Here is a 142,181-nt window from a genome sequence, read left to right as displayed (position 1 = left end):
TGAACTTGGTGAATGTTTCGGGCGCTGAGTCACTTCCTATTAAAAACGATCCATGCTCTTATTTTCTGACTCATTTCTGCTGAACTGCTTGGCATCATCCGATAATGTGTACTTCTTTGCCAAAGCATACGAAGCTATCAGGGTCAGTTCCTCACCCATGATAAATTCTTCGAATAAATGATGCTCGGTGGGAAGCCCATTTCTAAACGCTGTCGTTGCTATGTCATCATTGCAACTGACAATCTTACCATTTTATACCTTGAACTTTTTGACACAGTTGCAGATTGACTCGTTCAGGTTTTTCATGATGTTGAAGAGGTGGTCGGATGTCTTTTTAATTGAGCAGTAGAACGAATATTCCTTAGTGAAAACTAAAGAAAGTTAATTAAAGATATGGATCAAACGCGAAGGCAGGGTGTGGAACCAGTCTTGCGCTCACCTTGTAGAGTGGTGGTGAAAATCTTGCACATAAGGGCATCATTGCTCTAGTAAAGGATCATCACGATGTGGTAATGCATAAAGTGCATATCCAGGTTTTTGTTTTTCTTGTACGAAGTGAAATGAGGCATGGTAAAACCTACGAGGTGGATATGTCTACTTAATCTTATCTTTGAATGGCGACCTACCTATATCGGTCACGTCTCTTCGAAATGATTTGCCCATCGTCTCGACGAGTTGGAAGTTGAGCAATCGCACAGTTAAAAGCCTTTCTACTTTCTCTAGATTTACCTCTGTTGGGGCAATGGTGTTTCTAGTTGCCCTCGACAGTGGTCTGCAGATGTATGTTACTTTTCTCAAAGATCAGCCAGTCCATGCCACTGCTGCAATGCACGTTGTTCGTCTCTGGTTCGCGAGCATGCTATTTGTGGTTGCGCTTAGCATTGGCTGCCAGTTAAACTTAAGCTGGATTGTTCATGTGCTTCTTCTTGTTCCCTATGCTACTTGCTCCAATATAAGGTAGGAGGAACTCCCTATGAGCTAAGTCGCTAGTGGACACCGTGCCTGCTTGGATTTAGGTATTGATTGTTCGTTAAAGCGGGTACTCAACTGTGAATGAGTACTTGCTTATGGGCCTTTTAAGGAATAAACGCTTATCTACGCACTAAAGCGAGATAAAGTGTTACTTTAAGGGCCCAAACTAGAGCGTACATTGCCTGAACGCTTGGTCTTGGCTGGTTGAGCGGCTACTTCTAGGAATGCTACTGGAAAAAAAACGTCATCGTCTGTCATTGACCTGCTTCAGGATACTTCATCAGTAATGTGTTGTGCCTTGATGTGCTCCAAAAACTGCCTCACCAAGATTGTTTGATGGGTGAGGGCGCTTATCAAATATGTAACCTGCCGGGACAAGTTGTGTTCCCCATTCAGTATGGAAAAGCTTGGATGGTAGGTATTTACATGAGCAGTGGAAGTATAATGGACTATGGGTGTAATCGAGCCGAGAAAGGACAAATTTGGGAAAAATTAAGGCGAAAATATCCTTAGTTCAATCGTCGGTCTAATGGTCTGTCTCGCTGATCTGGGAACTTGGAGCCGGGTCGATTGAACCGGCCTAAAACTGATATGAAAAGCAGGATGGGCTGCAGGAATGGCCTGGGCTATTGGAACGTGCTAGGCCGTTGGGATGGGCCAGGTTGTAATCTAGGCGCGCAGGCACTAGCCGGGTTAGCTAGGCCCACTTGGCCACATGCTGCGCTAGGTGCATGCTAGACTTGGGCCATAGTTCTTCCTGGCGCAGCTTGGGCCAGCTCACCTGGTGCCTAGTTCTGATGTATGAGCTTGGGCTCTGCCTTGGTCCTCAACTGCTATTGCAACTTCTTAGACTAGGCCCTAGAAGGTCTAGGCTGGCGTTGTTGCATGTGCAGCGGACTAAGCTTGGCTCAGGGGGCACCATAAGCCACTACAGTGGTTGCTGCTCCTGCTGCCATGGTTGCAGTAGCGCCCTACGGTGGTATGGTTACTCCCCTCGTTGTGGTGAGCGTCAAGGAGCGATGGCGTTGGCCCACATTGCGATCTCCATTGTCCGGTCCATATCCTTGACCATAAGATGTTCTGTTTGTCATGGTCTCAGAATTTTCTGCCTGTATTTCTTCTCCAGGGCTGTTCAAAGAACTTATAAAAAATTCTAGGAATAGAAACGTGCGGGAAAATTTACATATGTAACGGAGAAATGTAGAACGCGAATGCGAGAGCCTTTTTTGAGCGTTTGAATCAAGCTCTCAATGATAACATTAATTTATGGTAGCAAAAATCACCATCTTCAGTCTTGATGAATATGTATCTACAAAACAAATAACACCTGATCAAGGGCCAAAGCCACACGTGACCACGAGGTCGAAGGGAGGGTTGGCCAATAGATCTTTGATGCCTAAGTCAGTATCTCTTAAAATAGTGAGTGTTTAGGGCTTGTATGCCTAGTAAAAGCTTACCAAAGTTTTGGCGGAGATGAGGTATATAGAGGGAGGTGGTTGGCCTAGGTGTAGCGTTTTAATTTGCCTTATACATGGCAACTTTCTATTGGCCAGGTGTCTCATCCGTAGGATTTATGAGGAAATAATATTCTTAATATATTAATTAGGAGATAATATCTTGAGATGATGATGGAAGCATCATTGATTAATTATGATAGGATCCTTACTTGATTGAATTAACCTTTAATTGGGAATGTATTAAAGATAGGAATGGTGGTTAATCCTATCTTTAATGACTTTGACTTTTTCATGCCACGAGCATGAGAGCTTTGAGCAATCATGGTTAGCTACTTGGATCTCCAAGGATGTTGAGTTGCGCACGCGAATATTTATGTGCCTTGTCCATTTAACGGGAGCAATCTTGTCTTCTTCGTAAAAAAATCCACATATCATCTTCGAAATTTTTTAGATTGTTTTTAGTTCCACAACGTCGCGCCATATTTCTAAGATATTGCTGCAAATCTTGAGATCTTTTGGTGATGTTTCTATGAATTTTTCAGGTGTGGTCTTCTTCTATATATATATATATATATATATATATATATATATATATATATATATATATATATATATATATTTTTTTTTTTTTTTTTTTTTTCCTTTTCTCCCGCTGGTCTTCTCTTTAGTTGGGTTCTGCTTGAAAAACCCCCTTCCACAGGAGGGAAGGCATATAAAAACCAAAGGAACCGAATAACAATTCAAGGGGTCACTTAGCATTACGGTTTAGTGGTATTCTTTTTCACTTGTAAGTGAGAGGTCTTAAGTTTGATTCTCGTCAATGATGAATTTTAACCACATTATTGCTAGCCCATTGTGAGACTTAGCACACTCCTCCTACCCGCTTAGTGTAGATAATATTGTTTGTTCAAATAACAAATAACAAATCAAAGACTTAATTAAAATTTTACAAACTCATCAAGATCAAGATCAATTAAAAATCAAAACAAAAATTTCATCTATGAAACTCCTTTCAATTCTTCAGTGAACTTAAACAATTTCAACAATCCTCTTAAGTTTTCTCAATCAAAACTAACTTCGATTTCTCACAGAGAATCCTAACACCCATCTCATTGCTACTTCTTGGTTTCACTGTTCTAGACTATGATTTCAATCGATTATTTCTGTTCGATCCCAATTCAAATTCGAAAGGACACTGAACCGTTTTTCTTCTTCTTCCTGTTGGGTATGAAGACCGAATGCAAAATGAGTTTAAAGGAATAAAAAAAAAAAAAAAAAAATTTAGCCTCACAAATGAGTTTCACATGCTAACCATTAACGGAGAATTGGTAGAATTTTTAATTTATGATAACGGATTTCACTATAAAAGTTTAAATTCCAATTTTTTTTTATCACATAGGCTATCTTTCGACTACCCTATTACCACATGGACTATTAATCTAATTAGGCTTCTTTTTTCAAATTGCAAAAAGATATGGATGACTAGAGAATTGCAGCGTTTTGTATTCATTTGTACACTTTTAGGGTTTCGTAAAATTGATAAATAATGTTATTCATATCATGTTTTTGTATCACATTTTCATATCATCTTAGTTGGCATTTGATGTGGACAGCCACATCATTTGAATTAATCAGATTTTAAATTTAGTTCATTATTTAATAAACTTGTAATTAAGAAAAACTAGTTAATTAAATGATGATTGTGGTATACGAGAAGTCTTGCTTATACTTCCTTAGGTTTTGCAAATTTTTCAAATGATGTGGCTGTCCACATCAGATGTCACCTAATGTGGTATAAAAATGTGATATAAAAACATGATATGAATAGCATTACCCTTAATATATAAACCCATTGTTCTATTTATTCAGTATGATTTCTTTGACTATCCTCTCAAAACAGCATCTTCAATCTTTCAAAAAGAAATATATCTTCAATGCTAAGTAGCATTGAGTGAATGTTATTTTAAAAAATAAAATAAAAGGAACTTAATCTTAAGTTTATGGTAAACAAGTTTTAAGTCACTACAAACATCCTAGATTGCGGACAGATAAGAAGAACCATTCTTGGAACTTTAACATACTATTTTTTTTGGTCGAGTATGTTATCCCTCCCTGTAATTGATAGAACCAGTGCAGCTAAGAAACCATGCTCAATGGTTCAGGATGGATTTTTAAAATCTAGACTCCATAGGTACTGCTATGCACTTATGTCCCTCTCCATAATACAATTTCACAAATACAAACGTAACAGAAAAGCAGTGCAAAACTTAGCACAAAGCAGCATATCAACGCCTAAGTAGAAAAATAACGCTTACCAAGACAAAATTTTACATCACTTTCTGATGGACTTGTAAAATTAAGACTCATTTTCACAAATAAACTCTGCTATATGTAAGACATCAAAAGTTGATGGTATGAAAATACATATTTGAAGATAGTTGAAGTTCCACCATAAAATCAATTTAGCAATATGAGAAGCAAAGTAACTTACTTATAAGCTCATGAAAGATTTTTTTCTCCCATTAATGTAATATTCATTCTCAAAAATATTTTGTTTCCCAACCAGAAAAAGTATTAAATGCAGTCTTCAGTGCATGCTACACTTCAGCCAAAATACCTATGTTGGATGTATTTTCTAATTTTATTTACCAAAAAATGAAAACCTATGTCAGCATCTTTTCCAATGTTAACTTAAAATAAAACATTAATTATTCAATTTATGAACCAATCTTCAGTCCCCACCTACAACGAGACTGCAAAATAATAAGATACAGGGTCAATAACATAACACAATCCAAGAGACAACTACTGGCATCACTTGTTACAAGAATGTGATCCCCTAACAATACTCTTATAAAAATAAACTTGTATTTTATGTTGCATATTCAATTAATTAGTTTAATTAAAAAGGAATCAGATGCATTTTCTGACTACTTGCACATGCATAATGTAACCCTTGTCGTGGAGAATTATATATTCCCTATATATTATTTTAATTATTATATGACAAGCTGTTAATTGATAAATTGAAGGCCACATAGTGTGTTCAGTTTGCTAAAGAATCTGGTTAGAAAACGTGGTCCTTCTAACATTACTCTTAACGGCTTGATCAACTGTGGTTTAACTAACTTCTCGTACCCTTCATGACAACCAAGCAACAAGGATGAACACCAACCGCAGGTCGCGTCATGGGAAAAGCTGTTGACCATGGCACTTTCTAATTAATCCATTTTCTACGTCTTTCAATCTCGATCTGTTGCCTTGATGTCGTCTAATATATAAACCCCTCACGCACACATACCCCTCATCTTCACCGAGCTACTCTCTCCTGTCTCTCTACTCCAACTGGCCGGCGTGGTCTTGTAACGTAATTAGGTTCAAGAATTAATCAGGTATAATAACTAAGCAAGCTTGAGAAGAAGAAAAAAAGGGTAGGAATCATGGCAGGGGGATTCGGGGGCCCGACAGGCGGCGAAGATTTTGAAGGAAAGATCACGGCTATTGTGGTCATTTCGTGCATATTGGCCGCTAGCGGAGGCCTCATGTTTGGTTATGATATTGGCATTTCAGGTACTTATATAAAACCTACTATATGTTATATATGCACAACATTTTGCTTTGTTTCATGAATCAAAATTAAATCTGTTGTACATTTTAATTTGAATTTGATGTACCGTCTGATGCAGGTGGTGTTACATCCATGCCCGACTTCCTAAAGGAATTCTTCCCGGTTGTATATAGGAAGCAACAAATTCCAGGACTTGAGAGCAATTACTGTAAATATGACAATCAAGGCCTGCAATTGTTCACATCTTCATTATACCTCGCTGCATTGACAGCAACCTTCTTTGCATCATACACAACCAGAGTTCTAGGCAGAAGGATGACCATGTTGATCGCGGGGGTTTTCTTCATAGTCGGAACTATTTTCAATGCTGCAGCTAAGAACCTTGCCATGCTCATTATTGGGAGGCTCTTACTTGGTTGCGGAGTTGGTTTTGCAAACCAGGTAAATACTAATTAATGATTGGTTATTCATGAATACCTAATTTGATCATGTAGCGATTGTTTTTTTAATGATAACAGGCCGTACCACTTTTCCTTTCGGAGATTGCACCGACAAGAATTCGTGGAGCACTTAATTTGCTCTTCCAGCTCATGGTCACCATTGGCATTCTTGTAGCACAACTTATCAATTATGGAACTGCGAAGTAAGGCAGCGTTATTCTCCCTAAGAAACTTTTGTTTGTAATTGTATCGCCATTACATGGTATTATTAGTCCATGAAGGTGGAAAATTTTATACTACATTCTATAGTATTAATTAATCTTCACGCGATATAACAGTGGTGAACTACTAGTATTATGGTCACACCGAAAAAACTAATATGAATTAGATGTGTATGTTTGGGGGGTCTACAATTTTTGTATTTCGGTTTCTCTCCAAGTTCCCAACTACAATGTTTTGTGCTACCACATGCAGGATTAAAGGGGGATATGGATGGAGGATATCACTGGGTTTGGCTGGCGTTCCATCACTCTTGCTAACACTTGGGGCTGTCATTGTAACAGACACTCCAAACAGTTTGATCCAACGAGGTAAGTTGGACCAAGGAAAAAAAGTTCTAAAGAGGATCCGGGGTATTGAGAATGTCGATCCGGAATTCCTTGAGATTCTCGAGGCAAGTCGCGCTGCTAAAGAAGTGAAGCATCCCTTCAGAAATCTCCTTAAGCGTAAAAACAGACCTCAACTGATCATTACAATTTTCTTGCAGGTCATTAAGTATTTCATTGCATTGTTTAATTTTATATCGTACTAAGTACTTTAATTGAACATTATATTGTCATCCTGGGAAAATTGAATTTCTATTAGAATAGAGTTTGGATGCTGAAAAATCACCAACAGCTCCTACTGCTGACCAATTACAGATGGACATGTGTCCAAATAATTGATTTTTTAATCACAGATTAGACACATGTCCATCTATGATTTGCTCGCAGCAGGAGTTGCTGATTTTTTTCAGCAACCAAGTTCTTTCCTTTCTATTAAACTCTGATTTTAAAGTAGATTTTGACCTTGGTCCATCGGGTTGGTATATTATGGAAAAAGGATCCTCGCTGGATCCTTTTCATGGGGATTCCAGGAATTCCGTGATCATGTATGTTTATCATAAATCATGCAGTTAGTTTTCATTAGGTACTATTTGTATTTAATTTAAAATTTAAAATTTAAAATTTAAAATGATTTCTGACAGCAAGATGTACGATGAACGGACATAATCACGGGATTCCCAGGAAAATGATCCAACGGGGATCATTTTCCGTATATTATTAGAATTTTACACATCGACATTGTTGAGAGTTGCCCCACGAGATATTTTTTACTAGGAACATAACCCAGTATATCAAGTGTAATAATACAATTAGTTGAAAACTTAAGAAAAGAAAATTGTCAACTAATTATATTATGACACTTAGTTTACCTGACTGTGTTCCTAGCACATTGAAAAATTTTCCGTTGTCCCACAAGAGATTGTAGAGTGTGCCGGAAACATGGGTGGTACACCACATGTGATTATACAAGTGGAGGGACACTTGTAAATAAACTTCCCTCTACTTATATAAATAACATATAGTATATCACCTCGTGTTCTGAGCACAATAATAAATTTGCCCCTACAAAATGAAAAAGAAAGCTTTAGTTTAAAAGTTTAAGTCATTTTAAATTGGATGTTCACATTTTGAAAGATGTGATGTTCATGTGTAAGTAGATATGTTGTACCTATGTGTATAGTCCTTATAAGATCAAGGACAGCATGATATTTACCCAAAAAAAAAAAGGACAACATGACATATATCCCTAGTTTTAATGGCTAATTAACTCGTCAGAAGCAAATTTTCTCAAATTTTGGTGGTCTGAATCCTATATGTGGTAATGTTTTCTGCAGTTCTTCCAGCAATTCACAGGCATTAACTCAATCAATTTTTACGCTCCAGTTTTGTTCCAGACCTTGGGATTTAAGAATGATGCTTCCCTTTACTCATCAGTTATTACAGGCGTTATCATGGTTCTCGGAGCCATTATTTCAATTTACTTTGTCGACAAAGCTGGTCGCCGCGTGCTCTTGATTGAAGGTGGCATCCAAATGTTCCTCTCTCATGTGGTCGTTGCAATCATACTTGGGATGAAACTTAAGGATCAATCCAACGACCTCGATCACGGCTTGGGAATTCTTGTGGTTATTGTAGTCTGTTCTTTTGTGGGTTCCTTTGGATGGTCTTGGGGGCCTCTTTGCTGGTTGGTTGCCAGTGAGATATTCCCTCTAGAGGCTCGCTCAGCCGGGCAGAGTGTGACTGTGTCTGTAAACATGTTGTTCACATTTGTTATAGCACAGGCCTTCCTCTCAATGCTTTGTCACATGAAGTTTGCTATTTTCTTATTCTTCGCAGCGTGGGTCTTCCTCATGACAGTCTTCGTCTTCTTTTTACTTCCGGAGACTAAAGGTGTCCCTATCGAAGAAATGGTAGACGTAGTGTGGAGGGAGCATTGGTATTGGAAGAGATATATGGATGACTGCGAAGATGATCCTAAGGGACATGCTTGAAGCATTGACCTCATTCAAGCAGCCTCCGAATGGCGGTTTTCCAATCAATTTTTTTGTTGCTTAATTTCCTCAATTGTAGGGCACATGCCAATTGTGCATGCATACATTTCAATGTTTTTACTGTTTAAACTGTAACTTTTTTTTATCAGTTTAATTTCCAGTATCCCTTCAAATAATTTCACTCTCTATTGTGCTTAATCTACTTCTGTACTATTAAGTCTGCACCACAAGAATAAACATAATAAGCAACAACCTACAAACAGGGATAGAAAAGAGTAATGCTAGGAAGATCATATTTTAGTGTACTATATTATACATTCTAATAGAGGCAAGGCTCGCTAATACAATTAAGTTTCACCTCTATTAGTGATACGGCACAATGTGGCACGAGAAAATGTGATCTTCCTAGTATTTTTTTGGTAGAAAAAAATATTAAAAAGGTTGGCACATGCATGTCCTGTAATTGATTGAACAACTCACACCCTATTTGCTAATCTCTCTTGTATGGTTGTACCCGAGCCAGTCCTGTAGAATATAAGGATGCATGACAGTTTTAGTCAGTTGTTTTTTTCTTAGCTTTAGTTTTTTGGCACAGAAGGGAAATTCAAAACTCGAAACACTATCTAACAACATCGAGGGAGCATTTTAAATTCTAGTTCTAAACCTAGCTAGAGGTTTTCTTGGTGATTAGAGACACTTTTGTGATGAAAAGGGACGGTAGTTTGAACTTCAAGATTTGATCTTTGGACGTTAGGATTAATATATATCAAATAAATCACGTGATTTTATATCATACTACATATATGCTATCAAAGTTTTACATTTATGGCTGTCTTTCACTTTTTAGGATGAACTGTCAATTTAGTCCTTAAATTATCACTTAAGTGAAAATTAGGTCTCTAAACTATTTTTTTTTCAGAAAAATCAATCATTGAATTATACAAATCTGCCAATTACATTCCTAATATTAGATTCAAAGCTACTATATTCATTTTCTGTCAATTTAAGTCACATTACTTGCATGTGATACACATTGGAAGGTTGATAATTTCCATAAAAAATAGTGTATGAAGTTAACTTTGGAGGATAAATTAGACGTTAGATTTGCAATCTATATGAAATGTTAAGGGCTTATAGGCGAGAAAATAACGTATTACACTCTAAAGTGTGCCAAGTAACTTAAGTTGACAAAAATTGGATAAAATAACTTTGAATATAATAGTAGGGATGAATTTGTCCCAAAAAAAGAATAATAGTATGGATGAATTAGCAAATTTTAATCAATTTAGGGACTTATTTTATCAAAAAAATTGTTTAGGAACCTAATTTTCAATGAGGTGATAGTTCATGAACTAAATTGACACTTCACCCTACTTTTTATGTTATGTCCAACTTTTTTTTTTTTTGTTTTTGGGTTACAAACAATTCTTTCACTCAACTCTCAATTGTTAAGACCAATTGAGAAGAGCACAAGAAATCAAGAAGCAAAGCAGAATCAATTTCCAACCAAATAAAAGTTCAATCACAAATGGAAGCTGATTCAATAGCTTTAATTACTACTATTACCTATGCCACAACAGAGCTAGGAATTTCCAAGTTAGAACAAAAAGCGCTCCAAGGAATCGGTCTTTGAAATTCCGAAACACATTACCATAGCCAGCATTAGGCCTGGTAATTATTGACACGACCCGATAACCCGACACTATACGACATGACACAAAATTAACAAGTGTTCGGGTCGACACGATAACGAATCGAGTCGTTATCGGGTAACCCGATAAGCACTTGTTAAGATAATGGGTTGGTTCGGGTATACACGTGAGTAACACGATACACGATAAGCAAAATATCAATTTTATAATTTTATAACGCTAAAAAAAATTCTAATAATTATATATTAATTTAACAATTTTATACCCCTAAAAACTACAGTAATTATATATATATATATATATATATTAAATTACATATTAAAAATTGGTGACCACTGAATCGGCTTAAATATACATACCATTTAATTTCTTAAGTGTTATACGTATAAAATAAATAAATTTAAATCTACTTAATAAATAAATATATATATATATAGACACCATTGACCTTGATGGGATACAAATTCTACAAAACTAATTTGAACAATCCAACCGTCAAACTTGTTTATATATGCATCGAGATCAAATCAGCAAAAAATAGCAAACAACAAACATTCAGAGATCAAGTAACTAGACAGAACTTTTCGACGGTTATCAACGAAAAATCACGATTTAACGGTTATTTTAACTCCGATTTTGATGATTTTTTTATAGCTACACTCCTTGACCCAATATGAATACAATTAATGAACTCGATCTTCAATTTAAAATATTTACACCAGTGGATACCACAAAATCTTATGTTATATTTAATGAAAGTGAATAAACTCTTAAGTGTTAGTGAATCTATTATTTTGATGGGACACGCATTCTACGAAACTAGTTTCAACGATCCAACCGTCAAACTTGTTTGTATATATTTCGAGATCGCATACGCCAAAAATTGCAAAAAACAAACATTCAGGTATCAAGTAACAGGACAAAACTTTTCGATGGTTATCAACGAAAAATCACGATTTAACGATTATTTTAACTATGATTTTGATGATTTTTTATAGCTACACTCCTTGACCCTATATGAATACAATGAATGAACTCGATCTTCAATTTAAAATATTTACACTAGTGGATACCACAAAATTTTATGTTAAACTTAATGAAAATATGAATAAACTCTTAAGTGTTAGTGAATCTATTGTTTTGATGGGATATGCATTCTACGAAACTAGTTTCAACGATCCAACCGTTAAACATGTTTGTATATGCTTTGAGATCGCGTATGTCAAAAATTGCAAAAAACAAACATTCAGATATTAAGTAACGAGACAAAACTTTTCGACGGTTATCAACAAAAAATCACGATTTAACGGTTATTTTAACTCCGATTTTGATGATTTTTTACAGCTACAGTCCTTGACCCTATATGAATATAATGAATGAACTCGATCTTCAATTTAAAATATTTACACTAGTGGATACCACAAAATCTTATGTTATACTTAATGAAAGTATAAATAAACTCTTAAGTGTTAGTGAATTTATCCTTTTGATGGGATATGCATTCTACGAAACTAATTTCAACGATCCAACTGTCAAACTTGTTTGTATATGTTTCAAGATCGCATGCACTAAAAATCACAAAAAAAAAACATTCAAAGATCAAGTAACGGGACAAAACTTTTTGACGGTTGTCAACGAAAAATCACGATTTAACGGTTAATTTAACTCCGATTTTGATGATTTTTTACAGCTACACTCCTTGACCTTATATGAATACAATGAATGAACTCGATCTTCAATTTAAAATATTTACACTAGTGCATACCACAAAATCTTATGTTATACTTAATGAAAGTATAAACAAACTCTTAAGTGTTAGTGAATCTATTGTTTTGATGGGATACGCATTCTACGAAACTAGTTTCAACGATCCAACCGTCAACCATGTTTGTATATATTTCGAGATCGCATATGCCAAAAATTGCAAAAAGCAAACATTCAGAGATCAAGTAACGGGAGACAACTTTTCGACGGTTATCAATGAAAAATCACGATTTAACGGTTATTTTAACTCCGATTTTGATGATTTTTTACAGCTACAGTCCTTGACCCTATATGAATATAATGAATGAACTCGATCTTCAATTGAAAATATTTACACTAGTGGATACCACAAAATCTTATGTTATACTTAATGAAAGTATAAATAAACTCTTAAGTGTTAGTGAATTTATCCTTTTGATGGGATATGCATTCTACGAAACTAATTTCAACGATTCAACCGTCAAACTTGTTTGTATATGCTTCAAGATCGCATGCACTAAAAATCACAAAAAAAAAACATTCAAATATCAAGTAACGGGACAAAACTTTTTAACGGTTGTCAACGAAAAATCACGATTTAACGGTTAATTTAATTCCGATTTTGATGATTTTTTACAGCTACACTCCTTGACCTTATATGAATATAATGAATGAACTCGATCTTCAATTTAAAATATTTACCCTAGTGGATACCACAAAATCTTATGTTATACTTAATGAAAGTATAAACAAACTCTTAAGTGTTAGTGAATCTATTGTTTTGATGGGATACGCATTCTACGAAACTAGTTTCAACAATCCAACCGTCAAACATGTTTGTATATATTTTGAGATCGCATATGCCAAAAATTGCAAAAAGCAAACATTCAGAGATCAAGTAACGGGAGACAACTTTTCGACGGTTATCAATGAAAAATCACGATTTAACGGTTATTTTAACTTGGATTTTGATGATTTTTTATAGCTACACTCCTTAACCCTATGCGAATACATTAAGTTAACTCGATCTTCAATTTAAAATATTTACACTAGTGGATACCACAAAATCTTATGTTATACTTAATGAAAGTATGAATAAACTCTCAAGTGTTCGTGAATTTATCGTTTTGATGGGATACGCATTCTACGAAACTAATTTTAACGATCCAACCGTCAAACTTGTTTGTATATGCTTCGAGATCGCATACGCTAAAAATCACAAAAAACAAACATTCAAAGATCAAGTAACAGGACAAAACTTTTCGATGGTTATCAATGAAAAATCACGATTTAACGGTTATTTTAACTCCGATTTTGATGATTTTTTACAGCTACACTCCTTGACCCTATACGAATACAATGAATGAATACGATCTTCAATTTAAAATATTTACACTAGTGGATACCACAAAATCTTATGTTGTACTTAATGAAAGTATAAACAAACTCTTAAGTGTTAGTGAATCTATTGTTTCGATGGGATACGCATTCTACGAAACTAGTTTCAACGATCCAACCGTCAAACATGTTTGTATATACTTTGAGATCGCATATGCCAAAAATTCCAAAAAACAAACATTCAAAGATCAAGCAATGAGACAAAACTTTTCAACTGTTATCAACGAAAAATCACGATTTAACGATTATTTTAACTCTGATTTTGATGATTTTTTACAGCTACACTCCTTGACCCTATATGAATAAAATGAATGAATACGATCTTCAATTTAAAATATTTACACTAGTGGATACCACAAAATCTTATGTCATGATGATCGATGAAAATTGAGGATTTTGTAAAAAGAATAACATGCAAGCTTTGAGTTCCATTGACAAGGTTTAAATTTTTGAGAAAGGTTTCACAACCTTGAAAACAAAAACTCTTTCATTTTGCATATCCTTGCACATTTAATATTTTGTAATAGATTAGTAGTGTATGAATGTTTGTTTATTACTCTTATTTTCAAGTGTAGATGTAGTACTTAAACGACAAATGTGTTTTAATATCTTGAAGTAATATTTATGTGGCAATGTGTGGTATGTGCAAATTTAAGAAGAAAAAAATACATTTTTCTTAAAGAGTCATAGCGGGTCATGGGTAAAGTGACCCGACCTGTTAAGGACCCGTTAAGATAACGGGTATGACACGACACGACCCGTTAAGATAACAGGTGTTACACGAAAACGACACGAACACGACAGACACGACCCGTTTGCCAAGCCTAGCCAGCACAACCGGAACCACTCTTCCAAGCACCATTAGGGTTGGGCACAGTTCAGCTCGGTGCAGTTTAGAGTGAGACCGAAACTGAAAATTTTTGCGGTTCGGTTTGGTGTAGTTTTGAAGCCAAAACCGAAATGAAATCAAATCGTTTAGTTCAGTTCGGTTCAATTCGGTGCGGTTTCAACGGTTTCGGTTTGGTTTCAAACCATTAATTACATACAAAGTTAAAAAGTAAGAAGAGCACCTAAACTGAAGGGAAAAAGGGTTCCACCTGACTAAATTGATAAACGAAAAATGCAAAAGAAAAGTACTTTTGAAAAGAGATTGAAAGAATACAATCCAAAAGGGAATTCCAACAATACATTTTAGAAAGCTCAAATAAGACCTCTCAAAAAATTAATTAAACAAACATTTGGCATGCAGAGAGAGCTCGTGTTGTGAAGCTGGTAGAACTAAAAGAAGAACTTGGAAGCCTCAGAGTCCGGAATCTTGTAAAATCTCATATAGCTCCAGCCATATCAATATAAGAGGCAATTAACATAGTTTAAGCATATGCCTTGGCACCATCTTCAAAGTCATCCATGAATCCCTTCCAGAACCAATGTTGTTTCCAGACTCTTTCAGACATCTCTTCGATTGGGACCCCCTTGGTCTCAGGAATTAAGAACACGACAAAGATTGTCATGACAAGGACCCAAGCACAGAAGAACAAGAAAATGCCAAACTTCATATGGCAAAGCATCGAGAGGAAGGCTTGTGCTATAATAAAGGTGAAGAGCATGTTGATGCACACAGCCACACTCTGGCCGGCTGAGCGAGCCTCCAGCGGGAATGTCTCACTAGGGATCAACCACCCAAGAGGTCCCCAAGACCATGCAAAGGAAGACACAAAGCTACAAACCATAACCACTACAAGGATTGCCAAGCCTGGAGTAAGGTTGTTAGAGTGTTCTTGGACTCTGAGTCCCATAACTATTGCAACCACCAATTGAGAAAGGAACATCTGGACACCGGCTTCTAATAAGAGAATGCGGCGACCAGCTTTGTCAACAAAGTAGATTGATACAACGGTTGATAGCACGTTGACAGCTCCTGTTATAACCGCAGAGTAGAGGGAAGCATCACTTTTAAAACCCAAGGTCTGGAATAAAACCGGGGCGTAGAACATGACTGCATTGATGCCAGTGAATTGTTGGAACACCTGCATCATAACTGCAATGACCAGTTGTGGCCTGTTCCTACGCTTAAGAAGATTTTGGAAGGGATTCTTCACTTCTTTAGCCACCCGACTTGCCTCAACAATCTCTAAGAATTCTGGATCCACATTGTCAACACCACGAATCCTTCTAAGAACTGCTTTTCCTTCCTCCAACTTACCTCGTTCAATCAAACTGTTAGGAGTATCTACCACAATGAGAGACCCCAAGGTTAGCAAACCTGCTGGAATCCCAGCCAAACCCAATGACACTCTCCATCCATATCCTCCTGTAATTCTGTGCATGTATGGTAACGCAAAATAATAATTATATTCAAGTGATTGGAAAATATTACTACACTAAAATTTGTTGGTTCAGGTATTGTCTTTTGAATTAGCTAGGCAAGATTTGGCTGGCTTACTTGTTAGTTCCATAATTGATAAGGTTTGCAAAAAGAATGCCAATGGTGATATTGAGTTGGAAGAGGATGTTAAGTGCCCCTCGAATTCTTGTCGGTGCAATTTCCGAAAGGAAAAGCGGAACTGCCTGTAAATATATTACATTGATCAATAATTATAGTGTTCAAGACATGTAATAGGAAAAGGTAGATACACAGAATAATCAACACTCGACAAGTAGGCAGTTTATAAACAAAAAAATAATTTATTTATTTATTTAAAAAAAAAAAGAAAAAGAAAGATGAGATTAAGATTTCATATTTTGCACCTGGTTAGCAAAACCAACTCCACAACCAAGCAAGATCCTCCCAATGATAAGCATGAGAAGGTTAATAGCTGCAGCATTAAAAACTGTTCCGGCTATGAAAAATATCCCAGCAATCAACATAGTTAGCTTTCGACCTAGCGATCTGGTAGTGTACGACGCAAAAAAGGTTGATATTAAAGCAGCCAGGTACAATGAAGATGTGAACAACTGCAAGCCTTGATTATCATATTTGCAGTAGTTGCTCTCTAGTCCAGATTCTTGAGTCTTCCTATACACAACCGGGAAGAATTTCTTTTGGAAATGGGGCATGGATGTAACACCCCCTGCATTATATAACCATATATATCGAATTCAACAAAATTTGTTATCAATAAACTCTAATCTTTTTTTAAGAATACACGTTAATAGTTAATTGTGCAAGTGTGCATTAGATGGAACTCTTGAGTCACGTATGTGTACCTGAAATGCCAACATCATAACCGAACATGAGGCCTCCGCTAGCAGCCATTATGCACGAAATGATCACAAGGGGCGTGATCTTCGCTTCAAAGTCTCCGCCTCCTGATGAGGCTCCAAATCCACCACCGGCCATGGCTTCGGCTTCACAATTAATTACTTACAACTTATTTGCTGAACCTTAATTATCAGTATCTGATTTGATTGAAGTGAAGATTTTTAATTACTCAATGACCTCATGGAAAAGGTTTTGAATATCTCGGTAAAATATATGAAAAGTTTGTCCTAGAGAAAGGTTTATATACTAGATGACCTCAAGGCAACAAGAAGTGAACCACGGAGAAAACGGATGATTTAGTCAGTGCCAGGGCATTATACGTGGTTGATTTTGGTCTTGAATACTTGGTTATAACGCACAGCAAGTTTGTTGCATTGAAAGTTGATCGAGTCTATCCGGTGTATTGTTAGAAGGGCCATATTTCCTAGCAATATGATGATCCGACGGTTAAAGCCGACAACTGTTACAACATGCCTATAATGTCGGGAAAAGGGATATATATGTCCGGAAATAGATATGTCCGAAGACTACTTTTATTACAATAAAATTATTAAGCACACACAGTAATTAATCTCTTCGGGAGTACATTAAGTTGTTAAGTTGTTACCACACTATCTATAATAAGATTAATGTAGTTAAACTTGCATGAATTAAACAAAGGTGACAATCAAGTACACAATCAAAACTATGAGTTTTAAGTAAAAAGCAACACAAACAATATCCGGCGTGAGATAAAAGAATATGTACAAGCTTGTCATAGTATCTTATCTTTCCAAACTTTTCTAGTATATATGCCACAAACTTTTTGTTTTACAGCTTGTCTTGCAGGTTCTTACCTTTTAGGTTCATAGAGGGGTTTGGGCCTATGTCCACCCAATCTTTTTCTTGTATTTTCTTTTTCAAGAGAGGTAAGATCTATGTCCCCCTTCTTTTTTTTGTATTTTCTTTTCCAAAAGGGGTAAGGTGTACGTCCCCCCATCTTTTTTAGTATTTGTTTTTCTTGCTCTATGAGGGGTAAGGTTTATGCCCCCCCTTGACTAGGTGTAACTTCTTTTTTTTCATATCAATAAATTTATCTTGTGTTGTCGAAGTTTTCTAAAATAAATAAATAAAATGCCGCAAGCTTGCATCCTGTATGCTCCCATCACAATCTTGTCTCATGGCTATTCTCCACGGATGTTCATTAGTTCGCTAATACCAACCCATTAATAAATTTCTGGGGGTCAATAACTGCCATAATTCTTTCTTAATTCAAATGATAATCTACCACTAAATCAATTTAAACTGCAGGGAGAAAGATGCGAACTTGGATACAAAGTGAGGAGCACATTGCTTTATCGAACTTGGCTAATGCCATGTCTGCTTTAACTTGTCCTGAATAAAAGAAACCTAACTAGAGGTGGGACCCGAGTTCATGCATTAGCCGCGGGTTACCAACATTTTCAAGTTTGATACAAGGGACTCGGAAGTGTTGGTTGATTTTCAGATGTTTGCTTAGTTTCTAGTTGGTGTAGAAAGCTTGTGTTCAATTGTTATTTGGGTAAATAGCCAAAATGATTCTTAAGATTTGCATAACACATCACTTTAGTGTCTGAGATTGAAATCAATAGAAATGGTCCCTGAGATTGCCCACCATCCATCATTTTAGTCCTTCCGTTAAAAACTCCATTAAGTGTCCCGGAGCTCTTGGTCGGAAGTTTGAGCAATTTTCAAAGCTTCATAACTCAATCATTTCTTAACCAAATTCGACCCATAATATATCAAAATAAAGATAGGAAAGTGTAAAACAAGATTATATCTATTTAGAAGATCAATGGTTGCCAGAGATGATCAGAAAATATCCTGAAAGGTGACTGGTCCGTGGGAAAACCGAAAAAACTCGCCAGAAACTAGGTAAACTTTAAACATTCATAACTTCAATACTCAACGAAATCAAGCGATTCAAAATGAAAATCATACTTCTCAACAAGATGAAGAGAATGGTACCTTTTTGGACGGCTAACTCGTCGTGGTTTGACCGAAAAACGGCTTGAAAGTGGCCGACTTGAGACCAAGACGGCCAATTTCGAGTCATTTTCCGGCCTAACCACGGATATTTAGCCATCAAGAAAGGTACCATTCTCTTCGTCTCATCGAGAATTATGATTTTCGTCTTTGAATCACTTGATTTTTTTTAGTATTGAAGAAGTTATGAACGTTTAAAGTTTACCCAATTTCCGGCGAGTTTTCCAGCTTTCCCACGGACCAGTCACCTTTCAGGCTATTTTCCGGCCATCTCTGGCAACCATTAGGATTCCAAATATGTATAATCTTGTTGTACACTTTCCTATTTTCAGTTTGATATATTATTTTTTATATCACGTTATTATTACTGTTGTTTGTGTCAAATTTTTAAGAGTTTTTTTTGGTTTTTTTTTTTTTTTTTTTTTTTTTGGTTTTTTTTCTTTTTTGCAGTTGAGTTTTCTTCTGATGGGTTAGGATTTCATTAAAGTCTTAGCTCACGATGTACTATTTTGAATCTGCTTTAAATCTTCTGTCGTTTGAAAAAAAATAAAAGAAAACTTTATTACCCTGATAAGTCCACATTTGTGAGATATATGTATCATCGAGTATAATGACATCACCAACTGAATTTCAACTAATTTCTCCACGATAATTATAACTAATAAGGCTGTTTGTTGTATAATGCTGACACTTTTATAGGAAAAAATTGAAAAGACGATGGTAACTTGAAACGGATGGTGCAGTGACATGGAAGAATATTGTTGCTTTTGAATAACAAAGTCATAATTCCAGGCTTGCTGTAATTGATTAGGAACACGAGCGGCAGTTGTAACACCACAAAAACTGCCTAATATTTGTTTTACGGTTCTATCTGAAGACTCCTATTACGTCTATCCACTTTTTTGTTCAACTTGCACTGATTTTGATTAGCTTTGTCAAAGTAAGAAAGTCATGCATATATATTTCCCATACTTTGGGCTGCCGACATGCATCCGTACAAAGCCGTCTTAAGTTTGATGATTGTCTCGTGAATAATGTCATGTATTTGTTTGTTTTTATCCTTATCCTTATCCAAAACCAAAACAAAAGTTTGACTCCAAATCCGAAACCCAAATGCTTGAGATTTGCATGGTTTTGGGCATCCGATTAATAGAGACGGTCCACTTCGGTGTCTCCAAAGTATACATCAGCCTTTACGCGTTTTTGCAGAGGTCATCGTTCCACGTCATTTTTTGGCCTTCTTTCGAAACTTTAATGGATGTTTTTTGTTTAGAGAACAAAATGAAATTACCATAACTAACTTATCATGCCTTAAAGAGCTCTAATGAAACAAAAAAAATGAAACCCTAATCTATTAACTTATCATGCATTAATTGATTCTTGGTTGTGAAATTCTAACCTTGTTATAGTCAGTTGAATTTTCTTTCTAAACTATTGTATTTAATATATTTTCTCTAAAATGTAATGTTATCAAGAACAAGCATTATCCGTATGGAAAATCTAAAGGACAAAAATTAGCGCAAAGGGGGGTTGCAAAGGTTTAGTCAAAGAAAATTATCTGACTTCTGTATTAGCTAATTAAGGCTTGAGTATCTATTTTTTGACTTTAAACCAAATTTGTAAACCTAGAGAAAGTAGTAGCTATCTTCCCTTTCTAAAGGAAGAAATCTAATGACAGGCGTTAGCTTGTAAGTGGTTAGCTTATAAGTGATTTGGATTGGTCAAGCTCAAAGGTTGGTTAGTGAGTTTGTTATACGGGGAGATTTCATACCTCCTTCCTTCTATGGTTAACTCGATTAGAGCAAGTGTTGGAATGAGAGTTTTCCAGCATGCGATGGCTAAATAATTAACAAAGAAAACAAACAAAAACAGGTGACTATGATCAGAGTCACCTGGAGGTTAAATGTTGTTCTTCAATTGTCTTGTTTTTCTTTCTTGGTCAGACCACCTTCCGTTGTAGACTCTGTTTTTCTCAAACTACGTACCATCACATGTTTTAGATGCTACATGTGAACGTCATCACACGAGCATAGGAAACAACAGCCGCACATCGGCTAATTGCGTTTGATTTGTCAGTAGGATATGATTATCTAATTTTCCATGGAGAGAGGGGATAGAAAAATATTCTAAACACGCCAATAAGCATTGAGATTTGGATGGTGGGGATATATATATTACGAATTTCTTTTTGTAGTTTAATTTTTTTAAAAGAAATTGAGGAAGTGGATAATACAAGTCTTCTATTCGGCATTGAAGAAAGAAAAATTTATTTTTCATGTTGCACTTCATAGATTATCATTACAAAATATTAGCCAAATCAGAAATATTTGAGGCATATAATTGAGTTCAAAAAATTGACGAATTTATGCCAAGAAAAACATTGAAAATTTTGTGCTAATTAAATAGGCAAATAGTTTTGGATTGAATTGAATTTTTATAAGGATAATCTATGAATCAAGGCTTATAAAATAAACAGTTCAGATCGTTAAAATTCAATGCAGAGCGGATCCCATAACTAATTTTTATTTTTTTAATAGAATGAAAATATCTTCCTTAAGGGGCCTGATATATATATATATACATATATATATATATATACATATATATATATATATATATATATATATTAGTTGTGAATGGTTGCACATGTTAGTCCTGGCTGTATCTATGTTGCGTCATCGCAAGATCAGAATGATTTCGTTTCTTCCTACCGTTCCACTCGGGTTGCTGAAATTTATTAATAGTTATATATATATATTAGTTGTGAATGGTTGCACATGTTAGTCCTGGCTGTATCTATGTTGCGTCATCGCAAGATCAGAATGACTTCGTTTCTTCATACCGGTCCACTCGGGTTGCTGAAATTTATTAATAGAAAAAACTATATGACAATTAAAGATGACTAGATACCAAATAAAATTATTATTTAGAGATGTCCTTTTGGGGTCCTACGCACACTAAGGCTTTCAGTGGGAATACTTTATTGATTAGTGAGCAAAATAATTGTTTATTAGTTTGTTTAAGTGCGCTATTATTGCTTAAGTTCAATCTTTCTTCTTATTAGATATTATGAATTTATTAACTTAAAAGCGGACAAGAAATTATGAATATCTTCAGCAAGAAGCCAAATAATCTCCTTCATTGTTAATTGCCATGAAATTTGGAATGGCTTAAGTAGGACGCTCATTACTTAATAATTTACGTACTTAGCATACCTATTTTTTTAACCAATGATAGACAGAACCTTGAGTAGATGGACAAATACTTTTAACCAACTAAGCTATAAGCCACTTGCATATGCTTAGCATACTTCATTGTTTAAATGCTTAATTTGGTTAAGGTAATACTTAGAAGATAGATAAAGCTTTTGGTTCTCACAAAAATTTATCTTAGATAGAGTTCCTACAAATTAAAAAAAAAAAAAAAGATGATTAACATTAATGTATGAGCAGTTCAGTGTTAAAGAGCTAGTAATTTGTGTCAAGTGCTCTCGGGTTCTACTTCTTATGGAGCACTGAGTAATCAATAATCCAATCCTATTAGATGATAATAGCCTCCTTTCCTTCTATTGCATGATTGCCCACCGATCTTGGCAGTCGAAAAATAACCATCTTCGGATGTGAAGGTGAGAGTTGAAACAAAAAGAACTGACATATTGAAGATGATGACTGCATCACATTTTGGTATTATGAAAATTTTATGGTGCCAAGGCCTAATTTAGTTTTGGCCTAGATCTCCTAGTAAGCCAAATCCGTCCCTGTTTAGATTGTACACCCTAAAATTAGCGTACTCAACATATTCAATTGATTTGCAATTTGAGAACGAGGAATAAGACCGTGTTATTAACATGTATGTAGCTAGTGCAACTTAAGTCTGTGACAGAATAAAGTTCATCAATCTATTGGACCACAAGTTATCCGGTAAGCATATCTTATCTTACGTCCTCTAGGTAAAGGTTCATGTGCCACTTCCAACTTGGGTTCTAACTTGAATAGCACAATGACACAAGATTTACGTTCCCTTAGTTTTTGAACGCATGTGGTATTGACAACATATTGATGTGGACCAACTATGCCTTGAAAGATTATGATGGATTACGATGGCATGTCGACCTCTTGATTTTAGATTTTATGTTAATGCTGCTTCATGTATAACCTAAATTAATGACAATTTTTTTATTAATTAACTAATTTTATTATAGTTGACCAAAAGAATCATTTGAAAATAGAAAAGAAGTAAATTAGAACTTGCTTGCAGAACCAACTTCCTTTCACATTTCAATTCAATCCTTTTATTTATCAAGAAATACAAATTTGAAAAGTATATCTAGATAAGAAAATTTTAGCCAACCAAAAAAAAAAAAAAGATTCTATGTTGATGCATACTAGTATTATATTATTTTTTTGTTTGGGCAAAATAAATTCGAGTAGATAAATCAATGGTAGATTACAATTAGTACCTTTGTTGTTTAGGGCAAAATAAGTGCAACTTGAAAGTTACAGATTGTAATATCATCATATGCTCGTCAAATTATCAAACTAACAATAATCTTTTTACAGGACATTGGGCGGTCCATTTTTGTTGCTTACACGTGTAGAAGCAAATTGATGCCAGTATTTAGTGCTCCTTCTCTCCCTCCCTCCGTTGCCGTATTTTGAAGGTTGAAATGGATCTTCTTAAAAGTTCTTGTATTTTGCCCATACATTATCTCTTAATCTACACGTCATCGATATAATATTTGTGTAAGCATAAAAATGGATCAACTAAGTACAACTAAAAAAATAAAAATTAATTTGACGGTTAGACTCATTAAGAGGTTAATGATGTAAGAATTTAAAACGTTAAACGGGTGGTTATGTCAATTTTTATTAGTTCTCTCATTTTTAAAAAGCATAATTGAAATTTTCACGTGCCCTAAGGCAAAGAAATACGTGCAACGCATAGACCTAAAAAGGCATAATTATGCATGTGCCATCTTGACTATACATTCAATTATTGTGCAAAAAAGATCATGATCAATTTTAATAGACTCAGTTTCAGTCCAGTTCGATTAAACTCAACCTTCCAAATTAATTTCCTATTTGATCTCCAGTCCTAAACTGGATTGAATTAATTAGCTCACCAAACCCCATTAACATTCAAATTAGAGTTGCAAAGTAATTAATTAATTCCCACTCCCGATCCAGGAGGCTTGACCACTTATTACAAAATATTGTCTGTGTTGACCACAGACTTTTCCAGAGAAAACAGTAAAGGCCACCCGTCCATTTCAAATCTGAGGAACACGCGGAAAAATCTCAACGGTGGTTCCCACTACACGATCGAATTCGAATCTCGTGCTACTTCCATGCCACCTCCTCTATATAAACAACCTCTCGCTACTCAAAAATTCAATTCCCATTACCACCTGACGTCTCTCTTCTTCTTCTTCTTCTTGCTTTGAGAAATTGTGAGGAACTAGAATTAAGTGTTCTTCGATATCGGTCATGGCCGGCGGAGGGTTCTCAGCGGGTTCGGACGGGCGTGAGTTCGAGGCAAAGATCACGCCCATCGTCATCATCTCGTGTATAATGGCTGCTACTGGTGGACTCATGTTTGGTTACGATGTCGGTGTTTCAGGTAATCGTCTCTCTCTACTCACACAGACGTACACTATTTGAGCTTCGCACTGTTAGAGCTTTAGATCTTGTTGGTTCAGCTACTCCGCTAGATGAACTCTGTGGGCATTGTTTGGTTAGGGTTCTGGGAAAACCTTTTAGATGCTTCAATGAAAGATTCTATATTCCGAAGGTTTCATCCGTTAGAACTTGGTCATTGTTTATTTCACCATGATCCAACGGCTAAAACTCCGGAATACAAGATACTTGGAGTACACCAGAAAATTCCTCAGTCAACATGTTCAATGTTGATATTCTACTTAATTAATTTATTTAATTATCATGTTTGTTTCTTTCTTTTAGTAAACAAATGTTCTTTACTCAATGCTTTTGAAAACACAGAAGAAAGTTTCTATTTAAATGAACTTTTTCCCTTTTTAAAATCTAAAACTTACCCCAATTTTTTTTAACAAATGATAGCATTTAAATTGTTAGTTGTTAGGAAATAGGATAATTAAACCATGTCAGGGTATATAGGTACTTTTGTTTTTTTGTCACCGTAGTAAAGCGTCATTTTCTACCCAAAAAAATTATCAAATTTCATATGATTTTGGATTATTTGTTTATGAATTTTACGGACAAATGAGAATTGGGAGTGGTTACTTTCTACTTGAATTTTAGGCAATATTGTTTGTACAAATTTAAAAGCGAAATTTTGATTCCAAAAAAAATTATATTTAAAAAAAAAAAAACAAAAATTTGAACTAATGGTGAACTTAATTTAATTTGATGCAGGTGGAGTTACATCGATGTCCCCATTCTTGAAAAAGTTTTTCCCGGTTGTGTACAGGAGGACTCTAGAACAGGGGATCAACAGCAACTACTGCAAATACGACAACCAGGGCCTGCAGTTATTCACGTCGTCGCTGTACCTGGCAGGCTTAACTGCCACATTCGCCGCTTCCTACACCACCAGGAAGTTCGGGCGGAGGCCGTCTATGCTGATTGCTGGGATTTTCTTCATTGGCGGCACAATTCTCAATGCTGCAGCACAAGACCTCGCTATGCTCATCATTGGAAGGATCTCACTTGGTTGTGGAGTTGGGTTCGCAAATCAGGTCTGTTCAATTCTAATTTCTTCTTTTTAATTTCATGTTCTTTTGCATACTAACTTGTTGCGGACCGAGCTAGGCCAGTTTAACTTGGACAGTGTGCATGCGTTCTAGTGTCGTAAGTTTGGATATCATAGAATAGTCTTTGTCAAAAAACATAAGATTATGTGTTGCTGTTTCATTTAAACGATTATTTACACTAAATTTATCTAAATTACGAAGAATGAAAAAAATACGACATACTGATCTAGCTAACATATTTTGTCCAAATCTAGATTATCCACTATTATAATGTTACAGAATATGTCAAAATACAATTAAATTTTTGTAGGGTTCATACTTTCTGTGGGAGATAAGAGTGTGGTGTAAGCTAAAACGCGTTCTTTGGCACTTTCTCTTGCAATACCGACACCAAAGCGTACTTGGGTCCATCCCAATTACTATCATTTTGAAGTATGATCAAAACAATTTTATAGGTGTACTGACTAGTGACTTGGACACCACATCTTGTTATACTTATGAATCACAACAGATGAATTGTTCAATTCATTTTCTTTTATCAAAATATCTCATATCAAAATATTCTTTTGTTGCCTTATAAAAAATTTCATGCACCGACGTCCTGTGGGGCACTTTTGGTCTCTAAACGCTTAGATTGGAAGAGAGGTTTTGCCTATGATCAAATTAGAGTCCATGAGTTTCTTCTTTTTCTTTTTTAGCAATAAAGTTAACTTTTCTTTGCAGTACACTTTACTTAATTGTATTAGAGGCTGTATATATTTTGTGCGTCTGAATAATTTGAAGCTTCTTTTTGTTTGTTTTAAGTTATTTTCTCGTAAAGTCACAATCATCCAGTTTTTTTCCAACTCTTTTGTGCTTTAAATATAAGTTTTTTAGTCAAAATGATCGTTGAGATTTACATAACCCCTCGTTCTGATCCCTGAATTTGTCCACCATCAATCATTTTGATCATTCTGTGAAAAATCTCCATTAAATAAGAATAAAATAACCAAAATACCCTTAGTTTTTTGTCAAATCATTTTGGCTTATAGTTTATTAAATTGAGGGTATATTTGTCATTTTGATTATTTAACATAATTTTGCACGGAATGACCAAAATAATTGATGATGGACAATCTCAGGGACCACTTCTATTGATTTCAAATCTCAAAGATCAAAGTGATGTGTTATGTAAATCTCAGAGACTATTTTGATTAAAAAATCTTAAATATATTCATGTGTTTTGACGTTTCTACATGTGGTGTGGTGACTGGTGAGACCTCTCTTTTGCTAACAGATGAGGCCACTGGAGCTTCCTCACCCCACTTTCTTTGCAACTTCTTCTAGTCGCTTTTCGAATTTTTTTTTTCTTTCCAAAAAGTCGTGCATCTTTTTTGTATGTTGGTTTGTGAAATAACGTGAAGCCGTGGAACTCCAATGTTATTCTGAACTTGTACATGATTATTATGCGGTGTGCATGTCCGAATTGTTTATCTTATCCTTTTGTAGTTACTAGGACCTTAATTTCAAGGGTCAAAAAAGGTTGGTCCAAAAGGATATAAAAAGATACCTTTTAAAGCACAATGCATGTGATAAAAAGTTCTATGTTCAAACTCCGATTTAAGATTTGATTAACTTTACAGTACTTTTACGGTATGTATTTTTACTTGTAAATGTATGAAGTTTTAAATTTTAATATTTTAGATAATGAGTTCGATAATAAATTATTAATTTGTTTCGTGCTTTTACCAATTCTCACCTATAATAAGAATCTAATAATTTGAGATGATTATAAACTATGTATTATTTTTTTTCCTACTCTATGCAAAAAAAAAAAGACTAAGCCATCTCTTTGTTTCAATTGTTATGTCAACACAACTAAATAACTTTACTATTGATTGACAAAATAGAGAACAACTATGTTGGTGTACATTGTCTAGCTGCAAATAAGTTTTTATCTAAATAAATTACCGAAAATATACATCTGTTTCTCTTGTTCAACAATCTTTAACTTAACCTCGATGTTACTTTGCAGGCTGTACCATTGTTTCTTTCGGAGATTGCACCGACAAGAATCCGCGGAGGGCTGAACATATTGTTCCAGCTTAATGTCACACTAGGCATTCTATTTGCAAACCTCGTTAATTATGGCACCAGCAAGTAAGTCAGCTGCTCCCAATTTGTTCTTTTTTTTTTCTAGTCCACCCGTAACATTACCCGTGCCCCTTAAGTTACATGTATGCATAAAAAGATTTTTCAGACACATTGAAAAATCTTTCGTATGCTTGATGTTTATGTTTCTGTCGCATTTTTTAGGATTTATGAATTTTCTTTGGCATGACATATTTCCAATGGACTGTTTTACAATTTAGTATTTAGCTTCGAGCACTCAAAGTCAACAATTTGGGCCATCATATGTGACTGATAAATTAATTGACTGGTAAAACTATTGATAGATAAGCATATGCCTATTTGAGGGACGGTTTATTCTATTAAACAATGAATTTGAACAATCGACGTGGATCAGCTTCCAAATTGTTTCATCTTGATTGCCTTTTTTTATTCATATTCACATGGCTCAGTTTCAAACTTATGATGTCTTGAGGAGACATAGGAACATTCATAAGGTAGAAATTGAAAGGTAATTAAGTTCTACATGATAAAAGGAATTTTATTTTCGCATATTTATTTATTTTTTCTCCTAAGCAGTCATGTTTAATTTTAATTTGAGACTAAATAAATTGAAGGAGAATTATGGATCAGAAATAAATAAAAGTGTAGGTGAAAAAGAGTGTAGAAATTATTTTCTTAAATTAATTTATTATATATTTATTTCACTACAAATGATGAATCCACCAATCTCTTCTTTTTCGGTTATAAATTCATGTCAATCTCTTAGGATGCACACTGATGTTACAAAAAAATCTACTAACGTGGCTAGAACTGTTTAGTTAAGGGTTTGCTTTGTCTGCTTAATTTAGTCAAATAACGTTTTGTGCTAGCCTCCTAACAATTTTCTGGCTGTATTTGCTGACCGTTGGTGAATTGCTTGAATAACAGGATCACAGGAGGATGGGGTTGGAGGGTGTCATTGGGGCTGGCTGGTTTACCTGCAGGTCTCCTAACCTTGGGAGCTCTCTTGGTGGTCGAAACTCCTAACAGTCTCGTAGAACGTGGTCTCTTAGACCAAGGAAAATCCGTACTTAAAAGGATCCGCGGCACTGAAAATGTCGAACCAGAGTTCTTGGATCTTGTTGAGGCAAGTCGCATAGCAAAAGAAGTGAAGCACCCCTTTAGAAATCTCATAAAGCGCAGGAATCGTCCCCAACTAATCATTGCAGTAGCCTTGCAGGTTAGCAATCGAAACAACGCTTTTTTTGTAGTATGCCAAAAATTATATATACAATTAGTACTAGTATGCTTATGGTGTTCTTTGTCTGATTTTTCCTACAGATCTTTCAACAATTTACTGGGATCAATGCCATAATGTTTTACGCGCCAGTCCTGTTCGACACTTTAGGGTTTGGAAACGATGCTTCCCTCTACTCGGCTGTTATCACAGGAGCCGTCAATGTTCTGTCCACCGTTGTATCCATCTACTCAGTTGACAAAGTAGGCCGCCGCATTCTCTTACTCCAAGCTGGTGTTCAAATGTTCATCTCTCAAGTGGCTATTGCCATAATACTAGGGATCAAGGTTAAGGACCACTCCGATGACCTCCACAAGGGCTTCGCAATCTTTGTGGTGGTTCTGATTTGCACTTATGTTGCTGCGTTCGCTTGGTCTTGGGGGCCTCTAGGTTGGTTGATACCAAGTGAGACATTCCCACTCGAGACCCGCTCAGCGGGGCAAAGTGTGACTGTCTGCACCAACTTGCTCTTTACTTTCGTTATAGCGCAGGGCTTCCTCTCGATGCTCTGCCACTTCAAGTACGGCATCTTCCTCTTCTTCTCCGGGTGGGTCTTGATCATGTCTTTCTTCGTGTTGTTCCTGCTCCCGGAGACGAAGAACATCCCGATTGAAGAGATGACAGAGAGGGTGTGGAAGCAACATTGGTTGTGGAAGAGGTTTATGGATGACGATGACTACCACATTGAAGGAAATAATGGAGATGGCTTAAAGAAAAATGGGCACGCTAATGGATTTGATGGTGTTTCTCAGTTGTAAATCAAGTTTCAGGGTTTTTGTCCCCTCTAAATAGTAAATACAGTATTTAGATATCTAAGCATTTAATAGATTTTCCCAGTGCCAGAAATCAACCTCTCTGGTTCACTGGGAATTAAGGACATGTATTGCAAAACTAATTATTTGGGTGCATTTGTGTATGTGGAGTTGATTAGTTAGTACAGAACATTGTGGATAGTAGCATTTGTTTTAATACAAGATTAATTTACTTGAAACTTGAAAAATCTACATTCCTATTTGTTTTAGTTTTTTTATTTTCGATTTTCTTTCAAGGTGACTGTTATAAGTTTTCCCGAGAACATTCTGTAAAACTTTAACACTCGTAGGGTTTTCACTTTAATTGCACACCCAGTTAAACATGGGATGCATGTATTTATATTAGCATCAGGATTACAACAAGAGTTTGAAAACCCTAGATACAAGGAGATTTCAAAATACAAACAGAAAGATTACATGCTCAGCGTTTGACTTACAACAAACATTTGAAACTGAAAAATCCTATAAACTAGGAACAACAGAAAGATCACAGTTTGAACTAAAAGAGGATTCCTCAAGTCGCGGGAATCACACGTGGATCTTGACTTCATCTAATACCCCCCCCCCCACCCCCGGCAAGCTAACAGGTGGGGAAACCACTAGTAGCTTGGACACTAATAATTTGAATCTAGACGAAGACAAGCCCTTGGTAAAGATATCAGCTAGCTGATCCTGCGAGCAAATATAATTAACAAGCAATTCATGACGAACGACCTTCTCTCGAACATAGTGATAATCAACTTCCAAATGCTTTGTCCGTGAATGAAACAAAGGATTCGAAGCAAGGGCAATTGAAGAGACATTGTCACACCAAATCTGTGGACACACAAGATACAAATGCAGGTCTTTGAACAAAAATCGTAACCATGAAAGCTCGGCTGCTGTGTAGGCTAACTGCCGGTACTCGGCCTCAGCACTCGACCGAGACATAGTTTTCTACTTCTTGGAGCTCCAAGAAACAAGATTGGATCCCAGATAAATACAAAATCCCCCAGTAGAGTGTCGAGTATCGGGATTCCCTGCATAGTCCGCATCAGAATATGCTGAAAGTTGTGCAGAACCTGGTTTGTACAGAAGACCATGACTAGGCGTGGCCTTCAAATAACGAAGAATCCGTTTCACCGCCATCCAGTGATGAGTAGTGGGGCCATGCATAAACTGGCAGACTTGGTTAACAACATATGATAAATCAGGACGAGTAATCGTGAGATATTGTAGGGCCCCAACCACACTACGATAAAGTTCTGGGTTTTCGAACGGATCACCAACATGAGCACTGAGTTTCTGACCAGATACAACAGGTGTTGAAATTGGTTTGGCCTCTGTGAACTTGGTACGTGACAACAAGTCCAATGCATACTTTGCTTGGCAAAGATGCATAGTCGTGCCGTCATACTTGACTTCCACACCCAAAAAATAATTAAGGGGTCCTAAATCCTTCATCGAGAACAAGGTGCCGAGCCTTTTAATCAACCTAGACATTTGATGAGGACTGTTGCCAGTGATTAAAATATCATCCACATAGATTAGAAGGATTAAGTAAACACCGGAGTGATTGTAGACAAACAAACTATAATCACAGGTTGATTCCTGAAAACCAAGTTGGAGCAAGAAATCCAAGAATCTCTCAAACCACGCCCTTGGTGCCTACTTAAGACCATAAATACTCCGCTAAAGCTTACAAACATGAAAGGGAAATTGCTTGTCAATAAACCCCGAAGGCTATTTCATATATACTTCTTCACGTAAAAACCCATGCAAAAAGGCATTTTGGACATGAAGCTGCCGAACATGCTAACCTTTTGAGACAGCAAGACTGAGAACAAGCCTAATAGTGGTGTGCTTTACAACAGGACTGAAGGTTTCGGTGTAATCGACACCAGCCTTCTGATGAAACCCATTTGCCACAAGACGCGCCTTATGGCGTTCAATCGTGCCATCTGCACGTCGCTTCAGCTTAAAAACCCACTTATTTGGAAGCAGATTCATGCTAGGATGAAACGGAACCAAGGTCCATGTCCCACATTGCTGCAACGCATTAAACTCCTGTACCATAGCACTACTCCATTCTTGAGACTTCACAGCCTGACTAAAACAAGTGGGTTCAAGAGGAAACTTGTCAATAGTGACATGCATGGCATATTTAGGGTTTGGCTTTTGAATTCCTGACTGTGAACGTGTGGTCATACGATTGCTCAGAGTCTCAGGTACCATTGTTACCGGTTTTGTGGATACCGTGACTTGCTCATTTGAGGGTAGGTTGTTTGGGAAGGGTAAGGTTGGTTGTATGGGCGGGGAAAACAAATGTGTAGTAGAAATAGGACTTGGTTGGGCGAGGGAAGTAGTTGGATCAGGTTGTAACTGAGTAGTGATTGGAGAACATGTTTGGTCGCGGGAAGAGGGTGGGTGAGTAGGTGATGGAGGATTAGGATTTGAAAGTGTTGGTCGACTGTTTGATTAGTGGGGTAGTAAAGGACTGGACCTAGCAGGCATATTAAAGGTTAATAAAAGGTCAGGTGAGACATGGTTACCTGATGGAATGACGTCTGCAGAGGAAGATGTGAGTCCCTTAAAAGGGAAGGAGTCCTCATCGAATAGGACATGGTGAGACAAGTACACTCGTTGTGTGGACAAATCCAAACACTTATAGCCTTGATGATTTAGTGAATATCCTAGAAAACACAAGATTTGGATTTGGGTTGAAGTTTATTGCTTGTGTAAGGTACCAACCAAGGAAAACATCGACAACCAAACACTTTCAACATGTCATACTTTGGTTTTTTTTTTTTTTTTTTAAACAGCTTCTCATAAGGTGACACATGAGACAAAAGTTTTGTTGGCATTCTATTCACCAAATATGTTATAGTTGAACACGCATCAAACCAAAAACGAGTGGGCAAGTGAGATTGAGAAAGCATAACTACACTTGTTTCAACAATGTGTCGATGTTTTCTTTCTGCAAGTCCATTTTGTTTCGGATGTTTGGGACATGAAAATCGTTGAGAAATTCCATTTGTACTAAGGAAATTTTGAAATGCACGACTCTGATATTCACCTCCTTCATCACATTGAAATGTTTTAATGGAAAGATTAAGCATTTTCTCAACACAAGCTTTGAATTTAACAAAAATTTCGAAGACTTCACTTTTGTTTTTCATAGGGAAAATCCAAAATATCGAGAATAGTCATCCACAAATAAAATATAATAACGAAAACCTTCATTAGAAATAACTGGAGAAGACCACACATCAGAATGCAACAGTTGCAAAGGAAATTGAGAAACAAACTCAGACGCATAGAAAGGCAATCTAGTGCTCTTTCCTAAGGGACAAGACTCGCAAAAGCTTACATCAAAAGTACCATGAATTGGTACCAATTTATTTGAAATCAAAAACTTAATTATGGAGTGGGATGGATGACCAAGACGGGCATGCCATTTTTTCACAGAACACCGGACTCCAACAAAGGCTGAAATTGGATACTGGAGTTGTCCACTACCACTTGGAAATGGGTATAACCCATTCTCACATCTCCCTCGGAAAAGCGTCTTCCGGGTCTTGAGGTCCTTAACAAGGAAAAAATAGGGAAATATTAGTAGGTAGCATCGGTTATCTAATGTAAACCTATGGGCAGAAACTATATGTTGAGAAGCAGTGGGACAGTGGAGAATATTGTTTAATTTAAATGAGCAAGCTTTAGTACATAATTGATTGGAACCAGAATGCAAAACAGTGATGCCATAATCATTGCCTACACCTCCAACAGTTTCATTACCAGTATACTCTTTAGGATTGACGAGATTTTGAAGATCAGGAGTAATGTGTGCATTAGCACCGGTGTCCAAAAGCCAATTACCATTCTGTTGCTTATTCAGAGTAATAGGAGATGAGGTCATAGCTGAGAGTTTTTTTGTAGGAATCCTACCTTCATACGCCGCATTCATTCGTTGGTAGCAATCAAGGGCAAGATGACCTGGTTTGCCACAAATTTGGCAAACAATGTGCTCACCAGGACAAGGAGGACGATCACCATTTGCCGGGTTGCGCTGATTATTGGTACGAGGGTTGTAACCTCGATGATTGAATGAAGTGCCATGATTGGATGGGGACGCACCTCTCCTATTTCCTCGCGACCTTCCACCGCCACGACCTCGAGCAGCAACAAAGGCATTCACAGGAGCAGTCTCAGCCAAGGAAGCTTGTTGTTCCGCCATTCTGCGTTCAGTGGTCAACAGTAGTGCCTCAAGTGTGGGATAAGTAATGGGAGAATCCCGAGCTTGAGCAGCACTCACCATCATTTCAAAGGCAGGTCCTAGATTGTTCAGCACAATCTGTACAAGTTCATCATCATTGATACGTTGCCCGGCTAGGGCTAGGTTATCAGCTATCGCATTCATGCGATCCAGGTAATCCGCAACAGAGAGATCACCTTTCTTGGTCTGCAACAATTCATTTCGCAAGAACAAAATTCGATTTTGGGATGTCGAGGCATACCTCTGCTCCAAGGCTTCCCAAGTGGCGCGAGCAGTCCGCTTACTCGCCACAGTAGACAATACAGAAGTAGTTAAAGAGCCACTTATCCAACTAAGGATCGTTTGATCCTGTTGGACCCATGCAACATACTGTGGATTGACAGTGGTGATACCGGGAAAGTGTTTTGGAGGACACACCGAGGTACCATCGACATACCCCATCAGATCTCGACTTCGGAGAATTGGGAGAATTTGAGCCAACCACAGTGGGTAGTTGGTTCTATCAAGCTTAATATGGACCACGGTGGAGAAAGGATGGAAGGGATTGGTGGTAGGAGGGGTGGTGATGGTGGAATGGGAGGAGGTGCCATTTCCGTCAGCCATGGAAGCGTGGAAAAAAAAAGGTGGATCAAGTCGTTAGACGGTAGGGCTCAATACCATGTAAAACTTTAACACTCGTAGGGTTTTCACTTTAATTGCACACCCGGTTAAACATGGGATGCATGTATTTATATTAGCATCAGGATTACAACAAGAGTTTGAAAACCCTAGATACAAGGAGATTTCAAACTACAAACAGAAAGATTACATGCTCATCAAACATTTGAAATTGAGATTTCAAATTACAACAAACATTTGAAACTGAAAAATCCTATAAACTAGGAACAACAGACAGATCACAGTTTGAGCTAAAAGATGATTCCTCAAGTCGCGGGAATCACGCGTGGATCTTGACTTCGTCTAACACATTCACCCAAAGACACTTTTTCTGTGTAGTTCTCATTGCTAAAGAGGTCTTAGAGGATACGCCTCGAGCCCACCTTGAGTGCTCGCCAAGCCATCTCTCTTGTCACAAAATACGCTCCTCATAAGTAATATATTTATTTACTGTCATAATGTCATTTGAGGGGTGTCGAGATGGGCTCGACTTGTTCTCAAGGGAGTCTCAAGCAAAGGGAACTAGGTAAAAAGTTTGAATACAATTAAAACTATATGGTTAGTTAATTAAGTCTTTTCTCACGTTAAAAGGGGCAAACCTCTTCGGCCTTGTTTGGTATAAAGGATAGGATTGGTAATTTGAATGTATAAATACTAGTATGAAGGTATGTTCGAAGGAAAAAATGAAAAATTTGTGATCAACTTGAGGTATGTTATGGATTACTCAAGAAGAAAACTTATCAAATTCAATCATTTCCAAATTATAGGGTTAGAAAGGAGAAGTTTTCTTCATGTCTAATTCTCTTCTGGTCCCATCAAAATGAAAAATTTATGGAGAATAAAGTCCCACATCCGAAACTATAACAAAATAATATACAACTTATATATGAAATATTTCACCCCTAATTTATGATAAACTTCACACCTAGTAATAAATGGTTAAGTTGGGGATAATATTGGTGATGTTGGCGTTTTATTAAAATCATTCTCTTCTACCTTAAATATGCCATGAATTTAGAGCTTATAAATTCCAATCCTCTATACCAAGCGGAGCCTAAACATTTGTAGCGGACTTTACATATGCTCTAGTATAGGTCTATTGTGTCTACCATCCTTGTAGTAGATATGTACTGGTCATGCTTGTGCTAGTTTGCATGTACTTGTGGTAGCTATTTAGGGATTTACTGTTAATGCTTGTTTGTGTGAATTATTTTCATATCAACGAATTAGTCACTGAAGAATGTATCCATATGACAATCTTGTAACTGTTCTTGTTGTTGAATGAAAAATCGATATCACTTCTCATAAAAAAAAAAAGGAAAAAAAAAAAAAAAGAAAGGAAAACTAATGAAGGGTAAAATGAATAGTACAAGAGCTTTTCGTTAAAGTTCCAAAAAAAAAAAAAAAAAAAAAGGGAGGCTGAAAATTTTAAAAAATGGGAAGAAATATTTTGAGCCTCTTAAAAAGCAATATTTTTCAAAACTTCTACAACCAAAAAATCATTTTAGTTAGATACAATTATTAATTGATTTCATCGTTCATACTATTTGGGTGGATATTTAACATTAGGCTTAATGCAATTAAAGGCCCAGGCATGCAAAAAACTGAGAAAAGAATTAGGCTGAGACAGGTGGCAGCCCATGATGAATTTAAAACCCTTTTTAGGCAATTAATAGGCAACAAGCCTATGTGATACGTGACAAGTGACAGAAGACAACTCATCCTTAGCAAAAAGCACTTTTCCATGGCATGGGTAGGTAATTAACAAAGCAAATGATGACTCACCGTGCTCTGGAAGCCATCACCAAAAGGGAAGGCTTGGACACTCGGGCTAAGAAGTCTATAAAAGCAGCAAGGGGCACAAGCATAAAGACTCTCTCAACAAATCAATCAAGCAACTTCCAGTACACTCAACAACAAAACTAGAAAAGTTTTAGTTTGTTCACCCCTTGTCCTTTTCAAGTTGCAGGTCCACATAGAAAGCTTTCTTTTGTCCATTTTGAGAAGCTCTGCTACCAATTCATTTGTTGTAGTATTCAATCCCTTTAGTAAACCTCGTTTATATTTCATTTTCCAAGACTTCAATCTTTGTAAAATTCAAGGAGAGGTGTCTACAAGAAGACGAACCTTGCCCACCAAGGTTGTAATCTTGCCTGAATCTCCTTTATTTGTACTTACATAAAGTAGATCTGTAGTTTATGCATCCTTATTTAAACCTTATATCAATTCCAACTACTTCCGTTCAAGTTTTAGTTATGATTAATCATGTCGAACTAATTACTCTTGTTTCCTTGTTGTCAGCCTAAACTGATAACTAAGAAATTGACTTGTATGACCTTGAACTCCTTTATAAACAAACATATGATATTATAAATGAAAGTCCTTGATCAAAAGGCATGAAATGAACTTAGTATAGACTTAACCCATCTGTGACCCAATCCTGTTAAACCAAGAACTACAAGTAACTTGCAGCACAAGTAAACAATTAAATAAACAACCAAGAAAACAATCTGTTAAACATGAAGGACAATGACACGCTCAAACTTAGATTAATTTTGATTGTGAGCCTCAAGGCCTAAAAAAGGCCCCACAAAGGCACAATTCAAACTAATAACAAACGTATATTGCAAAAGACCAAGCAACAAACTTTGCCCGACAGGCAAGACTAGGAGAGTTATGCGGGAGACAAATCTAACCCGACCACATACTTCATTAAACCACAAACATGCATAAACCAAGCAACATTCGAAAAGAGAAATATTAAGCTAGTCAGACCAAAATTAAGCTAGTCAAATCGTTTTTTTCAGACCACGTCTCCTTAGCATTCTTTAGGAGCAAAATCAGAACAATGTGGGATTAGTTACTGCTCCTTTAACAATAGGACTAAAGACCAAAGTCGTAAAGACAATACTAACTTATGGCAAGAAAATATATAGAATCATCAAGGATATATTTTTTCGAGGAATAAAAAAGCTTGAATTAAATTAAAGAGAAAATCCGGGGCACTCAATGCCTCTAGAGTCATACAAGATAAGCATTCGTAGCTTGTTTTCGAATACATCCATCCCACGTTAAAGCGATTTTGCAGTGATGCCCCGTGGAAATAATGGCATTTGCAATAAAATTTGCTTCTCTGTATGTATAATCTTAAAATAATGCAAAATTTAGAGGGTAGGCTGTAAAGTCATGATGGCACTCACCAATCAGAACAAAACTTGTCTACAAAAATACACAAACTGTAATCATAGCACACACCCAAGTTTATATCCTTTGTCTACGTTAAGTTAACCAACGAAACGCGCCTTTCTTTCCTTTCAAGTCCTTCAATCTCAGTGGGTTTAATAAGATGGATTGGTTGGTCAACTGCCATGCATGTTTATGAATACACATGTATGTATTGGGTAATGCTACTGAAATTAAATTTGTATATAAAATTTTAAAAATTAAATGATATAGAAGTTGATGATTGACATATTACTTAACTGTTTCTAAACGTGATCATTTTTATTGATGACTCATCATTTAGATTGCAAATTTTGTCTACAAATTTAATCTCTTTAGCATTATCCGTGTGTATATATATATATATATATATATATATATATATATATATATGACTAAAGTTATTTCGAGCTGCTTTTTACAATAGGGTGTAATTAAAACTAGGAGAAATTAGGCTCTCATCCTTCTTTTGCTACTCTATTGATTAAAACCTTATTCCTTTTCAATTTTTGATCATGGTCTTTGGGTATTAATAACATCATTAATTATTTCAATAATAAAATATTTTTACCTAAAAATATTCAATTAGTGTTAAAAATGTTACAATTAGTATATTTATATTTATGGCTAAATTTTTTATCATATATTTTTATTTTTAGTTTGTACCCATTTTTAATTTGCAAACCTTTTTTAATTTGTACCAATTTTCTTTTCAGTTTTTGTACCCATATAGGCATATACTAATTTCTTTTTGTGCCCATATTTTTTAAAGTTTTATTTGTATTTGTGCCCATGTGTTTACTGTCACGTGACATTGTATAATTAATCAATGATAGAAAAATTACATATGGTATATTTATGCTTTATGGCTAAACTTTGTATCATATATTTATATTTTTAGTTTGTACCCACTTTTAATTTGCAACCTTTTTTTAAATTTGTAGTATTTTATTTTAACCTTAATTTGTACCCATGTATTAATTTCTTTTTGCGCCCATATTTTTTAAAATTTCATTTGTACTCATAATTTTCTAATCTTTTATTTGAACCCTAATTTATTTATAATGTACCCATTCTTCTTCATTAATGTACCACTTTGTTATATGTGAAATGTACCAATTTTTTTTAACACTATGGATACATTCTTTTTCCATTTATTATTTCTTATTGTTACATAGTTTTTTTCCATTTATTCAATTAAAATGTTTGAATTTTTTTTATTGTAGCCGTTTCTAATAGTATTATAACGAGGGATTTTAAATTCATAGGATTATAAATCTCATAAAATATCAAACAATTAATGTCAAAACTATAAAAATATAAATATTAATAGTAATATAATGAGGTGTAGAAAGTCAATGGACTTTGATCAAACCTTTAATATTATTAAGGTTTTAGTCAAAGAGTGTTAGAGACTAAGAGCCACATCCAAAGTATCCCTTAAAACTATTTGACAAGAATGGACGTGCAAATTAGACGAAAAAATTGCAAATGAGGTTATGTGATCTACTTGTAACTACAAATTAGACAAATTGGAGATTGGTATCTAGACTAGACGTGCAAATTTGCAAAAAAAAAAAATAATAATAAATTAAAAAATTAAAAAAAAAACAGGTGGGTACATCATGTTCTCTAACAGGTGTGTACATCATGTTCTCCTGCCCGCTAGAATAATCACACTTATATGGTGTTCGGCTCGCCTAACATGTAGAGTTTTCTTCTTGTACCCACTTGAATGTTTCAAATTTTTCTGCAAAAGGGAGTCAGCATGGGGTTATTAGCACCATAATCAGAAGGGAGTCATCATGGGGTTATTGGTTGTCCTTGACCTCAACAACTTCAAAAATCTCATATATATTTGTTTGTGTATCGTATTTGACCTTGTAAACAGCTAAAACAAACTAAATTATGTCATCCTCCTACATCTTTTATTTTCTTCTATCATATTTGTTTTCTTTTTTTTCTTTCTCTCTTCTTGTGTGCGACTCTGTGTGCATCACATGCTCGATGAAATACTTTAGTTGAAAACCCTTAGCAGTCTTTAACATAGCTCCACAGTATACTGCATCCACCCTCGACAGGTGGCATAAACTTTCAACATATGTTGACACTAGAAGGTGACGAAGCCATAAAGTATAGTGATGTGGAAAACGTGAATAAATTAAAACCTAAAAGTGACTAATTTAGAGTGTGCATATGAGTGGGAGTGAACCCATATCACACAAGTGATGTCAGAGCATAAATAAATTGCAATAAAAGAAGAGCACGGACATTTATACCGAAAGGAGAAGTCTTATACATGACAGCTTTTACCAGCAATCCTCGTCACCACGAAACCTCTGTCACTAAAATCCTGGAGGGGCGAAAAACAAGGGTGAGTGGGTCAGAAAATAAAGTTCTGTAAAACCTTTTCGAAAAGTGTAACCCCTTACTGTAAAACAAGTAGACGGTTTCCCAAAAATATTATAATAATTGTAAGATCCCACATCGCCCAAGGGTGAGGATCCTGTAAGCCTTATATGTATATTCTCATCTCTACCTAGCACGAGGCCTTTTGGGAGCTTACTGGCTTCGGGTTCCGTAAAAACTTCGAAGTTAAGTGAGTTCACGCAAGAGCAATCCCAGGACGAGTGACCCACTGGGAAGTTCTCGTGTGAGTTCCCAGAAACAAAACCGTGAGGGCGTGGTTAGGGCCCAAAACGGACAATATCGTGCTATAGTGGAGTCGAGCCCGAGATGTGGTGGGGGCCCGGGCCGGGATGTGACACTTGGTATCAGAGCCAATCCTTGGGCGGAAGTGTGCCAACGAGAACGTCAGGCCCCTAAGAGGGGTGGATTGTAAGATCCCCATCGCCCAGGGGTGAGGATCATGTAAGCCTTATATGTATATTCTCATCTCTACCTAGCACGAAGCCTTTTGGGAGCTCACTGGCTTCGGGTTCCATAAGAACTCCGAAGTTAAGCGAGTTCGCGCGAGTGCAATCCCAGGACGAGTGACCCATTGGGAAGTTCTCGTGTGAGTTCCCAAAAACAAAACTGTGAGGGCGTGGTTAGGGCCCAAAGCGGACAATATTGTGCTACAGTGGAGTCAAGCCCGGGATGTGGTGGGGGCCCGAACCGGGATGTGACAATAATAGTATGTAGAGGTACCCTGCAACAGAAGTGAGTCAAAGATGTAAAATACAATAACAAGGTATCTCAAGATTAAATCTCAAACCGTTTTTATAAGAAATCAATGCTCATTAATTTATGTAGGCACACAAGTCCACTACAGAGATATTCAAACAATGGTAGGCAAATGCCTACTAGGTGCTTGACGAACTAGACCAATAAAACTTGTTGGTCGCTATTATGATCCTATTATTTGAAAATCATGACTACGCCACTCACCATAATATTAAATACCCCTGAAAAAATGTAAAATATTAAATGGCTATTTAGGGCCCATTTGATTATTTTTTAAAATATATATTTTCTGAATGCGCACCCAAAATGTACTGTGATAAAATTACCTTCTATTCCTATTACATTGAACAATCCCAAACTTTGTATAGGGTTTCCATGGGACGACTTAACCCGTTTGAGAATCTTATTAATCATATCATTTGAGCGAAAAAAAAATCCCATTTGATTTCAAGACGCTTGCTTCTTTTTAGAACGGGTCGAGAAACTGATAATGCAATAAACTTATGAAGTGGGGTAATTGAAAAACAAGAAAATCTAAAGTTCTATTTTTTACATGTATACACAGCAAGAGATTACATTGACCTAAACTCAAATTGATATATATTTAGTTGGAGGTCGGGGAACAAAGAAAACGAGTTTGTGTGACGAAGGCACAATTGTTTTTTTAATTTTTGTAAACAACATAGAGTTTGATGTGGGGTGGAGATTGGAGAGTTTGGAGTGTGAGGGTAGTATTAGAAAATAATTGAGGTATCTTAAGGTAAATTGTAATTTAAAAATATATGTAGGGTGTATTAAGTAAATGAGGTGTAGTCAACAGTATGTAAAGTGTGAATAAAACAACCTAAAATATGATATTCTTTCTATATTAAAAGAATTAGATTAATAAAAATATTATTTTTACATTTCCACTATGCATCCAATACTTCAATAAAATGAAACTAAAGGGAATTAAAGTTCCACATAAAATCAATTGTCAATATGTAGAATAGTCTAACTCTTTATAAGGATATGCAAGGTTCGTAATTCTCCGATGGAGATTCATACTTTCAATATGACCCCTCACGTGCAGCATCATTTAAGTTTAACATATGGACATCACAAATTACGTAACGTGAGAGCACATGGGCCGTGGGCTCAACACGTATATTAACCTGCTTTGATACTATAAAAAAGTTGAAATTACACTATATAACTAAATGACAATATGATGAATATGACCAAGCTTCTTATAAGCACGTACAACGTCTCTTGATTCTTTAAGGGGACTTTTCTATTTTTTTCATAAACAACTAGGAATTATAGTTTGCAAACTTTTTTTTTTTTTTTTTTTTTTTTTTTTTTGGAATTGAATTATTTAATGGCTTAAAACATGCTTTAGTTTGCAAACTTTTCTTAGTGAGTCGTAATTGTAGCATTTCATGTTAAATGAAGATCAGATTAAGGCATTTCATGTTATTAGAAAATTGATTAAGAGCTAAATATGTGGTATTACTAGTTTAATTTTCTAGCTCTGCCATTAAATAAGAATACCACGTATGCGATTACAATAATAATTTACTCATCTTTTAGTTGAAAGGTCATTTCATAAGAGGATTTGCTACCCAACTGTTGGGGGTAGGGCATGCCCTACTAACCTGAGGACGTAGGGCTCTATATTAACCCGATGGCTTAAGGTGTGTTTAATCTGACTTCAACATAAGGTGACAATGAATCATTCATCCACTTGAGTCAACCATTATGCAACCAATTAGTTTATGCCCTCTTTAATTACATTGCAACAAATCAAGGTCATTCATCGTACATATATCCTGCCATAGTTGTTTTAACGTTCACCTAGCTAGAAGGCAGAGAAAGAATATTCCTTCCCAAAACCAATACTCAAAGCCACTACCAAACCAATACTCAAAGCCCAGAATAATTTAATCAGAAATCCCTAATTCTGATTTGCTGCTTAAAATTTCCGTCTCCGTCCTTCTGATGTCAGCAAGCACCACCTCCAAATAATACATAAAATAGAAAGGAAAAGAAAAAAATCAAAACAAAGAGGGAATCGTTGTAATATTTAAGTTTCTTATGTTGTCTTGAGACAAAATTTACCGTCCAATTATGTCTGTATTCTTTAAACCCTGTGAACTCTAAATCTTTAGTATTAAATGGAATTTACCGACATTTAAAATTACATTCTTAAACATCCCGATTCGACGACAGTGCCCTTAATTGCAACCAACCCTTTTTTATTCGGAATTGGATTCTCTCCTAAGCAGGAGATCAGGATTCTCCTGATCCACTAACATGAGCCGTTGAATTTTAATCAAACGGTTACAAACATAAACCCCTCTAAAAATTATAATAATTGTAACCATTGTATTAAAATTCAATGATTCGTGTTAGTGGGTCAAGAAAATCCTGACCTCCTGCTCAGGAGAGGATCCAATTCCTTTTTATTGAGTCACAATCGTTTACTCCCCCATTCTTCTGACTTCAATTAAACCACAAGGGACAAACGAAGCACAGCAGCCCAGAAGCTTGACAAATAATTAATTATCCTTTTTAAGGTTTAACCTGCCACCCCATCCAAAAGCCTTATAAATACCAACGAGGGGAAGTCCCCCTTGAGTCTCTCACTGCATTCCATAATTCCATTCTGCAAAATCCAAAATTTACAAGCTTATTAGGATCTCAGAGTCTCAAAGTGTTCATATTTTCTAGCTAGCAGAGGCATGGCTTTGGTGGTCAGAGTCTTGGCTCTAGTGGTGGCGGTGATGGCTGTTTTGGAGATGTCCAGTGCAGCTGTGTACAAGGTCGGTGACTCTGCCGGGTGGACCACCATCGGCAATGTCGACTACAAACAATGGTCCGCCACTAAGACTTTCCAACTTGGTGATGTTATCAGTGAGTTGCTCTCTCCCAGTTTTCCCTTGGTTAATTTCTCCCTTCAGCATGAGTTGTCGTTTAAAAGATTTTCTGCTTTGTAGGTTTTAATTTTAAGATATCATTTCTGCACACTCATTCTTCATCTGTACCATATTTATTATTATTTTTCGGTAAACAACGAGGGATTCTTAATTTTTCTTTAATTTATATAATTCAAAAGCTAAAACTAAACAGGTGCATGCATGAAGAGAAAATGCGTATACAAAAATCATTTTTCTTAATTTTTCGTAAATCTCTTGTTAATGAATACTCATATTCTTAAGTGTCACCAAACATACAATAATGTTCAAACTTCTCTGGATCTTAGGCAAATAGTTATAAACAACATTTTGAAAAGGTGAATTTGGTGATTAATTCGAAAGGTTCTCCATGAATCATGATGACTATGGTGGCCATTCTTTGTTCAGAAAAGGTGAAAAGGGTAAGGGGGATGCATCTCTTTCTAACGCACGCGTGGTGTCTGATGCAGTAGATCTAACTTCAAACCACCCCCCACTACCTATATGTATCTTACATTCTACTTTATTATGATTTTGATTTTTTATCCTGTGTATTTTCATTAGATATTTAATTATTTGTCCACTATGGATGTTTGGTTTTAGAATTCATCTGTCAATCCGATCGATTGGGATGGTTTTATGAGAAGATGAAACGCTTTAATTATTGTCCACTATGGATGTTTGGCATTAGAATCCATCTGTCAATGTGATCGATTGGGATGGTTTTATGAAAGATGAAAGATGAAAGATGAAACGTTGGTTTGAGAAGTGCTTTTAAATGATTAAAAATACTTTTTGAGAAAATATTTTTGAATTCTATAAGTATTTGAAGTACTTCTTGTTATGTGCTTCTTGAAAAAAAAAACACTTCAAATTGAACTCGTAACGAAGACTTTAACATTATCGAGGAGCAATCCTCTGTTATTGTATGTTTTCATTGAAGAAAATTGAGGTTCCGCTATAAAACCAATTGACGGTATGGTAAGCAGCTCAACCTATTATAAGCCCTTGCAAGATTTTTCCTTTTACCGACGATGTGAGACTCTTTTACCTTGAAATCCTCCACATCATTGAGTCCCGTGTGTGTCTAATCATGTGCATTGGTTTTTTATTCCATATCGTCATTGCTGTTGCAAATTACCCATTAATTACAAAAATTAGTAAGAAGAAAAGTTTAGCTTCTTGATCCATGTCTATATCCCTGTCAAACTTATAAAACTTGTAATATGAATGTCTTGTTTTATGTGGGATCAATCAGAATTCGAATACAACTCTCAATTCCACAACGTGATTCGCGTCACGCACGCCATGTACCAGTCATGCAACGCGTCAGTGCCCTTGGACTCCTACGCCACTGGAAACGACTCGATCACAATCACCACCAAAGGCCACCACTTCTACATGTGCGGGGTCCCCGGTCACTGCCAGGCCGGCCAGAAGGTCGACATAAACGTCATTCGCCATCCTTTGTCGGCAGCTCCAAGCCCTTCCGCGTTGGCCTCTCCAATAGTTCCTGCTCCGCATGCACCAGTGCCAGGTCCAAGCTCGGCTGCTCCGTTACAATCTCTGGAGGGACATTTTGCTTTGCTGGGATTAACACTTGCGACACTCGCACTTGTTTCTGGTCTTGCTTAGTCACTCTAGTTTATTGGTTCTATAGTATGGGCAGTCATTTGCGTCTATTTACGGATTTTTTGAGGTGGGCTAGTAGAAATTTTCGTACCTGATATACGGACATTACATATACAGGTTACTCAACCTGCAAATAAATTTCTGATATCATCAAACTGTTTAAGATTTGCATAAACATTCATCGAATTTTTGGTAAGATCAATTATACAACTGGCTTTCTGTTGTATCAACTTTTTTCGGATGGTATATTAGTTCACGGTTATTTTTTTTTAACAATAAAAAGCTGTTAATAAACTTACCACATCACTCGGTAACTAAACGAGGTTACGTGGGTGAGTTCTTAAAGTGAGGTTAAAAATCCAAAAAAAAAATCCCGATTCAGGACCCAGCTCCGAGTCCAAGAATTCAAGTTTAGGTTCTGAGTCCTGAATCTAGGGTTCCAAGTCAGGGGTACCAATTCTCAAATCTCGACCTAATTTTTTTGGAACAAACGATATTATCTACACTAAAAAGAAGAGGGTGGACTTAACCTCACAATAGGCTAGCAATAATGTGGTTCAAATTCGCTTTTGACGAAAATCAAACCTAAGACCTCTCACTTACAACTTAACCGTAATACTAAGTGGCAAATCTCGACTAACTTGGATGGAAATAAGCTGTCGTGTCTACAAGGATGCATCACAAACACTAAAGGCTGAGAAATTCTTTTCACTAAAAGTCATCTGTAACAAAACTAATGTTGATGAATTTATCTCACTATATCGTTTTTTACGAAAACACTAAAATCAGTAGAAGTACAATGGGTCACATATTTCCCAGTTCCTGTGAATTCCTTTGTAACCCGTCATATATTCAGTGTCCCAGACTTAACCTCTATGTCTGCGTTGATCTGCCGTGAATTATCATCCAGATAAACATGTTACAAAATTCAGATGCGTGTGGTCCGTTTACCCCTCCGTTGCGAGGGGAAACAATTGATGAACTATAAAGTCCTAGATCCAAGGTAAACTTAGAGAGAGAATTAAGATTTTAGGTTCAAAGAATGGAGGAAGTAGTAAAAGAATCAAGTCTTCTAGGATGATCGGACCTTATTATCAGCCGGACACATGCTGTTAGACCAGAAGACTAGTGAGAAGTGGGCGCTCCATATCTCCATTCCGTCCAACCTTTCTCCTATCTTGATGCTGAGTTCTGCCATCAGAGAATTGTGAAGAGGATTAAAAAGTTGTCAATGGAAAAGGTAAAATGCACGTTCGGGCAAGAGATTTGTATTCACATCACAGGTGCTAAATTTGGTAAGTATTAGCAACAAAGTTGTTTAGAACGAGAACAAGCAACAAAGTATTGCACTAGAGAAAGGATCTTTCTGAGCTGTTTGAAACAAGCAAGAATAACACGTTTTGACATGTAAAGCTCAGAAATCACCCATATAAACGCTAAATATGAGACAGCCTCACTGCCAATCAAATGCATTCAGAAGACCATATGTAACAGTTACAACATGAACTGAAAAATGACCATCCTCGTTATAGTTTAATGAACATACAAACTCATCAGTAAGTTTACAATCCGGATGATTTGCCAACCGCATCCTAGAATTGGACGGAATATATCAAACTAAATCACTACAAATATGACTCAATCCAAGATAAAAACAGACAAAGCAACAAAAATCATATATTTAAAGGGCTAAGCACATTTGAGAAACAAGTATTCAGCTAGTCAGTGCATGAAGCACACTCCATCCATTGATAAGCAACCGTGGAAGTGTTTGGCTTACTTTCTATCCAATCTATGCGAAAGCAAGTGCTGTACGGTCAAAAGCTCTAGCAAAAGAGGCCGACAGTGAAATGGAAATATGTAGAAAACCGAATCATCTCACTGACATAAGCCTCAAGGAAAAGATGATTTGAACCAGAAAAATGTAATTCATGCATAATCCATGGCCTAAAATCTAAATATCGTAAGTGTGTAACCCCAGTATAGGATCAAACATATTCAATGTGACGTGTAGTCTCCCAAATTAACAAATTAAACAGCAAAACAAAAACTTCTTCGTTTATCTGGTCTGCAGAACACATATTTCTCAAGCATATACATCTATGTATCATTGTATTCTAGGTGCCAAACAAAAACCTAGGACTTGAAGAAGTCATTTGGAGCTCAATCAGTTCACTTTCTGGAAGGCATAATAGATGTGTGAGAAATTTGAATCTCACAAACTTGATCACTCGTATAGAGCTTCTCCCTTGGATGTACACTGGTGTCTTTCTAATAAAAATTGGTAGCACCCAGACATCAAAAAAGTAGAAAAAGAAAGGCGACATTGGCAACATGATCACTTTATACATCGCATCCAAACTAAGACCATACAAGCCTGGCCTATCAAAATGAGGATTGACAAATGCACACATCTAACTGTTTTGATAGATTTGACATGAGTAAAGCATCATAGAGACCTTACACTAGTTGATTGGAGCTCCATCGATGCTGAATCCTCATTCTCCTGCAAGAAAAGCATCAGAAATCAATAATTGCGGTCTAGTATCGGTACAATGCATTAAGAGGATGGATGACAATACCTCGAGTAATAAATCCTTCCTGGTAATCAAGCCAATCACACGAGATGGACGAGGAACAACAAATATATGTCTTAAACCTAGTTGACGGAAAAGATTATATACCTGCATCATCATCAAGAACAATATAAACTTGATAAAGTTAGAATAACATTCCATGCAAGAAAAGTGTTGAAAGAATGGCAAAGAAACTCTCGCCTTTGTCAAAGACATATCTTCAGGGACAATGTAAGGAGATGGGTTCAAAAAGGGTGCAAGATCTATGTACATTTCCAAGTCATCTGAACTCAGATGTATATCACTTATCAATAAGCCTTTACTGGAAGCAGGTTTTACGAATTCACTGATAGTGTGCCTGGAATACAAAGGAACTGTCAAACATCTTATAGTAAAAGGGAAGGGCAAGACTACAAACCAACTCCAAGCTTCTACTTGCCTGATAGACCTGGCTCCTCTTGGATCACAGGGTAGAGGACTATGCTGGAAATCCACTTTGGACTGCAGAAGTACCAACAAGTGACTGCATCACAATCCAAATACTCATGTTAATGTTTTCAAACACTTACATTCTTTGCTTAAAACAAAGAAATCATGTTTAAATGTACAAATTAGTTATATCACCTGCGAAGCATTAGTCCAATTACAAGTGTTTCTCCACTTCTTGCATGATCAATCACCTGGAAGGAATATAACATGCAACACACACTTATATATCAAGCAAAAGAGAGAGAGAGAGAGAGAGGTTAACAGAAGAAAAAACAAAAGTGACACATACAGGGAAGCCATTATGATTGTTGCTCCGCAAAATAGAAACCAAATCTGCAACCTTAACAACACGAGGGAAGGAAATCACCTACACAGAAAGAAAATTGAGCAGTCAGCGTAGTACTAAAATGAATAAAAGTAAAAGAACAAAGAAGTTGGTGCATTGTGAAATCACTGAAGCACAGGGCACTAGAACCATGTATAATCAAAATGGAAAGTGCAATCCCTGCCAAAAAAAGGCGTTTGATATCAGAAATAGTGCGGTTTGATGTTATTGGGGAATGGGCATCCCCTTTCAAGTAATAATAGAAGGTCTCTTTCAACTTTTTTCTTTTCTGCCTTCGTTTGGATGTTTCCTCTTTTGGGTGAGAAGTGAGAACTGAACAAAAGGTTCCCTAACTTCCAATTCAGTCACCAATTGTGATATGAAGCATAGCCCTTTTTTCCAAAGGATCCTGACAAACCAATTTGGACATAACCTTTGGAGTTTAAGGAGGCTCATACTTGAGATAGGCATCTTGGAAATTACATGGATCAGGGTATGGAAGTTCTGGACAAGTGAACATCTCTAGACACATTTGAGCATATGAGTCGATACTAATGTTTACATATAAGGGGTCAGTCGTGCAAAATATCTAATGTCCATGTCAGCATCAAACACATGCCCTTGACTACAATAATTATTAAGAGAGGTGAAGATAATAGTGACATTGACCCTTTTTCCAGAGGCCTCCTTTGCAGTCATCTTCCTCATTTGGTACTTGGGTCTTGATTCCAGTAATGGAATGCTCTTTAATCGCGCCTGTTCTTCGTACAGGCCTTCGTTGAAAGCATCACCAACAGCCTGCAAAGGTAAAAGGTGTAAGGATTTCTCCACCGCATCTATTGTTATTGTAAAAGCTTCAGAAGCGTACCTTTGAAATAAGAAGAACAAGCACGATAAGAGGCAAAAGTTTCAAATTATTTGTTATTTCAACCATAATGACACAAAGAGACACTGTCATCCGCATTGAACCTCCAAGAAAAGAAGCTGCTCCCAGTAATGCATATCTGGAGAACCAGTAAGCATGAGAGGAAAGTTCATGAATACATTACATGCATTGAAAAAAATAAAAAACATTTAGTTCTAATCCTCAGTTAATAAATATAAACGAGACTAACGTTCCCTCTTCGATGCTGAGCTTCTTGTAAAAGTTAACCACAAACATGCCCACAAGACGCCCATATGTAGATCCTATCATTATCCCAGGAACAAATTGACCAGCTGGAACGGCAGTACCAAATGTCACAACTGCTAATGAATAAAACATCAACTGGAATGCATTAGGAAAGAAAAGTTACACAAATAATCCACAAGGGACTAACGAGGAAAAGAAAAACTAACTTCTTTCTGAGAACATTCATAGTCAAATTACATTTTTATTGAAAAGAATCAATGTTGGCCAAGCCCTTAAATTCCAAGCCCCTTATTTTAGAGATTAGATTCATTTTCCAAGAGCATATATACTTTCTTTTGTATGTTAGCTTTTGTCCCTTGAGATCTTTCTTAGGGGAAGGCAAGCTCTGCTGCCAAGACCTTAAAACATTCTATATATTATTTTTATACTGCCAGTGGGAGTCTCTGTGCATGCGCTAAAATTACATACAAAATAGAGGAGCCTTGCCAACTAACTTCTAAAGACTAAATACAATGCTTTGAGACACAGAGAGAGAGAGAGAGAGGGAGTGAGAGAGAGAGACAGGTATGTTAGTGTCTGAGCAGTATATGTGCACAAAAAGCAAGCGTTGAGCAAAGTAAACAAATGCAATACCAAGAAAGTCAATAAACTTTGGGCGCTGTACTCGTGAAATGTTTTTGCACTAAACAAATTCCTAATTGCATCATCCTGCAATCATAAGAAGAAAAAAAAAGGAATTCGTAATAAGACCAGCGAGGCAACCAGCAAACTAATATGTAAAGGATGAAGCAAATGATTTCAGAAAATCTAAAAACCTGAGTATTGAAGAAAATAGTTGCAAGATCATTGTACTCCTTGTCCTTACTGCAATAAAACTGGACATAGCGTAGATTAGGTATGAATATTCTGAAGCTGCTTCAGAATTCTCAGAATTAAGTGTATAGAGTTATAGACCCAATGTATATACTTCACACCCACATGAAGCTGAATCTTAGTAATGAAAGTGTAACTTATGACTTAAGGTCAAATATGAGACTTTAACTTGAAGTTTAAAAAATAACTGTTGAGCTTTCCCAATATCTATCTGTGCTATTTTTTTGTTTCTTAACCATGAAACCCTTGTAGCTTCCAAATGTATTGAGAAACTCCAGATATTTTCCAGTTAACCTACAAATTTCATAGAGATGTGCATGGTATACTAGTTAACCTTTCCTTTTAACTAAATAGTAGACATCTGCACCTTCAGGTATAGGTTGGCCGTTCAATTTCCATATCATGATATGACTATGAGGGGAAAATAAAAATTAAGGATTACTCAATTCATGCTAAATATAACCAAAATACCGCATAAAAAACTGAAATTGAATGGCAAGAAGAAAGAGAAAACCCATAGACGATTTCAGAATAACCGAGAAAGTAATTATCAGTTGACATCTTACATTTACATAATTCCCATACGTTCCCGGAGGCCTTGGGCGTTCAATACCAGAATCTGCATCTGCTTCAGGGCATGGACTGCATTTTCTTAAAAGTGGTAGACCAAAGGAAATAATTGATGTTATCAGCGAGATGAGGCACGCTTCAATTATCTGCATTTTAGTGTTTGGTGTGAAGGGGAAAGAAGGGAGTTGAAGTCAATTGTGGAATTACAAGGCACTATCAAAAAAATATACACATTACGGACTACAGTAAAATACCCACCTTTACTCGATTCCCATTCTTGTGTAAATAATTTCGGCGCCAGTACGCAATATAAAATGTAAGCTGGTTAAATAAGGCTCCTGAAAAAAGAAAATGAAATCAAAATAAAGTGAAATACTACGAGGAAAGAAAAACACAGAAGAAGCATGTATACATACATAGCTTAGACAATGAACACCATACCCAGTAAACCACCAATGACCCCAATAACTGCCATCGGCTAGAACTCCTCAAAAGAGTAGTCCTCTTGACCACTGAATGACATCAGTTAGGAAGTTAGAAAAGGATCAAAACTAAGGAAAAATATAGAACTAAAGAGATTTTAAGATATTTTTCTTGAAAAACAAGATTTGATCTTAACTCTGATAAGTCCCATATTATGAAGCCACCTGAGCCAAAATGTCCACGCTTTCCACTCTTACACCATCCCATTGCAGTACGCACCACGACAGCCACGACAGCAGAAGTGAAAAAATACACGCCACATAAGTTGACTCTTCCACCTTTAGAAAGGGGGGAAAACATAAAGGTTAATAAAATCCCTAAAAAAGAGGAAAGGAACTGAGTTTTTAATACTTAGGAGTTTTAACTTTTAACTCCACAAATACTGACATGTATAATTATAATTCTATGTCTGAATCTACAAGAGATGTGCACATAGAGCTGCACAGGTGAAGAACTAACTATAATAAAAAGGCATATTGAGACAATAACTGCATGATCAAGAATGATATTACGACCTGGCTTGGTAGTGATTCTGAAAAAAATTGCTATAAAAAAAAACTGGGAGCTGTTTTTGTGTTTGGTAAACACTCAGCTTCAGCTTTTTTTCACAGTTTTGGATGAAAAAAAGCCAAAAACAAGAAGCTGCAAAACCTAGCTTTGAAAAACCGGTTTTTTTTCACATCTGTTTTACATAAAAGTTTACCAAACACTCTAATACTGTTTTTTTTTTTCTTTTTCAAAAGCACTTTCACAAAAAAGTTTACCAAACACTCTGCTGTTTTATTTCACAGCTGCTTATTCTCACAGCACAGCAGAAACAGCTTTTTTTCAAAGCACAGCAATACCAAACCAGCCCTACATTACCACGATGTAACTTCTTCCAATGCAAATAGAACACCACCAACGGGAGCTCTAAAAGCAGCAGACACTCCAGCTGCACACCCACAGGTTACCTTTTCAATCACATAAATGCAAAATGAGTACAATTTTGAGGTTCAGCATAGCTATTTTTAAATAGAAGAAAGACCAGATTTGGCCATATCCAAGAACATAGGAGGATGATAAAAGCAGTGCTTGGATAATTTTTTATTTTATTTTACTTGGATAAAAATAACCAGACATCCACTACATAGAGGATTCTGCTCTGTTATAGTCTGCACGCTACATTTTCTTTCAAAAAAACAGAACGCCATATATGAACTGGATTTGTGATATCAGTAGGGAATCTAGGGATAAACAAGAACAGCAGTACAACTACAACAAACTCGTAAACTTGATGACTAGCATATGTTAGTAGTGAAGAGAAAATTGCTCAAAGGAGAGTACTATAAATATGATTAAAATTGCAAAACAATTTGACAACTACCAAATATAGACTACAAAAATGAACGAAGGTAAGGTATAAAGTCCAGTTGTACACAGGTCAAATCTTCAAAGTTCAGACAAAAACAAGAAAGACATAAATCTCTCACCAAATCCCGACGATCCCGGTCACTATTAAAAATTTGTAGCCACCTGGAGCTTAGATGGTATTTCGTAGATCCGCCCTGTATTAAGATATGACCAAAATAATCTTCAAAAACAGCAAGCAACTAACATACAATAGAAAGATATTTGATATGAACATAAAAATATAAGTTTTATTGGTACTTACGCCTGATCATTAGGATATACTTTAAAAATGATACGAAAATAATAGTAACAAGAATGTGCAAACAATTGCCTGCACACTCCAGAAGCTGAAAGAAAGAGAACAAAAACTTTAAGACACAATATGTTATTTTGTGGCCTAGATTATATAATTAGAGGCTTGAAAAAGGACAGTAAGTGCTTACTTGTCCAAGCAAAGAAGCAATACAAGCACCAGTATGAACAAGAGGACCCTCTTTGCCTAAAGCTAGACCACCTCCCACGGAGCCGATGCTCCCAAATATCTGTGCAATTGGCAGAAGAAAACTATAATGCAAAGTACATTGTTTAAATCTCAACAAACAACTTAGAACACCAGAGCAGGTCACCATACCCGTCCAACCAAGGTTCTGAAAAGAAGTACACCGTGTATATCGACCCCTGCACAGTTGAATAACAATCAGTGGGCACTTCGTTGATAAAATTAGCAATACTCAACAGGAAAAAAAAAAAAAATATCAGTCCACCTTACCATTCAAATATCCCTTGATTTCTGGAATACCGGACCCGGCTGCAGCGGGTGCAAATTGTGTAACAATATATACAGACGAAAAAACCAAAACTAAGTTGATAAATATGTATACTACAAAACCAGCCACATGATTTTTGGATTATTGCAAATGTCAATGCAAACTTCCAGCCTGCAAAATTCTCGACCGCAATATTAATGAAAACAGCCGCTAATCCAGTCCCTGAAGGCAATCAAAACCAAAGAACTAAGAAAATAAAACACCAAATGAAAATGTTAATACTGAACTCTACTAAAATTTGTATCTTTTGAAGTGACAGTAGAAAAGCTACACATTCAGTGCAAAAGCCGAAAAGTGCTTACCGATACCGATCAAGTCCTTATATTTTCAAAATTAGTGATCAAGTTTGTTATTTAATAGGATCTCTTTTACGTGCTGATAATGAGTCTCCAAAATTTGCCTAATTGTATGTTTATGATACATATAATGAAGTGCAAAATCGTTTAAAAGCTTTTGAATGTGAAGGAAATAATAATAAGCTTGATCAAAAAATAGGTTTAATTAAAATGTTTGATGTATCAAATGAATTAGTTAAACTTTTTTCGCACAACAAGGGATAAATATGAAACTGATGGACTCAATTCTTTGAAAATGAAATTGTTAGCTAGACAACCAAATAATAGCAAACAATATGACCAACCAACAAGTAATGAAATTGGTGGTTTAAATAGTCAGTGATATAGGCCTCTCTGATTCTAATAGAGATATTATTATAGAGTCCAAAAGTGAGGGATTAAAACGTGTTACAAAATTGAATCCAAAATTTATGCCTTTACAGTATCCTATTCTTTTTCCATATGGTGAAGATGGATATAGACTAGATTTGAAATGGAATGAAAATTATAAATGTGCAAAAGCTAAAAGATAAAGAGTACCCATGAGAGCTGTTATAGCTTATCAATTTCAAGAACGAGAACCATATTTAACTACGTTGCTAAAAGGTGGTAGACTTTTTCAACAATATTTGGTAGATTCTTATGCAACACTTGGGGAAGACATATTAGATTACATCAGGCTAAACCAAAAATAAAAAAATAAAAATTAAGAATTGAAGTTTACAAATGAATTTATGATGCAATCTCAAAGGGGTGATAATGATGCAAAAAATTGTATCACCTGCTTCATATACAAAAAGTCCTAGATATATGATTAATAATCATCAAGATGCAATGGCTATTTGTAGAGAATATAGACATCCTGATTTGTTCATAACATTTACATGTAATATTAAGTGGCAAAAAATTATAAGAGAATTTGAAAAAAAAAAAAAAAAAAAAAAGAATTCAAACCTGGAGATAGGCCTGATATAATTTCAAGAGTGTTTAAAATGAAACTTGATGACATGCTTCAATTTATAAAATCTAGACAACCTTTTGGAGAAATTGAAGCAAGTGAGTTTCACAAACTAAAACTCTTACTTATCTTAGTTTTACATTCTTTTTTTATTAAACTAACTTTGTTTGTTTGTTTGTTTTTTTTTTCTTTTTTATTTTATTTTATTTACAAACACACGATTGAATTTCAAAAAAGAGGTTTGCCGCATTCTCATAATGTTGATATGGTTGAAATCAAATTTCAAATGTTTTTTATCATCTGATATAGATAGTATTATTTCAGCTGAATTACCAAATAAAATTGCGAATCCGAAACTTTATAAAATTGTTAATCAATTTATAATTCATGGTTCATGTGGTCACATTAATCAAAAGTCTCCTTGCATGCGAAAAAATAAGTGCTCCAAAAACTTTCACAAACCGTATAAAAATGAGATAGTTTTTGAACCCCAATGGTTTTCCAATTTATAGACATCATGATGATAATACAAAATTTGTCATAAAAAATGGAATCAAAATTGATAACAGTTTTGTTGTTCCTTATAAGGCAGAATTACTTCTAAGATACAATGCTCATATAAATGTTGAATCATGTTGTCAATCTATGCTTATAAAATATTTGTTCAAATATGTTAATAAGGGTTCAAATAGAGTACAGTTACTTCTTAACAAGATTCAAATGATGAAATATTAGCATATCTGATAGGATTAAAAGCACACCACAAAGTAGCACACAAATGTCCTATTGATTTTCCTTATTAACACTAAGATTTGTCAATTGTAGCATATGAAAATAAGGGTCTTTCCCGCAAAAGATTGTTTTATCAAACTACTTAAAATGTCACAAAAACTGGGCTGCTGTCACTACTGATCAGCCACCAAAAAATAATTATTAGACCGACTTACACTTATCTAAAGTCTACGAAATTTTATATACAGATACTACACACATAGAGCTACACTCATACAAATTTTTGGGATTTTTGGAGTTGATTTGATATTTAAATTAAATCGAACAAAAACAAGACAGAGACAGATTTTTAAGTAGTTCACAAATTAAGAAAAACGAGTTAGGGGAATTGCTATCCACCACCAAACAATCATGCAAACATGTTATGTTTCATTCAAATTCCTTTCATTTTTGGATGAAGATGCTCAAGTTGGCTCAATGTTAGAACTCAACCTATTACTCTTTTTTATATAGTATGTTAAGAGAATGGCGTTTTCAACTTAACTTAGTCCCTAACATGCAATCTAGAAGGGTGTGTTCATAGATTTAACAAGTAGAAATCATTAAGAACAAAAAAAGTTTGAGTCATCACAAGGCATCGTAAGTACTGGCGTTGTCTTACTTATCCTAGAAATTGGTTCACATGTTAATCGCAATTAACAAGTACTACTCTAGAACATATGTAGGTCCTCATTTGACAAGGGCAAGCACACACATATTCATAGCATTAGAATCGTAGATATGCTTACTAAGTATGCATCCATAGAAAACACATAAAAAATTCATCAATGAGACAAGTAGTGAACCAATTTTCATCCATTCGTAAAAGTAATTCAAACGAAATGTCATAACAAACTTGCAATCATATTAGGGGCTTCAAAACAGCCCCAACTACTAAAAATTAGTTACACATAATTCTCAAATTAAACCAAAAGAAAGACATGAGTTTGAGAAGATAAAACCGAGAGAAGAGAATGCCAAGATTTCCTCCTTCCTTTCCTTCCTTCCCCAACGCAGCAGCCTTGCCTTTTTCCCTTGCTTTGCTTCTTTTTTTTCTCTATCTTTTTTCCACACTTTTTCTCCCTTTTTGTTGCTGCAACCTGTAGGTCTTTTCTTCTTTTCTGCTGCCACAGTTTTTTCTCTATAACTCACCCCACTAACAGCCATTTAGTGATGACAATAAGTGGGAGGAAATGCTAAAACAATTGTAACTTTTTGGGCAGCCTTTATGCCCATTACTCTCACTTAATTTTTCATTTCCTCCGATATTTGAATAAGTGTTAGCTGGCTTGTTCTTGGCTGCATCAGTTTTGGCTGTTAGTTTTATGGGATTTATTGATTTCAATGCTTTCTTGTCAGTTACAAACTGCTCAGCCTCTTGGGAACCTTTCAGTGTTAGAACGACCATAACTTTTTCTAGAAAAATGATATTAACAATCCGCGAAATGCTCCAGAAAATAGACATCCGTAGCTTTCCAAGCATATAAGGTTCATTCTCTAATTCATTCTGAGCTGTCCGCAACTTGCTTCCAAAGTCAGCTGACCTGCACAGGCTGTTTTGACGAATTTGTTACTTAAAATTCCACTTGTGTTATTTTTCTTTTCTTTACTTGACAAATCCTACAAAACACAAAAACAAAGTAAATAACTCAAAAATATAAGGAACTAACTAAGAAAAGACAAGTGAATTTGATATAAAATATATATAAATATGAGCTTATCAATATCTCAATTGTAGATACATATCACCTTATGAAGCGGTTTGGAGATTGTTTCAATATTCAATACATCATAGAGAACCTTTTGTAGAACGGTTACTAGTGCATTTACCATTACAACAAAATATTGTTTCTAGTAATGACCAACCACTGAAATCAATTATTAGTCAAAAAGCTTTTGAACATACAATGTTAACAAGTTGGTTTGAAACAAATAAAATTTATAATGAAGCGCGTTTGCTAACTTATGCAGAGATGCCTAAAATTTGGAAACCAAGGCAACAAAAATGATCAATCGGCAGAATAGCATATGTACATCCTGCATCAGGTGAGTTATACGATTTAAGAATGCTTTTAAATTTGACAAAAGGTGCATTAAATTTTGATGATATCAAAATTGTTAATGGTGCTCTCCGTTCTTTCTATCAAGTTGCACGTAAATCATTAGGGTTATTAGGCGATGATAAAGAATGGTTAGAAGCTTTGTCAAGTTCTGTACATATAGCATCTTATGGTCAGTTAAGGCAATTGTTTGTTACAATACTTTTATTTTGTGATATAGCAAGTCCTCAAATTCTTTTTGATACTCATTAGAAAAACATGTATGATGATATTTTATACAAATTGCGGACAACAAAGGAATTCCTGATATGATTGTGCCAGAAGATGAACTAAACAATTATGTCCTATTTAAGCTTAGAGTTACTTTTGAATAATGCATCTACCTCTTTAAAGAAATATTATTTGTTAATGCCTGATGAAAGAAAAATGTTAGAAATAAAAAACAAACTCTTGAGAGAAGAGTTAAATTACAATTGTGAAGAATTGTCCAAAAAACATGAAATCTTAAAATCACAACTTAATAAAGATAAAAAAAATGTGTATGATTGTGTTATAGATACTGTAAATAAAATAAATAAATAAATAAAAGGATTATTTTTTGTATATGGTCATGGAGAAACTAGAAAAACTTTTTTTTATGGGATACAATTATTAGTAAACTTAGATATGAAGGCAAAATTGTTTTGGCTGTAGCTTCATCAGGAATAGCATCATTGTTATTACCAAGTGGTCAAATAGTTCATTCGAGATTTAAAATTTCATTGGTTATTACTGATACCTCAATTTGTCCGATAAAAAAGAAAACTCATCTTGCTGGATTAATTGAAAAAACTGATTTAATTATATGGGATAAGGCACCTATGAATCATAAATATTGTTTTGAGCATTGGACAAATCACTTTGTGACATTTTGTCTCATTTACATACTCCAAGTAATAAAGTTCCATTTGACGGTAAACCTCTTTTATTAGGTGATGACTTTTCACAAATATTACCTGTTATTCCTAAAGCAACCAAAGAAGATATAATAAATGCTACTTTAAATAGCTCTTATTTATGGTCACATGTTAAAAAAATTCATTTAAGCGAAAATATGAGGTTATCAAGAAATGATTTGAGCATTGATGAAAAAAAGAAAATCAAAGATTTTGCAGATTGGATTTTACAAGTTGGTGATGGATAAATTCATGATAGGGATGATCTAAATGATTAAAATGATATAGACACATCTTTAATTCAAATACCTGAAGATTTAATAATTCATTCTTCTAGAAATCCAATTGCTTCAATTTTTCTTGCAACTTACCTTGCTTTTGAAAATTCTTTTGACAATTTTGTATATTTGAGAGAACGAGCTATTGTCACACCTTGAAACACAACTAACAAATGTGAATAATTATATAATTAATTTGCTACTTGGAGAACAACATTTGTTTTTAAGTTATGATTCTTTGTGTTCTTCAAATGGAAATATTGAAAATCTTAAAACAATGTATCATACAAAGTTTTTAAATAAACTTGACTTCAATGGTTTGCCTACATATAACCTCATTTTAAAAATAGGAATGCCAATTATGTTATTACGAAATTTGAATCAATCTTTTGGTTTGTGTAATGGAATTAGATTAGTTGTTACACAATTATTCAAAAGAATTATTGAAGTTAAAATACTTGCTGGAACCAATATTGGTCAAAAAGTTTTCAATCACTCTTGCAGCAACTGAAAATAAATGACCTTTTATTTTTAAAAGATGTCAATTTCCAGTGAAACCATGTTACGTAATGGCACTTAATAAAAGCCAAAGACAATCTTTGAAGCAAGTTGGGTTATATCTTCCTGAACTAGTTTTTACTCATGGTCAATTGTATGTTGCGTTATCTAGAGTCACATCAAGACAAGGTCTAAAAATTTTGCTAGGAAACGGAGAAAAGAATTTAAATAACTATACTACAAACATAGTATTCAAAGATGTGCTACAAAATTTAAAATCAAGTGCTTAGCTTTATCAATGCATTATGCATATATGAAATACAAAGGGAAGTGTTATTAGCACTCCAAAAATCTCATTTTATACTCCTCACAAGTGTATTTTTCTTTCCAAATATAGAAAACTTAGAGTGTAGAATAAGATTTTTGAAGTGCTAATAACAATTCCCAATACAAATGAAATTGTCTATTTCTGCTTTTGTGAATTTTTACATTCATTACATACAATTGAAAACAAACTTTGCTAAATTGGTTATTTTTGAACAAGAAAGTATATTGAATTGTTCGACATTTTTCTTCGCATGTACATATAAATTTAAATTATACAGTCCTCTAATTCTTTCATTATATTATTTTGTACAAAATGTCACATCTTGACCCGAGCGGGACCACTTTCCTATCTCGATTCCACCGTAGCACAATATTGTTCGCTTTAGGTCCCGACCAAGCCCTCACGGTTTTATTTCTAGGAACTCACACGAAAACTTTCCAATGGGTCACTCATCGGAGGATTGCTCTCGCGCGCTACTCGCTTAACTTCGGAGTTTCGACGGAACCCGAAGCCAATGAGCTTCCAAAATGCCTCGTTGCTATAGGGAGGGGATATGTACGTATAAGGTTTATGGGATACACTCCCCTAGACGATGTGGGATGTTACAAAATATTTCCCAACTCATCATTCTATAAAATTGTCCAATTTGTTGTTGTCAAACATTACGGTTAATTTCAATTAGTATGATCACTTCTTTTACAAAATCTGAATTTTATTTTATTTGTCAATGTTTATACCTTACTTACAAATACATATATAAAAGTGAACTTTAACGAAAAGTTCCCGGTACTGTTCACTTTAATGAAAAACCACATTTTTACACTAAAAGATCAATCCTTATACTATTCACTTTACCCTTTATTTTGTCCCTATCGTTAAAACTCAAAGTTTTCAAACCATTTTCATTAGTTTTCCTTATATAAAATTCTATATATAGAATTTGGGTAATACTGGTAACAATATTGACTACATTTTTAATTCTATATACACAGTGAGCAGCATGCTACTCATGGATGGAAAACATGATATATCATTTAGTTCATGTAGAAAAGAAAGGTTAGTATCATCACAATTCATTTCTTTGTTTAGTTCAAATAAAACTCCATAACCTCTACTCTAATTGGATTATTTTTTTACACCAGGTGAAATTAACGGTATACTTTTGTATACACAATTATCTTACAAGATTGAATTACTTAAGTTTGGATAAATACTATACTCATACAAAGTGCTATATAATGAAGTCAAATATTATATCTTACTCCTTATTTCTTAAATATGATTTTCTTAGTATTCAACTACAACTTTAAGATAATATTGTTGGTTCCAAAAAAAAAAAAAAAAAAAAGAAAAAGATGCTTGTTGATTTTAATAATTCTAATCACAGATTCGGTTTCAACTTCGTCTTCATTACAAAAATATTTATCAATGTATATACTTACAACGATTTAGATATATTATATAGCTCCTTAAATACTTAATTCCCAAACTCTATTTCTAGCAATTAGACCAATGTCAAGGTATCACTGTTTTCCCTCCTGCAATATTACACTTGAACAATTCGTATACAAATTTTTTTGAAATTTTTTATCTTTAATGCAGGAACTACAACAACGGTAGCAATTGCAGTGATTGTTGATGTATGAAAAAGAGCGAGGTTATATTGAACTCAAACCCACTAAGCAATTCATTCTCTTTTGTTTTATCTTTTGTTTGTCAAGACTACAAAATTTTCAAAATTTCTAACCAAAATGGATATAATTTTGCTGATTTGGTTGACCCTTAATTTGTTTTGTGCATTAGTTACCAACAGATTGAATTTTTTTGTTCCTGAATTTTATGGCCAACCAAACACAAACTATGTTCATTTAATAACAATCAAATGGATCCTGATGATTGATTACTTCTGACTATTTTTTACTTTGAGTAATATTGTAGCTATTTGATATTGTTGGAAATCTTTTGGATAAAATGAATACAAGCTTTTATGGAGAAGACGAACTCATTAGTCTCATTGAAATGTAAGCTTTGGATGGTGAATTTTAAGATTTTACAAATTAATTTTTTGTAATAAAAGTCACTGAGCATTATTAGTTTGTTCTGATAATTTAATGATATCATGCTTTGTAGATTATATATTGAGCAAGGTCCATCAAGCACTTTATTTTTTGACTTACATGATGAGATCGACTAAGCAAAATACAAAATTAAACAAACCAACATGTTTACTGTGGATAAGTCTCAACAGGTGAGGCTTTTCAAATGATGCCATTGTCTAAATAGTTATCCTTCTTATCACAGACCAAACCATTGGAATAACAACATCACATATAACATTCTTTCAAAGGGTAATTTGCAGTTCTTATCAAGTACTTCTCCACCGGTTTAATCAGACGACTGCCACCACCAGTTTATCCAAATTTGATCAATAGTGCCACACCACCAATAGGTAACCAATTTATCCTACTCTGCATTTCATATTCTTGCTGTGTTCTGTTTGAATGCTCAGAAAGTATGAGGGTAGCAATAAGTATTTAACTTTGAGTGTCTCTCACTTTCTCATCTCACAGATCATTTCTTTCTCTTCCATATATCCCGCTCTCTCCATCTTTCAATTCTTTCGCTCAATCTGTGTCCATTGATTTTCAAGGTGATTCCAACCATATATTGACATATTACATGCCTTTATTTTTTCTCTTAATTTATCAAGAATTTATTTGCATATATGTAGTGTAGACAATTTTAACCAATGAGTATTTATCTTTAATTGGAATTGATCTTTATCTTACTTATGGCATATACAATGAGAATATGATGTGTGTCTACTTTTTTTCCTTTTCTTTTGTCGTTATTTTTCATACATTTGTGTTGATATACAAAGCAATGTGATTGCTGACTTTGTGTCTGTAATTTTTATGTAAATTTTTTTTTTTAATATTTGAGAAGTGGATATAAAGACATGGATTTTGTTTTATCTAGTTTATATTAACTCAAAGAAAAATGTGGCTCTAGGGAGCAGTTAATGATCCACAGGGCATCAAGGTATCTTACTCAACCGTATATTACACGTGTGTAGGAAAGCAATGTGATCACTAACTTTGGTTCCCGCTAAATGAATCAAATAACACAAGACTAGAACCAATGGTTTCTAAAAAAGGTTCTTGAATATTTTCATTTATGCTTTTTCGGTTCTTTGAGTAGAATTCCTATAATCCAAAATCAACTATTGAACTACTCTTTTTCTACATTGTATTTGCAAATCAATACTTGGGCTAATAATTGAGGATTCTTTTTTGTTGAAAAATGTAATTTGGTTTTGTAGGTGAAGATTTTCAGCAAGAAAATTACTTCACAAATTTGATTCAGGTAAGAATACTTACACTTATTCGTGTCTGTGTTTTTCCCTTCTTTTAAGAAATTACATTTTCTTTCACAACTTCAACCAAAACCATTCAGCAAACAAACATATTCATGAAGTGAGTTAATGGTTGAAATACCAATTTCAGGCATCGATAGTTCAACTCTATATCAACATTTTTTGGATTGCATATGTTATTTTTTCGAGTTGATAGTAATGAAAATTTTGTTTAGTTTCACATGTACTTATCTATCACTAGTCAATAATTTCTTTAGTGCCCTACATATTTTGGCTTATTAGACTGGCCTTCATTTGATCTTGTAGTTTTAATTATCAATTCAATTCCTCCATTGCTAACATTACTGTCTCCATTAACCGTTTTTCATTGAATATCATGTGCATCAACCATATATATTATTACTACAATTGTATGTGGCCTCGACGTTACAAGGTCTTGAAATTATCTTTTTCATTCTCTGTTTAGGTTTTTGACAGATTATATGAGATTTTATTGCTGTTAGTTTGATGAAGTGCTCGATTCAAGACCATATATTTTTTCAATTTCTACCATTTGGTTTCTTTCTGTCAACTTTTAACTCTGTCCGATACTCATACACAACCAATTGGTTGCAAATTTGTCTGCTTCCTGTTCTACCATTTTTCGCCTTTATCACTACTACAAAATTATCTATAACTGGCGGTTCAAAAACAAACAAAAAAAACATATATTACTGTCGGATTTTAAGCAAAATCCGACAGAAAATGGATGTAGTGGCAGATATAATAAGCGATAGAATTGCCAGCGTCAGAAAATAAATTTTCCGACAGAAAATACTATAAAACCGACAAAAATTGTGTCGGATCGATATAACCGACAGAAAATATATTAATAATAAATAAATAATAGCATTTCTGTCGGATAAAACCGATAGAAAATATATTACTAATAAAAAAAAATATAAACCAGTTTCTGCATTTTCCATATCCTTCCATATTCACTGCTTTCACTGCATTTTCAACCTGTTTGACAACATGTTTCAAATCCTTCCATATTCACTGCATTCGCTGCACTTTCTGCATTTTCCATATTCAACCTATTTCAAATCATTGAGAACATGTTTGAACCTCTCTGATGACATGTTGGATATAAACCACTTTCTGCATTTTCAACCTTTCTGATGACAACATGTTTGAACTCATGTTTGCTTCTTACAGTTATCTTAAATAAATGTGCTTGAAAAATTTGTATGGACATATATCTTAAACAACATCCATTATTGTTTGCTTCTTACAGTTATCTTAAATAAATGTGCTTGAACTCATGTCTAGCACATGCATATACCTTGAGCAACAATTTTCCTCTGCTTCCTCCTATACTTCGTGACCTCGCTGGCCGTATTTGAGGTGTCTCGAGCAGCATCAACACCATAATGATGTGCTAATCGTTCTGAGCAACCACATCCGCTCGTAGCACCACCACCAACAGCATCCAACCCACTGAAACAAACAACACAAAATTATTCAAGTTTAAATTCGTACCCACAGTTCCCCATATAAGAGACATAGAGAGAGAGAGAGAGAGATAAAGGGAGGGAGGGGGAGAGAGAGAGAGAGAGAGAGAGCGAGAGCAAGAGTGTTACCTTCTGAACTTTGGTTGCAAGTGTTGAACTGGAAGTAAATGAGGAGAGAAGAAGGAGAAGGAAATGAGGAGAAGAGAAAAGGGGGAAGGGGAAAAGGCACCGGTGCAAGGAGGGGGTTATATTTTGGAAAATTGCATTATTGTCGGTTAAAACCGACAGAAACATTTTCATTACTGGTGGTTTTAACCAACAGCCAAAAAAAAGGCGGCAAAAATCCCGCCAACATTCCCTCCCAAAATTTTAATTCTCCCCACCCCCAATTTTGAAATCCCCCCCCTACGATTTTAAAAAATTAACACCCCCCCCCCCCCAACAAAAAAAATTTTGTTACGATTTTAAAAAATAAAATACTAATTGTTTGGTTTAATGAATAAATAAATAATATGTATTTGAATAGAATACATTTTTTAAAATTAAATAAATAATTGTTTGGTTTAATAGATAATAATCCATGTAAAATATGCAATAAAGAAACAAAAAGATAATTGTATAATGAAAATGTCATCACACAAACTAAAAATTGTCTAATCAACACTGGAAAAACATAAATAAAAATTTAGCACAAATTACTTTTCCCACTTAAAAATTTAGGCAAATTTAACGGAGATATGCATTCTACAAAATTAGTTTCAATGATCGAACCATCAAACTTGTTTGTAGATACTACAAGATCGCATACGTAAAAAATTGTAAAAAACAAACATTCAGAGATTACATAACGGAACAAAAGTTTTCGACGGTTATAAACGAAAAATCACAATTTAACGGTTATTTTAGCTCCAATTTTAGTGGTTTTTTTATAGTTACACACCTCGACCCTATAAGAATGCAATGAATAAATTTGGTCTTCAATTTAAAATATTTACACTAGTGGATACCACAAAATCTTATTTTATACTTAATGGAAGTATAACATTAACTCGTAAGTGTTTATTTAATTTACTATTTTGACGCGATACACATTCTACGAAACTTTTTTCAATGATCTAACCGTCAAACTTGTTTGTACACACTCTGAGATCGCATATGTGAAAAATCACAAAAAACAAACATTCAAAGATTATGTAATGGAACAAAAGTTTTCGACGGTTATAAACGAAAAATCACAATTTAACGGTTATTTTAGTTCCGATTTTAATGATTTTTTACAACTACACTCCTCGATCCTATAAGAATACAATGAATAAATTTGATCTTCAATTAAAAATATTTACACTAGTGGATACCACAAATCTTACTTTACACTTGATGGAAGTATAATATTAACGTGTTTGTTTAATCTACCCTTTTGACGTGATATGCATTCTACGAAAAAAAATTTCAACGATCCAACCGTAAAACTTATTTGTACACACTCTGAGATTTCATACGTAAAAAATTGTAAAAAAAAAAAAACATTTAAAGATTACGTAACGGAACAAAAGTTTTTTACGGTTATAAACGAAAAATCACAATTTAACAGTTATTTTAGCTCCGATTTTAATGATTTTTTACAGATACACTCCTCGACACTATAAGAATGCAATGAATAAATTTGATCTTCAATTTAAAATATTTACACTAAGATTTTATACTTAATAAAAGTATAACATTAACTCTTAAGTGTTTATTTAATCTACTGTTTTGGCGCAATACACATTCTACGAAACTTTTTTCAATGATCTAACCATCAAACTTGTTTGTACACACTTCAAGATCGCATACGTAAAAAATCACAAAAAACAAACATTCAGAGATTAGGTAACAAAACAAAAGTTTTCGACGGTTATAAACGAAAAATCACAATTTAACGGTTATTTTAGCTCTGATTTTGATGATTTTTTACAGCTACACTCCTCGACCCTATAAGAATGCAATGAATGAATTCGATCTTCAATTTAAAATATTTACACTAGTGGATAAATCTTATTTTATACTTAATGGAAGTATAACATTAACTCTTTAAGTGTTTGTTAAATCTATCAATTTGATAGGATATGCATTCTACGAAACTAGTTTCAACGATCCAACCATCAGATATGTTTGTATATACTCCGAGATAGCATGTGTAAAAAATCACAAAAAAAAAAAAAAAAACATTCATAGATTATTTTGGCGGCCATCCAAAATTTTGCTTTGTTTGTGTCAGTTATATCCGACAGGGCCATGAGTGAAAAAAAATAAAAATAAAAACATGTGTTTATTTATTTATTTTTAATCAATATAAATTTTTAAAATAATAAAATCAGACATGATAGAGTACACCAGATGTTCATGTGTGTTTATGTGCCAGACAATGTGCTTTGTGACGCATTGAAAAAAATTGTTTGAATTTCTTTGTATCTTGTTACTTGCCTGTGAGGGAGCATAATCCTTATTACAAAAATGATAGAGCTTCAGATTGTAGTCTGTTGTTATTATTCTCTCAGAAAATTTATGGCTTGTGGGAATTGGGTTCATTAGACTTTAGGGTCATGAGTGGGAAAAAAAAAAATTTAAAATATGTGTGTATTTATTTATTTTTAATCAATATAACATATTAAAATAATAAAATTTTCATTTATGTCGGTTATAACCAACATAATTCTAAAATAATAACCGTCAGAAAGTAAAATAATAAAGTAGTCAAATTCTAAAGGTTATAACCGCCACAATTAACTTAAAAACCGCCAGAAACTTTAAAAATATTATTAAAAAAAAAAAAAGAATTCAAAAATACTGTCGGTTATAACCGACAATATTTTTATAATATCCGACATTAAATATCCGTCACTAATTAAATGATGTGTCGGATATATTTTATCCGACAGGATTTTTCTAATATCCGCCACCATCATCCGCCACCTAAAGCTAATATTGTAGTAGTGTATCAAACCTAAATTCTAAATCTATTACGTACAATTTAAGCACTTCTACAAAGTTAGGGGTGCATTTATTGGTTCAATTTTAAACACTGTTGTAAGGTTGGACATCTACTCATTACACTAGATTTAGCTTTGTTAGTTTTTCAAACATAATTATCTATACAATTTCTAATCCAGCAACAAACCGCGGGCATAATTTCAAGCTAATGTCTAAATCACCAATTAAAATCATGACCTGAAAGTTCTAATTTGTATTTATTAGATTATGATGATACTCTAATTTGTTAATTCACTTTTAGAAACAAATAAAAGGACATAAGCAAAGCACGAGAGACGCTTTGAAAACCATGTCTTTCATTGTGTCACCTCCACAGAGCATGGAATCTACTTGCAAGAATGCTTGGCCTCCATTCTCTCTGTCTGCTTAGCTGCTTCTCTTATTTCTTCTCCATCCTATACTTGTCTCTCTTTTTCCTTTTTTTTCGGTTTTTCCGTGGCTGGTTGAGAGCATCAATTTGGGCCTTTGGCTGCTCCTCATTGCATCTCTTAAAGCTATCGAGTGGAGGATTCAGAAACGGCGAGCTCTGAATACATGGCCGATATTGCTTTTGCATAGTACTCCTTTGCTTGAGGTCTCTTGATCTGAAGAGGTCAAGTATGCAATGAGAGAATGTGAGTCACGTTAATCCGTCCATCCATTTGCTATCAATTTTTTGAAACTGAATACTTGCCTTAAATGTTGGAGTGAGCAGTCCATTCTCCAATGTGAACGGTTCAAGCACCAGTGTCACGGCTTTTACAAATTCGAAACCTCTCAACTGAAGAGAAATATTATTGAATTATTTATGAAAACATCCAACGTTTAATTTGAACAGCGTGCATTGCAAGAAACAGATAGCATTTCAGTAATTTTATTAAATAACTTGCCTGAGCTTCCCTGCCAACAGCATCCATATCGGCCAATACAGCTGCTCTTGCTCTTGGGTCATTGCATAGTTTCCCTACATCTTCAAACTGCACCCAAACATCACCAGAGAAGTTATTCAGAAGTTAAACTGTTTCCAATTGTTCCGACTTTTTGAGAAGTAACCGAATGAAGATTATCAATTAGTTGTAGGAAATATTGAAAGGCCAAACACTTATTTATGTGCACGAGCAAAATGGTCAACCAAACGTTACTAGCTCCTCAAGCATGATACTTATTATCTTCATTTTGTTGTACAACTGAATTGTGATACTTTCACCTTAATGCCTTCAGAATCAGCCCATGCTTTCAATGCATCCGGGTCGACTGCGACAATCGCTACTAAATAAGAATTAAAGCTGTCGCCTACGAATAGCAGCAAATAAGCAGTCAGCAACCCATCATATGAAAGAGAGAGGGAGAGAGAGACTTAGCAGATTCTAAATTCATACCATAAACAAAGCACTGGGCAATAAACTTGCACTTGGCATAGACATTCTCGATTTTCTCTGGAGCTATATACTCTCCCTGTGCCAACTTGAAAATGTTCTTCTTCCTACAAGGGTACACAAAACCTCCAGTTATAAGCTGTCCACATGATAAAAGAGGACTAATATGCTCTAAGCACGATAAATCCTGTCATTTCAATACATTCTCTTCATACGTGGTGTCAGTCAAATTAACTTTCTCAAGAAAAATAGGCAGGATTTGGGGGCGGGGGATGGGGAAAGTAGAACCATCACAGTTCGTTTAACCCTTAGCATCCAACCTGTAGGCATTTTAATTGCAAATGCTCAGTGAATATCATTGGGGGACCATGCATTATAAACCCATGCTAGGGCATGTCCGATTCTAATTGTGCAAAGTATGCCGTGCGTCTTTTGCTTTATATGATTGTCAGCAATTGCCTAGGAAATCTTATGAGCCCTAGCGCATATATATATATATAAATATATATTTATAACTTCACACTATTACCAATTTGAATTTGACAAGGTTATCATATGCGCATCACAGTTTCAAAATATAAAGCATGATACTGTCCTGATTTGAGCAAAATCGGTGTAAATATATTAGAAGCTATCATTTAGGATGGCATGATCTCACCTATCAATAATTTTCAGACGACCTCCAGGTAACCACAACCCAATGTCTCCAGTATGAAGCCATCCATCTTCGTCGACCACTTCCCTCCTATCCGGTACAATATCAGACTAATTTAATATCTGACTGAATGAATAACATTTAAAACAAGTGATTAACAGGTAAGTTGAATACGTCTGCACTTCATCTTTGTGATATCCTTGGAATATAATAGGACCCCTCACACAGATTTCACCACGGGGATACGGTTGATCATCAGATGTATAGTTCATTTCTGGAACATCAACAAGCTTTATTTCTGGAATCAAAAATATGAAAATAAATTTTTAAGGCATTATTAATCTGACACAAATTTCACCATGAATTCAAGCACCATCTTCAGATGTATAGCTCATTTATTGCATGCATTCATATTGAATCAAACATGTGGATAGGAATGCAAGCAATTGAAACTACATGTTCAACATACCATTAGGGGAAATATGATTATTAATGCATTATTAAAAGGTCAGATCAGGTCCGCTTTGCCAGATTAATGTTACAATAACCTGACTAAGCCAACTTACGTTGGACTGCACTAGTTTGTTTTGTCAACAGCCCTACATGCGAACATATAATGGAACCAGTCATTCCAATAGTTCTGCACAACCAGCTTATCACATCTGAATAACTGTGACGAAAATTATATGATTCTAAGGCATCATAATAGTCAGATAATGATGAACAGGTGAATCTCGTTTGCTTGACAAATGCAATCATTGAACTGGTTCAGGCATAATCCCTCCATCTATGAAGATATATGCTATCGAGAAGTATGAGGTCATGCGAGTGCTTAACAATCATTGGAGGAGAAGAAATTGACACTTGAATAGCACAAGTTTCCACAATCACATTTGTGCCAGCTAACTTAAGTCCAACTCTCGGGACAGTAGAAGTGTCAAAGAATAAAAAGCTCAAATTTTTGGTCCGCATTATTCGAAAATAACCTAAATGATGCCATTAATTAGCTGCGTTAAATTCAGAGTCAGTGGACAATAACTCACCACAAGCTGGATTAGGAGAGCCAACATGCCCACATATGTTGTCATCCCCATCCATAACACTAATAATACAAGAAGTCTCAGTCATTCCATACCCTTGGGCCACTTCACCACCAAAGCATCTGGGAATAAATCATCATTAGTTTATAAGCCCGGTAGATGCAAAAGAATAAAAACTATGAAATAAAAACCAACCACATGTGACTCCTTTTGGCATTCGATATGCCTAGAAATGTAAAAGACTTACATCTTCAAAAATTGCATTACATCAGGTGACAAGGGTGAAGCACCTGACGTCATAAAACGAACTCGTCCTCCTAGCTTAGCCTTTATCTTATTGAATACCAATCTATCCCACATGGGGGGTGGATTTTTTCCTATAATATGACATCATGATACAATAAGAAATAGTGAAAAGTACACAATACAAGGAAATAATTGGCACCAAAACAGTTTAGACTCATCCCTTGTCAGCTGTGGCTAACAGAATGTTCAAGGAAACCATGAGGCAGGGTCAAGAAAACATTTTTTGTCAATCTCATTTTCAAGCTGCTATATTTCTACATTTATAGAATATCACCTGATTGACTTGTAGTTTTGTTTCTAATTTTCCACAACTAGTTCCTTAAAGCTGCTACATTTCTACTTTAAGTAAAGAATATCACCCGATTCACTTGTAGTTTTGTTTCTATATTTCCACAATTGTAGTTTTCTATTATTTCAAAGTTAAACATAATATACTTTCTACTTGAACGTTGGCACCTAGATTTTACACCTTAAACCATTTCCATAAGATCATACATTTTGTTACGTCTGCAAAAAGAAGTTTAACAGTGTAAGCATAAACAATTGTGTGAGACGTAGATTCTCATGTTATAGTGCAAAAAGAATTTAGTGGCAATATGCTTTACCACTTAATAGTGCCTGCTTCTTGGCATTGTAAGCAGCATTAAATAGCCTCTCCCTCAGTACACCAGATGTCTGGACCGCATTTGTAATACTGAAAAACTAGAATATCAGAGTTAATGTCTGTTTAACTGTATTAGTTTCTTATTGGTGAACAATCACATAAGCAATTGAAAATTTTTTTTACCCCGCATATATTCTGTTATACAGCCTAGGAACACTGCTGAAGATGGTAGGTCTTAGAGCTGCCATATCGTCCATTAATTTTAAATTATCCTGCATAGGACAGTTAAATAAACGCTGTAAGGCTGGTCTCTAAAGATACGTAATTAAACCAAAATAAAAAAATACAAAAATATAAATAAACCAGCTAGCCTAACGACTCTAACATATAGCACATATTACAACGTGTTGGTCAGCAGTTTGTCAATAGGTTCCAAAAGGTTTAGATCGATGTTGATATTTATAAATCAATATTACAATTGCATCAGATTCCTTTAGGAAATTCATCACTTCTAGTAAAGTCTTACATGCTTGAATCCAGTATAATTGAGAAAAATTTAATACGGCAACATGCATCTACCCTTCAGTAAAATGCAGACTAATTTTTAACGGCAGATTGATTCTGGCACAGTTTTTATTGCATTTCAAGAAAACAGATATAGAAAAAGCCTTTACGAAGAAGTAAACCTCTATAACAAATGGACAGGTTTTTGTTTCAGTGGGGAGACAATACCAAAGATTCAAGATATGATGGGAAACTGTTAAAAAGGGAAATGTTTAAACAAGTTTCATACCCCTTGGTAGAATCCAACAGCAACTCCAAAGTATGCTGTCATGACCTGGTTAACCCGCTCATAAATGTGTGCCAAAGGAAGATATGATATGTAGCTGGAAAGTACAAGGTAATGTGTATGAAATAAAAAATCTGATTAAAAAAACACTACTGTTTCTAAGAAGCACACAAAACTATAGATACTCACACGTCGGATGGGTAGAATTTGATAGCAATCGTGGCCCCAGCAACATTTGCAATCAAGTTTCCATGAGTCAATACAGCTCCCTGGCCAAATGTTATTGTTGGTTATAGTGCAATTCTTATAATACATGGGGTATAAATAAGATATGGAAAGCATTTAACATAGTCATATTTGAGGAGGAGGCAGCCCTAGAATTCTTGTTTCTTCCACAATATCCAACAGTTATAAAAGGAGAACTCAGAACAATATATGAAAATATAGAAGCTAAACCATTTCTTGCGGAACACACTAACTTCATCAGAAAGCTACAAGTTGTAATATACATTTTTGATCGAAAAAAGCTAAAAGTTAATAGTTTTTTAAATCGTACCTTTGGGGTGCCTGTTGTACCACTTGTGTAGCATATTGTTGCAACATCCTCTGGTTTTGGTGGGCAAAAAGGCTGAAGACTACTAGAGCCCTGAAATAATACAATGGATAAGAAGCATATCACTCAAAGTTATATCATCAGATACTAAGGAGTTTAACTATGATAAGAGTCATAATATCCAAGTGGCAACATGAGCAGATAAAAAACATTTAATGTTCATTAAGTGTGTGAACAGACTGCATTAAAATATGTAAGAAGAAGACAATGTGTGGTTTAGGACGCAGAAAATATCCAATATGCAGCTATGACGAAATGGCTATTTCAGGAGTGTTTATGCTACGGGTTTATGTCTATGAGTTGATTTTAGCACTGCTCAACACATTCTTTATGCTAATGTTTACACACAAAAATGCATCTAATGCTTGGATGTATATCATTTATGCATCCATGAGAAGATCTTTGACAGGTATCCACAGACGTTTCAATGATTTGGTGGATTCATAGGGAATAAAGGAATTACCTGAGACAGCAATTTTGAGTATGTTACAACCTTCACTCCAGCCGATGATGGAAGAGATGGCATTTGATCATCCATCCCCCCAACAACCTGAACAATATCGAGGGCAAATGAAGACATTATTTTAAAAGATATATAAACTGTGCAAAGTCAACATCACATTCAACTTTCACTAGTACAAAGATTAATTTAATACTATGAGTTGTATTCTCATACCACAATCAGGCGTACAGTTGGAATATCCGCCAAGAAGCTCAACAACTGCAGTTCCAAATGACGAGAATCAATTGAGAAATTCAGAGCCATGTAATATAACAATATGGAATCTAATCCTCAATTTTCCTATAATTATGCACTCATTTATGATTTATTACTAACAACATGAACAATTTCAGTCTACAAGTTATATAGATTATATACACTGCAAGGAAAAATACACCTTAAGATAAAATTGAAACAGTGAGAAATGACACACCAAACCATACTTTGACAGTAATTTTGGCCAAACATGAGTTAAATGCCAAGGTGAAAGAAGTCGACACCACATAGTTCAGAAGAAACAGTTTCCAAGCTAGGTTTATATTGTGACTGTTAAGGATTTTCGCCTTTTGTTGAGCTTTTCCTGCTCTTGTTATCTATTCTTTTTCTTTTTTGGATACTTAAGATGACATCTAAATTAGCATCTGGTCTATATTCCATACAGCAATTCAACCTGATAAACACTTGCTCAAAACATTTTGTGATGGCATTTACACAAAGATGTATATGTTATCATATGAGCACTTCCAAAAATATAAAAACAAACATTTAGTTGTCATTTAATACCTAAATATATAAAACTGAGGAAGAAAGAAGGTTACAAGATAAAGTTTTTACAACTCATGAAAATATTGTGAAGTTATAGAGGGTGATAATAACTTAAACTCACACTATTCAATGTTTGAGGCACACAAAAGATAACTTGTATAACAGCATGATTTACAATATACTTGACAGCATCTGGACCTGCAAAGAATATCATATTCAATTGTAACATCTGAACCATAGACCAAGATTGGAAAAATACAAGAAAAGTAGCACAAACCTAGAGTGTCATACAAAGGAACTGATATGTACGAATACGCAGAGCAGGCATGATCAACAATGAGCCACTCAGGTCTGTTAATAAAATACAATCCAATTGAAGATCCCTGTAGTTAAAGACATAAAAGTTTAAAGAGGATTTGATGTCAAGTAACATCAGGGAAATCCACTCAGTAGTTTCAGGTTTCAAGGAACTAATTACAGAGATAAAGTTCAATGACCAATAAACGGAAGTATATTGGAACCATGGAATTATTAATGAAATTACACCTTTGGTATTCCATGATAAATTAGGCCAGAACCTATTCCTGACCGAGCAGTACCTGCTTCTCCGTATGTCATCCACTTGTAACTTGAAGGCAGAAAAACAAATGAAAATGGGTGAGGCTTCACTGGATGCATGAGCCCAAACAATTGTAATTCACAGGAACTGAGATGTTAATTATATAAAAGGCACTCACTCTCCAACTGTTCCATCAACACGAATTCGTGTGCCCAAGTATTTGTAATCTCGGAAAGTTTCAACTGAATGCCTAATATTGATTATTGACAAAAGTTAGATGAAGTCAGTTAGCAAATTCCAAGGGAACTAAATAACAGTGGTTAGACATATAAATGTAGGGCAGATAATTGTAGGAAATTATTGAGCTTAAATGTACTTGTGTAATTTGGCAAAAAGTAGCTGACTCACACAAAATTATCATGCAGTGTACCAATTTCAGGATGATCAGGGAATCTACTAACAAGCTTCATTGGGGAGCGTGCAGATCTGTCACCACCACAACAAAACAAAAATATTGTTCTCACATGACATGAATAGCCAAGGATCTTGTTGGGGCAGCACAAACGAAAAAAGGGAATATACCCACCTGTATACATTCCACTTTCCTGTGTCTAATTTCTCTGGAAGCACCACACTGTACCCATGCTCTGTTAAGAATTTAATGATATTAATATATGTATTTGAGCCAATAAGTTAAACATCCTAGACACGTTTCCAGAACAAATTGCTAACCACCTTTACCAACTTGTTCCCACTTATTCTATAGTCCACCACAAAACAAAGAAACCAAACCTTAAAGAATCTAATTTTCATTTCCTATCCCACTTGAAAGCCCTCAATACCCCTCAGAAATTTATCTTTTGAGCAACAAACTTATCCATTATCACTTTCACAATATCCCACAAAGCAGGATTCACGCAGTGACATATCCCATACATAATGTAAACGGCCAAAGTTTTTCATTATGAAACACATAATGCAAAAGAACTAAACAAGACAACCAAGAAGAGAAAAAAGCGACAGATACAAAACAAAACATAAGGCAAACAAAAAACAGACAATATTTAATCAATCGAAGAGAAAACAATGCTACCAATTGTAGAAAGGATTTGCCCTGTAAGTACTAAGTCAAACTCCGATTTTTCATATAGTCCATCTTCTTTGTCATGGTAGTCCTCTTCATTTTACTGATCCAAGTTTTTATATAAGTTTGTATCCAAATCTTCAGTGCTCTTCATCAGCTAGATCAGTCCATTTTTCCCATCAGAGAGAGAACAAAGATCATTGTCAAATGCTTATATGTGCTTGGATGTGGGAGATAGAAGGTGAAGTTTCACAGAATTCAGACCAATGGAAGGACAAAATGATGAACTCCCAAGTATATTTTTCTAAACCCTAAACTCAACGGTCTTTCCATATTTCCCATAAAGCACTGCCATGCCTCCCTCGAATCAAAAGTCCACTCAAAATGGTCTCTTGGATCCCATGGACCAAAATCCCCACAAAAACAAAACATGACGACATCTGAACAAGTATTAATGTCTAACTGAAAAGGACAAAAGAAAAACAAAAGTAACCTTCAAAGTTTCATCAGTAACAAATTCCGCAAACAACTATTAATGTCTAACTGAAAAGGACAAAAGAAAAACAAAAGTAACCTTCAACAAAGTCCAAAAGTGATTCGCGAACAAAAAACATGAATTGCAATCCAGCAGCACACTTGCATTTGACATTTCTGATTTGAAAGAGGGATTAGATTTTGGCTATTCAGTTCAAGTTTTGTTTGCATAATATGTTATAAAAACACATATTTTGTGTATAAGTGGGGAAATATTCTTGAGCATTTGAATTGCACCCCGTTTCAAAATGATCAATTTCACATGCAAATTTCGACAAAAAGGAAAAGAAATATAAAACCTTAAGAGCACAAAAACTAGTACTTTTAAAAACAAAGAAACCCATTAACAAAAAAGAATTCAAATCCAAATCTCTTATAAATCGAGACGCAAAATCAACTGTCTAACGGGTTTCTAAATCAATGAATGGGAACTGCTGAAATGATACAAAGAATCACCCTTTACTGAAAAAACAATTCAAAACTGTATGATCCTCAACTGAAGTCGAAACGTATGATCAAACAATCTAAAACCAGAGGTATGAAAACTCTTTTCTGATTCTCAATGCCTGAAATATGTAATCTGCATCGAGCTCTTGGAAGCTCAATAGTCCCCCAAAATCAAGACACCACAAAATCTGGGGGCATTAATGGCACCTACGCGATCAAAATTCAAAACCAAAATTGAGCTGGAAAAATAATAAGCACAGAGAGAGGGCGCACTGGAAAAGAACTCGCCGGCGGTGGGATTGGCCCGGAGAGGGGACTCGGAGTCAACGCCTGTGGCGAGGTGGCGGTTGATTGCTTTAAGGCGACGCTGAGCTGCCGCTGAATCCATCCGAAGTACCGTTGGGACGTTCGTCTTAGCTTCCAATGAGCAGATCACAGCAGAAGAAACTGGATTGGCGTCGTGAGCCATTAAATCTTTTAGCCACTTCTTGTGTTTTTATCCAGTGAGGTCAGCTTTTCGTGAGCACTTAACTTTCTGTTTGTTTCTCGAGAATATTACCCCGGGATTCGAAACAACAAGGGCGCGGCTCCCAACGATAGCGATCAGGAAGAGATCAAGATGTGTGACAATGACATGAGTACGGACGAAATTAGAAATAATGCAAAGAAAATGATTAATAATAAATATGTAGTAATAATATTAAACCTAACAATTTCTTACACGATACGGAAACGATATAAAAATAACGGGTTTAGAATCGATCCGATAACTAATCGGATTGTTATCGGATCACACAATAATAACCCGTTAATATTGAGTCCTTAACAAATTTACACGAGAATGACATGCGAATAACATGTTTCAACATGTTAAGAAAAATATGATTTTGATGATTTTAATTTTTTTTAAACTACTTAAAAACACATACTATAAAATATAATAACCATATAGTATATGCATATATTGTGTATTAAAATATGTATTATCTTATTATTATTCTATATAAATGTTAAAAATTTAAGTTTTATTTATTTTTATAATATACTATAGGCAAAGAGTGAGATTAAAAAATTATAAAACACATTAAAATAAAAATATCAAGTAATTTAAAAATACTAAACACATTAAAAATATAATAATTAACTTACAAGTGCAAAAAATGTGAAAACAATATGCAAGCACTCGTGACCACATCGTGTACGCTTTGAGGATGGGTACATCTTCGTTTGAATTTTTAGAACCATACAAACCCTCATGAATAGTCTTTTTAAGAGAGTTCAAAATAAACCAATATCATTTCTTTTTGTGATTGATGAAAATTGAAGGGTTTTACTGTAAAAAACATGCAAGGTTTCCTCAACCTTGAAACGCAACTCTTTTCATTTTGCATATCCTTTAACATTTGTTTAGTAATATACCAATGTTTGTGCATTAGACTCTTATTTTGGGGTATGTAATACTTAAAAGACAAATGTTGTTTTTGTCTTTTGAAGTAATATTCATGTGATAATGTCATATACATATACAAATTTAGTATTATGTTTTTCAATTTTTTTGGGTCAAATTATATTTTTCATTTTCATTATTTATTGATTTAAAATATATTTTCCTTAACAGGTGACACAACTCGACCGAAATCAAGGTATGCTGACCATCACGTGAGGGTGACGTAACCATGTGCACAATGCGGAAACAATAAAGATATAAGAAATACGAGTGAATAAAAACCAAACTACTAGCAGTACTAGCTAGGATAACATGCTAATGCGAGATTAAGTGTGAAATACACAATCAGAGCATAAATAGCCTAAGTGCAATCCGACTGGACAAGTACTAATTAAACAACACCCAAAGGTGATCCTACATTTGTGTTGTTCTGTCAGAACCACTGTCAAGATCCTCGTGAGATACCAAAGCACTTCTACCTAAAACCTGGAGGAGCGCAAAACAGAAAGTGTGAGTGGGCAAAAACAAAGCTTTTCAAAACCATTTCAATTATCAAAGCTAGTAACCCCTTGCTGTAAAACTTGTATAATTTCCCAGAAAATAGAATATATTCGTATCTCAAAACCATGCTCAACAAGCTTTAATCATGAATATGCCATGCCAAATATCTCAATATGAAATATGTAATCCAGGTGATATAAATCAATACAAATGATATATCAGTCGGAGTCGCCTAACGTGACCTGTACAACTGAATCTAGAGCTCAAATCCACATCTCGGCAACTATACATCTATCTCATCGACAATATGCCTGCACACGAGTCGAAACCACCTAAAGTGGTCTGTACGACAAGCTGGGTGTGAATAAATACGCTTTAGTGCTACAATCACGTGAAGGTTGTGTGAAGTATCGCAAGTCACCTACAAGTCGGAATCACCTAAAGTGGTCTGTACGACAGGCTGGCACCTGCCTTGGATCCAAGTTGAGCGTGTGTGGTGCGAGAGGTGAACGATCATGTGAAGGCTAGGCCTTCAACTCTGGCGGAGCACTAACACCGGGATGCAGGTTAATGAGCTCTCTAAACATCTCACATAATCCTCAATTTACATAAATATTCGATAACTCACCTATTACTTACCTGAGCGTCCACAGCGTCAACCGTAAATATATGCAACTATTAATGCCTGTCTAAAAGATATGAATACTTGGCATGGTACTTCAAAACATACTTTCATTTAAAATGAATTTCTGGGAAAAATCAAGTATATAGATATTTACTGAAAACCAAAAGCCCACTTACTGGTATGTGGAAAGGTCATAGCCCCCAAGCCTCGAGTGACTGTGCTCGTCCTCAAGATAGGTCTCACCTATATGCGAAACAACTATATAAACGTCAATTTAATGCACATAACCAAAACTAGGTAATAACTTCTCATATATTGTCAAAATGAAGTGTTTGAATATACCAACATGCCTTACTCAATCCCACGAACACCCCCATATTTTTAGAAAAATTTTTTGAAGCCTCACGCGTAGGCACGTGCCTGGCACATGGACGACCCTAACGCCGTTAGGGAATATTCGGTCAAAACTAGAATATTCCGTTAACTTTAACCTGACGCCTATAGTCTCCATTAGGAATATTCCGTCAACTTTGACGGAATATTCCGTCGTCTCCTACCTCAGGTCACCAGAATCCGGCGCCGGATTCTGGAAAATCTTCAAACTCACTTTTCTCACTCATTTCTCAACCAGACTTCACAAAATTTATGTTAAAATGAAGCTTAGGACAAGGGAAAGAGGTTTATACCACTTTGAAGCACCAAAAATGCCGGAATCTCGCCGGAGAAATCTCATAAAATCCAGCCAACTTTAGAACTTGCTATCCCGACGTTTGAAATCCTTCAAACTTGCTCTCCGAGCTTGGTGAGAAAGTTTTAAGAATCCCTGTGATCATAAAACTCGATAAAACTTCCACGATCACGAGCATGTGAACAGTACCATCAATGAAGTCCACGGATTCAAAGGGTTTTTGAGGGTTCCCAACCAAACCAAGGGTATGAGTATGTTGGTTAGGTCACAAGGAACATGAAGAGGGTATTTGGAACCTCGATCCGTGCCAAAATTGTGAGGTGTGATGCTGTCCGTACAAATATGGTGAAAATGGAAGAAGTGTCGAGAAGGATGAGAGAGACAGAACCAGAAAAGGAATAAAATGGTGCACGTGTGTGTGTGTGTGTATGCTTTACCAATCACCAAAGCCAAACCCAATCTCTCATTGGGTCCAAATATGTGGGAAGAAACCCAATTGACCCAAAACGTAGCCCATTCACACACAAACGCAATCATTAACGAGTAAGGGCAAAAACGTCATTCCCATGCCATCGATACAAAAATTTCGAGACGGGCTATCACAACAGGTAACCCGTCGGGTCATATTACCTGATAATATTAACGGATCAATTTCGGATCGGGTCATATTACCTGTTGACTTTAACTGGTGTTACATGACACGATCTGTTAAGATATCGGGTATGTCATGAAAACGACACGAACACAAAAAACACGACATGAATGCCAAGTCTAAATAAGATGTTGAATTTTGTGTTGAAAAAATATGAATTTTGAAATGTATTTTTATTTTGTGCCGGCCGTCGGCCGTTCTGATTTTTTATGCCTTCTACGTTGCCGGATGGCTTCATGATAGCGGTAAAATTTAAAGTTGGATTCCTTCTGAATTTTAGCATGCTTCAACTATACTATATGAATTCTTTTATAGCATGTATTTTAAAAGAGAGACCGATACAAAATGATATGGTATGCATCAGTGTTTGGCGTGCGCTGAAATTTTTGGCAGCCAAATTCTTCGTGGCATATTTTGCGTTTTATTCGTTCGGTACATGTCAAACGCTGGAGCATAATAAATGAAAAGAAGGGTAGGTAATCTCCAACTCTTGAATATGGAGATTGCTTGAAAGCAACATTCTACCATCCCCTAACCTACCAACATTCATGTTTTCGCAACATGTAGTCGGTAGGTAACTCCTGTCATGCTTGGAAATATTCTCGTGTCCAGCAGCCTCTCACAATAAACGTTTGTCACGTACTGAATTTGTGACAAGAGAGCATCTCTCCGTTCACCCGAGGCCGATGGATTTGGAGCCCCAAACCGTTATATCATTATGTTGTCTAAAACCTCCTTCGACAATCGACAAAGATAAAATAAGAACATAGAGCACAAGATATCAGAAAAACGTTGTAGTGATTTTGTCATTAATATGTACGTTACCACTCCGAAAAGTTACAAAACATTTAAAAACTACACTTTTTAAGCCTGCAAGAGGTTCAAGAGGAAAGCAGTCGCGAGAAACGATATCATATCTTGGCGTTTCTCCTCGTCTCCTCACACCATACCTCTGCAAAAGTCGAGTATGTTTTCCCCGATCCGAATTTTCTACACAGAAACTAGCGTAACAACATGCTCCATCCATCTAGAAGAGTTCCATCAACTGCTGAGCAACGGCTGCATCAACCATTAACACAAATTAAAACTAGATATACGCAATTGAAAATGCAGCTCGCTAGGCCTCAGCTGTGATAACAAAAAAGCATGTATGCATACCTTGAAGAATATCTGGTGTAGCTTGGAATTCCTGCCATATATTTTTATAAGAATCAAGATCCAAATTTAGAAACTTTGCGGCAAGGTAGGCAGCTCCTGCCGCAATATGATACGGTTTGAACTGGAGCCACAGAGAACTCCGAAGCCTGAAAAATAAAATGAAAAAACAAAATCAGTTTCTGAAAGTATGAGACCGAACCACCACCGTGGGATAGGAGAGGCAGAAAGGCACATCATCAAACCAAACCATCTGGGGCAACAGTAGAAAGACCAGGCAATTCTCAGTGCAAAGTAGCATATTTTTCACATCACATTGATAGAACGTACGTCAGCAACATATAGCATAAAAAAATTGGTAGCAAAACGACATCAAATCAGGCATGAAATAACAAGTCAATTTCTTACCAACTACAAAAGCAGCAAGTCAGGCAGAATATTTTCCACAATCTCTGCAGGATGGCTGATAAGAGTACCAAAACTATAGCAAATATGATACACCCCATCTAGAGACACCAAAATTCCCAGTCCCCAATCTGCTGCACGGCTATTTTACTCGAATACATAATTCATTTTAGAAAGCAAAAACAAGACATTGCAAACAATTAAACTTCTGAAAGAAAATCCACAATCTTCTGATCAATGGCTGGATCTGGACAGACTTGCCACACATGCATTGATGCTCATTGAGCATGCACAATAACCCAACTACTAAGTTCCCGACGAGAATCATCGACCACACCCATGTTGCAGGCATGATATGAAGCTGAATGGCCATCTATAGTCTGTTCCAGATAGTATACATATGCACATCTGAGTTATAATACGTATACTTTTTCTCATATCAACAACTACTGAAGCAAAACTTTGCTGAGACCTTGGAATACAAAAAATGGCGAATGCCCCCTACAACAACCCGGGATTCTAACAATGGTAGGAATTTTCAGGCAACTACAGGGATGGATGCCATCAATTCTTCTGGGGTACTTTATAGAGAAAAACATGTTTCCTCCGGAGTCTAGTCTCACTGTGATTTTACCTTTTTAATCACCTAGCCAGAAGTTATATCAACAGCAAGGTTTCAGAATAAATAAATAATGAGACGGAGAACAGAAAAGCACTAGCGTTCAAAACATAAGTACATGTATCTTAAATTATTAGGACTCCTTTACTCTTTTCAAAAGATTTCCGGGTTGTAGTTAGCAACATAATATTACAACACTTGTACCATGATTTGGGTAGCCTTTCCCCCACACCAAAAACATCCCTGGATGTAACCAAGAAGGATATAAAAAGTCTATGCCAATATCTCCTTCACTCATATATGATTTATTTATTTATTTAGCTGGTGAGGCAATATTCCGCTGTATACTTCTGTGTAAAACAAAGTCGTCTAACAGAAGGACTAGGAGTCCATAGTGCCAGTAATAAAAATAATAAATTATTCATCACAAATAACAACAATAATGGCATTAAGATCAAACTGATCATTACAAATAAATGAAGATACGGTTACAATATATAAAACATATTTCACAAAAATAACAAATTTTGACAAAGAATATTCAAGAAAACCTTTTTTTCCTTCTGTTTTTTCAGAACAAATAACTAACAAAATCCATCGCTTGAACAAATGTTCAAATAAAGTTTAAAATTGAGAAAACTCAGAGAAGATAAAATACATTTTTAAAGCAAAAATAGCACACACTAACTGTGAAGTGGCCTCAAATTTATTAAAAACTGTAAAAACACTTACACGGGAGTTGGGACTAGAAAATTGACATTATCTGATACCAAGTATATGGAAGCAAATAGTTCTGAGTCAAGGTTTTGACCCAGATAAATATCTGGGCAGGTTCTAGATCCAGACAAATCATTACCTGAGAAATATATGTTAAACCAAAAAGATTATGATACGAAAATCATGTAAAATGATAGAGCATTCAAATGACTTTCAAAATTTTGTTATATTTCCTGAGCTCCTATTCCCCCATCTTGGAAAATAAGTTGCATCTCAATGCCAATTAATGAGGACTGTCAGTGCCAATTTCCGTCATTTTCATTTCAGACATGTTGCATTAAATCTCTCTCCTTTTTTTCTTTAGGGAGACGGGGTGGATGAACGGCAGGTACTATACAAAATGCTAATGTCTCCCATTCCATTCTGTAATGGAAAAACAGATACAACACCGAAAACTTTCAAGACATCTATGTCAGGCAAATACCTACACAAGCTCCTGAGACTCAAGCGTCAGTGACCACAGTACTACGACAATTTGCAACATTTTGGGCCAGGGTTTAAACTTCCATCAGAAAGAGTTTGGTCAAAACTGAAATCAGACTGCAAGCCCTGATACTCAAAACTGATATATCATACTTTTAAACCTAAAGCAACTCCTAGATATCTGGTCAACCCCTCGTTGTTAGCAGGAACTAGAAAAAGTCATTGGAGGATTCATAAAACGGCAATGGGGACAGGAAGGACTACCAATCACAATATGAAAATCCTAGCCTAGTCAATGGTTTTCCTCCAAAACCAAGCACACAAAAAGCCTGTCTTACAAACTGTATTTTTGCAAGCAGGACAGGACACTTTCTTAATAAACTCCACCAGTAAGTTGAAGATGTGAAAATGGCTAATGAGGCTAATTGGCTATATTCAACAGCCAATGACCAAGATGGAGGAATATTATGGTAAATTCATCCACAAAATATCGGCAGTTCAACTTCAGAAGTAAAACAAAAGTTCCATGAACAGCAAATCAATCCGCCAGCTAAGAATATCATACAGGCGATCAACTCTAATCTTGTGTAGATCCTGCAATTATATGCATGCCAAAAGAATTAATATTTCAAAATACTACTAGAGTAGATACTGTAAACAAGAAAATTACAAAGACAGGCATCAAGCATCAGAGTTTTGGAGAACAGGAAGAAAACCAGTGTTTATCCTCTGCCGCAGCCATAGCCATGCCCAAACATCAACAAAATCTGAAATTCTGATGATACCCCCCCTTTAACAGCCACAGTGAATCTTACTAATAACACAATTTTCAGGAAGGCATGCAAGGTAAACTGAGTATAAAAAAGCAAGACAAACATGTCGATAATGATCAAGTACAAAGATTCAGTGAAATGTAGGCAAAATGCTGAAATCTCAGATTGATGAGCTTACCCTTCACTGACCAAGCTTAAGGACAGATTCACCAGAACAGTTTGTGAGAGACCTAATTTGTTAAGAATAGACGTAAGTGGTGCATATGGATGCTGCACACCAAGTTCAAAATTTAGAGTGGTCAGTATCATTTGCTCAGCCTCAGTCACCCGTTCCCGATACTGCTCAAACCAGTCCTGTTTAACAACCAACATATGTCAGAATGCTAGAAAGTGTCCAGTGAAAGGAAAAATCTTAAAAGGTTTGTTTCATGCTCTACATGACGTACTGAATAGCATGAAATAGGAAAAAAATATCGGACGCAGGAAAAGTCATCTGAATTTAAAAATTAAAAAAAAAAAAAGGCTATGCAATGGTTTTTTTCACGTAAACGAAAAGAAAAACGTTATGGCATTTGATTATGTAATAATGTTTATATTGACAGTTAAACTGTATGAAGATTGTATTAATTCTGAATGTTTTGAAGAGAACAGATCATATCATAGAGGGTCAGAAGAACAGTAAAGACACTCACAATGGGGAGCATATAGGACAAGAAACTGATATCCTGCTTATGGAAAATCTCAGAAGACATTCTCAACACAGTATTCAAAGGGCGTGGTGTCTCCTCGGACTTTGCAGCTAGGAAAAGAGTGGCAGTAGCAATCAACTGGAAAAGAAACGAAATAGTCATAAATATTATTACCAGATTGAGTGACAGAGTAAACCAACAACAAACATAATACATAAAGCTGTAGGAAATTTAAAAACAGCACGTTATGGAGAAAAGAAACATACGTTAATGAGTTATATTAAGAAAACATAAAAATAAAAGGGAAAAGACTTTGAACACAACAAATGATTGATTATCTTAAATGCTAAAATACTGATCATATGAGAAAGTAAATTTATGGTATCTAAGATAAAAGAAACCTTAATAACATCAAAAGATGCTATGAATTTAAAAATAAGTTCTATACTCACAAATCTATCATGGCAAGCGTGTGATCGCCGGGCGAAAAACCGATGGCAGAGAACCATTGCTGTAGCGACAGTAGTCTGGGGCCTGGAAGAGACATGATTCAGTTCGTAAATTACATAATTCTTAAAAAAGAGAAGAAAACATTGAAACTGAAAGTCAACTAGCAAAGTGTTAAAAATACCATAACAACTAGTTCTGGACAAAACCAGTTCAACAATGCAAGGAAACGAATGTAAAATGAAAACATAACAAAGATACACCTAGAAAAGAAAGAAGCTTACAAGTCAAGCCGCAATCCAAGATTCTGAAGGTAAGAACAATATGAGTAGCGCAAGTGTGCTTCACGTACTGAATCTATACCATCTTTTCTAGACGGGGAGCATCTCTCTATCTCATCCCTTGACATAAAGGGCAGTTCATCCTCATCTAATTTTGAGCGGTCACGTTTACCAGTAGTAGATGCAGAGGCATCACCGTTGGATCTTGCATAAGGAAGATAATTATTGCAGGCAGACAAGACAAACTCATATGTGTTGGGTGATCTTGCATAAGGAAGATAATTATTGCAGGTAGACGAGACAAACTCATATGTGTTGGGTGGCAGATAATGTCTCCCACCATCACCCCAAGTAGAATCTGAAAATTTTCTCCTCTTAAACGATGGTGCACTTTCAGGATTGAAATAATTAGAATTATCAGCGTACTCCTTATAACCACCCACGTAATTCTGGAAATTGGGGAAATTGTTATAATTCTTAGCAAAGCTACTGGTCCTGCTCCTGTTCCAGTTGTTGTTGTTCCGGTGGTTGAAGTTGTGGACGTTTTTGAAGTCATTTCTACCAAAGGTGGGCCAATACTCTTCACCAGTGGTGCCCCCTTGTGAGCGATAGTTACGTGCAAAAGACATTACTCCTGCCAAGTTAAAAACAACAAATAAAAAAGTGAACAAACCAACAGAGAAAAGTCCTGAGAAACTGCAAAACTAAATTTAACAAAAACCAAACAACGCATGGAAGATTACGAAAAATATACACTGGTTAAACATTGCTTTAACAAAATCACAAGAAAAAGTATGTTATCGTAATGCATTTTTGATGGTTCTACTCGATCGAAACCTATCTAAATTCATATAATCAACAACTCAAAAACATAAGAACCTCTAAATTATCACAAGAACCAACCTGCTTCTAAATTCAACCAATTTCCAATTTTGAAACCTCAATTAAATCCCTGACACCCAGCAAACAGAATTTACGATTCACCTACTTCCAAATTATCTCTCAACATGCATGTAACCATAGATACGTGAAATAAATACAAAATTGAATAACCTATAAATTTCAGATCCTCCTATGGCTCTGCCCTTAAAATTAAACAAATTCAATTAAAAAAACGATAAATGAAAGCAGATCAAAGAAGAAAGTAAAGTAATTTGAACCTCAAACCGAATAATTAACCAACTATAGTCTATGGATGTCCGAATGCACAGAAATTGGCAGATTGAAACGATGAAAACCTTACAACTACAAAACGACGACGTCGAGAACAATCGCAATCGTGAAATATAAGAGCAATGACCTGATCGGCAGCGATGGCGATCTGATCACACGGTTGGATGCGATCGTACGCGAAGTGATTAGGGTTTGGGAGGAAGAAAGCGTAAGGAGCATGCCAAGTTTAACCCCAAACCGAAAGCGAGGAGCTTTTTATATTTTGTAATTTGGCGATGTAATGCAAGGCCAGCAACAAACAATCCAATCCGCCGTTTAACGCACTTTGGAATCTTGTATTTCTTTGGAGTAAAAATCTCTCTCTAGATTTTTTTTTTTTTTTTTTTTTAAATTACAAACAATATTATCTATACTAATGGGTTAACAATAATGTGGTTCAAATTTATCTTTTGCGAGAATCGAACTTAAGACATATCTTTTACAAGTGAAGAGAAATATTACTAGATCTAGTACTAAGTGATCAGATTTAATTTTAAAGAAAACTAACGAAAAGTCCAAAAAAACTTTATTTTTAATGAAAAAAATAACAAATAACACTCCGTTTGGATATGGTAAAATAAAACAGAATTTCACTTAAACTAGGGAATTTAGGATGGGAAAGCAATTTTCCCTCATTTGGGAACCTTGCAGCACGAGAAACGGCAATTTCTACGAGGAAAAAAAGTGGAAATTGGGGTTGAAGATTTCTGAGTTTAATTTCCCCCTAAAGAGGTAATATTTCACAATTCTAACAACGATGAGAATCCCAAATTCATTTGCGGGGAGATTTTGTGCGCGCCAAATTTCAGGATTAGGGCGCTAAACTGGGATGTTCACAATAAAAGGGCTGCATGATCTTCACTCTGTTAACTCTCCAATCTTTGAAGGGATTTTCGCTCGTGCAGTCTTCTTCTTCCTTTGTTCTAGGTCAGCGTCTCTACTCTCTTCTTTCTTGAATTATTTTTAGTTTTTGGGTGCGATCTTACTGTAAGCATTATGTATTTCTGGTTTCATTCCATCATTTCAAGTAGTCTTTCCTGTTACATGCATTTTCACATAGAAAATGCATTACTATTGATCCCCAAGCATAAACATTCCAAAGGCCAGCATATTGCTTCTATAATCAAACATATTCATATATCTATCGTCTATATATATACTTGTCCTTTTTCATTTTTGTTTTCTCCCACTACGTTTTAATGCAAGAGGTACCTCAGAATACAAGATATCTAACTATATGCATAAGGAATCGTTAAGCAGATCAAGGATCAAGATTGAACATTATCAAAATATTCCTCACTCTTCAAATTATGCAGACTGAATATGGCACTCATTATAGAATTGTTAATTTTGTTGATAGTTTTATGTTTAGTGTGCTTATTATGTTTTTTTTGTCTTTGATTGAATTGTCTATTTGGTCTGTAATTAACCTTACCTGGGAAAGGTGGAAGGTTGTTGGTGATGGTGGTGGTGGTTTTTTTTTTTTTTTTTTTTTTTTGGGGGGGGGGTGGTGGAGGTGGTTCTTCCCCTGAATTATTTACTTCACTTCAATGGAAAATACTCATATCCCATAAATATTTGTTGTATATCACAATATATCTTTGTTCATACATTCAAACAGATATGGAAAATACTCATATTGTAGACATGCTAATGAGGTTAAAGCGAAAGCATGCTATAAATGAAGAGGAAAATAGGGAAAAAAGGAAAATTATTGTCAGTACAATTATATATATTATTGTCATGGTCATGCATTGGTATAGTATGAGTGTTCTTCTCGAGTTCAAATGATTGGGATCAAGAAAGGCAATCTTTCCTTGGCCGATTGTTCGATGGAAAGGATTCAACGTGTATTGAACAATTACGAGTGAGCAAGAGTGCATTGAAGCAGTTATGTGAAATTTTACAAGGGATTGGTGGATTAGTTCGCACGAGAAATATGTCAATTGAAGAATCTGTTGCAATTTTTTTTAATATACTTGCCCACAATGTAACATCCCACATCACCCAGGGGAGTGGATCATGTAAGCCTTATATGTATATTCCTATCTATACCTAGCACGAGGCCTTTTGGGAGCTCACTGGCGTTGGGTTACGTAGGAACTCCAATATTAAGCGAGTTCGCGCGAGAGCAATCCTAATATGGGTGACCCACTGGGAAGTTTCGTGTGAGTTCCCAGAAACAAAACCGTAAAGGCATGGTTAGGGCCCAAAGCGGACAATATCGTGTTACGGTGGAGTCGGGCCCAGGATGTGGTAGGGGCCCGGGCCGGGATGTGACAATTTGGTATCAGAACCTAACCTTGTCCGTGGTGTACCGACGAGGACGTCGGGCCTCTAAGGAGGGTGGATTGTAACATCCTACATCACCTAGGGAAGTGGATCATGTAAGCCTTATATGTATATTCTCATCTCAACTTAGCACGAGGCCTTTTGGGAGCTCACTGGCTTTGGGTTTCGTAGGAACTCCGAAGTTAAGCGAGTTCGCGCGAGATCAATCCTAGGATGGGTGATTCACTGGGAAGTTCTCGTGTGAGTTCCCAGAAACAAAACCGTGATGGCGTGGTCAGGGCCCAAAGCAGACAATATCGTGTTATGGTGGAGTCGAGCCTGGAATGTGGTGGGGGCCTGGGCCGGGATGTGACACACAACTTGAAGTTTAAAGTCATCGGTTTTCATTATTATCGTTCCAAGGAAACAATTAGTTGGCAATTTCACAATGTGTTGCTTGCAATGATGAAAATAAGTCAAGAATAAGTGAAATATCAGCCATGTGTTATTGGCAATTCTAAAAGAGAGAAGTGACAGTGGTTTGAGGTAATCAATCAACAACTATACCAAAAAAATATGTCTTCGTTTGATATCTTCATTAGCTTTTTAGACTTATCTTTTTTTTTCTTCATTTGTATGACATTTTTATTTAGAATTGTCTTGGAGCACTTGATGGAACTCTCATACTAGTAACAATAACGGTTGAGGAAAGACCAAGATATCGAGATGGAAAGGGTGATATATCCACTAATATGTTAGGAGTTTGTGGTCCAGATTTAAGATTTTTTTATGTGTTAATTGGATGGGAAGGCTCTGCATTTGATGCTCATGTTTTGCGTGATGCTTTACATAGGAGTAACCGGTTTCATGTTCCAAATGGTAATGTATGATACCAATTAGCTCTATATTAGAAAAAAAAAACTTTAAAATATATCTAAATTTGTTCTCTAAATTTTTTATTGTAGATAAGTATTATCTTGTGGACGCTGGCTATACTAATGGACCAGGGGTTTTTAGCACCTTACTGTGGAACTAGATATCACTTGAAAGATGGGTTGGAAACCGTCAACTTGAGAACTACAAAGAACTATATAATTTGCATCATTCAAGGGCAAGGAATGTTATTGAGAGGGCATTTGGATTGTTAAAAAAGAGATGGAGCATATTACGCGCACCATCATTTTTCGACATTAAAACACAAGTTAGGATTATAAATGCGTGTTGTGTCTTACATAATTTTATTAGAATCGAGCAAGCTACTGATCCAGTTTTAGAAGCTCAAGATTTACAATTTTTAGCATCTGTCGACTCAGAGTTGTTAAATCGTTCAACAAGAGAGGAAAATGAAAATAACTCTGATGGGATTACATCTATTCAAGCTACAATTGAATTGACAGCATTTCGTGATACATTGGCATTGTAGATATTCCACGATCATCAAGCTCAAAGAGCTGCCAATAATTCCTAATGGAAAAATAGTTGCTTTTAGTTTGTATTGTCATAGTGAATTTGGATTTCATATGAATACTATGGCTTTATGTGTTTCTTGAACATGCTCTCTTTGATTTATAATGCTATTTTTAAAAAAAGATAATGTGCATGCAGCTATGTCCATTATGTTATGATTTAGTGTATGCCTATGTCAACCAACTATACTCAAGTTTTTATAGCTTAGTTCCATATAATTATGAATACTATGGCTTAGTTCCATATAATTATGAATACTACGGCTTTATGTGTTTCATGAACATGTTCTACTGAAAAAGGTTCGATATACTACTCCACCCTTATAGGTGTATCTAGTGATGTATATTGTATGGCTTTATGTGTTTCTTGAACATGTTCTAGTAAAAATAGTTCAAATTCTTCTGTTTGTTCTTCTACCTGATGGCTTTTTTAGAATCTGTGTTTTTAACTCATGTTCATCAAGAAAAAAAAAATGAAATTTTTATGTTTCTATCATGTTAAGTTGCGTGTGGAGTCCTGCCAAATTACCAATTCTATTTCTTTGTGAAATCTGAACTGCAATTTATTAGAAAGAGTTGATTTTTGGGTGCAGATTTAGCTTGCTCTATGTGACTTATAAGAACGCAGGATAATTCTCTGTTATTCGGAAAATACTGAGATATGTTTCTACATTTTATATGTAAATCCCAGTTCTTAGTACCCTATCAGAAACACATAATTTCCCCTCTCTGCAAGTGAAGGTTCGATATACTACTCCACCTTTATAGGTGTATTTAGTGATGTATATTGTATGGCTTTATGTGTTTCTTGAACATGTATCTAGTGAAAAAGATTCGATATACTACTCCACCCTTATAGGTGTATCTAGTGAATTTGGATTTCATATGAATACTATGGCTTTATGTGTTTCTTGAACATGTTCTGTTTGATTTATAATGCTATTTTTTAAAAAAGATAATGTGCGTGATGCTATGTCCATTATGTTATCATTTAGTGTATGTCTATTTCAACCAACTATACTCAAGTTTTTGTAGCTTAGTTCCATATAATTATGAATGTATAAATATGAGTTGATACTCGGATTGTTACTATGAATGTGTCTATGAGTAACTTAATGTCTCAATAATATATTTTTTATGTTAGGAGCAATGGAAGGATCCGATAAAAAACCAATATGCAAACAAAAACCAAGGAGAAAGAAAGAGAACCAATAAATTGAAAATGAAGGAGAGGAAAATAATTATTTTAGATGGAATGTAGATATGGAACGTGCGTTGGCTGACATTCTTCGTGAAGAACGAAGATTGGGAAACAAAGGAAATGGTGGTTGGAAGACAACTGCTTATAATTTTGCTGCAGCCATATTATCTGCTCAATTTGATATTCATATAATTGATGATAATATTTGAAACCGTGTGAAGTCTTGAAAAAAGTTTTATGCAATAGTGAGTGATATACTAAGTCAAAGTGGATTTAATTGGGATGCAATCAAAAAGATGATTAGTGTAGATGAAGACCCAGTCTGGCAAGAGTACGTGAAGGTAACAAATTCATTATTTTTCTTTTGTGTGTGAAATTATTTTAATTGTTCTTATACTTATGTTTTGCTTTTTGATATTTTATGTTTTGATTGGTAGTCACATGCTGGTGCTAAAAGTTTTTGTTGGAAAGTCATTCCAAACTGGGATGATATAGTGGATTTATGTGGCAAAGATAAAGCCACGGGTGAGGGTGCTAAAACAGGTGTAGAAGCCGTTGAGATTATGACTCTTCCACATAATGAACCTGATCATATAGATTTGGTTGGTGATGCACAAGGTTTAGAAGATATTGAAATTATTAACGAGATTTCACCTAGTTCAGCCAATGGTCAAAAGACTCAAAGCAAGAGAAGGGCAGCAAGTTTTGTGGATATGCCTCATACAAAAAGAAAATCAACCACCCCTAAAGATGTGATTGCAGATTCACTTGCCAAGATGGCTTCATCCTTTCAAGACTATATTTCTGCATACACAAAGAAACTTGATCCAACAGAGGTTTATGATGAAGTAAATGCAATACCAGATCTCAGCAAAGAAGAACAAATCAAAGCATGTGCTTTGTTGATAAAAAATGACAAGCAATTTCTTATGTTGAAAACACTCCTAATTGAGAAGAAAAGAATATGGTATTATTGCTTACTTCACGAGGCGCATAAGATTGTTTTCATTATGTTTCTCATTTTAGTGTTTTTCAGTAAGACATTAGTTAGAATAAAAGTCCTGCATGTCATGAATGTTGGTTGACATTTGCAAGTGTGCTTTACAGGGGTTTTCCTAATTCAATCAACTCTTATCCATAGCTGTTTGATGTTTGGATCATTTCTCACACTTTGTGCGTCTTTAGATTCCTTACCAAATCATGAAGTCCTACTTCCTGGTCACTTGATTACAATATATCTCAGGGTAGAAAGTTGAACTTCTGTTTTTAATAGAATACTTTGTGTGTGTGTGTGTGTGTGTGTGTGTGTGTGTGTGTGGAAGTTTGTATAATGGTAACTCTTGAGGAAAATAAAAATGTTGTGATGTCTAGTCAGTGCACCACAGTGTCAAGGTTTTCTTCTATTCTGCATATAACAGTAATGTTTGAAGAATTTTATGTTCTAAAGCTTGTCTAGGGTGCCAGGATAAGTATTTACTTAGAAGAGTAGTATGTCTTTGAATAGCATATGTAAATATAGCATGTAGCAATGAAGCGGTTGGTTGTAGAATAGAAATATTTTTGTGGCTAAGGCTAATGTATTCCCTGCTAATTAACTCTTATCATATTATTGCAGACATTTTTTCCAATGAAATATTATTGCAAACCTTTGATGAGTTCTTAATTGCTAGAAAAGTTAGACAGTTTTCCCTTTAGTGCGGGTTTGGCAGCCCCAATCTTGGGGGTTTGATGACCTTTATCATTGATGACTTTGTTACCAGTTTAACATTTTTCTTTTTTCAAATTTGTATTCTTCTATGAAAGACAAATTCTAGGGAATATCCAAACAATGAAATTTGTAATTCCCTTCATTTTGCAATTTCCACGTATCCAACATCCAAACAATGAAATTTCAATTACTGGGAATTGTAATTCCCGTCATTTAGAATTCTATGAAAATTTATTTATAAATTCTCCATCCAAACATAGTGTTAGTTTTCCTGTTTTCGATAGAAACCAAAACCAGAAAACTTTACAAAATTGGAGTCATTTGACTCATCTGTTTTCACAAATCACAAACCCCTTTTAATCCAATAATTCCAAATACATATTAAAATTGGGATAAACATAAGCAGAGATAACACACCCAAAAAATTACATATTAAAATTGGGATAAACAGAAGCAGAGATAACACACCCAAAAAATTATCAGCAGTGTTCCAAGCCTCGCCAAATTAGAGATTTATGAACTGAGATAACAAAAAAGTGCAACTGATCCCAAAACCAAACAGTTAGGGTTTGGTCTAAAGTAACAAAAATCGAAAATAAAAACTCAAATACAACTATTATAAAATCTACCTAAGTTTGATAAAATTTGTTTCACCACGATTTGAAGACAGGCTGCTCCCACACAGACCCACAAATTGGGTAGAAATCAAACGACAACGGCAAAACCCCAAACGACAAAATAAACAAACACTATGAGGTTTTGGCTTGCCAATTGTAAATTTAAGAACTCTATAAACGAATTTTATGTTTCCCAAAAAAACTCCCAGAACCCTAGCTTTATAGCTAACTTCACAAAGAAACACAGCTTCACCAAAAAAACTCCCAAAAACAAATATCAGGATCTCTTCGATCAATATTTTGTGAAATAAGGACTGAAGAATTGAGAGCACAGAATTCGAGAAAGACAAAGAGCGAAAGCAAGATGGCAAAAACAGAGGTGAAGCAAAAGTAAAGCGGAATAGAAGAAACAGACGAAATAGAGAGACTAGAGATGAAAGACATGTGGCCAAAAAGGGTGAAACAGACTTTCTACTGTAGAAAAGCCAAAAGAACACTCTCAGAAAAACCGAGGGCAAATCTGTTCGGACACTGGTGATAAACAGTGCCAGGGGAAACTCAGTTTTAGTATATATGATGTCGCAGTACTAATTCAAATTTTTTTTTTTTTTAAATCATTTGAAGAAGCTTTCTGAAAAGTGCATGGGAAATTTTATTTGAACTTATATAACCTCTTTCTACACTCAACTTAAATTTTAAATGTGAAGTGTCTTTTTTATCCTATTGCACAATTATCATAAAGTATAAGATAAAATTAACAAGAAAACTAAAATGTATCAATAAACCCACATTCAATAATCAAACCTTACGATTATGCAATATTTCTCTTGTGTCCTATTCTGGCTAAAATCATAATATGCTCTTATAGAGAAAATAAGCTCTTTTTGATAAATAGATAGTGATTTTAAAGTTTTTGATCTTCCAACTAAAGTATGAATTGATTTATGAGTTTTTATTTTATTTTAATTATTTTATGAACTCAAAGAAAAAATTCACCGGATGTCCCATCCTTGGTGCATCTCAGGATCTGATTTTCTTGCAGCTATGTAAGTCTTAAGCAGCAAATAATACTCACTGCAATTGAGACAACCTAGACGCTTCAGAATCTCACAAAATTTCTCAGCATCATCAACATCTTTATCATCCTCAAAATACTTGAGAAATGCAATTTTGGTGTCTGGGGATGGATGCAATTCCTCATTCTTGCTTTCCGAAACAGCAGCTCACAATTCGCTAAACAGCCAAATCCACCTTACGGGTGTTCAAGGCGTGAGCCATAAGCATTTCCCGAGCCTTCATGAAAGACCCTTTAGTCTTCTTACAGGCACTTGCAAAGACCAATTCTGGTTCTTCATACATGCCCTGACTGAGTTACCCACATATAGCAACATTTGCCAACCTCATATCAAAACTAAAGCAAATGGATCCCATTCCTTAAACAATTCTTTCAATCCCTCAATAACGTTTTGCTTATAAAGGGCCTGAAGAATTACAAGATTGCTTAGGCCTGAAGAAAACATATGCTTTGATTTAGATGTTTTACCTTTTGAAAATAGGTGTAAAGATAGATTTACTTATCAAATTGGGTTTGTGATGAGGGTAATTTAGGTGGTAAATTTGGGTTTAAAGAATATATTGATAGTTTAGTTAAAAATATTATGGGTGTAAAGAGTAAGCTGGTTGTATAAAGAGATTGCATAGATTCAAATAAAATTTCCCAAAGTGCATTTGTGATCAAATCACTTTCAATGTTTCACGTCAAAAGCTGCTATAAACCCTTTTGGTTATTTGAAAATGCATTGATCATTTTAAACCCGTTATTATCAAACGCGAATCCGGATCGTCTTTGTGAGGATCCCATGAATTCGTGAACTGTGTCTGTTTATCGTACATCGTGCAATAAAAAATTATTTTAAATATTTTTATATAAAATTAAATACAAATAGTACATGACAAAAACTGTCCGCACGATATACAATGAACGAATATGATTCACGGATCCCCAGGATCTTTACCAAAAAGATCCATAGAAGATCCTGTTGGATCAAACACGACCTACTTGGCATTTTTAATCCTTTTAAAATCACACACACACACACACACACACACACAACCACATTAACTGTATTATTGTAGTGATTCTGGTGATCATACAAGCCATCTATCGTCCAGCATACAGTGGCAATGCTCTCACTAATACGGGCTAGAGGTGCAAACGCGGTTCGGCCCATTTAAGGTCGTCTCACGTGGACTTAGGTCGCGTTTGAGTAGGCTCATTTAATAAAAAATTTGTACTTGGGCCTACTCAATTAATAAAATATTTAGCCCTGCCTAGCCCTCGGATCCTGGCCTTTTAGGACCTATATCGTGTTGTTTGAGTCATTAAACAGGCCGACTTCAGAAAAACTTAATTTTTAATTATTTTAAAATTAAAAAAAAATTATCTGGACATGTTACTAAGCTATAACTAATATTAAGTTTTACTAACTTTAAAATGTATGTTTGTAATTGAAAACATAATGAATAAATGAGATTTTCCATAATGAGTTAGGGCCGCGGGCTGTACTCGGCCAATGACGGGCCAATGGGCCGTGAACCTGTTAGTCCATTACGTCTATACCTTAGGCTAGGTCTGTCCACATTTTACAAATCCTATCCCGTACTATCGAGTCTTATTTTTTTTTTTAGTACAAAGATATATTTTACATTAAAGGGAAAAAAGAGTTTCGCTAAAATACATAATGGACAACCTAATTTAGTATTGAATTCGTCATCTACGATATTCGAACCTAGGACGTCTTATTTAGAGGTAAAAAAAATAATAGCACTAGATCGTAGTACTAAATAATTGTAATATTTCTTATTTAAATAAACTTAAAACATATCGTGCCTTATTTAAGTAGTTCGTGCTCGCCTTATTTCAGCACCCTAGCTTCTTCGATTAATGCACCAATTAGCTCAAAGATACCTTACATAAATACATGAAGTAAACCCCACCTTTCACGTTTCAGACACGTGAATCTCTACAATCTAATCAGTACCCACTGGCCACTGCTATCGTCATACACAGCAGTCAGCCAAAAGAGAGGGCAGTAATTTTTTCGGTTTATTGAGGACGATGAGATCCTCTATCGATCTTCTTTGTGAAAATTTCAGAGATCATTCAATCATATTAATTCATTGTATATTGTAGGATTAGAAATTATTTTAAATTATTTTATTTTAAATTGAATATAAATAGTACTAGACAAAAATTGACTCCATAATTTACGATGAACGAACGTGATTGAAAAATCTTTGAGACAAAGAGGATCTGTAGAGTATCTCATTCATGACACCGTTGTATCATCTTATTATTTTTCTTAAATTAATATATATATATTTGTTTTTTTATTGATGTAAGTGGGACGCTTTAATCAAGTTGTTAATTCTTATTAGGAAAATAGTGGAGAGATTATGTTTTTAACTCGTATTTGTAATCTTATGATGTAGTTGTTGATGGTTAAATTCTTTATTTAATTATTTAAATAAAAAATCCAATCATCAATCGTTTTATCATGCAATCTATAAAATATGATTCAATTTTTATAGATTCAATTATGGGGTAAAAAAAAAACATGTTACTTGTGTTACTCATAACCATAAAGAGATGAAGAGAAAAATAAGAATTCAAACTTGGAGACCCATCATCCCATGTGAGCTTCAAAAACCCAGATCCACGCAAATTTTAACGTACAAAACACGACCCACCACCTCTCCAAAAATTGACGGACCACAAAAACCCTCATCAAACTCACAAAAATCATTACGTGTAACTTCATTTGCTCAACACACCAAAAATGGAGACGTTAAGCACGGCAAAAGATCCGACCAATAATATGACCAAACCCAATCCTCACCCTCACCGCCGTCACCTCCACCAAAAATCTCAAACCCTACCGCCCTCACCCACCCACTCCTTCCATTCCTCCTCCTCCTCCTCCTCCGACTTCGAGTTCACCATCTCTCTCTCCCCTCGCAAATCCTCCAACGCCGTCTGCCCCGCCGACGAGCTCTTCTACAAAGGACAGATCCTCCCTCTCCACCTCTCCCCTCGCCTCTCCATGGTCCGGACCCTCCTCCTCCCCTCCTCCGCGTCCTACTCTTCCTCCTCCGACACCACCACGTCGCGTGACTCCACCGGCAGCTCCTCCAACGAGTCACGAGATTCTACCTCCTCTTTTGCCAGCGACCTCGTGCTCTTGGCCGACCAATCATGTGACTCCTCCCGCCGCCCCAGCTCCGTCACTGAGGAAAACAACGAAGAGTCCTTGTTCAAGCGCGCCTTCAACTATAACAACAACAATAAGTACGTGAGCGTCCACTCCAACGACGGCGTTTCGAAGAAGAAGTACTTCTCGTTATCGAGATTCTCCTCCGTGTTCAAGAAGGAACCGAAAGTGCAGAAAGACAACACTCTAGATCCTCACAACAACGCCGCCGCGGCGGGGCTCGGATCTAACAATGCAGTGAAACCTAAACGCATGAGCACTACTGCCAAGGAGGTTATTAGTAAGTACTTGAAGAAGGTGAAGCCCTTGTATGAAAAACTCTCCCAAAAACAACAACAAAAAATGGGGGGAGGAGGAGGAGGAGGAGTGGGGGTCACGACCACAACAACGAAAACACCCGACAAATGCACGGCGACGGCGGCAAGGAATATTAATAAAGATTATGGCTCTAATAATCATGGATTATTTTCCCATTCCTTCTCCGGTAACCTGAGGTACCCTAGTAAGAGAGGGTGCGTTTCTAGCTGCCCTTCTTCAATGCGGGGATCCCCGAGCCACTCGGGGATTCTTTCCACTGGGGGTCTAACGGGCTCGGGTGGTGGTGGCCCTAGTAGTAGCACGTCATCGTACGGGGACAGATCGTCCATGGAGGAGCTTCAGAGTGCAATTCAAGGCGCAATTGCTCATTGCAAGAACTCCTTGGTTCATGGCAAGAGCACTACAACCATGGTCAGTCATGAGATTTGAGATCCAAATTAATTATTAAATGTAAAATAATTAATTAATTTGTATGACTAATTAGATCCCAAGTTAATTATAAGTATTTTTATCTCTGTGTTTGTTACCAAGAGAGAGTTAGGTTATCTAACTAGCTGCATACATGACGGTTTCAGAAAAACTTACAGGTACTTACAGGAACAAATTTATATACCGTAACGTTCTGATTTAATAATATAATAACATATATAATTTAATCTTCATGTATCATTACATTATTTAATCAAAATGCCATATAATGGCAAATTTTTACATGCAAGTTGCTTTCAGATGATGCATGTGATGGGTGGTACTTTGGAAACACTCATTTGGATTTGGTCTCAAATATTAAGGAATCGATCAAAATTGGTTATGTTAGCCCCTTGGAACTTGAATCTTGTTTTTCTAGGGCTGTGTTTGGTTTGTTAGCTTTTGGTTTTTCGATTATTTGACGGCAAAAAACTAAAACTGTACTTAAACGTAAATTATTATATCATGAAGTTATGCTTTTTTTTTTTTTTTTTTTTTTTTTTTTTTTCCGGAATGAAGTTATGCTTTTGGCTTTTGCTTTTTCCGTGTTTGTTTGGGATGATTATTTCAGTTGTCATAAACTTTTATGCATCAGCTTTTTTTCTGGAAATGTGTGCGACTGTTTCTGACTTCTATAGACATTGACTTTTTACTCAAAATAATATTTTATATTTTAATTTTAAATTTGTTCACCATCAATTAATATATACTTTGGATTTATTTTCCGTTAATCATTTTAACTCTTCTATAATAGGTATTTTGAATTTATTCACCGTCAATCATTTTGACTCTTTCATGAGAAGTCTTTGTTAAATAAGGAATAAAACAACAAAATATTTTCAATTTAATAAATGTTTAGACAAAAATTGAGGTATTTTTGTTTTGGGCAAATGGATGTTTACTACCCTTATGTTTCGTGGTTTTCAACATTTAGTACATTAAGTTTTTTCGTCCCAGAGTCATATCTAAAGTGTAAATTTTGGGACAATCTCATACATCCGTTCGTCAAATTGTTAAGTCTCCCGTTAACTGTGACATGGCGCCCATGTAGACAATGATTGGGTGCCACGTGTCATCCACGTGGAAATTAAAAATAAATTATTTTATAAAATAAAATAAAAAATTTATCTAATAAATAAAAAAAACCTTCATCTTTCCCAAATCCCACCCGTGCCCACCCTCCCATCACCCACCTCTTCGTCTTCCCCAAATCCCACCCTCATTCGCACTTAGCTAGCCTTAATCAAACCCCCCAAAATGTCCAATTTGCAACTAAAGACTTCATGCACCCTCCCCGCCACCCTCCCTTCCTGACCCCTTCCCTCCCCGACCCCCTCCCTTCTTCTCCCTCCCTCATTCTCTTCCTTGCACCTATTTCCCCACCGAAGCCCCTACAGAGCAGCACCTTCAGGTCTTACTCTGCTTACTACTCTTGCTAGAAACCGCTTCCCTGCACCTACCTCCCCGCTGAAGCCCCAATAGAGCAGCATCTCCGGGTCTCACTCTGCTCACTACTTCTGCCAAAAATCGACCTCGACCCACGACGCCGCTGCTTCTTCGCACTAGCTCCTTCACTGTGCTTTTGGAACTTCCACTGACCCATACTTCTCCACCTATCGTCAGGACCTGACCCCCCAACCCGTGGTCGTTTTTATCCTTCCCTATAGTGCTCTATTATGCTTTTTGGGTTTTGGATTTTCGAAACCATAGTGCTCTATTCTGCTTTTTGGGTTTTGGATTTTCGAAACCATCAAACATCCAAAAAACGACCAAATTTTGAATCCAACACGCAGATTCAATCCCAGCTTATCCTCAAATTAAAACGCACCAAATTCTTCAAGTTTTCGACCAAACAGGTCGCACGCCCAGTACAATGATGCCGCCACCTCTCCGAGCACCCCCACATTGTCGAAATTTGCCGTCACCATTTGGTTTGGAGTTTAGCCGCGACGGCGAGAAATCGAAGTTGAAGTCAAATGGGTCAAAAATATTTTGGGTTCTGGGTTTTTGATGCTGGGTTTGCTCAATTTTTCTGAAAATTGAATTTTTTTGGGGATTAGGAGAAGGGAGGGGAGGTGAAGAAGATGGAGTAGGTTTGGTACAGAGGGATAAGAGGAGGGAGATGTGTCGGGAAAGTCGAAAATCAGTAGTGGAGAGGAGCACCGGACAAATCTTTTAGCTGTGGGTTGTCGTTTTGGTCGTGTGTTATTGTTTTGGGAGTGAGCTTGGATCTGGGGGAAGAAGGAAGGGAGGGTGCGGGTTGGGGGAGAAGGTGTGGGTTGCAGAGGGAAAAAGGAAGGTTGGGGGAGACTGGTTTTGGTGGTTGGAGTGAGGTTGGGGGAGGTTTTGGGGGAGAGGGTGCGGGTTGCAGAGGGAAGAAGGAAGGGAGGGGGTTGGGGGAGGTAGAAGACGAGTGGGTGATGGGAGGGTGGGCAAGGGTGGGATTTGGGGAAGATGAAGGTTTTTTTTTTTTTTTTTTATTTCCTATTTTTTAAAATTTTTTTATTATATAAAAATTTTATTTTATTTTATAAAATAATTTATTTTTAATTTCCACGTGGATGACATGTGGCACCCAGTCATTGTCCACATGGACGCCATGTCACAGTTAACGGGAGACTTAACAGTTTGACTAACGGATGTATGAGACTGTCCCAAAATTTACACTTTAGGTATGACTTTGGGACGAAAAAAATGTTGAAAACCACAAAATTTCAGGATAGTAAACAGAGTTTAAACCTTTTGTTTTTTTTATTCTTATTTTAACGGAAAATTTTCACGGAATGACCAAAATGATTGACGGTGAACAAACTCAGGGACCAATTCTATCAATTTTAAATCTTATGAACCATTTTTAACTAAAAATCCTTTGAAAAGAATCAAGTTTATATAAGTCGATACAATATATGTCATAATATAACTACAGTAACATAGAAAGCATATTCTAAAATAAGACATATCAATTATGTCGCTTACTTATATTATAATACGTTACGTAATACTTTGTGTTCGGGCACACATAAAATATTTTTCAAGTTCTGGCTTTAAAACAATTAAAAGAAAAATTAGAAAATTAAATTAAATGGGAGTTTTGCGTAAAGCTTCAGAGGTCGTGATTGGATAAAGACGGTGGATATTTTAATACGGGAAGCAGCTGCCAAGCCTCCAATTTTATGGACATTTTTTCAAATCTAAGTTCCGTAAGTACAAAAAATTCAGATAACAGAGTAGACCCCTAGATGTTGGTTGGAATTGGATGAGTAAGGTTTACCATTTCCGTTAAGTTGTGGTTGTTTTCCGGCGTTTTTGATATTCCACGAATTTGTTTGGCTGTAGGATGAAAGATTTGAACCTATCAAAATCTTAACTCGTTATACTAACAGCACAAGAGAAAAAAATTTGTTCGTTTTTTATTAATTCGTTGTGTGGTGAGGTTCTTCAAAACGAATATGGAACAAGAACAACATTTTAATTCATTACTATGCTTGTATATGTCACACATTTACAGTTAAATCAAGTTTATAGATTATTATGTCAAATATTTCAGAAACAAAATTATGGAGGTGGACACAATCACATTAATTCGGACCTGGTAGATTGTCTTTTGCCAGGTCGATGACACTCTTCTGACTCTAACTTGTTTCATGCGTACCTTAAGCAAATAATACAATGGCCCCCTCAATGAACAATAGCCACCCCTTTCACACCACGTACTACTACTAGTACAGTGTTTGGGGGTTGAGGCCATATATGTAAAGTTTGAATAGTATCTATCAACCATTGCAGAAGTTTTTCTACAAGAAGTCACTGTATCGGTATCTTAAATTAATCACACGTTGTATCATGAGAGAGTTACAGTGCATAGTGCACAGTGAACTTAAAGTGCGATTGCCGCATTGGCAGGGCAAGCGGAGAACCATATTTTAAGAGACCCTAAAGTATATGTATGTATATAGAGAGAGGGGTAGTTACATGTGGTTTACATTAACTTTGAAAGGAAATTTTCAACAAATGACAAATGAAGTTTTCCAATTTAAATAAATTGTTTTTAAGTATTTACCAAATACCTTTTTTAGCTCAACTTTTTTTTATATCCACTTTTTATAAAAACATCTTAGTACCAAACCAGTACTTAATCCAACATCTCAAACTAAACAACTTCACCATTAACCACCCAGAGTTCAATTTATCTTACAACTTGGCAAATATGTTCACTTCCATTCACTTTTCCGTCAAATAATGGTACAGACAAAAACAATACCTTATTCAAGGCCACTCACACCATTTCACTCGACTATATAGAGTTTATATTTGACGAGTGTTAAAAAAAATCGAGTAAAAATGTTGAGCTTTATGAAGGCGATAAAAATACTGATATGCACCTATTTTGATTGCAATAGGGTTTATGTTTGGAAGGACAAATAGTTTATACTAGAAATTGCTACCCGCGTTACTGTGGGATTAGAAATTGTATGGAAGATTGATAAGCTGATTCTAAATCATCAAGTTTCCAACTGCGATGCATGACAATCAATTGAAACAATTGAAACGTTTTCTCTAAATTATTAAATAGCATTTAGCACAAACTGACTTGCAAATTCAAATGCAAATGAAGATAAATTGTCAAATTCCATACATGTCAAACTTCATTTAGGAAATTGAAAACCATAAAAATAAATTGATAAACCCACAAAGATAGTTCACAATTATAAATGTTGAATGCTGATAAAATATATAATACAATGATCTCAGTTTCTCTCATAATTATAGAATGTTGAATGCAAACAACATACCCAAATTACCAATCAAACCAATCAAAATTTCCACTCCTTGGTTAATATCAGAGAATGCCAAATCCAAATCTACGAACCCCACACTGTCAACTGATTCCTTACCAAAATTATGGCAAGTATTGTTATACAATTCCAATAATGTTGTTCGAGTACTCCTTGAACATGCATCATTTGGTATATCCATCACTCTCTCTCTCTCTCTCTCTCTCTCTCTCTCTAAAAAGTCATTGTTAACAGTAATTATATAACAACAGGCTAAAAGAACTGTCAACTACGTTATCAAGGAAAAACAAATGTCAATGAGAAATGAAGATAAAGAACCTTTACTGGTGTACTCGAGAAATTGAGAATCGTTATCTGCAAACGGCCTCCAATCGGATCACCTCTAAAATTCTAAGGTGCTACAGCTACTTTAAGAATAGCTTATGTCCAATACAACCCTGCAAGAATAGTCATTCTTCAATATTTAAGCAGGATTTGAAACAGTGCATTAAGATAAGGTTACAAATATAGTAAGCTCCCAATCGAGTATTTAAATGGAAGAGATATGTGAAGGCAGTCAAAGAACCCAAAAATATCAATGTTTCAAACGAATATCTGTCACAAAATTATTGCACTCGAACTACCCTAATAACACGTCATGGGCATACTCCCATGATTATCTGAAAAGATATCGTTGGTTACCATTGACAATATATGGCATTCTCTTAAATTGAAAGCGTAAACAATGAAGAATGCACATGAACAACACACAATTTCTTTGGAAAACAGTTTTACAATGCAGTAGTTTTGAATTGGAAATTCAAAATGAACTTAGTTCAATCTACAAAATTCAATAATTTAATCAAATCAAGACAAATGAGCAAAATTGTCTTATATTAAACACATAGTTGGAGCTTGGAACGCATAAAATGAAAAAGAAAATTAGACCTTGTTTTCCCCAACTAATTTTTAAATGTATCTGTGTTAATTTGAAACCAATATTTATCCAATTAGAAAGTGTAGAGTCGTTGATATGTAAATTGTTTAACCTTGAGGCTTGCGATAACCACAAATGTTGGCGGGACTAATTGTTGCAACACAATGGAACTGAAGTTCTTTGCAACATCAATCCATAGTGTAACTCTTTTTTTTTTTTTTCTTTCTCTTGAATCAATAGACATAAACAAAAAAAAGTTAGTAAGAAGTATTGTATTTACAACATTTGGAGATGATTTGTCAACATGCTTTTACCTAATATTTTGAATGTAGATTTACACTTGTTTTCAAGCCTTCTAATCAGCCACTTTTTGTTCTAACTCTTGTATTGCATTAATGTGTCCAAGAACATCTTGTAATCTCAAAGAAGCTTATGATAATTAATATAATAAAACCTAAACAAAATACCAAATTCAACTCCAATATAACGAAAAACTAAATTAACTTGTGGTGAATTGATGGCTTACTTTTTACAGCAATTCTGTAATTACAAATTCTTCTGTTAAATTACGGTGACTGGGAGATGTTGAAGCTGCATAAGCTATTTGAATTATGCCTACTATAATCAACCAGGGAAGAATCCTTTGTAACCAAATAGAGGTATTGGAGGACTGATACGCATGAAAGCTGATATGCATTCTATAAACAACATAACTCTACCAAGTTCACAATTCTCTTAAATTCCATTAAAAAAATCTACCAAACGGAAAATTCACTTGGAATTTACTTTTAAGCCAAACTACCAAGAAATTGGAACTTATTTTGTAAAATAATTAACCTTTTCAAGTTGAAGCAGCTCCAATCTTGGGATTGGCGACCTCAAGCATTGTGGCAACTCCTCTGTTCTCATCATCCAAAATTGCTCCTTTTATATAGAGTATCCATCAATGCATTGCTGCTCAACACCCAAATCATCAAATGCGAGAAAAAGCATATTCTAAGGTTTAAATGGAATTCCACAAATTCCCCAAATGGGCAACTCTAGAATTGTAAAGAAATTGTCTTTATCAAATCTTCAATTAATTATAGCAAAACCCAAAACTCAAAAAGTTTTAATCAGCTTACATGACCACTCATCAGCAAGCTCAAAGCAACAAAACCCAACAAACCCAAAATATTCGAATAAATCCCACACAAAAAAAATCTACTTAAAAAAACCTACAAACAACAAATAACTCACTACTTTTTCATACGAATTCGAACAGAGGTATAGAACATACCGATTTGAAGCAAGAAATCTCAGTGAAAATCCTCGAAGAAGCCACGTTGATCTCAAGAAGTAGAGAAAATTAGGGATTTTTTTTTCTGACTCCAAATCATCCTTAAGACGGCGTTATTCCGTCGAAAAAGAAGGAAAAAAAAAACCAAATTAGGGATTTTTTTCAGTGAAGAAAAAGAGAAAATTAAAAGAAGAGAAAAGAACATTAGGCTTTTATTTCAACTTTGGGATTTCCAATTTCCGATCTCTCTAGGCAGAGGAACAGAGATAAAGCAACAACAGTAGATTGAGTAAGGGGAAGAGCGGCGGTGGTACTTGCAAAGCTCGAATGTTCGTGCATGCAATTAGAATAATTATTTATCATATGTTTTGATGAGGATTATGTATAATTACCTGTTACCCCAGCGAGGGTGAAGCTCAAGAACCAGAACCTGTTCTTCAAAGGTGATGTTGGCACGACGGACATCGGGGAGGAGATAACTGAGCCACCGTAATCTGCAGCTCTTTTCTTTTCAGACCTGGGTTTGGTTGCAAAATTGAAAAAACATGGTCAACTCGTTAGGCAATAATTGGTAAAAGCAAGAGGGATCTGAGGAAATATAGAGATAAAAAAAATACCCAGGAGAAGGAGCGGAGGAGAAGGAATGAGGGAGGAGCCTGGACGGGGAGAAGTTGTCCAACGGAGGAGAAGGGAGGAGATGCCTCGAACAGAGGAGGATGTTGTGGTTCGCAGTTTTGAGAGAGTGAACCGGAGAGGTTCATCGGGAAACAAACGGAAAAGCTTCGTTCTCGAAACAAATGGAAAGGCCGAGCTTTTACATTCCCACGATGACCAACACGTGTACAGAAGGGGTAAATTAATAAATGAACTGTACAACGGAAGGAAAAAGGCTGAATATGCCTAACAATTGAAGGGCAAAACCGTCCCTCCACTGGTCATCCACAGTACTCAACCCCTACGGGTTTTAGTATATATGATATCCTAGTTACGGTAGAGGACGAGAATGCCATGCAAACAGGATTTGTGTTTAAAAGGATAAATAGTTTATGTATCCTAGTTGTTTCACTTTGTTACATGCAATGATAGGATACTTGAACTAATTGGAAAACGCCATGTCTGAACAACTCTAGTAGTCTTGAACAGTAAAGCTAAGCACGAGGGACAGCTTAATTTGGCATGATTATGCTCCTCAGCATTGCTCTCGCATTTGAGTGGTTCCCAAGGACGACGATAACTAGTTCTGTGGGGGTTGCTTGCTGCATGCACATGCACATGCAGTTAGATCGATATATCAATATCGTGCTCCTGTACTTTATGATTTAAGAAAAATATGGTCATTCACCAATCGATCTAATTCACCAGTAGAAAAGAAAAACAACAATAAAAATTAAACTACCGCCTAAATTAGTTTACCACATAATCACATTGCAATCGACATGCACAAATTAATAGATCATATATATATATATATATATATATATATATATATATATATATATATATATATATATATATATCACCACCATTTGAGTTAACCATATCCCTATCTTGCGTGCGACTGCATTTGTAAAATACTTAATTAAAAGAAAGAGATGAGTGAGGCAATCTAGATTAGTAAGGGAAGCGATCTTCATACTCTCTTGTTACATCTACACTTTTATTATTAGCATATATGCAAGGTCCATCATTTCCCTTGATGTAGGATTGATAGTCACAACAAAACTTTGTATTAATTGACAATTAACGGTTAACACCGCACATAGCATCACATGGCATGCCAACATTGTGTTACTAATTTTCTCAAATTATATTATATGCTAGTGACGAGTTTATACTTTAGGCTATAACATCAGTTAATAATATGTTATAATATAAGTGAATCAATACCATATTTTTTTGGCTTATTAGTCGAAATACCCTCTGAAACTGCCACTTTACCCCCTGGAACTGGTTTTGTCTCACTTTGCCCCCTGAAACTGATATTTTCAACTCTTTTGTCTCATTTTACCAACTTCCGTTAATGGACTATTAAATTTAAGTGTGACAACCCGTCCCTAATTCTAAGCTTTATAAAATTTTAATGAGTGATTTTACAAAAATGCCCTTGAGGCAAAGATTTTGACTTTCGTTGACCATCGGTTAGAGAGACGTATGACTTATTCTTTTAGCGTATCCTTGTAGTACTCATCACTATGAACGCATAGGCGAAAACCGTTTGCAAGTTCGAATTATAACGATATAGTTACAGACGTTTGAAATTTTGTTATTTAAAGTTCAGTTAAATAAATTGAACTCCCACCTTGCAGGAAGATTGACCAATCAGATTAAGGGCTGATTTGGTATTGCTGTGCTTTGAAAAAAAGCTGCTTCTGCTGTGCTGTTGAGAATAAGCAGCTGTGAAATAAAGCAGCATAATGTTTGGTAAACCTTTTTTGTAAAAGTGCATTTGAAAAAAAAGAAAAAGAAAAAAAGAAAAAAAAGCAATATGATAGTGTTCTTTGCCTCCCTACACCCTTCACACACAGACCCAGCTTTTCTCTTTGGACACCCAACAAGAATCTCACCCAGCAAACCCTCCTCCAAAATCTTCAGCACCTCCTCAAAGTCGCCTATATATATCCCCTTCACAAACACCCATGGCGGCACTGCCGCCTCCTTCCCTTTCCTCTTCATCAAGTCGCTTAACTTTTCTCTGAACTCGCGATCCATTGACACGTCACGCTTGACAATCATCACCCAGAGGTCTTTTATCTCTGCCCGGCGGGCATATTTTCTTGAATCGGTAAAGTGGATCCTTCTTATTGTTCACCCGGAAGACGCTTTCGTACGGAGATTTAAGAATTGCGCGATTCGGGTTGGAGTTTTCTAAGAAAACGAAGGGTTTGGGCGGCGAAAGCGACGATAATCTGAAACTGTCGGCATTAAGTTCGTCCATAAGCTCCCGTGAGTTAATGACTTCCGGGTCGGTAAGTAGTGGTCTCGGGTCGGACAATAACGACTTGGGTTCGAACTCGAGAGACTTAGGCTAGGACAACGGACTCGAGAAAATAGAGGAAGTGAAGAGGCCGTAGGTAGAGGAAGTCAGCGAGACGATGTGGTGGCTCAGCGTGGAGCTGCCGAGTTGGGAGAAATGAGAAAAGGAGAAAGGAGGGCAACATTGGTAGCTTCCACAATAAGCCATTTTTTGAAGCTGCCTTTTGCAGCTTCCACTTTTTAGCTTTTTTTCATTTGAAACTTTGAAAAAAAAATTGATATGGGGTGTTTACCAAACACCAAAAACTCTCCCAGCTTTTTTTCATACCAGCTTTTTTTTAAAATCACCTCAACCCCAAACCATACCTAAAGGGTAAGGACCAATCAGATGAGAGAGAAACATCAAATCAGGAAAGGAGAAAGAGGGGTCTCCTTCCCGTCAACCTGTGCACACCCACGACCAACCCATTTGTGACCTGGTTTGATTTCGGGCAAATCATGCTATTTTTCTCGTTGAATCACCACCCTCAATCACCTAAAAATCACTCAGTAGAGTCCTATCCACCATCTCAGCCTAAAAACAGAGAGTTTTGGTTCCAATTTCGTGAAGGCCGACGCACAGCTTGGTGGGTACTAGGTGGCGATCCACCCATTTCTAAAACACTTACCTTCAGTCACCACCACCAAAACACTTATCTGGAGGTCAGGAACAAAGCCTAAACAGTTTTATGGGTGGTGGTGTGGTAGATTGATCGAATTGAAGAGCACATTATTCTAGGGTTTCGACGGGTTCTTGGAGATTTGAAGCTTTTCTCGGCCAAATTGGACTTAGCCACAGGTATGAAACTTGTTTTACTTGTTGAGATCTTCATTCCTATAAAATTTGAGAATTTTAGAAATAGTTGATTTTTCCGACAAGTAGGGGCGGCGGACCGTTGTGTGCGGCGGCGCGTGGGCCGAGGCACCTCCTGACCTTCCTAAGCTAAGTTTGATAACCCAATTCCATAGTTGAAGTCCAATTGATGAAATCTCATCGTTTGAACATAGTTTTGATAGAGACCGCTACTTGATCCTTATATGAATTGACGATCCGACCGTTGGATCGTCACCAAACTTTAATACATTATAGTATGTAATATTTGAGGATAGTAGAAACTTACGGATTTGGAATCCGACGTACAGATCTTCCCGAATTGGATTTGTTAGTTCATAAAATAAAACGTTAACCGCCACTTGAATTTGCAATTGGCGGATATCCAACTGTTGGATCATAATGAAACTTTAGTATGATGTTTTAGAAGCATAATGTGGATCTTTGGAAGTTACGGATTGGAAATATGTGATGCGAATCTTCCGGATCGAGTTACGTAGGGTTGTGGACCCTACTGTTGATCTTTGACCGACAGTTGACTTTTGGTCAATGAGTTTCAAATCATTTTAGAATGTCCTTTGGGATGTGTTTTATGTAAGGTACGTGTCCTATCAATAAGGATTCTGAGATGTGATTTGATAATTGTCCTAGGCACTGATCGTTCGTGACGCCTCGATATTCGTACTAGGGAGTTGTAGCGCGGACCTCAGGTGAGTAGGTCTTTTTCCTATATATATATAAACTTTACGGTTTCCAGAAACATTTTTTTATATGGAACCATGCTTTGCTTGCCATTTCATAAATAAGCTACATTTAAATATTGCATTGTTACACTTGTGAATTGTATTGTGTGATGCTGCGAAGACTCAAGTAAGCTTCAAGTAAGTATTATGTGATTGAATGGGTTGTATTGCATGGGTATTAATGTTCTCGCCTGGGGCTAGGGCCAGCCTTCACGTGATTATTCACCTCCCGCACCGCACGCTTACCTTGAATCCAAGTCTTGTGCCAACCTATCGTACAGACCACAATAGGTGGTTCCGACTCGTAGGTGACCCGCGATTTATTGCACATCTTTCATGTGATCGTAGCACTTGAGCATACATATTTATACCCAACCTATTGTACAGGTCACACTAAGTGAGTCTAACTCGTGTGCTAGCCTAGATTGATGAGCTACAGGTCCAGTCGTACAGGTCACGTTAGGTGACTCCGACTGTCATACTATTTTATATTGGTTTCACACCTGGCTTACATTTATTAATGCTGAGACATTATGACATGGCATACTTTAGTTTTCGCTGCTCTTGGGCATTGGTTTTTATACCTATGTAGTAATATTATTTTCTGGAAACTATACGGGTTTTACGTCGAGGGGTTATAACACTTTCAAAAGATTTTTATTATTTATTTTTAGGCCCACTCACCCTTGTTTTTTGCCCCTCTAGGTGTTAGTAACAGAGTTTTCGTACCGACGAGGATTGTTGGCAAATCTTGGTGTAGGCGATTATCATCGATGGTATAATTCTCACTCTATTTTACTGTACTGTACTTATGCTCTGTCATCACATGTGAATTGGGTTTATTCCCGCTCACGGCGCACTCTTGTATTTAGGCACTTTTAGGTTTAAATTTACTCATATTTTCCACATCACTACACTTTATGGCTTCGTCACCTTCTTGGTGTACACTTTATGGCTTCGTCACCTTCTTGGTGTCGGCCAGCACAGCTCTTCGGAGTCCTAGTTGACATTCCGGGTTAGGATGTGTCGTAAGGGTATTTTAGACAATTCAATTTTTACACATTTATTCCACACTAAACAAGTCTCAATTTTATTTTTGACAACTCTAATTCAAACACATATATTTTGGGCATTTTTAAAATAAATTATTCAATCAATAGAAAAATTTCGAGCAACAAATCATTGTATCAACCAAAATAAGAGTTATATTTGTTTGTAGAGTAATTTCACTTGCAACCAAAAAAAATCATTTAAGCAAATGTGCACACTTTGAAACAAAAAAAATTTGAGCACTGATTCCACTAGGCATGAGCTTGTTCAAACTGTGCACATTTACTTTAAATGATTTTTTTTGGTTTGGGAAATATTTTGGATAGCTTAATGGTATACTGATTTTATTGTAATGAATATTTTTCAATTGCAAAGTTTCGAGCCAATACATGGATGTTTTGCAAGTGAAATGACTCTACGAACAAATGTAACCGTTATTCTGATTGATACAATGATTTTGTTGCTCGGAATGTGACATCCCGTCCCGGAAATATCGAAAACGTACATGTGAAATGACTACTTTGCCCCTAGTTAGTTCTTTTACGTTATTGGTTGTTTTGTGTGGTGTGGCATGTGTTGGGCCACATACACACACACTGTCACTCTCACTGTCTCTCTGTCCCTCTCCCTGTCTCTCTCCCGTGCTCCCATTTCTTCCCTTTCTCTTCGAACACGTACGGACACACCAAGAACCCATCAAACCTTAGCAGATCGAGGAAACCAAGGTCACAGTCGAGATCGTGAAGCTCGTGGGAGTCCAGTCGTACCATTTTCAGGTGAGAACTCCGTCGTTTTCACATCGATTCGACGATGTCAGTTTTGAGTACTATTCATGCAAAAATAATTTAGCACGTTTTTGGGATTTTGAAGCTCGTAGGTGACTTGGTGAGGTCCCAAGGAGCCTCGGAGTGCTTCGTTTGAAGAGTTTTGACGTCGGAATCACTGCGTTTAGAGTTGACCGGAGTTAGGAGGTTTGGACAGGTATGATCTAGTAGTTTTTGACCCGTAAAAATAGTATGGTCGTGTTCTACTAGTTTTAGGCTTCATTTTGGTGCAAGAATCACGAAAAATGGTTGAAAAACGAGAGAGAAAACAAGGTTGGCAGGTTTCGCGATTTTCCGGCGCCGGCAACGACACCGGAGGTTCGCTGGAGAAGGAGACGGAATATTCCTGACGCCGTTAACGGAATCTGTCAAAACTGACCGAATATTCCTTATGGCGTCAGTTGACGCCATCAGCGTGCCAGGCACGTGCCTGCGCGTGGCCGGCACGTGTGGTCGTGCCTTGGCCGGCGCGTAGGGGCGCGTGCGGCGGTGGAAAATTTTTCTAAAAATTTGGGTATGATCCTGAGGTTGTGTAGAGCACGTTGGTATATTCATTTGTCCAATTTGAGCAATGTATGAGAAGTTGTTACGAGAAGTTGGTTATGTGCTTTAAAATTAACGTTTTTATAGTTATTTCGCATATAGGTGATACGTATCCCGAGGACGAGCGTGGTCACTCGAGGCAGGGGGGCTACGACCCTTCCACATACCAGTGAGTGGGCTTTTGGTTTTTCGTATATACCTATATACTATATTTTTCCCATAAATTGATTTAAATGCTTATTAGTTATGCCATGCATTACATTATCGTTATTTATGCATCGTTGGTTACGTTAGTAGTTGTATATATATATATATACATATGCATATTGGGTGTTGTGGACGCACAGGTAAGTGCCAGGTAAGTGTTATTCATGTTTACATTCAGTAGCGATTCGAGATACTTAGAGAGCTCATAACCTGCACCCCCGGTGTTAGTGCTCCCGCCCAGAGTAGGGCACAGTCCTTCACGTGATGTTCACCTCCCGCACCACACACTCAGCTTGGATCCAAGTTAGGTGCACAGTCCTGTCGTACAGACCACATTAGGTGGTTCCGACTCGTAGGTGACTCGCGATTATTCGCACAACCTTCACGTGATCGTAGCACTAGAGCGTATATATATGTTACACCCAGGCCTGTCGTACAGACCACTTTAGTTGGTTTCGACTCGTGGGCAGGTTCAGTTATTTAGTTTGAGATTTGAGCTCTATATGCAGCCGTACAGGTCACGTTAGGTGACTCCGGCTGCCAGATTACATGTTATCGTTATGGTTTATACCTGAGCACTTGCATTTCTTTATGAGGTTTCGACATGGCATATTCTTGAGCATGTTTGGCATATCTATACATACGTATATATGTTTATATTCTGGGAAGTATACAGGTTTTACGGCGAGGGGTTAGAATGTATTTTACTAAATGGTTTTCGAAAAGCTTTGTTTTTGCCCACTCACGCTTTTGTTTTGCGCCCCTCCAGGTTCTAGTTGCTTAGCAGGTTCGGTGGTTTTCCAGAGGGTCCTTCCGGCTTTTCTAACAGACACTCACCAACGTAGGGTCACCTTCGGGTGTACTGTTGTCGCATCTTTTTCTTTTGGACTGTTGTAGACTAATTGCTCTGAATTTAGCATCTCACTTACGCTAGCACTGGTTTTTATCACTTTGTATGCTAGTTTTTTTTATTATTCGTACTTTTTGTTACTATTTTATTAGCTTCCGCACGTGCACATGGTTACGTCACCTCCGTGTGACGGCCAGCACGCCCTGATCTCGGTCGGGGTGTGTCACGGAAATTTTCTATTGATTGAATAATTTATTTTTAAAAAAGCCCAAAATTTATGCGTTTGAATTAGAGTTGTCAAAAATTAGGCTAGAGGTAAATAAATGTGTAAAAACTAAAATGTCTAAAATATGCTTAAATTTAACAATTCATTACGGAAGTGGGTAAAGTGAGACAAAAGAGTTGAAAATGTTAGTTTCAAGGGGTAAAGTGAGACAAAACCAGTTTCAGGAGGTAAACTGAGGCTCAATGGCAGGTTCAGGGAGCATTTCGACTAATAAGCCTATTTTTTTTTTTCCTTATAACAATCAATAGTTGGGGGAGGGGAATCAAATATTGAATTTCAAGTCCAAAAAACCGAAAATAAATGCTCTTAATTACTTGAACTAGAAGCCCTTTACAATTGGTAAAACCATACTCAGAAGTTACTAAAAATGAGAGTGGAGATAGCTTAGGTGGCAAAACAAGAATTAACTTGACTCCTCAATGGATGAGAAGGAGTTCCTCCTCAAGATGTTACCGATTCACAAGCTTTGTGTTTGTGATCAGATTCGTTCATATTATTAATCATTCTGTAATGATCCATCTCTGCAGAAAATCAATAAAATAAGAGATCGTTTAGTTATCGAACTATATAAAAACAAATAGTCAGATATCGTAAAAGCTTTATGAACCGTTATCTATTTGTTGTAATTGAATGACTAAACAACCTTATTTTAAATTGTTTTTTTTTTATTTTTTTTGCAGAAATAATCTTACAGAATGATTTATAATATGAACGGTTCTGGTTATAAACACAAAATTTTATAAATCGATTACAAAGTGTCTTGAGGAAGAACTCCTTCCTTAATTTAAAGAGCCAATCTTTCCTCATTGGTAAATGTGGATGTGGATTGGATTATGTCCAGAGTTCGATTATCTCCATCTAAAGAACAAAAGAAGTGGCTCCCTCAAGTAGTGGAATTATGATTTGGATGCTCTCGGATCTTTTTCTTGAGGATCCTAAGGATCAAGACATAAGGACCGTTCATCAAAGATCGTACGGTCATAATTAAATGCTTTTTACGCAAAACAAGATTACTTTACTTTTAAAAATATAAAAAGCATATAATTATGACCACACGATCTTTGATGAACAGTTTTTATACCTTGATCCCCGGATCCTCAGGGAGGGAATCCGGAGAGGTACAAATCCGTGGAATTATTTGAAGGTGTCAGAGTGCAGCTTTCTAGTTGAAACTTGAAAGACAGCATGCAGAGATTTTTTTTTTTTAATTTTTTTTGTCGGAGGCAGAGATTAATTAACACTCCTCCTTTAAGTAATCCTATGATCACGGCCCGATGAAAATGCTTATGCTACACTGCAGGGGAGATACTCTAGTGAGGTTTTTGGGCCTTGCTAACCGCAACCACATTCAAATCCATCTATCCGTTTTTGCTTAAACTTTCTCCGCGCTTAAATATTTCTATTATAACGCTAACAAATAGACTGGGTTAGAAAGCGCTTTTGTAGGATTCACTTCTAATTAGAAGCAGTTTTTAAGTAAGTGACAATAAACTTCAGTTGTGGAGCATTTCTTTACAATTGTCACGGAGTTTTTGTTGTTGTTAGAATTATAACAATACTCTGTTCATGAACCACTAAAAGTATCATTACACTCAGAAAAACTTTTCAATCCACCAAACCTATATATTATACTGTGTGGCCTGAGTCTTTCAAATTACAGTTTTAAGTATCCAACTGAAAGTAATTAAACAAACACATAGTCAAAGAACTTAAATCTCTCTCTCTCTCTCTCTAACTAGAGCTCCATGATGGAGTATTTAACGGCTGGGATTTGCATGAAACCAGAGTAAACCTCCTCTTAATCTTTAATTAATACAGTGGTCTATCATCTGTATGCTAATATTTAATGGTCCCCCACAACAGTTAGCCACCCACATTGCTTTGCCTCCGAGTTTTTATTTCGAGCGGTGATTTATACGCTCTTTTTTTTTCAATCTTATACACTATTTTTCTTTTCTAATCGTCCATTTGAATAAATTAAAACGAAAGAGAGCGTGCAAGATTTAAAAAGGATGCCATAACTAGGATTGAAAATATTTTATGACCTCCAACGAATAACCTCTTTTATCTTTTGGGTGCATTTAATCCTTCTTGCAAAAGTAAGTACGTCTAAAACATATCAAAATTTGTGGTTCCCTTTCTCCAACGTTACAAACTTACACAATCCAACGAGTCAAATTTGTGACAGATAGGAAGGGTACTATGTTCTTGTGTCTTAATCCTTTACTATTGTCTGTCACAACACTATACATAAATAATAACAAGTACGTACTAGCCTTCGATTTCACAAAATGATACATATACGAACAATGTTGGAACCGTTAAAAAATTATGTTAATCATATGGTCTAGCTAGACACAAGCCTTATGTTTAGATGTAGAAAGTTATAGACCCATGTCTCAATCACCTAGCACGTGAACATTATGTATGAGGTACATAACATCAGAAGTTATTTACAATTTATCAATCGTCTGAAATTACTTAAGTAGGAAACATGGTTGAAAAAATGGTAATTTTTTATTAGAATTCCAAAGTATTTTAAGGAAAAGCATTTAGGAAGTGTTTCTAATACTTGGCAGGTACTTCTCAAAAAACACTTCTGTATCAACCAAAAAAACTTATAAGTTAGGAAGTGTTATTAACGTCTCCAAAAGCAGTTTCAAACAGACCTTTACCATATTAACCACCTAGTTACAAGGAAAGTCTTGAGTAAGGTCAAACTTATGTGTAGTGACAATCAACATATCACATATTTATAATCGAGGAATCTCTCAAATAAGTTTATTCGACAGATTTTTTTTTTTTCCAAAAAATTGTAATGGTTGTGCTATATTTTCTTAACATAATCATACATTTTTTAATATTAATTTTAATCTACACACCTAATTCTCCTTGGTTTCACCAACCATCGTTTGGAATTGCTTTTAAACTGACTAATAGTTTTTTGATGAAAAATTTATTTGAAACCAATTCTTAGTAAAAATGCGAGTAAATCCTAAAAAAAAACACTTGAAGTGCTTCTACTTTTGAAACCCAAAATTTTTCTTCTCCAAAAGCATTTTTAGGAATTATAAAAGTACTTTCAAACGAGTCTTATGACTTGTGATGCAAATGCTGGCATTAATTGATGACTGTTAAAATCAAGAAATAATTTGGGTATCACATGGTGGTTAATGTTGTTTATTAGATGAGTAAACACTTTGAGACATTATTGTCTCCCTCAGTCTTACAACAAAGACATAATACAGCACACTGAAGGACCACACAACAACCCCAATGCTTAATAATAATTAGATTTAGTGATTTACCCTAAAAATATTCATTAGCTGTCCTGATTTAATTATAATTATAACTCCCCAAATCTTAATGGAAGCTTTTTAAGCTGTTGGCATGATATCTACCACTTCAAAAACCTTTCAAAATGACAAGAAAACCAACCCAAGAGAGGGGAATTCACAGGAAATACCAGAAAGAGGCAAACCGTATAGAAGGGTAGTTTGGTCATAAAAATGTATCTATGATTCAGAATGGCACATGTGGCCACATGCTTGGGACCCCTAACTAACATGTTATAACTTATACTACCCCTGTAAGCAGGGGAGTCAAATCTCTCTTTGACTAATCCAAACTCATTTGGATAACTAATCCATGAGATAATCCTAATTTAAAGTATCCTGCTCCAATGTGCTGTTTTAAATTTGAAAAAGCAAAAGATCCCCCTCTCCAACATAATCACATTTATCTTGCAAGGTTGATAGGATTTACCCTAATCTAATACCTACAAAACAATAAAAAGACAAAGCATGAAAAGCTTTAAGATTATCTTTTATTCGAAAATGATAAACACATAATACCATTTTTAATCTCTTATACACTTCTTTTTAATCATGACAGTTGATTCAGTTTGGTTTATTCAATTCGATGTTTAGATATAAAAAAAGACGTATGAAAATCACTTCTCATATTCTATTTAAGTAACAAAACTTTTCTAATTCCTCTCATTATGATACATGAATCTAAATTATATGTAACGTGATGCATTGTTCAAATCAACAAATCTAATAGTATAATATGTCAAACTGTCTAACAAAAGAAAATGTCTTCTCCTTTTGTATAATTTAGTGGAAAATGATTTTTACGCTCACTTTTTCTCCTCTAGCACTCCCTCTTTTTCTCTAGTGGTTGAATTGAATAAATCATATGAGCACTAAGGGTTCAAACAAAAGAAAAAGTTTCCATTCTTCAAAAGAGCACAGGTTAAATCCTTTTCCAGGAAGTTACTTTGCAATTTTTCTAATCAAATTTGGGGTTTTGGAAGAACAAGAAAGAAAACACTAGTTAGAATTGCATGAGAAGCTATGGTAATATATAAATTTGTTGTCTTTATTGAGTTCCCAATAAGGTGAAGTTGTCCATGTGCCTGCTTCTATATTCTAAACACCACCTGAGCTCTCTTGTTTCGCCTCCACCAGACCACCTAACTTTTATAATCCAAACGATAATTACTGCCCAATTAGCAATCACATAACACACAGATTAACACTTGACTCAAAAATTAACATCAATAAACCATCTCTTCCTTCCCTTTATATATTCCACATACCCTCATGCATTTGCTCAAAACCACTCTTTCACTACCACAAAAATGGGATCCCTAGAAATTGTTCAGGCAACCCCTAGATCCGTCGGCACGCCTTCGAGTCCGCGGATTTCGTTCTCCGCTGAGTTCCTCGACGAGAACAACTTCATCTCCATCACCCCGAATTCGCGCGGCGAAGTACAAGACAAAAAAATGGAGGGTGGTGATCACCAAAAGGTACGTAACCCGGATTTTGAGTTTCTCTCGAGCAACGTGAGTAGCCATGCCATGTTGTCTGCAGATGAGCTATTTTTCGAAGGGAAGCTCCTTCCCTTTTGGCAAAAGCAGCACGCCGAACGGCTCACGAAGCTCAACCTCAACACCAAGGACGTCGAGGGAGACGAGAATGAGGAGGGGGTGAACAAGGAGGAGAGCCGGGGGAGTTGGTTTGTGGACGACGATCCATCTCCGAGGCCGCCTAAGTGCACGGTTTTGTGGAAGGAGCTACTGAGACTGAAGAAGCAACGCGCTTCGACATTGTCCCCATCTTCCTCGTCCTCGTCTTCCTCTTCTTCCTCGAACTCGTTGGCGGATATAGCTACAACGACTGATCAAGAGAAGGAAGGGAACAAAGAGAAGTATATGAAGAGGATAAAGAAAGGGTTGGAACGAACAAGATCCGCAAGCATAAGAATAAGGCCGATGGTAAATGTGCCAATTTGCAAACAGGTGAAGAGCAGTGCCTTGCCACCTTTGTTTCCTCTCAGGAAAGGAAGAGTACTAGAGAGGTAGAGAAGTTGGTCCGATCTGCAAGATTAATTGTCTCATACAAACTCTACCATGCTCCGCCGTAAGACGAAAACCCTACTATGCTCCGGCGTAAGAGTGCGGCCAAAGATCCAACATCCAAGGATCCCCGTGCATATTGGAAAATCAAGATTTTCATTGTTTTCTCAAATTTCTCCATATTTTTTTTTCTTTCATTTGAAAATTCTATCTCATGTTTAGAAGGGTGTATTCAATTGAGAATTCGAGACCTTAATGGATTTATAAATCTATGGATTTTTGTGGAGTTTAATTGATTTGTAAGATTCCATATAAAATTTTGATTCAATTCCCTTGAAATATTTTGTGGATGCTTAAAATACACTACGAAATCTCTCAAATTCCCTCTAATTCCTCAACTTTTTCAAATTCTTTAAAATCAATTTCTAATTGAATGCATCTGGAATGTTATAAACTTCTTTAAAATCCTAATTGAATACACCCAGATTTCTAAGCATTTTAATAAACTATCTTCAATTTTAATTGAATAGACCTTTAATTTCAGATAAACACTTAAAATCCTGATTGAATACCCCTAAATTCATTAAAGGAATTAAAATCCCTCAAAATCCCAATTGAATACACCCAATGGTGAATTTGAAGAATCATAATGTAAATGCTAACTTTTCTAGTATTTTTTTGTCACAAAATTAACAGCAATTTGTTTGATTATTTTGTCTTTTTTCTTTCTTTTGGGATTTTTTTTTTTTTTTGAATAAACGATATTATTTACGTTAAGGGGTGGGGGAGTGGGTTAAACCTTACCGGGCAAGTAATAATGTGATTCAAATCTCGCTTTTGATGAAAATCAAACCTAAAGCTTCTCATTTACAAACGAAGAGAAATACTACTAAAGTGCAGTACTAATGACTTTAGGCTTGTATTGTCCAAAAAGTACATACAGTGATCCGCCAACCTGCTCTCCCAGATAAGCGAGGAGGAAAGTGAGAAAATCATGCAAGATGCAGATGCACATCTGTGACTCGGTGGGTCCAACATGTGAGCCATTGCAGCTTTTGGAATCTGATTTTTGGCCTTAACCACCATTGAATGTTTGAATTATTTTTAGCATATGCAGAAAGGGAAGAGGACCACATTCGTAGGGTTCTCTTTGATGCATGGTTTGAATGTAACAGGGAGTCGAATTCCCGACTCTAATTTACAGGGATGGAGATTCAAAATTAGGTGCAAGGAGACTGACACTCTGCCAATTGGCCTAAAGTACATCTGTGAATTTAATAGGGAACCATACACCTAACGGAAGTAAATAAAGGATCAACATCAATCACTTCACAAAAATATAACTTTTACAAACAATACAATGGTGTACATTTGAAAGGAAAAAAAAAGTGTATTAAAGAATAAGAAAAATCAACATGGACAACTTAAAGAGCATCAACTACGGATCAACGTGACCGTATATGAACAATCGGGTATAAAAATGTAGGGTAAAATTTCAATGAAGGTCTCAAACCCCATCAAAACTAAAGATAAGCGCAAGAACTTTCAACCGCAGGACCAAAGAGCAGGCAAAGGGAAAATTTGCAGTCCAAATTTTGTAGAGCTCTTAATGTTGAATGTTGGGATCAAGTTTCTTGGAAAAGATATTTACCTTTGAATGCACAATACTAGCTGTTCAAGAAGGTGGCTGTGCTGAAAAAGAATTTCCAAACGTCCTGAAATGCAAGTTAAAACAATCAGCTTAAGGTGCAATTCTTAAGGTTTGAGTGGTAAGACTAATGGAATTCAACTACCTTAGGTCCAGTCCCGATTTTCGAATAAGGCTATCTGGAACTTCACCAGTCAAATTATTGTTTTGTAAGAAACTGAAAGAGACATGGAAGCAAGTTAGGAAATCAGAAACATCAAGTATCACCACAGAATCACCGCATGTGCAAGATGAAAGAAAGTAAAAAAAAAAAAAAAAACAGTTTGCCCAGCTGTGCTGTCATCTAACAGTTTGCCCTAATGTATTCGTCTGTAATATACAGCACGCCGAACATGCAAATTTTTGTTGCAGCCATTCCAGATTCTTATATACTTGTGGGGTTATACCACAAGTTAACTTTTGCATCCAATAAATTACAGCGCTAACAATTCTACAATTAAACAGTATAAAATATACATATATTTGAGCTTGAACCAATAATAACTTAACGAAACCAAATTCTTCTCATCCATTTTTCAATACAAATAGACATTTTAGAAAATGCAATTAAAAAACTCAAATTAATACCAAGAAAGAAGAAAGAAGCGACTTTGACTGTTTGACATCACTTACAGTTCATGCAACCTATCAATGCTCCCGAGCGATGAGGGGATATTTCCACTGAAATGATTGTCTTCCAAGTGCCTTAAATGAGGGAAAAAGAAAAATTGGATCAGAGAAGGCCATTTCAGGCAAAAATAAGGAGACTCAGAATATTCAGGAATCAGATGAGACAACAATGCAATGACAAAGTAGCACAAAACCGCTAAAATAGATTATTAATCACTTAGTCACACCACAAGCAGTATAATTTCAACTTTCAGGCCACTGACTTCCAGAATACCATTTATGGTGGCCAATGTTTCCATATGCCATAATGTGTTTCATTGCAAGTTCAAAAATAAAATGATGAAGAGCCAAGGGCAAACGGTGGGAAGTAAATTGTCACAACTTACAGTTTCTCTAGTAACTTCAACGAACTTAGATCGGGAATATGCCCTGTAAAGTTATTCTTCCCAAGCAAGCTGTCAGAAGTACTAAATTGTCAATCAGGCATTCAACAATACTTGTGAACAAACTAAATACGGTTAAATTCTCAGGAACCTACATATTAGACAATGCGGTCATGTTGGCAATGCTAGGTGATAGCGATCCTGAAAGGCCCGTATTTGTCAGATTTCTGTAAGCATGAGGAAATAGAAGTAAGTTTTGGCCATGTTGAGATGGAAAAAGAAAGGGAAGCACACTATAAGCAATAAAAAAATCGAGCATGAAAAATGATTATGATAGGTTTCAACTCACAAAGTGACCACACGAACTCGAGGGCCTGGAGAGCATGTAATGCCCGTCCACGAGTACTGACGGGGAAAACAAGGATCACCATTCCAGTCAGGTGGAGGGTTCAGAAGACTTTGTTTTACTCTTTGCAAAGCAATAACTGTGATATGAAAAGGGAACTCCATGAAGTATTACATCAAGCCTAGGAACAATCTAATGTTGCAATTTGAATAAGCCTGATTACAAATTTCTAACATCAGTTAGTTCAAAACTAAAATATCACCCAAAACCATCAAGGATAAGCATACCATCTCGAGTAAGAGTTGTTCCTCCAAGGGGCAACACATCAAACACCTCGCCTGCATTAATCAAAGCACCACTGCTTGATCCGGCAGATGGGGTCAAAGTAATCCTAGTAGAACCAGAAAGAGGCCACCTTGCCGCATAAACAACAAGCCCTTCTGGCTTCACATCCAAATCCTTGTAATACGGAATACCATTGATGCTAATGTTCAACACTCTTGACCCTGTGGACTGCCCTGAGGCAAAGTACAGAGCTATGTAGTAATTCGATTCAGGAACTGACCGAGGAGGCCAATTCAACTCCATGGCCTCAGTTTTTCCTGTCGTCAATTCGCTTTCAAAAACTTTCAAAGGGGGCATATTCCACATGCCAGAAACAGACGCATTTGAGTTGCTCACATTGATCGGAATCATTGGATTGTGTTCTTCAAATGGCGCCCAAAATCGATCGAATTGGTCATCTGGGTATCTGAAAATACCCAATTTCAGATACTAAAATCTCACAAATTTAACTTCAAAGTCACTGAATACATAAATATAGAACTTAAACAAATGATAACAGTGCATTTTTGCTCACCATCACATTGATTGTCATTAAAAGAATGCAAATTAATCTATAAACTACACAAAAATTAAAATTTAAACTCATCTAACGGCAATCAATACGGTGATGCAAAAACATAGATGGGATGTGCCCTCCAAATGGCACCCAAAATCGATCGAATTGGTCATCTGTGTATCTGATGATAACCCAATTTTTAGATTCTAAACTCACTCAAACTTTGACTTCAAAAGTCACTGAATTTACAGATTTTTACAAGCTACAGCAAAAGAGAGAGGCGCATACCGAATGATGGATCCGGTGTACCCAAAGCTGTTTCGGGAGACCAAACTGAGGCCGTACGACTTGAAGTCCGTGGAGTTGTAGAGCGAGTCTTCGAGTATCACAAACTCCAGGGCGGAGATAAACGGGTCGGATTTGGTGTAATTGTTCGACCCGAGACAGACGCTCATGGTCTTGCCCTGAGCGAGAAAGACCCCCTCGTAGTAAGACGACAAGCCCTTGGCGTAGTCTTCGGTGGTGTTAACGACGGCCCAGAAAGTGCCGTCAACAATCTGGTCGAACACCGGCGGCGAACCGTTGCCGTAGTAGTAGTACGTGGTCCGGACCATGTACTTAGCTTTGCGGTAGACCTGGACGGTGTAGCAGAACTTGCGGTGGGGATTGTTCGGGAACGATCGGGCGGTGGAGAGGATGGGGACGAGGACCGGGGTCGTTAAGTTCCTCGGGGTCCCAGCGGATACGAAGCTGGTGTCCGGGAGCCATTCGCGGCCGTCGATTTCGGATTTGACGGCGGCGCCGCAGTTAATAAGAGTACCTGGTTCAAAATTTTCAAATTAGAATGTGAGCATTCAACCCAAAGTCAATTGGAAGACCGAAAATGAATTTTACAATAAGGGACTTGACATTTCCATATTAAAGGGCATACCTTTGGGGAGGGAGAGAGAGAGGGGGATGAGGGAGAGGAGGAGGAGGGGGAGGAGGAGATGGAGGAGGGAGATAAACATGGTGGAGGGTGAGGAGAGAGAGAGGAGGTGTAGAGAGAGAATGGAAGGGCTTTGGTTGGGTGAGTGAGATAAGCAAGGAAGGAATAGGCAGAGAGAGAGAGAGAGAGAGAGAGAAGGAGCCGCGAAGGTGGAGTTGGGGAAGAGGAAAGGTATTTCGGTTGGGTAAACGCGGGAAAACAAGGGCTTGGTCAAGAGTCGGTAGTTTAATTGCTAAATTAACTAATGTAATTATGATTTGGTGGGGTAGGTGGGTGTGTGGGGGTACCACTTAGACGAAATGAAGACCCGGCCCACCAGAAAAAGTAAACGGATAAACTGTAAACAAGTGAAGCCAGCAGGACTCGACCAACTCAAACGACAGCCCAACAGTTAACTGTAGAAGCGAAAACAAACAGAAGCTCCAAACCAAACCAAACCAAACCAAACCACCAGAAGAAGATTAATAAATATTTTAAATCGGCTTAAGCAAAATTAAGTTTATGAAAGTTCCAAGGGACTGTTTTCTGCTCTATACTTTATATCAATTCGAACAAATACTGGCTTTGTCTATAGTTATTCATCATTATACCAAAATAAAGTTGTATATGTTTTCTTAACCACTAGATCCAAGGAAAAAATGGTAGGGCTCGAACTTTATGTAACTTCAAGTGTGACGTAAGTGATATTTTATCTCAAAATGCCGTGCACTTAATATTTTCTTTCTTTTTCTTTTTGACTAGTGTATCCAAGTCTTAGACTTGACTACTCACTTGACCTCACAACATTTGGGGAGTGAGAAACTCTAGCATTTGCTAGGTGGGTACCGTGGAAGAAAGTCGAACCTCAGACAATTTAAGAGCAAACCAAGGACTTGACGGCTAGACCAACAACTCTTAGATTAATATTCTTTTATGAGCAATCAATCCTTCGATTTTGCACAATTGTATGTTTGAGTACATCGATATATTTTTACACTAAGAGGGGGGAGTTCAGCTAAGCAACATACTTGGCAACCAAATTTTGTATTGAATTCACCATCCATAAAATTCAAACCTAAAACCTCTCACTTTCAATTGAAAATGAATATCGGTGACTCCACAATTGTATTTGATCCACCATTCTTAACAATCTCGACCTTGAATCAAATCATAATTCGTCCATCCTCCGTCTATTAGGCAATTGATTACATGTGCTCCATGATGATTTGTCATGTGTCCTATGCCAAACCTGGCTCTAATACCATGTTTTGTACCTTTGTAATCTTAGCTCGTCACTAATTGCACAAGTTGTATTAGTTTTGTTCAGAACTTAAATCCTAAGTCGAATACATGCTTGAGCCCCATTCTCTTGGACCTCCATGTGTGATATTTTATGTCAAAAACACCAACACATTTAAAAAAAAAAAAAAAAAAAAAAAAATTACATCCTAACCAATTGATCTAGAATATATTTTGTGGGATGTGATATCCACACATCATTTTTAATTTATCCCACGTCTTTTTGGTTTTCGGCCGTCTGATTGGATGAATTGAAGAAGATCAACGGACATAAATGAACAAGAGATGTGTGAGAAGTAAAAAGGGGTGTGTAGATAGCACATCCCTATTTTGTTCGGAAACATGATTAATTTAAAACAACAATGATTTTTCACATACTCACTTTCACAATTACTCCCTAGTTAATTCAATATTTTAATTTTCTTTTGATCAGTTTCATCAATAACTAGAAAAAAAAAAAAATGGAGTGCTAAAAAAAAAAAAAAAGGGTGCATAAAGAATTTCCATTTTTTTTTTCTTGAGCAAATGATGTTATTTGCACTAAAGAAGTAGGAGATCAGACTAAATCTTACAATGGATTAACAATAATGAGATTCAAATTTGCTTTTAACGAGAATCAAATCTAAAACATCTCAATTACGAGGAAAGAACAATACTATCAGACAAACATCTCAATTACAAGGAATTTTTTTTTTTTTGGGTCAAATAACCTCATTTTTTTAGTATATTTTTACACTAAGAGGAGGGGGAGTTCGGTAAAGCCACATAATGGGCAGTCTAGTTTGGTAACAAATTTGTCATTTACGAGATTTGAACTTACGACCTCTTACTTTCAAATGAAAAGGAATATCACCGGATCATGAGTGACAAATAACCTTATTTTTAAAAGCTGAAAAAATGGTATCGGACGACAAATGGGTCTAGTGATAGAGTAAGCTTGGTTTGGTATTGCTGTGCTTTGAAAAAAAGCTGCTTCTGCTGTGCTGTGAGAATAAGCAGCTGTGAAATAAAGCAGCAGAATGTTTGGTAAACTTTTTTGTAAAAGTGCTTTTGAAAAAAAAAAAACAGTATTAGAGTGTTTGGTAAACTTTTATGTAAAACAGATGTGAAAAAAAGCCGGTTTTTCAAAGCTAGGTTTTGCAGCTTCTTGTTTTTGGTTTTTTTTCATCCAAAACTGTGAAAAAAAGCTGAAGCTGAGTGTTTACCAAACACAAAAACAGCTCCCAGCTTTTTTTGATAGCAGCTTTTTTCAGAATCACCTCAGTACCAAACCAGGTCTAAGTCCAAAGAAAAGAGTGACACTTCTGAAAATGGGCCCAAAACTTGATTGATCTGGTCCACCCACGCCCTATATTTTATCGTGTAATTACCATAATGGGCAGTCTAGTTTGGTAACAAATTCGTCATCCACGAGATTTGAACTTACGACCTCTTACTTTCAAATGAAAAGGAATATCACCGGATCATGAGTGGCAAATAACCTTATTTTTAAAAGCTGAAAAAATGGTATCGGGACGACAAATGGGTCTAGTGATAGAGTAAGTCCAAAGAAAAGAGTGACACTTCTGAAAATGGGCCCAAAACTTGATTGTGCTGGTCCACCCACGCCCTATATTTTATCGTGTAATCACCATTGGATTCTCTCCATTTCTCTAGGCTCGATTCTGCAGCTATTATTTTTCTCCAAATATAAAAATTGGGTGGACCTCAATTTTTGACTTACATGCAAAACTCTCTCCAATCAATTCATGAAATGTTAGGCATGTGAACCCAGTTGAATGTTTGAAACAATCATAATCAACCCTTCGTGCGTGAAAAATCACATTCTCTTAATGAGAATTAGATAATGAGTTTACTGTCATCGTAGTTCAAGACTTGAATTTGTATTAACAGATCAAAATGTTACATAACAATAACTTCAAACTCTTCATTTTGATTTAGTAAATAACTTTGTCCCGGTAGCTAGGGACGTTAAGACAGTGGTGTTTGTTTAATGAAACCGTTCCTTGTGGTTTTGGTTGGTTCGGGTGGGTGCCAAATTCACGCGGTCTTGTGCTTTCTCCCAAGACATCACTTTCAGTTGGCTAACTTCCCGGGTTCATTTATTCACACACCCGACCCATCCCGGTCGACCCGACCCAACAACTTGAACGAAAGTCCCACACGGCAACTACCTGCAAGCACGACGGAACTAGCATGGCAGTTGGCCGGGTCCTCTGGATTCTAGCAGGCCCATCCAGAACGCACCGTCCGCACGTTCGCTGATATCGCCGTCCCACTCTCTGCCTTCTCCGAGCGGGAGCGCACGTTAATCCATATATTAATAATTTAGTTATTCTCAAAAAAATAATTTAGTGAAAAAAAAAATAAATAAATAAATAAATGGATATGTAGATATACCGGAAATCGTGTGGCGGATTTTGACCCAACACATCCACCGGAAAGGAAAAGAAAGGAGAAAGCAACAAAACAAAAAAGAAAAAACTTTCACTTTTTTTTTTTAAAATTCTAATTTCCGAAAATACCCTTGGATCGATCTCTCTCTCACTTGTCCCTGTCTCTCAGTCGAACCTCTTCAAGTCCGAAGTTTGTTTTTCCAATTCGGATCAGTTTCTCTTCTTCGTCGCTTCCGTCGTCGTTGATGGAGTTGCAGAGGCGCCAGGACCAGAGACGTCCAGAAAGGAAGGGGCAGAAGCGGAAGCTAGAGGAGGAAACCGGCGGCGAGCGGGAGATCTCGGTGAAGTCCGGCGAAGCCAGAAAGGCGCTGCTGAGCGAGGTCAGCGAGCAGGTGAAGGTCCTCAACTCCACCTTCTCTTGGAGCGAAGCCGATCGAGCTTCTGCCAAGCGCGCCACGCACGTCCTCGCCGAGCTCGGCAAGAACGGTTGGTTGAAACGAAATCCCCAAATCACTCTCCGATCTCGCTTTTTCCCCTCATTTCTTATCGGTTGTGAAGCTTTCGAGGTTCTTGAATAGCTCGGATTTAACGATTTTATGCGTTTGTGTGTGAGCAGAGGAGGTAGTGAGTGTGATCGTCGAAGGCGGCGCGGTTCCGGCTCTGGTGAAGCATCTTCAAGCGCCGCCGTTAAGCGACGGCGACCGGAGTTCGAAGCCGTTTGAACACGAGGTTGAGAAGGGAAGTGCCTTTGCCCTGGGCCTTCTCGCAGTTAAGGTCACTTTACTCTTACTGTTTTTCAAATTTTCAGTCCACTTTTGGTCAAAATTTTCTGTGGACTTTGAAATTTCCTTTTCTGTATGAATAGATTTCTCGTTTTAATTTCTTCAGTGATGGTACAATTGAGCTTGTAATTTACTCACAGAGGTTCAAGAATTGGAATTTATGTTAGTTGGATTTGGAATTTTGGATACTAACTGAAGTTGCTAAAATTCAAAATTTTTATAAAATTACAGTTATGGTTGGGGAAATTATAATTCGAAAATATACGAAAATAATATATTCTCTTCCCAGAAGCACACAGACAATTAGGCCTATTATTAATTTAATTGATATTAGAATGCACCGACAATTAGTATGAACTATGAAGCTACAATTTCACAATAGTGAGTCAAAAGTATTTTTTTTTTGGCTGTGGTATACATCTAAGAAGGTGTAGTGTGATTATTTTTTGTCGGGTTGTTTGGTGGTATTGTAGTTGCCGGTTTGCTATAGTAAGTTGGTGTGGTATGGTTGCCGATATGTCTGGGTTGCTTTTGATTCTCGGTGTATCCAGTATTACTCTTGACCTTCTTTATGTTGCACGGATATTTATGTGGGACACTCTTGGATAGGATCTAATTCACCGTCACGCTTACTCTACGTATAATTGCTAAACTTGTTCATTCTTGCTGTCATATGTGTCAACAGCCGGAGCACCAACAACTCATTGTTGACACTGGCGCATTAGCTCATCTTGTGGATTTGTTAAAGAGGCACAAGGATGGTCCTGTATCTCGAGCTTTGTATAGCGTCATTCGTAGAGCTGCTGATGCCATCACCAACCTTGCTCATGAGAATAGCAACATTAAAACCCGTGTCAGGTTTGCTTATGTCTCAAGTACCTTCTTTCTCAATAAAAATGACAGTAGCAACATGATTCTAATGATCATCAGGAATGCATATACAGAATAGAAGGTGGAATTCCACCTCTAGTTGAGTTGCTTGAATTTGCTGATACCAAGGTGCAAAGAGCAGCTGCTGGAGCATTACGAACCCTGGCATTTAAAAATGACGAGAATAAGAATCAGGTGATAGGTCTTTTTTTTTTTAAAGTTACTTATGATAAAAGGTTGGTTTGAACAAGAACCTGATGGTGTCAATTTATGGCTTTGCAGATTGTTGAATGCAATGCGCTTCCTACTCTCATTCTAATGCTTCGGTCTGAGGATGCTGCAATACATTACGAAGCAGTAGGATCTTATTTTACTTGAATTTATACCATGCACAATGGGACTTCTATTGTTCAGAATTAGGTTTTCGCACTTCATGTTTTTGCAACATCAGACCATTTATAATGTGATGCAGGTTGGTGTTATTGGAAATCTGGTACATTCGTCTCCAATCATAAAGAAAGAAGTTCTTCTTGCGGGAGCTTTACAACCTGTTATTGGATTGCTTAGGTGTGTCCCAGTAGTGCCATGTCACGTGATGAAACTATACTATTATTGTTTAGTGTCCATTATTTCGTAACGTGAAGAAGTTTCTCAAGTCTTGTATTGGGTTACAGTTCCTGCTGCTCTGAGAGCCAAAGAGAAGCAGCTTTATTACTTGGACAATTTGCTGCAACTGATTCAGATTGCAAGGTGGGTTAGATATATTTCTTTCATTCAATTCTTTTCCATGATTTGAGTCAAATTCTCACCCCTGTTTTTGCGTTTGGCACCACAAAGATGTTAGGAATGAAAACATCATTAATCTTCTCTCTGGTCGAATAATGATCCTATGACTTGCAGGCTTTGCTTTATCCTTGTAGATAGATCTTTGTTCTTTCCCTGTTGTTTCTTTGCTTTTGGGTCCTTACTCCTTACATTGCCCTTGCCCTTCCACTGAAATAGTCAGGGTTTTTGTAGGTTCACATTGTACAGAGGGGTGCTGTTCGGCCTCTGATTGAGATGCTTCAGTCCCCTGACGTACAACTAAAGGAGATGTCAGCTTTTGCATTGGGTAGACTGGCACAGGTTATTATTTCTTCACATATGTTGTTTCTTTTGTGTAAATTACAATTCTTTGGCCATATAGTCTTCATCCCAGTGGATGTATTCTACCTTTCAAGGATGGATTTTGATTTTGCGCTGAGAATATACTTAACCATAGATGGACTTATTTCATGTTCCGCTAGAAATGAAGATGAATTTATGGGTCATATGTTTTCACTGTTGAGCAGAAGTTTTAGATTTAAACTTGAGTTTCTTCTAGTCACTAATATCATCACTAGTTCTCAGGTTTCCTCATAGTGATCCAATGAATTAATTTTGATTTACTATTCAAGTAATGCTTTTTCTTTGTCTTTTGGTGCTATGCGAGATGCTCTTTTGTAATAATGATTCAAGTATTTGCTAATTCAGGACACAAACAACCAAGCTGGTATTGCTCACAATGGTGGTTTAGTGCCATTGCTGAAGCTTCTTGATTCGAAAAATGGTTCTCTACAACATAATGCCGCATTTACTCTTTATGGCCTTGCAGATAATGAGGTATGGTATAATTAATAAATTTTCATGAAAATTATGTCGAGGTAGACATTTAACACCATTTTAATTGATGTTATTTTGTTGGTTCGTTTTCTCCTCTAGGATAATGTTTCCGATTATATCAGGGTTGGAGGTGTTCAGAAGCTGCAAGAGGGAGAATTTATTTTTCAAGTATCTTTCTCTCACTCTCTCTCTAAAGATTTTATTTATATTTGTAGTTCCTCTAAATACTGCATGTTTCTAAATGTTATAATTCTTAAATCATTCCTTAAGTATCTTAGTACTAACTATAATGGATGTTTTCAGTTCTTCCATTTTCCTTCGCTCTTTGCTACATATTATAAATTGTAACCTCCAAGAATTGACGAGTCGTATTATCAGGCAACAAAGGACTGTGTGACCAAAACATTGAAAAGATTAGAGGAGAAGATTCATGGACGAGTGAGCGTGTCATGCCTATATCTAATTTTAATTTTATTTTTTAATTTCTAGCATTTGGTATGTTTAATGTATTAAATATATGAGATTGTAACTTCTTATTGTTTCAATGTAGGTTTTGTCCCATTTGTTATATTTGATGCGTGTAGCAGAGAGGGCTGTCCAAAGACGAGTTGCTTTGGCTTTTGCTCATCTTTGTTCGCCAGATGATCTAAGAACAATATTCATCGACAACAATGGCATGTCACTTCCCGTGTTTATATCATGTTGTTCATGGTTTCTTTTGCATATGAACTTGTATTATATTTCTGCTGGTTTTGTGCTTGCTGATATTGATATTATTAAGCAGGTTTGGAGTTACTTCTTGGGCTTCTTGGTTCCAGTGCCCATAAACAGCAACTTGATGGTGCGACAGCTTTGTATAAGCTAGCCAACAAAGCCATGACTCTTTCTCCTGTGGATGCAGCTCCCCCATCTCCAACACCACAGGTTGGGGTGTTTTTCAAACAGTTGGTTGCTTGTGGTGAATTCTTGTGTTTGTGGACATAATATAAAGTCAATGTGGAAGCATTATATATGTTTTGTTTTCCAACTTACTCAAATTATTGTTGGCCATTTTGAACCTCTAAAACATAAGCGAAAGTTACAACCACACCACTCATTGTAATTCGGTACAGTTTTTCTGGAAAGAAATCGAATCCAATATGCCTATTCTATGGCTGCTTTCTTGCATTTAAAATTACTGTCATCTTAGGCAATAAAGTATTTTTTTTGGTATAAATTGCTTGTGATGGTGGATAAATCTTCATGCAGGTCTATCTGGGGGAGCAGTATGTAAACAATCCTACGCTTTCCGATGTTATTTTCTTAGTTGAAGGTTTAAATCTTTTATCTTTATTTAAGCTCGTCCTACTTATGCTAGATTAGTTGACATTACAGAACATTCAATTACCATGGGTCATTGTATTGTTAACATAAAGGACCTCTTTAAATGTTTGATTGTTTGCTGACCAATTGCAGGTAGACGGTTCTATGCTCACAGAATTTGCCTGCTAGCTTCTTCAGATGCCTTCCGTGCAATGTTTGATGGTGGTTACCGGGTGGGTATCTATTTTCTTACAAATAAACACTGAAGTGCACGTAACATGGTAAAAAGGATGTCTTCATGTTCAATAGCGTGCAATATCTTTATAATTTCCATTTAACCTATGACAGGAGAAGGATGCGAGGGACATTGAGATACCAAATATTAGATGGGAGGTTTTCGAGTTGATGATGAGGTAAATTGAAGATTGTATTTTTCCTCTTTCACAAAAGTCGTCTTGTGAGCTTTGATAACTCAGAGACTTCCGACTTTGCACAGATTTATATACACTGGATCAGTCGACATTACTATTGATATTGCTCAAGATCTCCTCAGAGCTGCTGATCAGTATCTTTTGGAGGGACTCAAGCGGCTTTGTGAGTATACAATAGCACAGGTGACCTGATTCTCTCTCTCTCTGCTCATGTCCCGCTCTGAGTTGAAAAAGGCAGCCACCTAATTACTATTCTACTCTTTTTTGAATAGGACATATCGTTGGACAACGTTTCAAACATGTATGAACTTTCAGAAGCCTTCCATGCGATGTCATTGAGGCACACATGCATTTTGTTTATTTTGGAGCAGTTCGATAAATTGAGTGCCAGACCAGGGTACGTGCTCCCTCCAACCTTTCGTTCTGATTCAGAAGATTATTTCTGTATAGGCCAAATGAGTCCCTAGATTTAGTCTTCTTTTGCTTAGCAAGGGTACCTCCGCATTTGCTTATTTTGTCCGAAGTTTCGTTTTTTGTTTTCATCTACTGAACTTGTCTCGATGCTGCAACACTGCAGGAACTCTCATCTGATCATGCGTATATTACCCGAGATCTGCACTTACTTTACCAAAGCGCTTACTAAGCCTAACCCACATAGCTTGCGGCTATAAATTGCTGCCTTAAATTCTTGAGTCCTAACACCCCGATGTACAGAAACCGCTAGTAGATGCTCTTGCTGTTGTCGAGCCATGAGAATTTTCTAATTCTTTGATTGTAGTTTGCTTACGATCCGTTCTGATTCAATTACTTGTAAAAACGATGCCCCGTCATTACCGTCGCCCATTGTCTTGGCTTTGCTCTTTTTTAGTGAAATCGTATTTAGTAAGAGACTAGCAATGGTGCCCGCACGGTGCAACTGGTTTTAAAACTGTATAAAACAAGCAGAAATTTTTGAGTACCTACAATGTGCAACACTGTTTACATGTGGAGGTCTATTTACAACTATATTTTCAGTAACTAACATATAGGTGTCCAAATGTTCATGTCACGGTCTTTGGTCTCTGGGGCGAAGTTCCTAGATTCTTGTGGGTTTGACCTAAAGAGTTAGATGAGCTTGCTCTAAATTACAACATAATGTGAGAAAACAAATATCAGTACATTGCAACTTGTATCACCATAAGAAGGAAAACATACACAATTGATGTTCTTTTGATGATGTAGGGGGTATTAATAAGTAAGGTGAATTGTCAATTTAGTCTTTGAATTATTACCTTAGTAAAAAATAAGTCCTTAAACTATTTGTTTTCTTTAGAAAAACTAGTAATTAAATTATCAAAATATGCTAATTACACCCTTAATATTATGTTCGAAGCTATTATATTCAAATTTTCGTCAATTTAAGTGATGTTACTTGCATGTGACACATTGGAGAGTAGTTTGGTAGTTTTCCATAATGAAATAGTGTATGAAGTAAACTTTTTTTTTTTTTCGACAGAAAAGGAAATGCATTAAAGAGAGAAGCCCCTCAGGCAACCCGTTTGAGTACAATCAAATAGATAAGCTGGGTGAGCAGCCAAGGGGATGGTACCATCCCAAACATGAAAGTCATCAACAGAAAAACCTACACTAGTGATCGCATATGCTAAAAATTGGCTTCCCTAAAAACATGCTTCCAGCAAATAACCTCAAAGGAGTTTGACAGTCGACGAATGTCTGCAAGAATGGTCTTTAAACGCCAGGAGGCATGATAAGAACCACGAATAGCCTCAATAACCAGCTTCGAGTCCCCTTCTACAATGATGTGCTTAAGACCATTCGCTTTTGCCATCCAGAGACCATCACTGAGAGCCAAGCATTCCGCCACATTAATGGTAGTTTGACCAAACCTTCGAGCCCCAGCGATGAAATGAGATCCCATCTCATTTCTAATTACAAATCCTGAAGTACCCTGCTGGTTAACCACCGAACCATCAAAATTGAGTTTGACAAAACCAACCTTCGGAGGAGACCATCGAATAGTGCCAACCTTGATCACCCTGTCATTAGATAGCTCACTACTTCGCTGACTATGAGCTGCCCAATACTCCCTGCCCAAACTAAAAGCAGAGCAGGCAATTCAAGTATAATTCGGATTCTTATTTTGGAAAACAACCTGGTTTCTCTCTTTCCAAATATGCCAACACACTATGAGTACCATACTCAGCTCACACAATCCTTCATTATTTCTGGTGTCCAAGGAGTTTAACCAATCATTGAAATTAAGACTTTGATTCATTTTAACAGAATTAGGAATAGCAGGACTATTCCACACTTGCTTAGCAAAACTGCAATCAATGAAAAGATGTCTAATACTTTCATTTTCTACATTACACATAGGACATGAAGTAGCCATACTATTAATAAATCTCACCAACTGGTCTCTCGTATGGAGTTTTCCCACAATAAGAAGCCAACTAAAAATTTTAACTTTGTGAGGTACGATACGGGTCCACATTTTTTTTTCATAATCTTGCTAGAATGCACATTATTGGTAGTAGAATTTTGTATCCAAGTCGTTGATTTGACAGAGAATTTACCATTTGCATTAGGACCCCAACAACACTAATCGCCTTGAGGGCTAGAAGGAAGGGGAATACTACAAATCTTGTTAACCATTTCAACATGAACCATACGATATAGTAATTGTCTTATCCCATTGCCCATTAACAATAACCTGTCTTACTTTCATATCAAGATCAACATGGGTAATCTGGTTGCTAGATAAGAGATTAGTGAGTGGGAAAGGAAAAACCCAATTATGGGTCCAGAAAAAAATATTTTCTCCTTTTCCCACCACCCACCTCAAACTCATCATAATAACCTCCCTCTATCTAATTTTATTACTTAGAAAATCTTCCTTCTTCATATACTTATTCTTAACAATTTGGACCCACCAATTTTGCTCCTCAGTCAGGAATTTCCACCCTAACTTTGCCAGGCAAGCGTTGTTGAAGTGAGCACTCTTCCGAATGCAATAAGTTAGCAAAGGTTTAATCCAATTAATCATAATTTTAGTGATAAATTTATAAGTAACATTACATAAGCTAATTTACCTAAAATTGGACACCACCTTAGGAATTAGGGCAATATGCGTATGGTTTATCAACCTTAAACTGGACCCTGTGCTAAAGAAATCTTTAACCATATTCGTAATCAAATGGCCAACCAGATCCCAATAGTTTTGATAGAAAATTGCATGTATACCATCAAGTCTTGGGCTCTTAAGGGCACAAATACTTTTAACCGCTCTCAGGACATCATCGTCGAGAATAGGTTGGTTTAAGGAGGCATTGTGAATCTCATTTAAACAAGGATCAATAATATTCAAAAAATCATTGATATATGAGTTAGAAGGAGTGAGAGAAGCAGTGAACCGTTGTTTAAAATCTTTAACGAAAGCATTTTCCAAGCCATCACCTTTCTCCCACCAATTACCAAGGTGGTCACGAATATTGGAAATCTCATTCTTTTTCTTTCAAATATTGGTTACAGTTTGGAAATATCTAGTGTTTTTATCTCCAAGTTGGAGCCAATTAACTCTAGCTTTTTACGCCCAGAAAATCTCCTCATCTCCAAGGACATGATAAAGTTGCCTCTTGATATCACACTCCTTATTTAACAAATAGTTAGACACCGGTAAGCTCATGTTATCTTGTTGTATTTTATTTAACTCACTCATGATAGCCTTTTTCTTATCAAAAGGGTTGCCAAAGGTATCATTTGTTTCATTTATGGACAAGAAATTTGAATCTACCTAAGTAGCCCCTAACCTTATCATAGGAGTTTCCAAGCATACCTTCACTCCAAACTCTACTCACCACATTTTTGAAATCAGGATGCGTTCACCACATAGCCTCAAATTTAAAATTAGTACTACCTGCACCATTAGTATTGTACATACTATTGGTATCCAGTAAAATGGGGCTATGATCTGAACCAAATATGGGATACTTGTGCAGAGATGCCTTGGGGTACAAGTTAATCCAATCTGAATTAGCAATAGCCCTGTCTAATCTTTCATAAATAACTGTGTTATCTTTGTGCCCATTACACCATGTGAAAAGCACACCTGAAGCAGGGATTGAGATTAAATTTCCTTCACTAAGGAACCTATTGAGCTCAATCATGTAATTACTAATAGTCTTATTGCCACCAATTTTCTCAGCAAGATTAGTTATATTGTTGAAATCCCCAACTAGAAGCCAAGGTCTAAATCTAGGGATATAAGGTGTTAGATCAAGAAAATCTTTCCAAAGGTGGGGCTGTAAGTGTTTTTGTGGATATGCATAAACAAAGGTACACATGAAGTTAGTATTTGTTTGCTTATCTAAGATATCACAATGGATAAAATGAGAATTCATAACATTCACATTCAGAATGATATTTCGATCATTCCAACAGAGGCAGAAGCCTCCAGCCTTACCATCTCCACAACAAAAACAATAGTAGAGAACCTTTTAGGCAATAAAGCTTCAAGCTTTCTATCAAGGCTAGATCTAGGTTCAACAATGCAAAAAAAAAAAAAAAAAAAAAAAAATCTAGAAAGCATAAACAACAAGGGAAATTGAACTACGAGGCAAAATCAGGCATGCCCCAACCCCTACAGTTCCACAGTAGCAACTTCATCAGTCGTCATCTTCTAAGTTGTAGTTCAGACCCTCACCACTCTTACCTTCACTCCTAACTCTCTTTCTATTACCCCCAACTTGCACCTGCTTAAACTCTTCATCCTCTATTTCCATAAACACTCATTGGTTTCTAGATCAGTAAATTCCTTCACTCCCTTTCCCTTAAGCTTGTTGTCCGTAGACTTCTCAGACATCACACACTTGCCTCCAGCAGTTCCAGAACCTGACCCTCCTTTAAATGATGACCCTACCTAGAAACAAGGTCAACCTTAGACACCCATGTTCTATTACCACAAAACACATTTTCATAGCTTTTGCCATCCATACGTTCAGAACTTCTACCTCTGCTAGCACTCTTACTCATTTTAACAGGCATAATGTTCCAACCATCCTCATCCTCCATTTGCTCCTGGACCATCTCATCCCTCATTTTAGTTTCTCCATCATCAGGGCTAACCTCATCAACAAGAGTAGGTTGGGGAAATAAAAGCATTAGTCCCTCATGAAGCTCACTCTTAGTTTCATCACTTACTAGAAAATTTGCAGGGCACACCAATGGTTTATCCTCGAAAATTCTGTCCACAAGAAGGCACTCGTTGTTGTCAAAATCAGTAGGGCACGAGTGTTTGTCACTCATTTTCCTCCCACAATAAAAGCAAATCTCAAAAAGTTTCTCGTAGCTAAGCAACAAAAGGCAATCTTCATCATCATTCACCATTACGATTCTCTTTAAGAGCAGCCTCAAGTTAACTTCTAGAAGGACCCTAACAAACAATCCATTGAGACCCAAGATATTGGTTTTATCAGCATGGATAAAATTCCCCACAAGTTATGTGATAACCTCCAAGATCTCCGCATCTCGATATTTAACTGGGACTCTAGAAATCCTAATCCACATCTTCATATTAGAAATGAAATCCGTGTCCCTGAAATGAACATTTCACCTATCCATATGGAAAATCTGACCCCTTACATACCAAGGCTTGTTATCTAGAGTAAACTCCATTTATTCTTCATCAATAAATGTCATATCCCGACCTGGGCTCTACCACATCTTGGGCTCGACTCTTACATAGCACGATGTTGTCCGCTTTGGGCCCCAGCCACTCCCTCACGGTTTTGTTTCTGGGAACTCACACGAGAACTTCCTAGTGGGTCACCCATCCTGGGATTGCACTGGTGTGAACTCGCTTAACTTTGGAGTTCCGATGGAATTTGAAGCCAGTGAGGTCTCAAAAGGCCTCGTGCTATATGAAGGTAAGCATGTACATATAAGGCACATCACCCTTTCTCCGTTGGTCGATGTGAGATGTTATAATCCACCCCCCTTAGGGGCCCGACGTCTTCGTTGGCACACTCGCACCACACGACAGAGTGGCTCTGATACCATTCTGTCACATCCCAGACTCGACTCCACCATAGGACGATATTGTCCGTTTTGGGCCCCAGCCACGCCCTTACGGTTTTGTTTCTGGGAACTCACAAGCAACTTCACAGTAGGTCACCCATCTTGGGATTGCTCTAGCCCAAACTCGCTTAAATTCAGAGTTCCGATGAAACCCGAAGCTAGTGAGTTCCCAAAAGGCCTCGTGCTATATGAAGGTGGCATGTACATATAAGGTACATCACCCCCTCTCCGTTGGTCGATGTGGGATGATACAGTAAACTTAATGGCATACCACCTATGCTTAAAGTGGTCCAAGTAAAATGGATTCTTAACTCTAGAAGCCCAAGTTAACTCAACTTCCATTTAATAGTCCTAGCATCCAATTGTTTTCCCATTAACTTACCCATAAGGACCCTACTCTTCATGTACTCAACATTCAGGTTTGAGTAGAGACTAGTCGACACTCTAGTAACACCATTCTCCATGGTGAAGGTGCCACGGGCACCCTCAACCACAACATGGGGCTAACCAGGAAGTAGCTCAACAAACTTGTTCCCCTAATAAGGAATTATAGGGCTGGTGGGAATCCTAGCATATCTCGAAGAGGAGGCCTCAAGTTGAGAGATGACAGTCATGGTTAAGGTATACAAGCTTTAGGATGAAACACTAAGCCTCACCAACCCATACCTATAAATACTAAGTGTCAAGCTTTTGATAGAATTCTAGTAAGATGAAACGGGCAAACCTAGAAGCTTAAAAGACACACAATAGCCCTTAGCAATAATTAACACCCTAAAAGTCTTAAGACTAGCCCAGATGGCACAAATGACAATCAAAAACTCGAAAACCGAACTAACCGAGAACCAAAACAACAAATTAATTAAGCGCCAAAACACTCCAAACCAAAAGATAAGATTTAAACAAATGTAATTAAGCTTATACATT

At 36.2% G+C, this 142,181-nt stretch overlaps 10 protein-coding genes, 1 long non-coding RNA gene and 1 pseudogene across 19 annotated transcripts; 6 read left to right on the top strand and 6 right to left on the bottom strand.

The window, feature by feature from the left end:
• Positions 1 to 5,869: 5,869 nt before the first annotated feature.
• Positions 5,870 to 9,193, top strand: LOC137732449 (sugar transport protein 13-like). The gene is made up of 5 exons (XM_068471757.1): positions 5,870 to 5,999; positions 6,116 to 6,438; positions 6,516 to 6,640; positions 6,912 to 7,203; positions 8,377 to 9,193. The coding sequence occupies exons 1-5, from the start codon at positions 5,870 to 5,872 to the stop codon at positions 9,031 to 9,033; spliced, it is 1,527 nt and encodes a 508-aa protein (XP_068327858.1). The 3' UTR covers positions 9,034 to 9,193.
• A 5,887-nt stretch (positions 9,194 to 15,080) lies between these two features.
• Positions 15,081 to 17,166, bottom strand: LOC137732403 (sugar transport protein 13-like). Its single transcript, XM_068471712.1, has 4 exons — positions 17,034 to 17,166; positions 16,575 to 16,897; positions 16,270 to 16,394; positions 15,081 to 16,145 (listed from the first exon to the last, which is right to left on the bottom strand). The coding sequence occupies exons 1-4, from the start codon at positions 17,164 to 17,166 to the stop codon at positions 15,197 to 15,199; spliced, it is 1,530 nt and encodes a 509-aa protein (XP_068327813.1). The 3' UTR covers positions 15,081 to 15,196.
• A 7,312-nt stretch (positions 17,167 to 24,478) lies between these two features.
• Positions 24,479 to 30,201, top strand: LOC137731589 (sugar transport protein 13-like). Its single transcript, XM_068470744.1, has 5 exons — positions 24,479 to 24,711; positions 25,485 to 25,807; positions 27,837 to 27,961; positions 28,862 to 29,153; positions 29,255 to 30,201. The coding sequence occupies exons 1-5, from the start codon at positions 24,579 to 24,581 to the stop codon at positions 29,966 to 29,968; spliced, it is 1,587 nt and encodes a 528-aa protein (XP_068326845.1). The 5' UTR covers positions 24,479 to 24,578; the 3' UTR covers positions 29,969 to 30,201.
• Positions 30,202 to 43,873: 13,672 nt separating this feature from the next.
• LOC137733015 (mavicyanin-like) lies at positions 43,874 to 46,030 on the top strand. Its single transcript, XM_068472241.1, has 2 exons — positions 43,874 to 44,234; positions 45,534 to 46,030. The coding sequence occupies exons 1-2, from the start codon at positions 44,063 to 44,065 to the stop codon at positions 45,908 to 45,910; spliced, it is 549 nt and encodes a 182-aa protein (XP_068328342.1). The 5' UTR covers positions 43,874 to 44,062; the 3' UTR covers positions 45,911 to 46,030.
• A 1,568-nt stretch (positions 46,031 to 47,598) lies between these two features.
• Positions 47,599 to 65,648, bottom strand: LOC137732696 (chloride channel protein CLC-d-like; annotated as a pseudogene).
• Positions 65,649 to 68,809: 3,161 nt separating this feature from the next.
• Positions 68,810 to 78,454, bottom strand: LOC137731859 (long chain acyl-CoA synthetase 6, peroxisomal-like). Its single transcript, XM_068471102.1, has 23 exons — positions 78,164 to 78,454; positions 76,412 to 76,472; positions 76,234 to 76,311; positions 76,004 to 76,075; positions 75,813 to 75,894; positions 75,544 to 75,649; positions 75,388 to 75,464; positions 74,676 to 74,720; positions 74,463 to 74,549; positions 73,943 to 74,032; positions 73,576 to 73,655; positions 73,390 to 73,483; positions 72,780 to 72,868; positions 72,598 to 72,686; positions 71,934 to 72,063; positions 71,690 to 71,808; positions 70,821 to 70,944; positions 70,650 to 70,736; positions 69,995 to 70,098; positions 69,823 to 69,908; positions 69,506 to 69,592; positions 69,310 to 69,396; positions 68,810 to 69,220 (listed from the first exon to the last, which is right to left on the bottom strand). Exons 1-23 carry the CDS (start codon positions 78,357 to 78,359, stop codon positions 69,131 to 69,133), a joined length of 2,160 nt encoding a protein of 719 aa, XP_068327203.1. The 5' UTR covers positions 78,360 to 78,454; the 3' UTR covers positions 68,810 to 69,130.
• A 4,130-nt stretch (positions 78,455 to 82,584) lies between these two features.
• Positions 82,585 to 88,830, bottom strand: LOC137731317 (cyclin-T1-4-like). Of its 6 annotated transcripts, none has more exons than XM_068470417.1 (7): positions 88,611 to 88,828; positions 87,376 to 88,006; positions 87,097 to 87,178; positions 86,648 to 86,782; positions 86,134 to 86,309; positions 82,962 to 83,107; positions 82,585 to 82,862 (listed from the first exon to the last, which is right to left on the bottom strand). In XM_068470417.1, exons 2-7 carry the CDS (start codon positions 87,999 to 88,001, stop codon positions 82,831 to 82,833), a joined length of 1,197 nt encoding a protein of 398 aa, XP_068326518.1. In that variant the 5' UTR covers positions 88,002 to 88,006; positions 88,611 to 88,828; the 3' UTR covers positions 82,585 to 82,830. The 6 variants fall into 6 exon arrangements, 5 of the variants coding, with proteins under 5 accessions (XP_068326518.1, XP_068326519.1, XP_068326520.1 ...); XM_068470418.1 differs by having other exon boundaries at positions 88,616 to 88,828; XM_068470419.1 differs by having other exon boundaries at positions 88,673 to 88,827.
• A 10,842-nt stretch (positions 88,831 to 99,672) lies between these two features.
• LOC137730475 (probable membrane-associated kinase regulator 1) lies at positions 99,673 to 101,028 on the top strand. Its single transcript, XM_068469465.1, has one exon. It carries the CDS (start codon positions 99,687 to 99,689, stop codon positions 100,863 to 100,865), a length of 1,179 nt encoding a protein of 392 aa, XP_068325566.1. The 5' UTR covers positions 99,673 to 99,686; the 3' UTR covers positions 100,866 to 101,028.
• A 4,558-nt stretch (positions 101,029 to 105,586) lies between these two features.
• On the bottom strand, positions 105,587 to 108,708 carry LOC137731630 (uncharacterized). Of its 3 annotated transcripts, none has more exons than XR_011068278.1 (5): positions 108,513 to 108,708; positions 108,288 to 108,412; positions 107,896 to 107,996; positions 106,729 to 107,570; positions 105,587 to 106,137 (listed from the first exon to the last, which is right to left on the bottom strand). It is a non-coding gene; the product is annotated as an uncharacterized lncRNA (long non-coding RNA). The 3 variants fall into 3 exon arrangements; XR_011068279.1 differs by having other exon boundaries at positions 107,143 to 107,570; positions 108,513 to 108,705; XR_011068277.1 differs by having other exon boundaries at positions 107,454 to 107,570; positions 108,513 to 108,700.
• A 12,174-nt stretch (positions 108,709 to 120,882) lies between these two features.
• On the top strand, positions 120,883 to 121,830 carry LOC137730574 (uncharacterized). The gene has a single exon (XM_068469557.1). It carries the CDS (start codon positions 120,888 to 120,890, stop codon positions 121,611 to 121,613), a length of 726 nt encoding a protein of 241 aa, XP_068325658.1. The 5' UTR covers positions 120,883 to 120,887; the 3' UTR covers positions 121,614 to 121,830.
• Positions 121,831 to 122,401: 571 nt separating this feature from the next.
• LOC137732027 (putative leucine-rich repeat receptor-like serine/threonine-protein kinase At2g14440) lies at positions 122,402 to 126,615 on the bottom strand. Its single transcript, XM_068471312.1, has 10 exons — positions 126,426 to 126,615; positions 125,783 to 126,314; positions 124,941 to 125,404; positions 124,657 to 124,792; positions 124,463 to 124,534; positions 124,311 to 124,379; positions 123,928 to 123,999; positions 123,401 to 123,472; positions 123,259 to 123,322; positions 122,402 to 122,900 (listed from the first exon to the last, which is right to left on the bottom strand). The coding sequence occupies exons 1-9, from the start codon at positions 126,502 to 126,504 to the stop codon at positions 123,283 to 123,285; spliced, it is 1,536 nt and encodes a 511-aa protein (XP_068327413.1). The 5' UTR covers positions 126,505 to 126,615; the 3' UTR covers positions 122,402 to 122,900; positions 123,259 to 123,282.
• Positions 126,616 to 130,273: 3,658 nt separating this feature from the next.
• Positions 130,274 to 136,165, top strand: LOC137731591 (ARM REPEAT PROTEIN INTERACTING WITH ABF2-like). 2 transcript variants are annotated; one of them, XM_068470747.1, is made up of 19 exons: positions 130,274 to 130,642; positions 130,773 to 130,924; positions 131,624 to 131,796; positions 131,883 to 132,003; positions 132,091 to 132,165; positions 132,281 to 132,375; positions 132,483 to 132,558; positions 132,826 to 132,933; positions 133,321 to 133,449; positions 133,549 to 133,617; positions 133,828 to 133,887; positions 134,000 to 134,123; positions 134,234 to 134,373; positions 134,698 to 134,761; positions 134,905 to 134,984; positions 135,100 to 135,164; positions 135,248 to 135,365; positions 135,455 to 135,579; positions 135,760 to 136,165. In XM_068470747.1, the coding sequence occupies exons 1-19, from the start codon at positions 130,402 to 130,404 to the stop codon at positions 135,851 to 135,853; spliced, it is 2,109 nt and encodes a 702-aa protein (XP_068326848.1). In that variant the 5' UTR covers positions 130,274 to 130,401; the 3' UTR covers positions 135,854 to 136,165. The 2 variants fall into 2 exon arrangements, with proteins under 2 accessions (XP_068326848.1, XP_068326847.1); XM_068470746.1 differs by having other exon boundaries at positions 130,279 to 130,642; positions 130,773 to 130,930.
• Positions 136,166 to 142,181: the final 6,016 nt, after the last annotated feature.

The sequence above is a fragment of the Pyrus communis genome, chromosome 4, assembly GCF_963583255.1.
Source record: "Pyrus communis chromosome 4, drPyrComm1.1, whole genome shotgun sequence".
Classification (NCBI taxonomy): domain Eukaryota; kingdom Viridiplantae; phylum Streptophyta; class Magnoliopsida; order Rosales; family Rosaceae; genus Pyrus; species Pyrus communis.
Note: the sequence above shows the minus strand (reverse complement) of the source record. Positions and strands in the feature narration are given on the sequence as shown.

What these genes read in the sequence shown, in the direction of transcription:
- LOC137732449 (XM_068471757.1), top strand. Translation starts at nt 5,870, where the DNA reads ATGGCAGGGGGATTCGGGGGCCCGACAGGCGGCGAAGATTTTGAAGGA. An exon ending in GAGTTGGTTTTGCAAACCAG is followed by an intron (nt 6,439 to 6,515) that starts GTAAATACTAAT and finishes TAATGATAACAG; the next exon opens with GCCGTACCACTTTTCCTTTC. An exon ending in ATCAATTATGGAACTGCGAA is followed by an intron (nt 6,641 to 6,911) that starts GTAAGGCAGCGT and finishes TACCACATGCAG; the next exon opens with GATTAAAGGGGGATATGGAT.
- LOC137732403 (XM_068471712.1), bottom strand. Translation starts at nt 17,166, where the DNA reads ATGGCCGGTGGTGGATTTGGAGCCTCATCAGGAGGCGGAGACTTTGAA. An exon ending in GAGTTGGTTTTGCTAACCAG is followed by an intron (nt 16,395 to 16,574) that starts GTGCAAAATATG and finishes ATATATTTACAG; the next exon opens with GCAGTTCCGCTTTTCCTTTC. An exon ending in ATCAATTATGGAACTAACAA is followed by an intron (nt 16,146 to 16,269) that starts GTAAGCCAGCCA and finishes ATACATGCACAG; the next exon opens with AATTACAGGAGGATATGGAT.
- LOC137731589 (XM_068470744.1), top strand. Translation starts at nt 24,579, where the DNA reads ATGGCCGGCGGAGGGTTCTCAGCGGGTTCGGACGGGCGTGAGTTCGAG. An exon ending in GAGTTGGGTTCGCAAATCAG is followed by an intron (nt 25,808 to 27,836) that starts GTCTGTTCAATT and finishes GTTACTTTGCAG; the next exon opens with GCTGTACCATTGTTTCTTTC. An exon ending in GTTAATTATGGCACCAGCAA is followed by an intron (nt 27,962 to 28,861) that starts GTAAGTCAGCTG and finishes CTTGAATAACAG; the next exon opens with GATCACAGGAGGATGGGGTT.
- LOC137733015 (XM_068472241.1), top strand. Translation starts at nt 44,063, where the DNA reads ATGGCTTTGGTGGTCAGAGTCTTGGCTCTAGTGGTGGCGGTGATGGCT. An exon ending in CCAACTTGGTGATGTTATCA is followed by an intron (nt 44,235 to 45,533) that starts GTGAGTTGCTCT and finishes GGGATCAATCAG; the next exon opens with AATTCGAATACAACTCTCAA.
- LOC137731859 (XM_068471102.1), bottom strand. Translation starts at nt 78,359, where the DNA reads ATGGCTCACGACGCCAATCCAGTTTCTTCTGCTGTGATCTGCTCATTG. An exon ending in CGTCTGAAAATTATTGATAG is followed by an intron (nt 70,099 to 70,649) that starts GTGAGATCATGC and finishes GTACCCTTGTAG; the next exon opens with GAAGAAGAACATTTTCAAGT. An exon ending in CTGATTCTGAAGGCATTAAG is followed by an intron (nt 69,593 to 69,822) that starts GTGAAAGTATCA and finishes GTTTGGGTGCAG; the next exon opens with TTTGAAGATGTAGGGAAACT.
- LOC137731317 (XM_068470417.1), bottom strand. Translation starts at nt 88,001, where the DNA reads ATGTCTTTTGCACGTAACTATCGCTCACAAGGGGGCACCACTGGTGAA. An exon ending in CTTGGATTGCGGCTTGACTT is followed by an intron (nt 87,179 to 87,375) that starts GTAAGCTTCTTT and finishes TGTCTCTTCCAG; the next exon opens with GCCCCAGACTACTGTCGCTA. An exon ending in TGTCCTATATGCTCCCCATT is followed by an intron (nt 86,310 to 86,647) that starts GTGAGTGTCTTT and finishes GTTGTTAAACAG; the next exon opens with GACTGGTTTGAGCAGTATCG.
- LOC137730475 (XM_068469465.1), top strand. Translation starts at nt 99,687, where the DNA reads ATGGAGACGTTAAGCACGGCAAAAGATCCGACCAATAATATGACCAAA.
- LOC137730574 (XM_068469557.1), top strand. Translation starts at nt 120,888, where the DNA reads ATGGGATCCCTAGAAATTGTTCAGGCAACCCCTAGATCCGTCGGCACG.
- LOC137732027 (XM_068471312.1), bottom strand. Translation starts at nt 126,504, where the DNA reads ATGTTTATCTCCCTCCTCCATCTCCTCCTCCCCCTCCTCCTCCTCTCC. An exon ending in TACACCGGATCCATCATTCG is followed by an intron (nt 125,405 to 125,782) that starts GTATGCGCCTCT and finishes GGGTATTTTCAG; the next exon opens with ATACCCAGATGACCAATTCG. An exon ending in ATGACCGCATTGTCTAATAT is followed by an intron (nt 124,380 to 124,462) that starts GTAGGTTCCTGA and finishes TACTTCTGACAG; the next exon opens with CTTGCTTGGGAAGAATAACT.
- LOC137731591 (XM_068470746.1), top strand. Translation starts at nt 130,402, where the DNA reads ATGGAGTTGCAGAGGCGCCAGGACCAGAGACGTCCAGAAAGGAAGGGG. An exon ending in AACATTAAAACCCGTGTCAG is followed by an intron (nt 131,797 to 131,882) that starts GTTTGCTTATGT and finishes ATGCATATACAG; the next exon opens with AATAGAAGGTGGAATTCCAC. An exon ending in AGGAGAAGATTCATGGACGA is followed by an intron (nt 133,888 to 133,999) that starts GTGAGCGTGTCA and finishes GTTTCAATGTAG; the next exon opens with GTTTTGTCCCATTTGTTATA.